The following is a 144,179-nucleotide window of genomic DNA, read 5'->3' as shown; positions in this document are numbered from 1 at the left end:
TGCTTTGTGCAAACTGTATGTGTGTGTGGAAGAATTTACGTAGTGCTATTGTTTGATTATTGTGTGGGTTGTGAATATCTATGATCCCTCTACCTTCTTTGTATGAATAAGTTATGATGTAATTTTCTATGTCTTGTTAGGTGCTTTCGTGTGGCTATTTCTATATTATTTAAATCTGTTTCCGAATTCCGAAAAATTCCAAAAGAATATGTTAGTACTGAGATAGCATATGTATTTATAGCTTTGGTAATATTTTTAGAGTTAAGATGAGTTTTAAGTATTAGAATGAGGCGTTTTTGATATTACCTGCATAATTGTTTTTTTATTAATGTGTGGTCTATTCTGGTACTCTGTTGAAATCCTAAATGTTTGTATAACTCGTTTGCTTCCATGTTTTCTAACGTTTCCTTGTTCAGCGTTTCAGTTGGCATTTCTACCCATTTTCCTTTCTCTATGTGTTGTGATTTGCACTTGCTCATTCCGAATTGCATTTTTGAATCTGCAGTTATTGTCTCAATTATTTTAAGGAGTCCTCTCAGCTGTGTCTGAGTGGCGGCAAGTAATTTATTGTCATCCATATATAGGAGATGGTTTATTTTGTGTTTCGTGATCCTTTCGCTTTTGATGTTGTATCCATAGCTTGTTTCATTTAGCGCATTTGACAAGGGGTATACACATATGCAAAACCATAAGGCACTTAATGAGTCGCCTTGGAATATACCTCTCTTGATGGCTATTTCATCTGTAGTTCTTGCATGCGCTGCTGTCACGCTTATTGTTGTTCTCCACTTTTTCATCGTATCTGATAAGAGTTTTATAAGTTTTGGATGTATTTTATAGATTTCTAAAACCTTAATAAGCCAGCTATGTGGGACCGAGTCAAATGCTTTCTGGTAATCAATATAGCATGTGTGCAGAATTCTCTGTTGTAAGGTAGTTTGCTTTAATATCAGAGAATCTATTACTAATTGCTCCTTGCATCCTCTGCTATCCTTTCTGCAACCCTTCTGCTCATGAGTAATAAGGTTATGTTGCATTAGATGGTTGTTTATTTGTTTGCTTACTATAGCAGATATTATTTTGTATAACGTGGGAAGACACGTGATGGGTCGGTAATTGGACAGGTTTTTTGTATCAGTATTCTTCGGTTTAATATAAGTCTTGCCTATTGTTATAAAGCTGGGTAGTTTACGTGGATGATCCATTACGTCATTTATTGCTATTGCTAATTGAGTGTATATGGATGTGAGATATTTATACCAGTAGTTGTGAACAAAATCGATTCCGGGACACTTCCTATTGTGTGTTCTTTTTACTATTTCTTTAAGCTCACCTATTGTTGTTATGTAGGTTTGTTGTGACTGCAAATTGTATTGCCTTAGTTGTTCTTGTTGAATCCAGTAGGCAGATTCATTGTGTTGCATTGGTACTGCCCATATTCCCTTCTAGTAGTTATTATTATTATAGACTTACTCCATCTCGGTAGGGTTCGCAACTACCGGAGATAACATGTGTCCCGGATATCGGTATCAAGGGATAATGCTCTGTTGTTTTGTGTTACGATGTAGTAATGTTGTAAGAATGTACAATTTTAATAGATCTGGTTTAGAAAGGACCTTACTATATTACAAGTTTTCAGTATAACAGCTTTTTGTATTTGTGCGTGTGTTTTTTCGTTTTTATTTATTGATTTTAGGTTTTGTATGAAAGTGTTGTGTAATATCCCTGTTGCTGAAATAATAATTGGTACTATTTTCACTTCATTTTGTTTCCATATGTTTTTGATTTCTTGTGCAAGCTCTATGTACATTGTGTAAAATAAGTACCCGGAATTTAAAAAAAAACACATTTTTTCATATTATTCATCATTATTTGTTGGATCGCCTTCAAAATAGGCTCCTTTTGAGCCGATACAAATATTCCAACGAACAACCCAGTCATCCATGGCCCGCTGGTAGGCCGGCGCCGGGATGGCCTTCAGCTCCTTTAGCGAATTTTTTTTAATGTCTTCAATCGACTCAAAACGCCTTCCCCGAAGTGGCAATTTTAGTTTTGGGAAGAGAAAAAAGTCACAGGGTGCGAGATCTGGCGAATACGGTGGCTGTTCGATAGTATTTATTAAGTTTTTGGTCTTGTATTCGCGTACAATCAAGGCTCGGTGCGATGGCGCGTTGTCGTCGTGCAGAATCCACGAATTGTCCTTCCACAATTCGGGACGTTTACGGCGAATGGCTTCACGTAAACGCCTTAAAACGGATAAATAATATTCCTTACTAACCGTTTGGCCCTCTGGAAGGAACTCAGAGTGCACCACGCCTTGGTAATCAAAGAAAACCGTGAGCATAACCTTCACTTTTGACCGGCTTTGGCGTGGTTTTTTTGGATACGGCTCGTTCTCGAAGCGCCATTCAGACGATTGCTGACTGGCTTGCATATCGTACTCGTAGACCCATGTCTCATCACCAGTTATTATGCGTTTCATGAACGTAGGGTCCGTATTAGCTCGGGAAACCATGTCTTCAGAGACCTCCTTCCGATGCTCTTTTTGCAAAAATCCATAGTAAAATTCGCCAAGTAAACAAAAGATCAACTCACTTTGACTGCAGAATAAAACACACTAAGTAATAGATCCCGTTCTAATAAGGCTTGTGCATTCAAGGACATGTGTACCAACATGAAAAAACCAAATTTGAAGTGTCAGGTATTCCCGGGAGAGTTTAAATTATAAATTCCGGGTACTTATTTTACCAATGTATTTTTCAATTTTTTCTGTATATTTGCTGTGTATATTAACGTCACTATGGACACATATTTCAATTAACTGTGTGGTTTTTTTTTCTTATCTATTATTGTTATATCTGGTCTATTGCATATTATTGTCTTATCAGTGTATATGGTTCTGTCCCAGTATAGTTTAAAGTCTTCGTTTTCTAGTATGGTTTCAGGTGTATATTCATAATATGGTGCTGTGTCATTGGTTAAGTTGAGAAATGTGGCTATTTCCTTGTGGATGATTTTGGCTACTGTATTGTGTCTTTGTGTGTATTTTGTCCCAGCGAGCATTGGGCATCCTGTTGTTGTGGTCTATAGTTTCTGTGTGTATGTTACATTTACGGAATCTGTCGTATGTGATGGTTGGATCTCTTATTATGTATTTTCTGTAGTTTTTTGTGGCTATGATTTGGTCCTGTATTCCAGTGATGAATCCTTCTGTTTCTGCTTGTAGATCTCCTCTTCTTAGCCACGTATATGTATGGGTTTTGCTGATCTATGTTGACATTGTTAACTATATGTGGATGTTTTCCGTGTATTTGTTTTTGTTTCCATGCTGCTAGGGTTTCTTCTTGTTTTGGTAGAATAAGACTTTGGTTGTGGAGGTTAAGGGGCGTTAGTTCTTTGTCTGCTAGTACTATTGCTTTATGAAGGGATGTGTCTTGGTTGTATAAGTATGTTCTTAAGTTATTTATTTGGTTGTTGTGCAGCTGATGGATATCAAAGAAACGGACTTCTTGTCCGTAGCACTGAAAAAAATAATGGGCCAGCTGCCCAGTAAGGAAACACTTGATTTTTTATAAATTACAATTTAATAAAATTCTAATTTCACTAGCTTATAATATTCTTAATTAAGTATTAGGTAATGATGAGTAGCCCGTCCCGAACTCGACTGCCTGCTTGAGGTGACCGCCGCTTCCTTTACACCTATCATTACAACAGCGACGATGCAGTTGTTGTGTGATACGTCTGAGACCAACCTTTGCCTTGACTTCCCACAGGTACAATATGAGTATCATTTCACAATCGTGTGAAATGATTAGTGCTGACACCTTCATTCTAATGCGTCCGCTATTCGCCATGGCCTTGGCAAGAGTGTCGGATTGCCGCATGCCGGTTTGGTCACTTATGCAATGCGTGTGTTGCAACCGATCGTGGGAATGTTCTATTGCAGGTAATTATGAAATAAAAATATGCTGACACTGCGGCACGTGTAGCGCGCAGCCGTGGGAGCGTCGCTGTAAATGCGGCTGCAGCGTGTTAACTCTTCCCCCTCTAAAAGTCTGCGTCCCGCAGATCCTTATTTGCAGGGGCGTCCTTCTCATTTGAATGATGAGGATTCGGATGCAGTATAGACAATTTAACCTCGGGAAATTTTGCTCCTCCTGTTAGCTTCCTCCAAATCAGCAAAACGAACACCATCAACAAAACAAGGCCTAGGGCTTCAGACATTGCAAACCAGTTAGTCTTATCTTTCAAGTGACCCAAAAGTCGTATGTTTCCGGAGGTCATTTCATGGACGAGATTGAGATTCAGCGGCAGGCTTCTATTCGTTATGGTGGACAGCACGGGTGGAAGCACTTGCACGCTTGAGCTGCTCGTACTCCAGTAGGATTGGTTGTTTATCGTAATAGTCTCGTTTTCCATCTGAACGATATAAGAGCCAGATAGATGTTTGGGTATTCCACCTGACCATATACTGCCGTTGAAGTTATCTAGGAATATAGTGTCCTCCTTGAGCACCTCTATAGTAGTTTCCATACCGATCTCGTAGCGGCAACTGGTTTGTCCACCCTTTAGGAGACGTGGTAGACATTCCTCTTCGGCCAACAAATCTAGGGCTTCCTGTTTGCATACCATGGCTGTGGCTAGGTGGAGACAGCTATTTTTTATGCCGTATGTCAGTTGCTTATTCATCAGTATCGTCTTGTACTTCAGATCAACTCGATGACCATCCTTCAAAACAGATCGTGTGATTAAGTGATTAAACCCCGTTTGATCCACCTTCGGCATTGACAGCACGTAAAGGAGAAGAGTTATATTCGAGTAGATTGATGGTTCGCTATATTCGATGGCTTCAACGACGTTAGTGTACGGAAGGACTTCAATTTCACTTATTAGACTATTTATTTCCTCCTTGTTTAAAAGGTTGCTGTTCACTACGCCTGCTTTGGCCATTTGACATGCCCGTACGAGTTCACTGACGTCATCCTTGAGAATCATCAATTTGTGCTGAATCTCCTGTGAAACCTCAGCCTGGCGGGTACGTCCCAGGATGTCATTCGTAGTCGTTGTAATACCATTCACAACCAGTAATAACTCTTCAGTTTTTTTGAAAATTTCAGAGTTTACCTTATACTGTTGGTTATTGTTGACTATTAATTCATTTTGGCTTCGCAGGACTTCATCCCAGTCTAAAGCATCAGGTGAGCCAGCAATCCACTTCCAAGCTGACCCAATCCAGTTAATTGAACGCTTCGGTCTTTTGGCTGCAGGTCCCTTTAGGTCTTCAAGTTGATTTCGAACTTTTTGTAACTGATAGTTAAGGACTTATGTGATTGAATTGGTCCCCTTCATGCTGGCAGTTTGGTATTGTAACCGATTTACAATTTTCTCGTAGCGCATTAAGTCGATGATGTGGACCAGTTTGAAGTGTCCATTGATTATCCAGCCGTATCCATCACGCACAGTTAGAATAGGTGAATCTACGTTGAATACGACATATGCTTGTGCGGTTGCACAGAGGCAGATTCTACAAATTGAATTACAGAGTATCATCTTAGTTCTAATCTTTTTTCCAAAATAGCTTAAATAGGATATCGTACACAGTTTTCTGTTTTATATATTGAGCGTAGCCTACAACACTAATATTTTCCTTAAATAAATTTTACATGTTTTTTTTTGAAATTACGACAAGGAGAAATTTAAATGTACATATCGCTTAAACAAAATGTAATTGATATTCAATTTACTGACAGTTAGTTTTTTAGTTATAATTGATTTTGTTAAAAAACATTAGTAAGTTGTTTTGTTTCTTTCCCTTTTTTTTTTTTTTTTTTTGTTTTGCTTCTAATGAGGCTAAAATTTTGCCATTTTATTTTGGCTCATTGGACCCTTAAAGGTTTATGCTTATATACAAGCGAATTTTGCTTGTACTGTTGAGAATTAGACTTTCTCTTATTTTTTGTTTTGGTATTTAACCTTTTATTTCATTATTTCATGATTTGCATTGCGACACAGGCGTAAACCCAGCTGAAGGAAGGCCCGTGTTAATCCCTTTTAGCCATAAGCGTTTATAATTGCAAATGGCCTACTCATGGCACGAGTAGCTTGACGACAATTAAAGCCAATAGTCCCAAGGAGGAATTGAACCACTTCGATTGATATCGCCTCGACCGCCGAGAAAACTGGAGTTGAACCAATGCGACAGATCGCATACAAAATTTAATTTGTACCCAGACCACTGGGGCTTAGGGAGCTATGCATAAGTTTTCTTTGCCTCTTGACCAATGCTAATTTCATATTGTTTAGACAATACCTTTACTTGTTAGACATTTTGTATGTCTGTTTTGTGGAACTTTTTTCCACTTTCTGTGACAATAGTAACATTTCTGTTTTCGGCTATAGCCTCTTTCTTGTAAAGCGGCTTTTGTTTGCTTTTTATTTGCTTGTTGGCGATGAACAATTCATCACCGCTGTCAAAATTGCGAGGGGGTGAGCGAGTTTTATTAGTTCTTGCATTCCTGCTTTCTTGTTCGTGCAGTAAAAGAGCCTTTATGTCCTCATTAGTTCGTTCCCTAAAATTTGCCAATCCTTGATAATTTATCCTAGCAGTCCTGTTGAGAAAAACATCAGCGGGCTTTCGTTTTATCACTGAATGTACTGTATTATTAATATATATCTGTCTACAGTTATAGCAACGCGCTCTTCAGGTGTTAGTCTAGGGAGCTCAACGCGGAGGCAGCGATATATTTCAATCAAAGTAGAGTGTAATCTCTCCACCTGACCGTTGGCTTCACTTCGTTGCGTCGGCGTTTGGTATATTTCTATTCCTAGAGACCTGATGTAGTTTAGCACAAGCGGGGTTAAGAAGCCGCGCTCGTTGTCCATGACCAGAGCCCGTGGCACTGTAAAGTAATGTAACGCAACAGTTAGTTTCATTCGCAAATGGATGGAAGATTTGTTTTGGATCGAAAAAAGTTTAGCAAATTTAGTAAACTTGTCGATACAACTCAAGTACTTTTGCTTTTCTATTTCAAAGATGTCAATATGAAGGATTTCACAGGGATAATTCGGGATAGGAGTTGGCTGTATATATGGTTTTGAAGGATGCCTATCGTACATGTTCAACTTACATGTGTCACACTGACGAACATATTCCCTAATCTGTTTAGACATAGCTGGGAAATAAAATTTTTCAAGAATTTGTTCCCTATTCTCACGAGCGTTCCGATGCGCGCGCTTGTGCTGCTGTTCTATTATATTGAAAATCCTGTCTGCTATCGTTACGTCTTCTACCATGCGCTGTGTGATCCTTACTTTGTACCTACTAAAATTATCAACGTATGCAGCTTGCAAATAACGAAGATCATCCTCTGGAATTTTAATGCCATTTATGACATTTGGGTTGAGGTATTTCCTGAGGGCAGGTAACAGAGCTTCCACATTCAACAGTGGCATAGAAACAAAATATCTTCTGTATCCTTTATGAGGCTCCTCTGTGCACTCGCAACTCGCCCCCCGCCTGAAGATTATTTGGTTTCTAAATACGTTTATTGGGACCTCAACGTGTGGTATGAGGTCTGAACTATCTTGTTCGGCGGAATGCATCGTAACTTCCGATGCAGTATCTGTATCGGATGGTGCGCCAGCTACGGTACATGGCGCTTGAGCGACGATTGAGTCTGTGAGTGCGTTCATTTCCGTCTTAAGACGGGAGAGTGCATCAGCGACCACATTCGTCCTTCCTGGCTTATAAACCAACTCGCAATTGTACTCCTCTATCCGAGCTTTCCACCGCTTAAGTTTCGCGTTGTAATTGCGATTGCTCATAGAAAAGGTCAGCGGTTGATGGTCTGTGTATATCTTTATTTTTTTTGCGCCGTACAAATAAGACCTCAAATTATCAAGTGCCCACACTAGCATTTCCTTTTCGTTCGTGGCATAATTTTCCTCGGCCTTGTTAAGTGAACGGGATATATACGCGATTGGTTTGTTCTTCCCTATATCCCCCTGTGACAGAACTGCCCCGATTGCGTAATTCGAAGCGTCAGTTGTCAAATTGAAGGGTTTTTCAAAATCAGGGAAAGCGAGGACATCAGCTGATATCAGTAGTCCCTTTAAATCTGCAAAGGCCTGTAAGGCTTCACAATCAAGTTTTATTTTTACCTTTTTCGATGCATTTGCACTGATTTGTGCATTTTCTCCACGCGTAAGGTTCGTCAGAAGCTTTGCTATCTTTGCGTAGTCCCGAATAAATTTGCGGTAGTAAGACGTCATACCGAGAAAGCTTTTAAGGCCCTTTAGATTTTCCGGAGGCAAGATTGAATTCATTGTTTCAACCTTTTTTGGGTCAGGGCGCACACCTTCGGGTGTAATAACATAGCCGAGGAACTCAACCTCAGTTTCGAGGAAACACGTCTTCTCCAAGTTGACCTTTAAGTTGGCTTCAAGCAATCTTGAAAATACTTTCTCCACATTTTGTAGGTGATCATCGGTGTCTTTCCCGAATACAATTATATCGTCGATGTACACATAGCAAATTTTGCCAATGTACTGTTTGAGCACATCGTCGATCATTCATTGGAAAATTCCAGGAGCATTTTTTAACCCAAATGGAAGTCGCAGGAATTCGTATTTACCATTCATGGTGGAGAAAGCGGTCTTGGGAATATCAGAGTCCTTCATGGTTATCTGATGGAAACCGGACGTTAAGTCGATGGTTGTGAAATACTTGGATTGGCCTAGACTACAAAGTGTTGCATTTATATCCGGAATAGGGTAGGTATCAGCGATAGTGACTGCATTCAACCTTTTATAGTCTATTACCATACGATATTGTTTTTACCCATCGGGCTTGGGCTTTTTCGGGACCACCCAAATTGGAGAGTTATAGGGACTTTTTGATGGTCGGATAACTCCTTCTTCGAGAAGTTCATTTACCTGTCTATCCACTTCCTCCCTCATAGACGAAGGATAAGGATAGCTTTTGCTATAGATTGGGTCGGTTGTCGATGTCCTTATCTCTGCGCGGACGCTGGTATCTATCAATTCATTACCATTTATAGGTAAGAATAGTTCGCTAAATTTTTTGATAATTCCCTTCACTCTTTCTTCAGTTTCCGGTGGAAGGGTTTTGGAAATTGCGTAATTAACCTCACTGGATACCCGAGCGTGCAGAGGTATTTTATATTTATCAACCATTAGAAGGTTCTTCTTCCTATCGAGAACCGCACCAATGTCCTTGAGCGTATCGTCCCCAATAATTCCGTCAAACGTCTGCAACCCAGGCAGGACAAAAAATTTCACATCGGCAGTAAGGCCAATGTCACTGAAAAATTTTAATAATACCTTCCCCTTTATATCTACACAGCCACCCGCTGATCTTACACTAAAGGTTTTATGGACTGGTTTTTCATGCTTAGCTATCGTTGGTTTAATAAAGTTTTTATTCGCCCCAGTGTCAATTAATAGGACTATGAATAAGTTCGTGCGGTTTTACAACAGATGGCGTAACTTGATTATTATTCCATCGATCCACATTTCCAAACATTCATTGGAGAGCTACTGTCGTAAGGCACAAACGTCAGTATAAGTTTTTTATTTGAAGCGTAAACAACAATATTTTTACCACACTTGAAAATGTCGAATTTCGTGCCAAATAATGTGTTTTTGCGGGGAATTCTTCTTCATTATTTTATGAATTGTAAAGTTCCTGAAATTCGTGTTTTGGATTTCAAGACATTCCGAATATGCCTCTGGCAGAGTTTTAGGACGTTGAATAAGGAGCATCTTGGCAAGCTCTCCATTCAGTCCACGTATAAATACGTCCAGGGCACGGTTCCTATATGTGTCAATTAAAACTTTCGTTGTTTCTTCAGAGTAAGATTCAGTTTTTATTTTATTGATGATTAATGAGAATTGGTGGTTCACGGCTGCTTAAAATTCATCTAGCCGTGAATCCTTCTGAGACAATTGGTGGAGTTGATACTCCAAAGTGCGGATGTCGCGTTTATCCGCATAATGGAGTGATAAGCACTCCGTGATAGCAATCCAATTCGTATCAAATATGTTGTACGATATCAGGGCAGCATCGGCTGCCCCGCGTACTTTCTGTCGAATATGTTGAAGTATGGCCCGATAAATTGGCTTATTTCTTACTACCTTAAAATCATTAAGAATGCTCTCGACAGAGTGCACCCACGAGACGTATTGGACAGGATTCCCGTCGAATGCCTGCAATTCTTTTACGGAGTCTGGAAGTCTAGAAATATCCCTTAGATCAGCCTCCGTAGCCGGAGCTCGAGGTTCCACCTCTGGTTCGCGAACACCACTCTCACTTCTTCCAGATTCCAGGAGAGTGAGCCGGGATCTTAAGGAATCTAGGGAAGAGATCCGCCTCTCCATACTCCCAACTTGTTCAAGGAGCGCATTGACGGCTCCCGTCAGGTTTGTTACTGTGGTCTGTAAGGACTCCATACCTGAGTGGGAAAAGAGGAGGAAAAAAAAATAGACAAGTTTTTATAAGCTTACAAGGCTGCTAAGAGCATATGTTCCAGGTTCTTTGCTTATTCTTCCTTTCGTGGCCGTGGTTCTTCACTAATCACGTTTGTAGTTTTCTGAATTTTCGGCATGCGTTTTATTCTACAATAATTGATAGCTTTTTACAATTTTCCGTAACTGTTTTACGATTCAATTTTTTATATATGTTTTTTATTTAATTAATCACGTTTTATTGCTCTCTTTAGCTGTTTTTCACTTTCCAATTTTTGGTTAGAATTTTTAATTAATTTATTAGAAAAATCCTTTTTTACACTGTTCACCTCTGGGTCCCTGCTCGAGCGCCAGAAACGGACTTCTTGTCCGTAGCACTGAAAAAAATAATGGGCCAGCTGCCCAGTAAGGAAACACTTGATTTTTTATAAATTACAATTTAATAAAATTCTAATTTCACTAGCTTATAATATTCTTAATTAAGTATTAGGTAATGATGAGTAGCCCGTCCCGAACTCGACTGCCTGCTTGAGGTGACCGCCGCTTCCTTTACACCTATCATAACAACAGCGACGATGCAGTTGTTGTGTGATACGTCTGAGGCCAACCTTTGCCTTGACTTCCCACAGGTACAATATGAGTATTATTTCACAATCGTGTGAAATGATTAGTGCTGACACCTTCATTCTAATGCGTACGCTATTCGCCATGGCCTTGGCAAGAGTGTCGGATTGCCGCATGCCGGCTTGGCCACTTATGCAATGCGTGTGTTGCAACCGATCGTTGGAATGTTCTATTGCAGGTAATTCTTCTTCTTCTTAATTGGCGCGATAACCGCTTACGCGATTTTGGCCGAGCTTAACAAAGCGCGCCAGTCGTTTCTTTGTCGTGCTAACCGGCGCCAGTTGGACACACCAAGTGAAGCCAAGTCCTTCTCCACCTGATCTTTCCAACGCAGAGGAGGCCTTCCTCTTCCTCTGCTACCACCAGCTGGTACCGCATCGAATACTTTCAAAGCTGGAGCGTTTGTATCCATTCGGACGACATGACCCAGCCAACGAAGCCGCTGGATCTTTATTCGCTGCGCTATGTCTATGTCGTCGTAAAGCTCATACAGCTCATCGTTCCATCGCCTGCGATATTCGCCGTTGCCAACGTGCAAAGGTCCAAAAATCTTACGCAGGATCTTTCTCTCAAACACTCCAAGCGTCGCTTCATCGGATGTTGTCATCGTCCAAGCTTCTGCGCCATACGTTAGGACGGGCATGATGAGAGTCTTGTAGAGTGTTAGTTTTGTTCGTCGAGAGAGGACTTTACTTCTCAGTTGCCTACTTAGTCCAAAGTAGCACTTGTTGGCAAGAGAGATTCTACGTTGGATTTCAAGGCTGACATTGTTATCGGTGGTAATGCTGGTTCCTAAATAAACGAAGTCTTTTACAACCTCGAAATTATAACTGTCTACAGTGACGTGAGTGCCGATACGCGAGTGCGCCGACTGTTTGTTTGAGGACAGGAGGTACTTCGTTTTGTCCTCGTTCACCACCAAACCCATTCGCTTTGCCTCTTTATCCAGTTTAGAGAAGGCAGAACTAACAGCGCGGTTGTTAAGGCCGATGATGTCAATATCATCGGTATACGCCAGCAATTGTACGCTCTTATAAAATATTGTGCCTGAGCGATTAAGTTCTGCGGCTCGTACGATGCTCTCCAACATCAGGTTAAAGAAGTCACACGACAGCGAGTCACCCTGTCTGAAACCTCGTTTGGTATCAAACGGCTCGGAGAGGTCCTTCCCAATTCTGACGGCGCTGCTGGTGTTGAGCAACGTCATCTTACATAGCCGTATTAGTTTTGAGGGGATACCAAATTCAGACATAGCGGCATACAGGTAACTCCTTTCCGTACTGTCGAATGCAGCTTTGAAGTCGACGAAAAGATGGTGTGTGTCGATTCTCCTTTCATGGGTCTTTTCCAAGATTTGGCGTATTGTGAATATTTGGTCGATGGTAGACTTTCCAGGTTTGAAGCCACACTGATAAGGTCCAATCAGTTGGTTGACGGTGGGCTTCAGCCTTTCACACAATACGCTCGCTAGAAGCTTATAGGCGATATTTAGAAGACTAATCCCGCGGTAATTGGCACAAATTGCAGGATCGCCCTTCTTATGGATTGGGCAGAGCACACTTAAATTCCAATCGGCAGGCATGCTTTCATCCGACCATATTTTGCATAGGAGCTGATGCATGCACCTTACCAGCTCCTCGCCGCCATGTTTGAATAGCTCAGCCGGCAGTCCGTCGGCGCCCGCGGCTTTGTTGTTCTTTAGCCGCATTATCGCTATTCTCACCTCGTCATGGTCGGGTAACGGAACGATAATTCCGTCGTCAACGATTGGGGTATCGGGATCTTCACATTCTCTATGACATGCGCAGCTGTCACTGTTTAATAGGTTCGAGAAGTGTTCCCTCCATAATTTAAGATTGCTCTGGGTATCAGTCACCAGATCACCGTCTTTGTTCTTACAGGAAAACGCCCCAGTCTTAAAACCTTCTGTAAGCCGCCGAACTTTCTGGTAGAATTTTCGGGCGTTGTTCCTATTGGCCAGCATCTCAAGCTCCTCGCACTCACGTATTTCGGCCTCTCGTTTCTTCTGTCGGATAATACGTCTCCCTTCCTTTTTCAGCTCTCTGTAGCGATCCCACATGGCTCGCGTTGCGCCCGATCGCAGCGTGGCTCTATAGGCGGCATCTTTTCTTTCGGCGGCAGCATGACATTCCTCGTCGTACCAATTGTTTTTTCGGGCTCGCCGGAATCCGATTTCTTCTTCGGCGGCGGTACGTAAGGAACGAGAAATGTTGCTCCATTGCTCGCGCATGCCGGTGTGTTGGGCAGTGCTCTCCGAGAGCAGGAGTGAGAGTCGAGTGGCGAATCTTCTGGCTGTCTGTTGTGATTGCAGCTTTTCGATGTCGAACATTCTTTGCGTAGGTAGATGTACGTTTTTTGCTGCACAGAGGCGTGTGTGCAATTTGGCTGCAACAAAGTAATGATCCAAGTCGATGTTGGCTCCTCGGATCGTACGTACATCTAATACACTAGAAGCGTGTCTTCCATCTATCACAACATGATCGATCTGGTTTCGCGTTTTTCGATCAGGGGACAGCCAGGTAGCTTGGTGTATCTTTTTATGCTGGAATCTGGTGCTGCAGACTATCATGTTTCGGGACCCGGCGAAGTCGATCAGCCTCTGTCCGTTGCCGGATGTTTCGTTGTGCAGGCTGAATTTTCCGACTGTGGGACCAAAAATTCCCTCCTTGCCCACCCTGGAGTTGAAGTCGCCAAGCACGATTTTTATGTCGTAGCGGGGGCAGAGCTCATAGGAACGTTCCAAGCGCTCATAGAAAGAGTCCTTGGTCGCATCGTCCTTCTCTTCCGTCGGGGCGTGGGCGCAAATTAGCGAGATGTTAAAAAATCGCGCTTTGATGCGGATTATTGCGAGACGCTCGTCCACCGGAGTGAACGACAGTACTTGGCGACGAAATCTCTCTCCCACAACAAATCCGGCACCGAATTTGCGCTTCTTTACATGGCAGCTGTAGTAGACGTCGCAAGGTCCTATGTTTTTCTTACCTTGCCCCGTCCATCGCATCTCTTGGATGGCAGTGATGTCAGCCTTTACTCTCACGAGGACATCAACCAGCCGGGCAGAGGCACCTTCCCCATTAAGGGACCGGACATTCCAGGTGCACGCCCTCAAATCGTATTCCTTATTTCGTTTGCAGGGGTCGTCATCAGTGTTGGAAGTTCTCATCCGAGGCTTTGTTGCTGTTTTCATTGGGGGGGCTTTTTAAGTGGCGGGTCCCAAACCCAGCGCACAACCAGCTATGCTGGGATGCTTTGCCTTCTCACGTTAACTCACTCCCGAACTGGTGTTCGGAAGCTAACCAGAGGATACGTGGGCTAATCCCAGACGTTGTGAGCTGCTTGAACCATATGTAGAAGAATCGTCCTGGCCACTCCCAAGTGAATGGCGATCAGTAACTTTCCCCACTTGCGTGGACTTCTACACATGGAACCATCCTCCAGGAACCTATTGCAGGTAATTATGAAATAAAAATATGCTGACACTGCGGCACGTGTAGCGCGCAGCCGTGGGAGCGTCGCTGTAAATGCGACTGCAGCGTGTTAACTTCAATAAGTCCCCTTCCTCCATTTTTTCTGGGTATTGTTATACGCTCTTGACATGAATGTGGGTGATGTTAATTATGTTTTGTTAATTTCGTTCTTGTGACTATCTTTAGATTTTCGCTATCTGTATCACTCTCTTGATTACTCCAAAAGAATATGTTAACAACGGTATCGCATATGTTTTCATGGCTTTAAAAAGGTTTTTCGAGCTCAAGTAGCTTTTAAGGATCTTATTTATACGCGCTAGATACGCAGCGGTTAACTCTTTTTTAGTTGTTGTATGGTCTATTTTTATATTTTGTTTAAAACCTAGGTATTTATAAAACTCATTTTCTTCCATGTTTAGGAGAGTTTCATTATTTAGTGTTTCTATTGTGCTTCTGTTCGTCCATTGTCCGCGTTCTATGTGTTGGGTTTTGCATTTATGTATTCCAAATTCCATTTTTATGTCCATAGTAAATTTCTCAGTTATTTTTATTAATCTTTGTAGTTCTTGTTGATTTTTCGCATATAACTTTATATCGTCCATTTAGGTGATTTATTTTGTGAATATTTTGTTTTTGACTTTTTATATCAAATCCATATTTTGTTTTATTGAGTATGTTCAGATTCAGACATATGCAAAACCATAGCGCACTTAGTGCATCTCCTTGAAATACCTATTCCGGTTTTTATTTTAATTGCATCTGTTGTTATATAATATTTATGGATGGGGTTTGTAAAAGTATTTTTGTTGTCCAGTTTTCCATATTTATTTTAAGGAATTGTATATATTTAGGGTGTATTTTATATATTTTTAGAACTTGTAACAGCCAGCTATGTGGTATTTTGCCGAACGTTTTTTTGTAGTCAATATAACATGTATGTAGAATTCGTTGTTCTTTAATGGCTTGTTGTATGATTGTTTGGTCTATTATTATTTGTCCTTTACAGCCTTGACTTTGTTTCCTACATCCTTTTTGTTCATTTGTTAAAATGTTATTGTTTACTAGGTGCGTGTATATTTTTTGGGACATTAATGATGTGATAATTTTATAAGCAGTGAAGAGAGAAGAGCATGTGATTGGTCTGTAATTTGCTGGATTATTGGTTTGATCATTCTTTGGTTAAATAAATGTTATTCCTTGAGTAAGAAAATCTGGTAAAGTGTTTGATTGGTTTATTATATCGTTTATTAATTTTAGTAATCTATTGTGTGTCGATGTTATTGTTTTGTACCAATAGTTGTGGATGTGGTCTATTTCGGGATATTTCCAATTCTGTGTGTTTTTGATAGTTGTTGTAAGTTCTGGTAGGGTTATTGTGATGTTTTCTTGTGTTGAGATAGTACTGTGTGTTTCTTCTTTCTCTTTTATCCATGCGTTATTGTTATTATGTTCTTCATATTTTGACCATATATCTTGCCAGTATGTTTGTATTTGCTGTTTTGTTGGAGGACTTATGTTTAATTGATGATTGTTTTCTGTTAGAGTTTTATAAAAGGTTTTTTCGTTGTACTTAAATATTCTATTTTGTTTCTTCCGTTCATTTGATTCTTTATATCTACGTAGCCTATATGCGTATACTTTTAATTTTTGTTTCAAGGTATCCAGCGTGATTGGAAGGGATTCGCTCTTCCCTGTCAACCGCTTCAGGTGTTTGGAGACTTTCTTCGATGTATTTCCTCTATTGTGTTGTGTGATTATTGCTATGTCTTCTCTTAATTTATTAATTTTTGTATTTGCCCCCATTTTGGGGCTCGTTTTCTGGTTATTGTGTGTTTATTGTTGGCTATTTTTTGTTGATTTAGTTCTACTACTGTTGTTGCGACTGTGTATATCAATGTTTGGTATTCTTCCAGGTTCTGTGTTTCCTCTAAATATGTATGTTTGGTTATCTGTTAGGTTACGATTTATATAACATATATATGTGTTAGTATATTCTTTAAAAATGAATTTGGAAGTGAAGATCTGGTTGTTGGTTCCGTATTTTTCCATTTTATTGTGTTTGTCATTAGTTTGTTTTCTATTTCTTCTATTGCGTGGCGTGTATTTGGGACCGGGATAATACACTGTGTGGGACCGGCCATTGATATGTTATTATTATATGTTACGTCGATTTCTTGGTGTTGCTCTGTTGATATTGCACGTGTTTGCGTTGGTTGTGTGTTTAGGTGTGTTGTTGCCTGTGATTCATCTAATAAAGACTGAGTTTGTGTTGATGGTGGCTTAAAGTGTGCTACTACTATTTGTTTGATGTTTTCAATTTCAATATGTGATAAACGCTTGTTTACAATAATCGTCCTTTTCTGATCTACTAGTCTCTGTGAGGCGATTACGTCTTCAAATTGTGGGTATATTTGAAGAAATAAGTTCCGCATTTCGTCTTTGTACCTATTTTATTCGATTCCATTTTTGTTGCTTGATAGTAGCATCGCATAACTGTGGTGTTCATCTCTGTTGTCCATGCTAAGCGCTGCCGGGGTTTTCCTGCTTTTGTGGTTGCAGGTTGACCATGCAAAACACTTTGTGCTGATTGATTTTGGGTTATCCGGTTGTCTTCTTGATCGGGCTGTTGGTCCCGCACCGAGCCCGATCATTGCGTTGCTCGTCCGAGGCTTGCGTTCTTCTTCTTGGAACTATTTTCACGTCTAGTGGGCAGTTGGCCCCTCAAGATGGTTGACTAGGGTACCGTGGGGGCGTCGCTCCCCATTACATCTCTTTCGATCTATTCCTTGCGGCTTAAATTGGTTTACAGTTTTCCTTCTGGGTTCACAGTATCCTTCAGACATACATTTTACTAGCCTGCATGTTTGGCATTCAGACGGTAAGTTTGTTGTTCTCTCGCCCGGACTAGGGACCACGGTGTTGTCATACCTGTCACACCTCTTTGCCCTTGCGGGCAATTATTATTATTATTATTAGCTATCGCGCCGGCTGGGGTGCAAAGTGCCGATATAAATAAATTCCTTTCGGGTCGATTGGCAGCTTTTGACTTTAACTGTGGCTAAGTGAGCGAGTCTTCAGATGTCGTGAATTCGTCATACAGCCTTCATCTCCATGCCGCTTTCGGCGTTTACGGATTGTATGGCGTATCCATTTCCACTTTCGTTCGCGTATTACAATTTCAACCGGACTTTGTTTCCTTCAAGCAAGGAGTTCGTCATTAGAAATCCAGTTATCTGGCCGCAGTATAGCGCCAGTATAGCGCAGTATAGCTCTTAAACAGGTAGGTAGCCATATCGTCTAGCTTACGTTGCGTTGGGTGTCCCCGTTGTTGTGACAGTAAAGCAATGTCATCAGCATAATAAAAATCATTTAGAAGCTCCATACTGATTCGGTTCCAAAAAATGCTTCTGCCAGGCTGAGCGTCAAAGATATTGCTTAGCACAATATCGATTTCCATTAGAAACAAGAGCAGTTCCACTGGGCCGGGTAACGCACCATCATGTAGCACTCTACATTCTTCTTCTTCTTAATTGGCGCTATAACCGCTTACGCGATTTTGGCCGAGTTTAACAAAGTGCGCCAGTCGTTTCTCTCTCGTGCTAACCGGCGCCAGTTGGACACACCAAGTGAAGCCAAGCCCTTCTCCACCTGGTCTTTCCAACGCAGAGGAGGCCTTCCTCTTCCTCTGCTACCACCAGCTGGTACCGCATCGAATACTTTCAAAGCCGGAGCGTTTGTATCCATTCGGACGACATGACCCAGCCAACGTAGCCGCTGGATCTTTATTCGCTGCGCTATGTCTATGTCGTCGTAAAGCTCATACAGCTCATCGTTCCATCGTCTGCGATATTCGCCGTTGCCAACGTGCAAAGGTCCAAAAATCTTACGCAGAATCTTTCTCTCGAACACTCCAAGCGTCGCTTCATCGGATGTTGTCATCGTCCAAGCTTCTGCGCCATACGTTAGGACGGGCATGATGAGAGTCTTGTAGAGTGTTAGTTTTGTTCGTCGGGAGAGGACTTTACTGCTCAGTTGCCTACTTAGGCCAAAGTAGCACTTGTTGGCAAGAGAGATTCTACGTTGGATTTCAAGGCTGACATTGTTATTGGTGTTAATGCTGGTTCCTAAATAGACGAAGTCTTTTACAACCTCGAAATTATAACTGTCTACAGTGACGTGGGTGCCGATACGCGAGTGCGCCGACTGTTTGTTTGAAGACAGGAGGTACTTCGTTTTGTCCTCGTTCACCACCAGACCCATTCGCTTTACCTCTTTATCCACTTTGGAGAAGGCAGAACTAACAGCGCGGTTGTTAAGGCCGATGATGTCAATATCATTGGCATACGCCAACAATTGTACGCTCTTATAAAATATTGTGCCTGAGCGATTAAGTTCTGCGGCTCATACGATGCTCTCCAACAGCAGGTTAAAGACGTCACACGACAGCGAGTCACCCTGTCTGAAACCTCGTTTGGTATCAAACGGCTCGGAGAGGTCCTTCCTAATTCTGCTGGTGTTGAGCAACGTCTTCTTACATAGCCGTATTAGTTTTGCGGGGATACCAAATTCAGACATCGCGGCATACAGATAACTCCTTTCCGTACTGTCGAATGCAGCTTTGAAGTCGACGAAAAGATGGTGTGTGTCGATTCTCCTTTCATGGGTCTTTTCCAAGATTTGGCGTATTGTGAATATTTGGTCAATGGTAGACTTTCCAGATCTGAAGCCACACTGATAAGGTCCAATCAATTGGTTGACGGTGGGCTTCAGCCTTTCACACAATACGCTCGCTAGAAGCTTATAGGCGATATTTAGAAGACTAATCCCGCGGTAATTGGCACAAATTGCAGGATCGCCCTTCTTATGGATTGGGCAGAGCACACTTAAATTCCAATCGGCAGGCATGCTTTCATCCGACCATATTTTGCATAGGAGCTGATGCATGCACCTTACCAGCTCCTCGCCGCTATGTTTGAATAGCTCAGCCGGCAGTCCGTCGGCGCCCGCGGCTTTATTGTTCTTTAGCCGCGTTATCGCTATTCTCACCTCATCATGATCGGGTAGCGGAACGACAATTCCGTCGTCAACGATTGGGGTATCGGGATCCTCACTTTCTCGGTGACATGCGCAGCTGTCACTGTTTAATAGGTTCGAGAAGTGTTCCCTCCATAATTTAAGATTGCTCGGTACGTCAGTCACAAGTTCGCCATCTTTGTTCTTACAGAAAAACGCCCCGGTCTTGAAACCTTCTGTAAGCCTCCAAACTTTCTGGTAGAATTTTCGGGCGTTGTTTGTGTTGGCCAGCAGCTCAAGCTCTTCGCACTCACGTATTTCGGCCTCTCGTTTCTTCTTTCGGATTATACGTCTCTCTTCCTTTTTCAGCTCTCTGTAGCGATCCCACATGGCTCGCGTTGCGCCCGATCGCAGCGTGGCTCTATAGGCGGAATCTTTTCTTTCTGCGGCAGCATGACATTCCTCGTCGTACCAATTGTTTTTTCGGGCTCGCCGGAATCCGATTTCTTCTTCGGCGGCGGTACGTAGAGAACGAGAAATGTTGCTCCATTGCTCGTGCATGCCGGTGTGTTGGGCAGTACTCTCTGAGAGCAGGAGTGAGAGTCGAGTGGCGAATCTTCTGGCTGTCTGTTGTGATTGCAGCTTTTCGATGTCGAACATTCTTTGCGTAGGTAGATGTACGTTTTTTGCTGCACAGAGGCGTGTGCGCAGTTTGACTGCAAGAAGGTAGTGATCCTAGTCTATGTTGGGTCCTCGGATCGTACGTATATCTAATACACTAGAAGCGTGTCTTCCATCTAACACAACATGATCGATCTGGTTTCGTGTTTTTCGATCAGGAGACAGCCAGGTGGCTTGGTGAATCTTCTTATGCTGGAATCTGGTGCTGCAGACTACCATGTTTCGGGCCCCGGCGAAGTCGATCAGCCTCTGTCCGTAACCGGATGTTTCGTTGTGCAGGCTGAATTTTCCGACTGTGGGACCAAAAATTCCCTCCTTGCCCACCCTGGAGTTGAAGTCGCCAAGCACGATTTTTATGTCGTGGCGGGGGCAGCGCTCATAGGAACGTTCCAAGCGCTCGTAGAAGGAATCTTTGGCCGCAACGTCCTTCTCTTCCGTCGGGGCGTGGGCGCAAATTAGCGATATGTTGAAAAAAACGAGCTTTGATGCGGATTGTTGCGAGACGCTCGTCCACCGGAGTGAACGACAGTACTTGGCGACGAAGTCTCTCTCCCACAACAAATCCGACCCCGAATTTGCGCTCCTTTACATGGCAGCTGTAGTAGACGTCACAAGGTCCTATGGTTTTCTTTCCTTGCCCCGTCCGTCGCATCTCTTGGATGGCAGTGATGTCAGCCTTTACTCTCACGAGGACATAAACCAGCCGGGCAGAGGCACCTTCCCCATTAAGGGACCGGACATTCCAGGTGCATACCCTCAAATCATAATCATTAGTTCGTTTGCAGGGGTCGTCATCAGTGTTGGAAGTTCTCATCCGAGGCTTTGTTGCTGTTTTCATTGGGGGCGATTTTTAAGTGACGGGTCCCAAACCCAACGCACAACCAGCTATCCTGGAATGTTTCGCCTTCTCACGTTAGCTCACTCCCGAACGGGTGTTCGGAAGCTACCCAGAGGATACGTGGGCTAATCCCGGCCGTTGTGAGCTGCTTGAACCATATGCAGAAGAATCGTCCTGGCCATTCCCAAGTGAATGGCGATCAGTAACTTTCCCCACTTGCGTGGACTTCTACACATGGAACCATCCTCCACTCTACATTAAAACCCTGTATTTTGAGACTGTATTAAGTTTATCAATTTATGTGGGACTGATTTACGACGGAGCGCGGTCCATATACTATGAAGCTCCAACCGATGAAAACCCTTCAACAAAGACAAAGTAATACACTATGAGACAGATGAAGAAGAACTAGCGCTAGAAACAAACGAAGAAAAATAAAAGACCAAACAAAAAACGAGAAGCTGATGGTTCACTTAAGTTAATAGTTGAAGTGCGCCCTAAAAATCGCTCAATCAAGGCAAATGTGCATCAGAAAATAATACTCAAAAATAAGAGCCTTATCCTCCGCCAAATATGATACCTGTTTTTTCGGCAATTTGCGGTATGGTAGTGGTGGCTGAGGAGCCGAGGCCGGAATGAAGGACCACTTGATTGTCACTCGGGGATGTCTTCTCTCTAGGTCATCGGATGACACCCTTTCTATCTCGCTGATAAGTGCTCGGCTAGCACCACGAAAATTTGTGCCGTTGTCTGACACAATGCGCTTCGGGATTCCTCTGCGGCATACGAACAACTTCAAGGTTAGCAGTAATGTCTCCGTCGACAACGACGCCGCGATCTCAAGGTGAACGGCACGACTCGTGAGGCACGTAAATAATACGCCTCAACGTTTTTCACGCCGCCGGCAAACAGCTACGTCGATAGGGCCAAAATAGTCCACTCCTGTAAATGTGAATGGCCTTGTAAATGATGACAGTCGTTCTACAGGTAGACTTCCCATTTGTGGTGGTAGGGCTTAGCTTTATGATTGCGACCCATTTGGCATCTTTTAACGCACTCTTTTACCATCGTCCGCAAAGCACCGACGCAGTATCGCTGGCGCATCTCATTATGATGGTGGTGAAATTTTCTGTGGTAAAAATCAATTATCAAACGCGCTACTATATGATTTTTCGGCAGTATTATAGGTCGCTTCACCTTGTGTGCTACTCCTTCTAAGAAGTGGATTCGACCTTCCACGCGAAAAATCCCAATCTCGTCCAGATACGGCGACCATTTATATATAGCAGACTGCCGTTGAATATTTTTACCGTGTTGTAGGCTTTTGACTTCTTTGCTAAACGCATTTTCTTGGCATACGGCAATAAAAATTTTCGCTGCTGCTTCAATATCGCGCAATTTAATATAGCAGCGAACGTGGCGTAAACTTCAAGATCCGGCGCAGAAAACGCAAAACAATTTGTTGTGTGGAACGCAGTCTCTCCCATGTGCTAAACCTTCATACGTCTGGAGAAATTATTGACAGGATAGGGGACAATGGTGTACTTGTACTTATTTGATGCTGCTCTGATGTAGTGCATACTAGCTCCCCTACAGGCCAACTAGATTCGGGCTGGACTAAAAACTTTGGTCCTCGAAACCAGCGTGTATTTTCGTCAAAATTGCGAACGTCGGACCATTTTGTGCCCTCATCAGCGATGTTTTCAGAACACACTTTAGCCCTGGAACCCTCAAGAATTTCCCCAACACGTAACGCAACAAATTGGTGGAACTTTCTTGCATCTGAACGCACTAGCATATCACGTTTTTCGAATCTGTCCAAAACATTCTACGGCTTACTTAAACAGAAAGTTGCTTGCCTATAAAAATTGCCAACCGCAGACCCAGAACTGTTGCCATTAACTCCAACCTCGGTATTGAAATGGGCTTCAATGGTGTGACCCTTGTCTTCGAAGCCAGCAATGAACAGTTCACCGCGTTACCAACTTCAGCACGCAAATACGCCACAGCAGCATAAGCGTTGATACTTGCATCCACGAAAATGTGCAACTGGTTATTCTGGCTACAGCTGGAAAGTAATTAGCACCGAGGAATTTTGACGTTGTTTATCGAAGAAATTCTTTTCAACCAGTTCCACCAGCTACTGCGATCATCCTCTCTGATAGGCTCGTCCCAATTAACACCTAAGCGCCAAATGTCCAGTAGGATGATTTTTGCTTGTATGATGACATACCCGAGCAGTCCAAGGAGATCGAATGTTTTCATGACTGTACGCAAAACTTGTCGCTTAGATGGAAATGTGTGCTCATCAAAAACTTCTTTAGGAAACTTTTCCACAAAGGTAAGCTCATCCGACGATGGTAGCCACCACATTCCAAGCACCTTTTCGATAGTAGCTTTAGGCTCCTCAAAACATCTGGATAGTGGCGTGCTATTAGCAGAGAGTGCAGTCAAAGTTTTCTTGGAATAGGATACCCAGTTTCGCATCTCGAAACCTCCTTCGTTATGGATCCAGCGAACAACAGTGGCCAAACGCGATAACTCTTCCTCATTGTCTGCACTCTGAAGCCAATCATCGACGAAAGTGTTATTTATAATGGCTTGAACAGCTTCGGGGTAATTTTCGGAAAAACGTTGGGCATTTCGGTTTTTTACTTAGTTCGCTAGCGAAGGAGAACACGAAGCGCCGAAAGTCAACACACACATGGCATAGACATCTGGCTGTCGATTAGACTTACCGTCGCTCCATAAAAACTTCTGCGCCACTTGGTCCTCTTTGGCTACCCTATTTTGGGGAAACTGCTCGCGTAAATTTCCGCATATTTTGCAAAAGGCCTTTCGCGGAAACGAAGAGGAATGCTCATCATCGAGTTTAGCGGATCAGGTCCATTTAACAGCATGTTGTTAAGTGCAGCATTTCCAGCTTTGGCTGCAGCGTCCCATACCAATTTAGTTTTGTTTTTGTTAACGTTGAGCACAGTGAATATGGGAAGGTACCACGATCTGCCACCTATTGAAGTTTCGAGGGATTCCAATTTGTGTATATAACCCTTTTTCTTGTAATCGTCAGTTTTGTTGGCGATAAAGCGGTGGAGTTGAGGATCCCGCTTCATTTTGGCCTCCAGACATATTAGTCGACGGCGCGCCATAGGAAGTGAATCGGGTAAATCGACGACGTATGGAAACAAGACAAGACAAGCAATCTTGTTTCCCATTTCTTCTCTGTTGGCGGAAACTTGGTGAATTTTTCCATCAATTGTAAAGCACGTTCATCATCCTCTGAGCGAAGCGGTTTAGCTGGCTCATAGACACCGATAGCGTCGATAGCAAAATACGCCTTCATCTGTTCGTCCATTCGCTCCCTGCCCGTAGGATCACAGCTGCAGATATGGAGCAAGCGGTGCATCACTGGGTGTTCAGCTGTGTCTCTACCATAAACGGTCCATCCCAGCCGGCATCTAGCAGCAATCAGGCTGGAGGTGCTACTCTCCTTAACTTCAATTGGTAGACTTTTGAGATGGGCATGCTTCCCCATGGTATCGCAGTCCAATGTTTGAACAGACAGGCCTAAACGAGCAATAGTGCGTACACAAGTAGTTTGGAGAGCCCAGTGTGTCGATGCGATCTCAAAACTTACAAACTTGGAGTTATTTTCGCTCTGAGTAATTTCGTTAGTTCATCACAGACATAACGCCTCGGACGGCCCGTCCAAGTCAAGGCCATCTGCAAGCTCGCTCTCAATTAAGGTACAAGACGCGCCTTCGTCGATGAGTGCATAGGTGTCAACAGATTTGGATGCGTTACGAATAGTAACGGCGACGTCCCGGAATAGCGAGTTCTGTTTCTCTTTTGGTGAGCCTGAATGACGTTCGTGGTATAGCGCTGTTTGCTCATGACCGACGTTGCTCTTAACGGGAACAGGTGTATGCAGAAGAGCGTTGTGCGCCATCTGGCAGCCGTCAACCCCACACCAATTCTTTAGATTGCATCGGCGAACATAGTGAAAATTGAAACAGCCTAAGCAAAGTTTTTTCTCTCGTACAAACAGCCATCGATCACTCCGCGAGAGCCCAGTAAATTCTTCACAGTCTGACAGCTTATGGTTGGCACCACACTTTGGGCATATAGTCACCTTCGCGTTTACTTCTACATTTTTTCCGATAACTTCATGAACTAAAATTCTCGTCTTGTGGGAATTGCGGCCTTTCTTTACTTCAATATTTTCAAAGGCAGCTGTAGTTGTGGGTTGCTCACATCTTGTTACTTGACTCGCGCAGGTAGGAAGTCCAAAAAGCCAGTCGTCAAGCACGGGAATGTTGACACGACTGAGCGACATGCAATAGCTGCCCCAATTGAGCCTTTGATCGCTAGGCAATTTAGCAACCAAGTCCTTAAGCAACACAGGATCGTTTAAATAATCGGCCAGGCCAACCGCCTGGATTGTAGCGCGATAGTTTTGCACTGCAAGTGAAAAAGCTATGAGCGTTTCCTATTTATCGGCCCTAATTGTTGGCTCTTGTCTCAATTTCATTTGCATTGTTTGATGAATAATGTCAGGCCTACCATAAAGCATTATCAATGTGTTGATTTCCAGACCGACTGTTGCTGGCATCATTAACCTACCACGCACCGCTTCGAGAGCTGGTCCCTTTAAACACTTTTGTAGTCTGATCAGGTTTTCTTGATCGGTGAAGCCACATCGCTCGGTAGACTGCTCGTAATTCGTGATGAATAGGGGCCAGTCCTCAGGCCTGGCGGAAAAGGTCGGTAAATCCTTGGTTATCACTTGCCTGCTGGAAATCTGCGTTGGTGTTAAATTGACATCGGATGTGCTATATTGGCTGAAAACATTATAAGAGGGGTCGCGCGTTTGGTTACACGATGACATAATGTTCGGCTGCATGAAAACAGAAGTATCCGGTGGCGGCGCCCCGCGGCTATGCATATTCGTCTGTGAACAAAATGGCCGAATTGTATTGCCGAACGTTGGAGAGGTTAGCGCGCTACAAGGCATGGCAGCCGACGTGAGGTTAGGTATGGCACCATTAGCAATGCCGGGCACACACGTGCTTGTAAATGCATTGACTGCCGCGGTTTGAAACAGTGGTGCACAGGTGCTATATTCCATGTAGTGGCATCATGGATGCGTTGTTCACGCCCGGTACTGTAAATGTCGAAGGGTGGGTAGTGGGCGTTGATGCGTGACAATACGGTGCACTACCAGCTGTAAATGACGATCCAATTCTAGTTGCTGGGTCGTTGCTAGGTCTGTCAACCTCACCAATGGTCGCCGCCAGTGGTATTTCACTGCCTTCCATAAGTACGCGAATATGTTCGAAGTCTTCCATTTCCGAACTTCGATGGCCAAGGGAACTTCAGAATCCAAAGAAGAAAAATATTTATGTTTCCGAAAGCAAAATATATCAGAATGTTGTCCCGGCAATTGGCGGCCCGCCATAAAAAAAATATTTAAGTCCTTTCTAATGGTAGTGGTGGCTAAAATATTTTGTTTGCCTGCGGCGCCTGTGCGCTCTTGAACAATCCAGAAATCAAAATGGAATAAATTTGACATTTGTACTTGCGAATGAGGGAATGAAAATTAAAAGAGTGCGATAGGTTGCCATTACAACTTTTCGCAACAAGCGTGAATGTAAAAAATTATGAATGAAAGTTGAATTTTATTATACTAAAACTTAATAAACTTTAAAATCTTCCAAGATATTCTTATTCAAAACCGCGGAATTGTAATGAATCAATAATCGCAACAATATCGAATGCTAAAAATTATCAAACGCTAAGCGGCGCAATCAATGGGCTGGTAAAAAATCATTCTTATTGTATTCTTAAGAAAACAAACAAACACAAGGATCATTGAATATGTCTCTGGTCACATTTGATTTAAAAGAATACATTAAAAAATATACAACTTGAGCACATGCTTAACTCAATTGTTATTCAAATACTCAAACATTATCGCACAGTACAAAACTCAAGCATTTGAGCATATGAAAACCTATTGCGGTAAAGAGCCAAGATGTGTAAAGTGTAGTGAAAATCATAATACAGTAGATTGCAAAAAACCGAAATACCAAAAAGCGAAATGTTGCAATTGCGATCAAGACCGCCCTGCAAGTTATGGAGGATATGTTGTTGCTAAATAACTAAAAAGAATTCGCGATAATTGAAATCCAATATACAAAATAACCGTGCTGAAAATACTAACACTACAAATGATGTTACCCAAAGCAATGGAGCTGGGAAGGCAAAGTAACTACAGGGACCGGTACTCGAAGTGTAACCAATTAAAAAGGCCATACACTTAGTTTGGAAAATTACTTTTATTCAATTCAAAGTAAAAAATGTGTGAAAATAATTCAAAATTAAGAATCAATTCACTTTTGCTCTATATGACCACCTTTTGCCTTGACTATGGCCTTGAGACGAGCCAGAAACGAAACGCAAGTTGTCCGAATGTGACTTCTAGGTATTTTGGCCCACTCGCGAACAATAGTTTTTTACAGCGCCTCGAGACTGGTGAATCTTTTAGTTCGGAACTTGCTCTTCAAAATGGAGCAAAAAGAATAATCCATCGGTTTTGCGCCTGGTGAATTTGAGAGCCATTTTGTGGGCGCTATGAAGTTCGGAACGTTCTTTTTTAGCCATTCTTGGTTCACTCGAGCTTTGTAAGACGGTGCCGAGTACGGTTTAAATTGCCATGGTCTGCCACCAAAATGTTTGTCTGCCTGCGGCTTCCAAGCGGCTTCGGGCGCGATAAAAACAATTTGAGAACGCCCATCTGCAGTTACAGCGGCCCAAACCATTACATGTGGAGGGTGCTGCCTCCTGGTGTCCAATCGGTGACTCAAATTATCGTATGAACGGTCGGTCAAATAAACCCTATCGTTATGGGAGTTTACGAATTGCTTAGTTTGAAAAATTTTTCTCGTCAGAAAACACAATGTTCGGAAATTGACCGCTTTTGGCCAAGCGAAGCCACTCCTTCGCTCTCTCAAGTCTGACTTGTTGCTGCTTTGGTGTGAGATTATGTGCCTTTCGGATCTTGTAATTCTTGACTTTCAGATCATTTTTAGTGTGCGGCGGATGCTAAGGTCAGAAATTTTCAGTTCTTTCGCCATTTAATTGGCACTTCGTCGGAGATTTCGCTCAAGTCGCTTCTTCACTTTTTGAACCATTTCACGTGACGTGGCAGTCTTTTGATGACCATCTCCATGACGTTGCTACTATGCGATGCTACCATTATCATTGTAACGAGTAATGGTTTGATAAACAAAACCTTTATTTACTTTAACCCTCTAGTGCCCAAATTTTATTTTTGAATGAAAAAAATTGCTTTGGCTGGGGATTATGGTAAAATATAGGTTCTTTATCAAGAAAGTGAAATTTTGTTCCTTGATCCGATTATATAGGGATAAAATCTTACCCCGCCTGCAGGCGGCTTTGGGAAAGAACGCCAAAAAAAATCTAAATGAAAAACTCGCAAATTCAGTGTATTACATACTTTTATTGAACAAAACCAAAAGTTTTTAACAGAAATCAATACAAAACAAACAGTCAGTCTTATTTCAAATAGTTTCAGAAAAATGTCTACAAAAGAAAGGCATGCTTTTGGGCATAAATAGGCAGTTGGTGGAAATTATTTATGGTAAAAATTGTGAAAGCAGTCCTTTTGCTGGGAAAAACAAAGATTCAGATTCCATTTTCGGCACACGATTTGAGTTTCAGAGGTGCAGCCAGGATATTCGCACATTTTTTTACCGGTGCGTGATAAAAACTTTGCAAAATGGCCAACTCCGTCGTAGCGAACGTCGTCAGGAGGTAAGTAAGCTTTTCTTCCAGTAAATTTTACTTGAGGAGTTTGTCATGGACGACCTGGAGCTCTTGGTATTGAAGAATATTGTTGTTTGCATAGTACGTATGCGATCTCTGCCCTGAAGTTCGGCAGTTGGTACTGCCTAGCATGCGTGTCAATCTTGTTAATTCTTCTGAACAAAACATAAGCGTTTATCATGGCCATATCAAGCAGGTGATTAAAAAGTCGGTTTGTGTACTTATTGCTCTTTACCGGAATCTTATATCGCCCAATTAGTCCATCCATGAGGTCGACGCCCCCCATATATGACTATTATATTCACGGACTACATTGGGGCAATCGACATCAACAAATTTTTTTCCTGAGCGGACGAACCGCGACACCTTATTTAACTCGATGCGAGTCACACTATTTTATTGTCCTTCCAAACTGATAAAGAAATGTCAACTCCTAAAGCAGATCCACAAAATTCAGTTGAATATCCACGGGGTTGTTTCCTGAGATCAAGATCTGTCGGAAGTTTGCAATTCGGAATTCGAATACAGAAGTAGCAGTGACGTTTAATAGTTGTCGAAACATGTTATATGGTTTTTAAAATCTGGAATATTACGGGACAATCGGACCACCACATTCGCTGATGCCCCAAGATCTGGTGTATCAGTCAGAACAGCATTGTCTCCTGCGCCGCAATATATTTCGAAGTTATAACAAAATCCGAAGGAGTCACACAAAACGAAAGTTTTATACCCCATTTATGTGGTTTATCTGGCAGATATTGTCGAAGGAAAGTCCTCATCTTCGGTGCGCACATTTGTTCATCGTCACATAAACGTTGAGTCATCGGAATGGACTGAAACCTGTTATTGAAATGATCAACGAGACATAAATTGACAACATGTACATAAATTGACGCACACTTCTGATTCCAGCGTAGAATCTGACAAATTTACCGCCCTGTTAATCACCTCGTCAATTCCAGTGTCGATAGGTAATTCTGCATCGTCCACATTTTCGTATAAAAGATCTTCCAAATCTTCTTCCACGTCTGTATCATCGTCGATTTCTAGTAAATCCGAAAATGTTGCAATATCTTCATCATTGAGGGATGATAATTTAGACTTTTGTCGTTGATCCATTTCTAAAAAACCAAAACTTTAAGCTTAGCCCCCCTCTAAAAATATCCAAATTTCAAACTTACCCCATAATGTTATTTATTCCGAGTTATCCCAGGACCGCCTCTAGACGGGCTGTCTTCAAAGGTTTATAAAATACAGGAAACACTTTTTTTTTGTTATTATTTTTAACTTTCGTATTTTGAACACAACCAGCAACACTATGATAATTTTTATTATAAGCTAAATACACTTCTAATATTTTTATTTAATTTTTAAAATACACCACTTTTGCAGAATAATTAATTTGACCGCTTTTCACTATTTTCCGACTTCAAATGACTATGACGGCTGATTAAAAAACAAGACGCTGCTGCAAATGCACCAGCAATAATTTTGGGACTTTCCGGAATTAGAAAGAGTTTAAAAAGTAACGAAATGGTATTTTAAAAGGGAAAAGCGTGAAATAAACTTAGGCCGTCTACAGGCGGTCTTGGGTACTAGAGGGTTAAGGTACTCGAGCTCACGAACAATCGCTGGTTGTGATTTTCCTGTCAAATATTATGCAATCCCACAATTAAGTTTGAAATCCATTAGGGATTTTTTTTCGCGTTTACTCTCGGCAAAATGCTTCCGGGCGCTTGTAAACAATACTCTGAACTGTCATTTAGCCAACTAAAAGACAGCTGGTGCCCGTGCATCAGTGAATACTTATCATACCGTCCACCCGAGCAACTGTGCAAAAGATGTTAGCGCCATAATTATAAAGACAAACATTGATCAATACGAAGAACCCAATATATTGCCTATATTTTTCAAACTGCAAATATCACAATCAAATAAAAGAACGAATTATTACATCTCTTCTGGCTAATATAAGAACTTGTAAATATGCATTAATTTAAGTTTGTATTGGGCGGAGACTTCAACGCGAAGAATACCCTCTGGGGATTCCGCTTAACTACGACTGAAGGAAGTGAACTACATAAAGCAGCTGATGAAGTCGGGTGTGGGTTTCTTTCAACAGATGTGAACAAAAATTCAGACGTTATCGATTTTTTCATAATAAAAAAAAAACCACAGTGGGGACTCCGATCTCAACTCAGATCATTCCTCTATATATCTAACAATTGACGAAGAGACCAGCGACCAACCCTTTACAATAAGCATACAAATTGGAAATTCTTAATACGTAATAGCTTCTCGATCACAACACAAGAACAACTAAAAGAAGAAGTTTTCAAGTTTAGACAAGATATCCAATATTTTTAAAATATATATAAATCGGATCTAAATATCTCAAAGAAATAAAGCAACTCATACCAACCACCTTTGCTGACGACACAGCAATTCTCGCAACATAAATAACCGCTGAAGAAGCGAGAGCTAAAGTTTAAAGTGCTTCAGACGCAGAGGAAAATGGACGAAAACTTGGCGAATATAGTTAAACATGTGAACTTTGCCAATAAAAAAGCAAACCATCATCCAATAATGCTACTAGATGCTCCCATTCCATACGCAAACACTGTCATATATGTTGGTATAACCCTGCATGCAAACTTTTGTTAGAAATAGTATAGGGTTTTTCAGTAAGAGCGCTTCAACTTTTGAACTTTTTTGAATAAAACACAAACGGTTTGACTTTTTTAACAAATTTTTTTTTATTATCGAGTTTGAACATATACATTTAAGTATGAAATTCGATTTCTTTTGCATGACCACCGCGTGCACGTTTTACGAAGTCCAATCGTTGAACCCAATTTTCGACCACTCTTTTGCATAAATCGGCCGAAATTCCAGCAATTTCGCGTTCAATAATGGCTCTGAGCTCACAAATCGTCGCCGGCTTGTTACTGTAGACCAATGACTTCACATAACCCCAAAACGGGACGGCTTGTTAAATGGACCGTAAAATGGCCGTAATGCTCTTAAAGTAGCAGCAACAGAACGATTATTTTCATAAAAAATTTGCACGATTTGCAATCGTTGCTTAAGTGTGTAGCGTTCCATGGTGAAATGTATACTAATGAAGTTTACAAATGACAAGCGAAAAATAAAAAATATTGCGTCGTTCGCCCTCCCTATCGGAAAAAAGTTGAAGCGCACCTATTGAACAACCCTATATATAAAAATAAAACGAAAGGAACCTAATTTCAAAGTAATAAAAATGAACGACTCATTGGATGAAATTCAAAGCTGTCCATGTACAACAAAATAATGATATATGTAATATTATCAAACCAGCCAACATAATCCAACAACTTGAAAACTCTGAAAAATATTGTCAACGCACGTTGGTACGTTCGCAATACCGATTCATAGGGACCTCAACATCTAGTACGGTCTCTGATGTTGTTAAAAACCAAGCAGAGGTCCACTCTATGAGGCTCCAGAGGCACGCTTACGAGGAAGCCAGCAAACATCTCAACACCGCAGGCCTAACCCGACGACTCCAGCGAAAAAGCCATACGATCTTATTGGTTGGACAATAGGGCCAACTAACCTAACCTATTGATTATTAATATAAATAAGAGATTTTAAAATTCTCTTACAACACAAAATTGTTAATCCCATGCTGCTTGTGGCACGGAGAGGCGCGAATTGGGCTGCAGATTCCTGGCGAGGTTCACAGCCGTGAGCGAAACACCTGCCGTGTCAAAGTTAAATTCTTCAATATTAGCCTCATTTGTGCGCATGCCCGGACAGATGAAAAGGACTACGCGAAACTCGAAAATGTCTATGACTGCTGTCCGGCCCACGACGTGAAAATCATCCTTGGGGAATTTAACACAAAGGTCGGACGGGATGACGTTTTAAGTCCCACAATCGGTAAGCTCAGCCTCCACGAGTCTTTGTCGAGTAACGGTCTACGGCTGATTGAATTCGCCGCGGTGATGGAAGGCATGCTTCCAGTGTGCTAGACGTACGCACGTTCCGGGGCGTCAACATTGACTATGACCAGATACGCATGCGACTGTGCAATGCGAACAGAAACGGTCTAATGCACAGCGAAAACTGGACGTCGATAAGCTGGAACCACAACGGATAGCCCTGCGTATTGTGTGAAAGACTAAAACTATGTACCAACTCACTGATTACACGACATAACATAAGTAACGGAATGCCAGTGTTCATAGAAATTACACTATTTTCACCAAACGTGTTCAGCTCCCTGCATATGCTGATGACATTGACATCATAGGGAACTGCAAGCGAGATGTTACCGCAACATTTTCCGATATCGAAACAGAGTTAACTAGAGTGGGTCTGGCGGTTATCGAGGGCAAGACGAAGTATGCTGTCCACTAGGAAATATAAATGGCGTTTTGGATCCAGCATTTTAGCGGACAACTATGCCTTCGAAATTTTCAAGGAACTGAAATATCTGGGCACCGCCGTCACAACAACAAACGATGTCAGCCTGGAGAAAAATCGACGAATTTCGTTTGCTAATACGTGCTACTGTGGTCTCAGTAGGCAAATGTGTAGCAGAGACCTCTCTTGCCCGACAAAACTAACATTCTACAAGACGGTCATCTTGCCCATGCTACTTTTTTTTTGATAATCAGGAGGTGTAAATCAAAATGTTAGAAACATCATCAAAGGTGCCGTCACACCAATGGTATGTGCGGCATGCTCCCACTAACACTATAACATTCCTCCTCCTCGGCTGATTTCCACCCTGGAACCACGTTAGCATTTCCTCAAGGTGGAGCCGCGTTTATGTCTATTAACACAAAGGGTTCCAGCGTCCAGGACCCCGTAGTACATGACGTTCCAAAGTGTTGGCCCTAGGACCGATCCCTGAGGGACCCCACCAGTGACTTCAAACTTTTTTGGCTCATTATTAGTATCATACTGCAAGATATGGTTTCTGAAATAGCTTCTGATGATGCGCAAGAGATAACGTGGCGTCTTGCAGCCTTTTACCCGTTTTAGTGTGTTTAGCACTTCTTTCGGTGTCACCGGTTGCACGTTTGGAATTGCATCTATGCTGTATTCCTCGTCGCTTGTTTCCCCCTGTGGGTTGGTGTATGGTGTCCTTCCATCCACATCGTCTGCAAAGCTTCGTACGGTCTTTTCCTTTGCAAGTATTCGAGACGTCGTCGAACGCCTAGCATTTGTAGCAAGAGAGATTACTTCCGACAGGCGGTTTCGGATCCATCCAAACTTAATGTGTCCAAGCTCCAGAACCTTTTTTTCGTCATCCGCGTAGAGCGAAATGAACACAGGCTCTGTGCCTCCGTGTGTATTATGCAGGGTTTTTGTTGACCTTTTATCAACGCTTTTCACTTGCGCCTGCTCTACTATGGCGCTGAGAATTTCATTATTTGTGCTCAGTTTCGGAATAATTCCTCTGCACTGGACGTCTTAAGGTTGACGTTGCCACATTTTCTAGGGCATTTTCTTTGGCCGCACAGCAACTTGGTCCTTCTAAATCCTTGCTCCTCTTTAGTTCGTTCGCAAGTCCACCTTTTAGTGTAGGCCGAATGTTTTCTACCTTCTCGCTGAGGTCTTTGAACTCTACGCTGTTTTTCACCAATCGCATAGTGTTCGCGTATGTCATACCGTCTACCTTTTTTTCAATGATAATCGCATCAGACCTGGCTCTAATGGATCTGCCACCTTTTTTACCTCTCATAGGTTTTTTTTGGATTTTCGTCCATTCTTCCTTGGCCCCGGAAGGCATCGGTGCATGCGGATAGCTGTCATATTTTCTTGTTTTGGTAGATGAACACTTTTCTGCTGTCTGCACTGCGACAGTTTTAGGGCTTACTCTATCTCTACACATCTCGACACATTTTTCTAACGCCACCAAGGGCATCACCCACCGGGGCGTCGGCGTCAGTGCAGGAGGGGGCGGAGTGCCTTTTGGTATTTCTTTCTGCTATAGCTGCCTGGCCACATCTCTGTCTAGATGGGATGTTGGCGTCCCAACAATGCCGTTTGTAACATTGCTTGCTTTCGCTGTCAATCTATATATTTGTACGTTCAGTTGTTACTGTTGCCCGTGGAGGGGACCGTCTTATAACGGTGCTCCGCTTAAAGGTATATTCAGCTTCGGTACTCACGTTTTCGTTAGTTTTTATTTCGTGTTGTTGTTTTCTTTGTTCATTTTTGTCCATTCTATAATATATGGGCCCAAACTCACAACCGATATCTCCACGCGTGCATGTAGTTTCCGCAAGTTCTATGGTTATCTATGAAACAGGGAGACCATACTAGGCTTGACACTGGTCCTTATAGGCTCCAGTGTTCAGAGCCACACTTCAAACCGAAACTAATGGGAAGTTATCTCAACCCAATATACACAGTCACTGAAGACTACGCGCTTTGAGCGCTCTGTGAGACCTGCCAAGTTTTAATAGGGTGAAGGAACAGCAAACCCTTGTGTAAGTCATTTCAACTAGATTTCACTCCGCTTACTCAGATAACAGAGGGTCACAGTACCAGCTTGATCACATTCTGTTTCCAAATCAGTATGCCATAATCAGGATCTTATTGGTATCAATCCTGATGACCCTCAGGCCGCGCTAACATTTTGTAATCAGCCGCTCCTACCAGGAAGAACAGATGCTGACCAGGTCGGTCATAACCCGGTAACTGGTTGTGATCCTTGATCAGGTGATATACATAAGTCAGTAAGCATGTTTCACTAGAAGTCATGCGGTTGATTTGAGATTCGTGTGTTTTAAACAGAATTTTCTTGTATGAATACAAAACCAGAAGTGAATATAAATTTGTTTTGTTTGTGCTTTCAATGTTAAACTCAGAGTTATCTTTAGTTAGTAATCGAGGGCATAGGCAAAGTTCCATCACGAAAGATCCATCTCTATTGGATCAATGTTCGTTAATTGTAAGATAATTAAATTTTCAGGTAAAGCGGCAAGATTGTGTTGTGCAAGTATATATATACATAATTGGCGCTTAAACCCTTATTGGGCGCGCCTCCTAATTGTGGCGTGCGTCTTGATGTTGTTTCACAAAAGGAGGGACTTACAGTTTTAAACCGAAACCGAACGGCAGATATTTTTTATGAGGAGCTTTTTCATGGTAGAATAACACTCGGAGGTTTGCCATTGCCTGCCGAGGAGCGACCGCTATTAAAAAAAGCTTTTCCTTCATTTTGGTGTTTCACTGAGATTCGAACCTACGTTCGCCTCCCATCAGCCAGCCCAGATGGGATATTCCTAGCTATACTGGGGAACACTCGAGAAAGAACGATTCCGTGGCTGGAGGCATTTTCCAAAAAAAGCCTTATGCTAGGGCATATTCCAAAAAACTGGAGGAGGTTTAAAGTGATTTTTATCCCCAAAGCTGGTAGACGCAGACATGATGCAGCGAAAGATTTCAGACCCATCAGTTTATTCTCCTATATTCTTAAAGCTCTCGAGCGGTTGTTGGATTTATATATCAGAGAGAAGATGACAAACACATCAATTTCATCATCCCAACATGCCTATCTCAAAGGAAAATCTACAGAGACAGCTCTTCATGAGGTTGTTAGTACGATTGAGAGGAGCATAGAATAGACACAATACCAACTAGTCGCCTTTCTCGACATAGAGAGGGGTTTTAACAATGTTAGCACAAGATCCATAATTAAGGCTCTTAATATGATGGGCACAGACATAGGTCTCAACGAATGGATAGAGAACACGCTCAAAACTAGAATAATCATCAGTGAGGTAGGCAGCAGCATGGCAAAACGTTCTGTCAACAAGGGGACCCCTCAAGGAGAAGTTTTATCCCCTTTGCTGTGGTTACTTGTTCTAATATCTTTACCAAATTGAACCGAAAGGGAATTAAAGCAGTGGCGTACGCGAAAGACATAGTGCTTATGGTTTGAGGAATGTTTCCGACCATAATCAGTAAGATTATGGAAGGAGCTCTGGGATTACTCAGCTATTGGCCCACAGACTGCGGTTTAAGTGTAAACCGAGCAAAACTGAACACTAAGAGAACCAAGATACCAAACTTTAATCCCCCAAAATTAAACGGCGTTAGTCTCACGCTAACCCAACAGGCAAAATACCTAGTTCCCAGACTCAGCTGGAAGTCCAACGTAGAGTACAGGGTAAATAAAGTGAATATATTACTTTACACGCGTAAGAGAATGTTGGGTAAAAAATGGGGTCTCCGAGCAAAACTATCTAATTGGTCCTACACAGCCGTTGTAAGGCCCATACTAAAATATGCGGCACTAGTCTGGTGGAATAGAAAAGAAATACCACCAAACCAAGCTGAACAAAATACAAAGAACAGCGTGTATCTTAACTACAATAGCGTTTAGCACCAGTCCTACTGAAGCACTCAATGTACTAACTCATCTAATACCATTAGACTTACATATAAAAACAAACGCTACTTGCAGTACGGTGAGACTCAGATCCATAGGAAGGTGGATAACAAGATCGTACGGTCACAGCAAGATCCTTCTACAGGCAGCTTCGCTGCCCGACCTTAACTTCAGGAAAGACTTTACGGTACGTTTTTCATTGAGAGCCGAATGGGGCAAATGGAAGGTGATTGGATGATACGATATTGAAATCTACACTGACGGGTCTTAGATGAACTGTGGTGTGGGAGCTAGATTCCGTTCGGAGCCACTCAACCTACCTCAGTCAATTGACTTCCTGACTATGCCAGCCTGTACCAGGCAGAACTACTAGCGATAAGAGAAGCATGTAAATCACTAAAACTCTACAAGAAAGTTGGTGCGAGAGTAGCTATCTTTTCAGATACTCAAGCAGCTATCAAGGCCTTAGACTCCAACTCCATTTCAACTAAAATAGCTTAGTCATTGGATTGAAATTACTCTGATATGGGTTCCCAGTCATAGGAACGTACGGGGTAATGAGATAGCGGATGAGCTAGCAAGGAAAGGTTCGACACAAGACATAGCAGAGGCGGTGGCAGTCGCCACCCCACTCACCACAATAAAAGCAGCCATTGCTTACCACTATCATGTTTTAGCGTAAAGAAGGTGGAAGGAAATAACTACATGTATTGCAACAAAAAAACACATAGCCGTCGTACAAAATCCAAGGGGCGAATTACCTGTTAGAATGGTCTTGACCAAACATTTCACGCATCACTGCAACCCTTACAGGTCATTGGATGGTAGGGGATCATGAAGCTAGACTCAACTTCCCTTTCAATCCCATCTGCAGAAGCTGTTAAGCGAAAGGGGTGAAGGAAAGTCTTTTCCACTATTTATGTGAATATCCAGGGCTAGCTAGGGTGCGACTTCGTTCTTTCGGTAAGCCTTTCTTATAGCAAATTATTGAGACCTCAGACATCGAGATAAAGAATTTGCTGCTATACCTACGATACTTAGAGAAAAAAAGCAGGACATCATCACACGAGAACAGTGGTAGTAAAACGGCGCTGGTTGCTAATTAGGATTATTTCTGTAGTAATACTCAACCCCTTCAACAACAAAAACAGCAACCCACAAAAGTACTCGTTATGTAAATTATATATAATATAATATATACATATAAAATAAAGAAAAACATCTGAAAACATAAAATCAGTGAATATATGATACATGCCCAAGGTTGTTCAATAAGGTTTGTGGTTCGATAAGAAAGGGCATTGCTACTAGACAAAATTTTGTTTTTTCTTTTGTTGGTCCATTTTTCAGGCGAACGCGTATGAAGTTGCCTTGTAGTACCGACGTGTCACAGTATTTTCTATCATACAATGGAAAAAATTAAGTTTCGTGCGGTGATTGAATTTTTATTTTTTGAAAGCAACGGAAATTTATAAAAGAACGTTGAAAGTGTGTAAGGACTTTTCGCCATCAATCAGTACAATAGAAAGATGGGTTGCTGAATTTAAGCGTGGTCGTACAAGCCTGGAAAACGATCCTCGTCAAAGACGTTCAAAACAGCAACAAGCCCAGAAATCGTAGAAAAAATACAGGAATTAGTATTGGAAAATCGTGAAGTGACTGAAAGGAATTTAGTAGAAGCCTTAGGTATCTTATTGGGCAGTAAAGCAATATTTTGACTGAAGCATTGGGTTTCAGAAAGTTGTGGGCACAATGGATGCCGCATTCATTAAGAATGGAAAAAAAGCACATTCGCATGCGACTTTCTCAATAACATTTAGGGAGTTTTCGAAAGAATAAAGTGGATTGTGGATTGATTCATCACTATAGATGAGACTTGGGTATATCACAATGATGCGAAGTCAAAACAAGAGGCTAAAGAGTGGTGGGATCCTGGCTCTTTGGCTCCGAAACGAGAAATCGGCCAAGAAGGTGTTAGCATTAGTTTTTCAGATGCGAAAGAACTTTTGTTTGTTTATTATTTGCAAACTGATAAAACAATAAGTTCTGAGTATTATTGAAACCTTTTAGATCAACAACCACTTCAACAACATATTCATTATGGTTTCTTATTTAATATCTCAAACAGAAAAACACAACTAGGGTCCGTGCTGAAGTTTTTTCGTAAAAGCGTCGGGATAAAACATACCAATATTTCGGGCTTTGGAAGCTAAAGTAACAGATTAACACTTCCCACTGGAAGTAGTTTTAAAATTTGTTTTTTGATGTAGCAGTAGCTCGGCGGGCGTTTCATTTCAGTCAAAGCTTATTTTCAAAAATCGCATGGAAAGACGGGATTTACTATAAATAGAGAAACACAGTACTGTTTCTGGAAATAAATTTACGAACGTTGCTTAAGCAGGAAAAGGCTGTCCGCTTTAATATGATACATACATATATGTATGAAAGATGCCTGTAGTTGGACTACCCGGCACATATTAGCAAAACAACAGCAGATAAAGGGGATATTAAGAAACACAAAATAAAAGCTTGCAACAGTGCTTTTGTGTTGCTGCTTTGACGCCAACCGAAAGAGTGGGTGAGTTGCTTTTATTTGTGTTTAAGTGTGGATGCATGCGAGTCCGCGTATATTTGTACTTACATACATATACACACATATTAGCTTTACTTTTGTGGATCTGTGCATGCTAAAAACAATTTGTACATGCCATGGCAACTACTATTACTACTGCTATTAGTATTGCTGTTGCTATTGCTATTGTTGTTACTGTTGCTGTTTTTGAGACTTCCAGTGTTGCTGTATACTGATAGGCTAGTAGTACTAGTACAGTCAATGTTGTTTGTTTTTAGTTTTATTGTTTTTGCGTGTAAGAGTATGATTGCCATCTTGTCTGTCGCTAGCAGTTCCTGCTGCTTTTATTCGGTACATGGTTGCATGAAATTGTTGATTTCTGTGTGGACTAACTGTTGTGGCTGCAACCGCGGCTGAGATTAGGGTTACGTATAACTTTGTTTGCTACAACTATACTGTAGCAGTGCCGCTGCCGCTGCTGTTGCTGCTGCTTCTTGCAATATTGTGTTCTGTTGTGTTGCTAACTTGTGTAGTAAATGGTTGATCGCTTGATTGTTAACAACAACATCTACCAGTAAAAATTCAAAAATGAACGAAGTAGGAAGGCAAATTTTTGTTTTGCTCAATGGACACATGAAACAAGTGCAGTTAATTTGTTGACAACAAATAAATTACATATATACATAAATGTATATGAAATTACATTTGTATAAATAAAACCAATACAACTGTAAATATATTTTATAATAATGCATTCATATGCAGTAAAATTTATATAAGTGCAACGAACAATACTGACTAAGCTTACAAAAAATCTCAAATTAGAGTGAAATGTACTATTTTAATATGTTTAATACATTTTATACTGTTTTATGTATCTTATTTACATTAACGTGTCCTTTTTTTTTGTAGCAGAAAATGTGAAGTGTTTAAATGGTCCGAAAAGTAATTAAAGATATATACAAAGTGGATCAAAATTAATCACCCTATCGGAAGATTTATAATTTTTGTAAATGGCGTCGTAAGTCAATCATATATGCCACTTGTGTACTAGACAGCTGCAGTATACAAACAGACAAGCAGTGGAGCACGTAAAGGTTAAAAGGAAGATTCTGTCACTCAAAATCTTTTTTTTTTATTTAAAAAAAAGTTATTGAAAAACAAAATTGGATGATTAATTTTGCACTACCTTGTATAAGAAAAATCTTGTGTATATTTGCGTATGAAAAATGTATCCTATAAAATTATTTACAACCACTTATGTCTAATGAAATAAAATTATTTATTTAGAAATTTGGTTGAATGAATGCATGACCAGACGAAATAAGGTTCCACTTATTTCCAATTCGGCTAATAAGTAAACGCGCATACTATTTTCCAATATATGTATGTAGCTTCTGAGATATTGAAATTGCATTAGACACACTCTTATTGATTAAATATGAAATTCCGATAGGCGCATGCCTGCTTTTTGGTATCTATTGATATATTAAATAATACACACCTATTTCTACAAGGGATGAAATGGTATTTATACACATGGATATTTATGTAGAAATATGCAAGCAGTTTCAATGTACATGGAAGGATGTATGTCACGATTAAAATTTCAAACTTTGCTACCAGCGAATCATTAAGTTTAATAAATTGCTTGTCTTTTCATATTGTATAATTCGTATTATTATATATAAATTACTTATTATTCCTTCATATGTAGACGTGTATATACGTATAAATACATGCAGCTTCAGTCAAAATAACATTAGTGTAGTGAGGAAACCAAAACGTCTAATAGTCGAATAAGTAACATACATAAGCATGCAAATATATGCGTTTAATTTTATAAATTTTCAACAAGTTTAAATTACCTATTTATCAATGTTTATGAATTCATTCAGAAATTCTGCCATTTCACATGGTATATTACAAAAAACCTCCTTTCTTCTCGGTACTATTCTCCTGTTGTTTGAGTCTAAAGTAAGGGTAGTAACATTTATTCACTGTCGTATTGGAGCGTAATTTCGTGTATGATGCACTTTCTCTCAAAAAAAAGTAAATAAAATATATAGCCAATAACGGTGATGCTATTTCTTTATAACAGTATATATATGTTCGAAAGAGATATTGTCAACTGTTTGACTCGGCAATGTAGCGTCATTATCATATAATTTATTTTATACATTTTACAATTTATTTTCAACACTATAATTAAATTTACGCCAGCCGCCGGAGCCGAATGGGTTGGTGCGTGACTACCATCCGGAATTCAGAGATAACAAAGATTCGAATCCCGGTGCAAGACCAAAATGAAGAAAAAGTTTTTTTCTAATAGCGGACACCCCTCAGCTGGCAATGGCAAACCTCCGAAGTGTATTTCTGCCATGAAAAAGCTCCTCATAAAAAATATCGGCCGTTCGGAGTCGGCTTGATACTGAATTATATAATTAAAATTAATGTATCCTTCTCCTATTTATGGTGTGTGTCTTGATGATGTTCCTCAAATGAAGCTTTTTAATTATATAATTAAAATTATATACATTTTGGATTCTTCAAGCCAAAAACATTGTTTATGATGAAAGGTATACAGTATTGCTCCGATAAGAGATACCACTAAATACAACTTTCAAATTTGTAATAATTCCTTTCAAAATTTAATTATAGGTTTATCTAATAAGAGGTGTTATTTTGATATTCAAAGGAAAATGCTATTTTTTAATATAAATGATCGGATGTTTATTTCATTATAAAGAGGAAGGTATGCCGTTAATGGTGGAAAATAACATGAGGCAAATGACCACCACGGCCACGCTTACAGGACAATATCCTTTTCATGAAATTTTCCATAACCGAATTGCAAAGTGCCTGCCCTTCGACATCCTCACGAATTCCATCTTTGAGGTCATGAATCGACCCTGGGATGTTGGCGTAGATCTTCTTTATCACGTGGTCCCAAAGAAAAACGTCACAAAGTGTTAAATCACAAGATCTCAGTGGCCAATTGTGATCACCTCTTCTAGATATAACACGTTCCGGAAACTTTTCCCGTAAAAGATCAATGGTTTCGTTGCTTGTGGGGCACGTGGCGCCGTCTTGTTGAAAATAAACGTTGTCCAGATCAATACCATCCAATTCCGGCCATAAAAAATCATTAATCATCTCCCGATAGCGCAATCCATTCACCAATAACACCTGCTATTGGAAAACCCTTTTTAAAAAGTAGTTTTGACACCAGGCAACTACCACCTTCTATATGTATTATAACAAAATTGTAGAACCGCCGCGAAATATGATAAAAAAATCATATATTGTTATTTTGCCAATTCGTTTGAACACTTTTAGTTTGAGAACAGAATTTGATCACACTTTTACTTAAATTATTATTATGAAATGGCTATTTGTGCACTGCGACCTAAAGTTGCAGGCTATTAATAAGTCTTAAAACTTCTGTCTTAATTTCTGCCAGGAGGTTCGGATCTATAACCCCGCTTCCCAGGTAATTTAATCTACGTCGTGTCACGGCTGGGCAGTCACATAGAACATGAGTCTACAACAATCATTTTCTGCCACACCAATTTTTTCATGTGATAATTGAGCTTACAATGTCCTTTTAGTAGTTCAGTGTTGAGTTTTTGTCTTTTATGCTGATGTTTGAACGTCTTTTAAACGGTTTGGATAAATGAGTATTTTCGATTGCCGACTGCCCGTTTGGGCTCTCCAGTATTTGATTAAGCCCTGCTGTTTCCCCTCACGTAAAAATGCACTTTAGTTGTTTATTTATTTAGTTGTTTATCAAACACACAACCAAAAAATTATTTTACAGTGTTCCATTCCCTTTGTGCCCATCTTGTTCCGATACCCACATCAGAGTAACAAAGTTTCTTAATGATAGAGTTTCGAGAGTTTTAAAACATTCCTATCTTGATTGAAATAAGAAGCTATCTAGCGATTTTAGAGCTGCTTGACTTGCAGAGAGAATGTTGATATATACACCACGCGTGCCTCTACGAAGACACTCCCTGGCACATAGCTCTAAGGCGTGGACCTCCGCCTGGAAAATGGATGTCATTTTCCCATTGCAATAGCGTTCTTGAAATTTGGTCCGATAATTCCAACTCAGGCACTGCCGTCTTCCATTTTGGACTCATCAGTAAACAACATCTATGCGCCCTGTTTTAAAGATATTTCATTGTTTCTTCACACTGAGCGATCACTGATGACCACCTTGAAATTCTTGGACAATTACAGTTTTCTTTCCATCTTGTCACAGGCCGTCAGGTACGGGGGGTTCAGGATGGAACTCAGAATTCTTACATGACCTATAAGATTGCCCTCTTTAAGATGAAATAGATTAGGGAGTCTAAGGACTGCACTCGCTGTAGACCATTTTGCTACAAGGTGGAGTGGAATGAGTCCAGTGACCATTCCTAAAGCCGTTGTAGGGCAAGTTCCCATTGCTTCCATAACTCTCAGAGAGGTTATTCTATATAACTTGTTGAGTGTCATCTGAGTCTTAATTTGATCTAATTTTGGTCACCATATCAAAGAGGCGTATTTGATCTTCTTCTTCTTAATTGGCGCGATAACCGCGTACGCGATTTTGGTCGAGTTTAAGAAAGTGCGCCAGTCGTTTCTCTCTCGTGCTAACCGGCGCCATTTGGACACACCAAGTGAAGCCAAGTCCTTCTCCACCTGATCTTTCCAACTCAGAGGAGGCCGCCCTCTTCCTCTGCTACCACCAGCTGGTACCGCATCGAATACTTTCAAAGCCGGAGCGTTTGTATCCATTCGGACGACATGACCCAGCCAACGTAGCCGCTGGATCTTTATTCGCTGCCCGATGTCTATGTCGTCGTAAAGCACATACAGCTCATCGTTCCATCGTCTGCGATACTCACCGTTGCCAACGTGCAACGGTCCAAAAATCTTCCCCAGAATCTTTCTCTCAAACACTCCAAGCGTCGCTTCATCGGATGTTGTCATCGTCCACGCTTTTACGCCATACGTTAGGACGGGCATGATGAGAGTCTTGTAGAGTTTTGTTCGTCGAGAGAGGATTTTATTGCTCAGTTGCCTACTTAGTCCAAAGTAGTACTTGTTGGCAAGAAAGATTCTATGTTGGATTTCAAGGCTGACATTGTTATCGGTGTTAATGCTGGTTCCTAAATAAACGAAGTCTTTTACAACCTCGAAATTTTAACTGTCAACAGTGACGTGGGTGCCGATACGCGAGTGCGCCGACTGTTTGTTTGAAGACAGGAGGTACTTCGTTTTGTCCTCGTCCATCACCAGACCCATTCGCTTTGCCTCTTTATCCAGTTTGGAGAAGGCAGAACTAACAGCGCGGTTGTTAAGGCCGATGATGTCAATATCATCGACATACGCCAGCCATTGCCCGCTCTTATAAAAAATTGTGCCTGAGCGATTAAGTTCTGCGGCTCTTACGATGCTCTCCAACATCAGGTTAAAGAAGTCAGACGACAGCGAGTCACCTTGTCTGAAACCTCGTTTGGTATCAAACGGCTCGGAGAAGTCCTTCCCAATTCTGACGGCGCTGCTGGTGTTGAGCAACGTCATCTTAAATAGCCGTATTAGTTTTGCGGGGAAACCAAATTCAGACATCGCGGCATACAGGTAACTCCTTTCCGTACTGTCGAATGCAGCTTTGAAGTCGACGAAAAGATGGGGTGTGTCGATTCTCCTTTCGTGGGTCTTTTCCAAGATTCCAGGTCTAAAGCAACACTGATAAGGTCCAATCAGTTGGTTGACGGTGGGCTTCAGCCTTTCACACAATAGGCTCGCTAGAACCTTATGGGCGATATTTAGAAGACTAATCCCGCGGTAATTGGCACAAATTGCAGGATCGCCCTTCTTATGGATTGGGCAGAGCACACTTAAATTCCAATCGGCAGGCATGCTTTCATCCGACCATATTTTGCATAGGAGCTGATGCATGCACCTTACCAGCTCCTCGCCGCTATGTTTGAATAGCTCAGCCGGCAGTCCGTCGGCGCCTTCGGCTTTGTTGTTCTTTAGCCGCGTTATCGCTATTCTCATCTCGTTATGATCGGGTAGCGGAACGACAATTCAGTCTTCAACGATTGGGGTATCGGCATTTTCACATTCTCTGTGACATGCGCAGCTGTCACTGTTTAACAGGTTCGAGAAGTGTTCCCTCCATAATTTAAGATTGCTCGGTACATCAGTCACCAATTCGCCATCTTTGTTCTTACAGGAAATCGCCCCGGTCTTAAAACCTTCTGTAAGCCTCCAAACTTTCTGGTAGAATTTTCGGGCGTTGTTTGTGTTGGCCAGCAGCTCAAGCTCTTCGCACTCACGTATTTCGGCCTCTCTTTTCTTCTTTCGTATTATACGTCTCTCTTCCTTTCTTAGCTCTCTGTAGCGATCCCAGATGGCTCGCTTTACGCCCTATCGCAGCGTGGCTCTATAGGCGGCATCTTTTCTTGTTACGGCAGCATGTCATTCCTCGTCGGACCAACCTTATTTTCGGGCTCGCCGGAATCCGATTTATTCTTCGACGGCGGTACGTAGAGAACGAGAAATGTTGCTCCATTGTTGGCGAATCTTCTTGCTGTCTGTTGTGAGTCCAGCTTCTAATACACTAGAAGCGTGTCTTCTATCTATCGCAACATGATCGATCTGGTTTCGCGTTTTTCGATCAGGAGACAGCCAGGTAGCTTGGTGTATCTTTTTATGCTGGAATCTGGTGCTGCAGACTATCATGTTTCGGGACCCGGCGAAGTCGATCAGCCTCTGTCCGTTACCGGATGTTTCGTTGTGCAGGCTGAATTTTCCGACAGTGGGACCAAAAATTCCCTGCTTGCCCACCCTGGCGATGAAGTCGCCAAGCACGATTTTTATATCGTGGTGAGGGCAGCGCTCATAGGAACTTTCCAAACGCTCATAGAAGGAGTCTTTGGGGGGGGAGGGATTCTTAAGGGGCGGGTCTCAAAACCAGCTAGCCTGGAATGCTTCGCCTTCTCACGTCAGCTCAGTCCCGAACGGGTGCTCGGAAGCTAACCAGAGGATACGTGGACTAATCCCGGACGTTGTGAGCTGCTTGAACCATATGCAGAAGAATCGTCCTGGCCATTCCCAAGTGAATGGCAGTCAGTAACTTTCCCCACTTGCGTGGACTTCTACACATGGAACCATGAAAACATCCTTAGCGCACCATAATTCGGACAGAAATTAATAAATTTTAATGAAATATATTACTTTTTGTCTAATGTAGTTTGGTACTGAAAATGGAATTAAAAACAGCAAATTATTCATATGTGGTAGAAATAATGAGCCTAAAGAAATATATATGTATGGCGTAAGTAAAATTTTGGAAATTGATAACGATTTAATAAAACTTGCCTTAGCTTGGTACATGTATTGCTTGCCACCTTATTTATATTCGACATTAATATTACTGAAATCGGATGAGACTCTCTCTCTCTCTCTTTATCTAAGCTTCAGAGTCTATGATAGCTTCATCAGCAATCCTCCTCAAATTCAGTCTCTCTCTTGCCTCATTTCTCCAATTACGAACGTCCATCGCCTTTACGTCTGTTTCTACGTTATCAAGCCATCTCTTTCTTGGTCGGCCTCTCTTTCTTCCTCCAATTGGACGCAAAGTAAACACCCTTTTTTGGACTCTTTCGTTGGACATTCTTATGATGTGGCCAATCCGCTGCGCTTTAATAAAACGTATTACATTCGGATGAACTATTTTCTTATATGTTCAGTCAAAACTTTCGTCCGTCCGTCTGATGTTTCAAAATAAATGTATGATTACAAGATTTTAAAGACGTCCGTTACCGTCCATGGTCGCGCGTTCAATTCGATTGCCTCAACTATTAATGGTATTTTCCTTGTGATTAGGCGAACAAAATTATAGTCCTCGTACCCTTCTGCACATTTTCCTGCTGCGAAGTTTGAACTCACTGAAATTGTGTTAATGGTACGGGTTTTGAAGTTACTTTTTTCCAACGCAACATTATAAATGGAAATTTCAACCGGAAGTGTATACTGTACTGGATCTTCTTCTGTCTTTGATTTCTATACACACTAACGCTTTATAAATTAGAAGTTTTATTACAAATTGGTACTTAAAAAGTTTTTTCGGTGATACATTTTTTCTGAACGCTGCGACAACACTGTCGATACATTGAATAGAGCGTGAAATATGGCACCTTAAAAATATCTAGAAAAATACAAGTTAACACATGAAGCCCGTCGCCACCGTGACACCACAGGGCAGACGATGGCTAAGAAATTCTTCCAGAGTGTAAGCGTGTGAAATGCTTGAGCTAGGGTGTTCCCACGCCAAATAAGTGGACATATTAAACCCCTCGCCACAGAGGAGGCTTTGGGGTAGCAATTCTGCCAGTGAGCAAGCGCGTGAACTGATCGCGTCAGCGTATTCCGACGCCATATAAATCCAAGCTTACCGGCGAATGATACAGCAACAGCGTCAGCGCGAGCTGCATCAACAACAGCAACAAGGATCACATAATGCTTAAAACCAATAACTTACATTCAGAACTTTTTACTTCATCTAATAAACAAAACGACACTCCTATGGAAAATAACTTCAGTTAAAATTAAATCTAACAGTGCTCGAAACCCCCCTTGATTTAAGGGGTTAGGGGTAGTCAGAGGCCCGAAAAAATGATGATTTTCACGAATTTTTTTTTGCTACTTAATTAATTAATTTAACAAAAATAAAAACATAGCATAAAAACATCATGTTTTAACTTGACTTCACCAAAATTTCAAAAAAAAAAAATTAATAATTGCAAAAGTTATCGCTGTTTGTGTGAAGCCCGTTTCTCCAGAAGTCCCTTGCGGTGAACATCACAAGTCCTTGCAGATTCATCTAAAACCAATCGGATGAGAAAAATTATTTTTATTGATAGATAATCTCGAGCCGGAGCGAAGCTTTTTTTTTTTTCAAAATGAACAAAATGGCGGCCTCAGGAAATATTTTTCAGATTTTCGGGAAAAAACCAACAGTTAATTGTTAAAAAAAAATCGAAATTTTTGAAAAAAAAAAAAATCCTTCGATCAGGCACAAGTTTTTTATGTTTTTCAAAAGCTGTATAAATTTTATTGAAATCTACATAGCGGTTTTTAAGTTACAGTGTTCACCAGTTTGAAAAACATAGTTTTGAGAAAAACGCATTTAAAGTTTTGCTATCGGCTCCGGAGCGGCCGAGCGCCCTTTGTTAATTGTTGAATAACTTGAAAAGTATTTGTCGGATTCACTTCAAATTTTTACACAGTATTTTTAAAACATTATACTTTAAGAAAATGCAAAAAAAAAAAAATCGATTTTTTGAAAATTCTGACTACCCCTAACCCCTTAACAGCTACATAAAGAGTCTTCTTCACGAGCGCAACAAAGCATATCGTAAGCTGTGCTAGTGGTAACACCCTATAGAATATTTAATTTAAAAATCACAAATATTACATTAAAATTACAATATTACCAAACCATTCATTGAATATACACAAAGAAGTAATTTCTCTCCCTCTGTTTATTCGTTGTGTTTTACACCGCACGAAAACAAATTTAAGGCCAAGATGATTATGTAGATATCGTCATAATCACCTTGGCCTTATATTTTTTTCTTAAGCAATAATAAAAAAAGTCCAATATCATTTACTTCATTACATGTTTAAAACGGTTACCTCATGGCGGAAATTATTCCGCATTTATTGCTAGTATTTTTTTAACACCCAAATTCTTCTTCTATGCAAAATGAAATAATTATAAGACCAAAAGCGTTTGCTTTTAATTAAAAAAATTTCCAATGTAATTTATTTAGTTAAAATTATTATATTGTATTATATGTAAATGCTTTTCATCGCTTTATCTCGTTCTAATATTTAAGTGGTAGTTTTGGTTTAGAAACAAGAAATATGCCGCGCGGAAGAGCTTTGCCTGAATTTACAGATGGAGAGAGAGTGACCTTACAATGAGAGAGATTGCGTCAAGATTATAAAGAACAAAACTAGGGTTTTGCATTACTTCAAGTGAATTGTAGTCTATAATAAGTAACACGAGAACCTAAACCTAAAGTTAACAAAAGCAAAACGCCTATGTATATGATTCATATCCACAAAAATGAATAGTGTCAAGTATATAGAACTTTTAGACGTGCTTTGTTATTATTTTTTTCAATCATCATTTCGATGAGGAATGGATTTTCCAGCATGCCATTCATACTTCCAAGGCAACAAAAGAGTTGTTGTCAGCGAAAAAATACCTATTTCTAAATAGCCTGACTGCATCCCAGACCCTAACCCAATCGAAAATGTATGGGCAATACTTTCTCAAAATGGAAGACAGTGTGATAGTGCTAAAACCCTTAGAAGTGCGATTATTATCGCATGGTCAAAATTGATCAAAATATTGTAAACAACTTAATCAAAAATATTTCTCGACGGCTTCAACAAGTTATAATCAAAAGAGGATCCAACACAAATTACTCAGCTCCAAATTATAAACTAGCATCAAGAATTCTATTTGTTTTTTTGAATTATAATAACATTGGTCTTATACTTTTTTCGTTCTGTAGATTTTACTTTTCTTACTAATTAATTTGAGTTTTGCGAAATGTCAAACATTTATCATTAAAAGTTTAAATATTAATAACATAAATTGTTAGACCTAAACTGGTAATAAAAATATAATATAAGAAATGGAATTGGTCTTATAATTTTTTCGTGAGATGATTTTTTATAGAGATGATTGCAACCGGTTGTCAAAAGCGCGAAAATTTAAGTAATCTTAAGTAGACGCCACCTTTAGTATTATGTACTCCGTGTATCTACGGCGTCAACATTTTGAGAGTAACTCCGGCTGACGCGTCAGCGGGCATTCGGCCGCTCATTTGATACGTATTCCATCATTCGTTCAATCAGTCGTTGCTCAGACCATAGATGTCGAGATGCGAAACTCTTTTTTTTGTGACAGCGCTGAAAAATGAGCATTTTTATAACATTCGTCAGTAATACCAACCGGAAGAAACACTGAATGGGTATTTTTTAAACAAAAATTGGAAATTTTTAGTTTCCACACCGCCATTGAAGTTAGTATTTACTGTGCGGTTGCCCAGTAGCCTTATATCTCCCATATACACTAACATATAATAAAAATAAGCAGAATCAGCATAAAAAACATAAATAAGCGAAAACAATAAAAATTTATATTTAAATGAAATTATTCAAAATTGAAATACAAAGGTAATATAATAACAAACAAAACACGCAATTTAAATACAGTGAAAAAACTTTTTACAAACATCTAACACAAGACCAAAATCCACTATGTACAAACCCGCCAACAAAATAGGAAATACAAACATGCTGGCAAGATATCTGGTCACATTCCACACAACACAACAACAATAGCACCTGGATAAAACAAGAAGAACAAACATATCAAAACCTTATACAACAGGAAAATATTACAATAACCCTTTCAGAATTGGAACAACCACTCAGAAACACCCATAACTGGAAATTCCCAGGGAGTAACCACATACATAACTTTTGGTATAAGTCAACAACATCTTTACACTGCAAACTTCTCACACTTATTAACATCACACTGCAAAATTCATTACACCTTCCATCATTTCTCACACAAAGCATAACGTTCATTAAACCTAAAAACAGCCAAACCGATAACCCAGCAAACTACAGACCAATAACATGTCTTCCTAGTCTACAAAATCATAGCATCACTCATATCACACAAAATATGCATACACCTCATAGACAATAACATACTAACAAATGAACAAAAAGGTTTCGGGAAATAGGTATAGCCAAGGATGCAAAGAACAGCTCATAATAGATCAAATCATCATACAGCAAGCAATAAAAGATCAAAGAAATCTCCACACATGCTATATAGATTACAAAAAAGCATTTGATAAAATACCGCACAGCTGGCTAATAAAAGTCTAAAAATATACAAAATACAAATACAAGTAAGTAATTTTTCTTCAAAAAAATATGGCAAACTGGGTAACCAACATTTACCTCGAAACTCACTCAGAAAATATCATCACAGATAAAATAGCAATAAACACGGGAATCTTTCAGGAAGATTCCCTAAGTGCGTTATGATTCTGCATATGTTTGAATCCTCAATACAATAGAAACACTAAATAACGAAATATTACAAAACATGGAAGAAAAAGAACTTTACAAATACCTAGGTTTCCATCAAAGCATCAAAATAGACCACACCACAATGAAAAAAGAAATCACAAATGCATATCTAACACGGTTTAAGTAAATCACAAAGACCTTTTTAAATTCAAAAAACCTTTTCAAAGCAATAGATACGTATGCTATACCATCATCAAATGGAGTGACACAGATATAGAAAATCTAAAAATAGCCACAAGAACAAAGGTTACAAAATATCAAAAACACCACCCACATGCATGCAAAGAAGGAATAACAATACCCCGAAGAGAAGGAGGGAGGGGGCTAATAGATATCCAGCAGTTACATATCAACTAATTACAAAATCTAAGAACATATTTTTACTCACAAACCACAACCCTTCACACAGCAATAACCCAGGCAGACCATAACCTAACTCCTCTTAATCGACATCATCGCAACCACATCAGATGTACACCGACCATAGAAGAAATTAAAGAAATATGGAAACAAAAACAACTCCATGGAAAACACCCACACATAATTGAGGTTGCCCAATATTGGCTGCAACAAAATACATAGAGTGGCATAACATAGTAGTTAAAATTATTCACAAAAAAATACTTAAAAATCTAAATATTCAAGAAAACACTGCCATACTATAAATACACGCCAGACACAATAATTGAAAACGATACATACAAAATCTACTGGGATAGAACGATTTAGTCTGACAAAAAATTAGCATGCAATAGACCAGATTACAATAATCAATAAAAAAGACAATACCACCCAATTGCTTGAAATAAGCATACCAAATGATACCAACATACACAGCAAATACATTGAAAAAATAGAAAAATACACAGATGTAGCAAATCAAATAAAACAGATATGGAAACAAAACGAAGTGAGTATCATACCACTCACAATCTCAAATACAGAAACACTGCATAAAACTTTTATAGAAAATTTAAAATTAATAAGCATTGAAAAAAAAAAATACACGATAATATTCAAAAAGCAGTGATAATAAAAACATGCAATATAGCTAGGTCCTTTTTAAACGCGTACCTACTAATAAAAAACGAAAACACTTTGACATAAATAACAATTAAATAATACAAAACATAATACAAAAGACAAATACTTAGTACAGACACGACTTGCATACCGAATGTGTGAAAATTGATTATAATAATAATAATAATAATAAAGTAATGAACACGAAAAACATAAGTATAAATAAATACAGAAAATATGGCAATTTTGTAATATAACATAACAAATAGCCCATGGTGTTTAGTTTAAATGCTGACAGCAAAGTAAACGTTTTTTCGTTTGCATCCATTCGGACAACATGAGCTCCCTCGCTGGATCTTTATTTACTGTTCTATGTCTATGTAAAGCTCATTCAGCTGATTGCTCCGTTGCCTGCGATACTCGCCATCGTCAACAGGCAAAGGTCAAAAATCTTCTTCAAAAATACTCCAAAGACGCCTCATCAGATGTTGACATCGCTCAAGCTTTTGCACCTTGCAATGGGACGGGCATAATGAGAGGCTTATAAAGTAGTATATGTGTTCATTCAGAGGAGTTTAGTACTCGATTGATTTCCCAGTCCTACTCACTCATACACTTGCAGGCCAGAGATATTCTCCATTGCATTTCAAGATTGGCATTATTATCGATTCAGTCTTACTTCAAAATCATAGCTGGCGTAAGTGCCGATACGCGACTGCACGACGGTTTGTTTGATGACAGCAGGCCTTGCCAATGTTGACGGCGTTGCTGGTATTGATCAAAGTCATCTTGCACAGCCGTATTAGTTTTGTGAGGGTACTAAATTCCGATATCGCGACATATAGGTAACTCCTTTTGATGCTTCCGAATGCCACTTTAAATCGACAAAAATATGGTGTGTATCGATTCTCCTTTCATGGGCCTTTTTCAACACTTGGCAAATCGTAGATTTTCCAGGTTCAAAACCACACTGATAAAATCCAATCACTTGATTGATGGTGGGCTTCAGTCTTTCGCACAATACGGTCGATAAAATCTTACACGCGATACTCAGAAGATGAATCCTGCGGTAATTAGATTGCAGGATCACTCTTCTTATGGATTAGGCAGAGCAGACTTACATTTCAATCAACGGGTACGTTGACTATATCTGACTATATTTTGCAAAGGAGCTGATGCATGCATCTTACCAGCTTCCCTCGTCATGGTCGGGTAGTGAAATGGCAGTTCCATCGTCAACGACTGGGGGATCGGGATTTCCACATTGTTTGTGATATCTACAGTTGTCACTATTCAGCAAGTTTGCGAAGTCCTACCTCCATAATTTAAGTATGCTCTGTGCGCAGTCGCCAGATCGCCATTTTTGTTCTTACAGGAAAACGCCCCGGTCTTGAAACCTTCTTTAAGTCGCCGAACTTTCTGGTAGAACTTTCGGACCTTTTTCCCGTCGATCAGTACGCCTTTCCCACTTTCGTATTCTCGCCTCTCGTTTCTTTTTGCTGAAAATAAATTTATTTTCATTTCTTAACACATGGTAGCGATTCCACATAGCTCACATTGCGGCCGATGCCTTGCAGCTCTACAGGTAGCGAGTTTTTTCCGCGGCAGTGTGACACTCCTCGTCGTTCGAACTAATCTTTCGGGCTCTTCGAAATCCGATTTCTTCTTCGATAGCGTTACGCAGAGAACGAAAATGTGCCTTCATTGCGCTTTCATGTCGGCTCTTTCAGAGCAAGAGTGAGATGTCAGTAACCTTAAATATTAAAATTTGATTTGTCAGGTTATCTAAATAAAGTTATACCTAAATCTAAATATACCGGGTGTTTGTGGAGCTGCATGAGAACTATCGATATCGATAACTTTGAATAGATAGCTGAGAATGCCACACTGTGTTGATATTTCTGTTCAGTAAGGTTTGGTAAGTAACGCCAAAAAAACGCCTCCAAATTGTGGAAATTTACTTTCAAAAAAATAAATCTGTTCGCGAAGTTCATAGACCACTGGCGGCATGATCAGTCCTAATTTCTTTCGAAATGAAAAAGGAGCTGCCGTTACGATGCATGACAAGCGCTATAGAGCGATGCTGATTGGATTTTTGTTTCCAAAAATTAACCGGCTAAACATCGACAACATTTGGTTTCAACAAGACGGCGCAACTTGCCATACAAAACGCTTACAATTGATTTATTGCAATATTCAAGCCACCACTTTTTCATAGCAAAAAGTAGTCAAAAATTGGAGTGATCTAAGGGACCATGCAATTCGTAGTCGCGGCAGACATGTACCGGATCTCGTGTTCAAAAAATAAATGCTATAAAATTATCCACCAGATTATAATAAAAAAAATCATTCTAACAATATTTCTGTTTTTTATCATAATACTAAGTTCCCAGGCTCTTAAGGAAACTCTCGACAAATAAACACATATATATATATGTATCGTAAACCCCGACTCTCTCATTGGTATGAAGCTTCTAACGCATAGGTAAGTTGTGTTCCTGTATTACATTGTTTTTCGGCATATTATTTCAGCTATCAGCAATTATCCTACGAATTATGTAATTCGTCATACAAAATTTTGAGAGCGAATTACCTCATTTGTAAGTAGTTGAGACGCAATTTCCTTGGTAATTACATATCGTAGACTTCCCCTAATTTTTATCGGAAATTTATCGAAATTAGCTGTTAATTGACAATTGTATTAACAGCTAATACTAGACTAAGAGATGGTCAATTACTGTAGATGTATGTAGATATGTACACATATCCCATAAACATCTGCGTACACCTCATAAATATTTTTAAATTGATTAACTCTAGAAGGACATTCATAATTTTAGTACACTAAAGACATTCTTCGTCGAAACGACGACAACTCTTTTTAAGCTTTCCTCAGATTGCACCTACAGCCAAAAGGAATAAAATATAAGTTTTAATGCTCGTTGATTTATTTTAATATAATATATAAAATTAAAAATATTTATTTTCAATCAAAATTTTTTTTTTTGCTGATAGCTCTGACAAATTTCAAGAAAAAAGTAATATTAATCAAATTAAAATTCATTAATACTTTAAAAAGGTACATTTCATGCTTAAAACTAAAAATAAAAATCTGTTTTATAAGTCTTTAACTTTATTTTCCACTTCAGGCACAGAGATCAATTTTATGCTCCCCACACAAGCTTTTTTGACATTCGGCGCATGAAGATTTGGTCATTGGATGATGGACAAATCGCGCAAATCTTTCTTTTTTTATTTGCTGAGCCCGCTTTGTATATTTTGTCGAGCTGCCGTTTTTAAAGTTACCACAGATGCTTTCCATTTCAATTCAACCGGGCTATTGGGGTCATGTTCTTCGATTTCGATGTAACTCAAATATGTTGCTCTCTGGTCAAAATAATGAGACACGTATTTTTTTGTTCGCCCGAAAAAAATCTTTTTCAAGAGTTATCGGCAATATTTTTTTCGGCTCAAAATCGATTTTTTTTAATTATATAAGAAATTTTTTTTTTTAAATGCCTATAACTTAGTCAAAAACGAACCGATTTTAATAATTCTGGGTTCAAAATGATCGTCATTACTTACACGAGCGACTTAATGTAGAAACAATTGCAAAAAAGTAGTTGAAAATTATTTATTAAGCAAAAAAGAAAAAAATTGAAATTTTTTCGAATGAGTCAAAAATGAACCGATTTTAATGATTCTGGCTTCAAAATGATCGTCATTACTTACACGAACGACTTCATGTAGAAACAATTGCAAAAAAGTAGTTGAAATTTTTTTATTTTCCAAAAAACAAAAAGTGCGAAACAGGTTTTTTACTCAAAAACAACTTATTTTAGCTACTGGGCATTCAGCTCAATTGAAGTTTGAGGTGTCCTCTTGATTTGGAAAAGTTATAGAAAAAAATACACGTTTTGAAATATTGAATTTCGAAAAATTTTCAATTTTTTTCTTTTTTCCTAAATAAAAAATCTTCAACTACTTTTTTGCAATTGCTTCTACATGAAGTCCTTCGTGTAAGTAATGACGATCATTTTAAATCCAGAATCATTAAAATCGGTTCATTTTTGACAAAGTTATGAGCATTTAAAAAAAAAAATTCTTATGTAATTAAAAAAAATCGATTTTGAGCCGAAAAACTCTTGAAAAAGATTTTTTTCGGGCGAACAAAAAAATACGTGTCTCATTATTTTGACTAGAGAGCAACATATTTGAGTTACAACGAAATCGAAGAACATGACCCGAATAGCCCGGTTGAATTGAAATGGAAAGCATCCACATTAAGTCTTTTATATAAGGTTGTCAAAAAAGTCTTGCGGTATTTCCGCAAACTTGTCTTTGCAAGCGCGTAGTTCTAGTTGTATTCGTCGCATCGGTTCACGCTAGAGCTTTTTGGAAAGCTCTTTTTACGTGCTAACACGTGTTTGATTAATTGTTGTTTGCTTTTAGTCGTTCGTGAGTTATAGCGTCGCAAACATGGAGCAAAATACGGCATATTTTACAGTACTACTAATATATGTGCTTTTGAATGAGAGCAGAGTGTTGAGCTTTCATAAATTTTCTGCGACTAAGTGGTTTCTGTGGTTACATTTCGATTTGTGACGTAGATGCTATATGTTAGCTCTTTAGCAAAGTTTTCTGCAAGAAGTAAAATAGAATCGCTTGATCCTTTTCCTAAATATAGCTTAGCGTCTACCATGTAGTTTGTTCCACTGTCACACATCATTACTATTTTGAGTCCATATTTTGCAGGCTTGTTCGGTATGTACATTTTAAGACCACATCTACCTCTGAATGGAACTAACTGCTCGTCAGTGGTCATATAGGGCCCTGGTGTGTAATTCTCCCGACATTTTTGAGTAAAAATATTCCATACCTCTCTTATCGGAGCAAATTTGTCTGGTATCAGACCTACGCGTACTGCCTTATCATCAAGCCGCAAGCAGGACATTAGAAATTTTAATCGGTTGTTAGTCATTGTGGATAGATATTTTGATCCAGAGTGGGACTGATCAAATAACTCTGCAATTGAGAGGTCGCTATCCCTCATTGCAGCTGTTAAAGCTAACATACCAAAGCTTCAATTTCCTCATTGTTTGTTTCTTTTCTTTGCGCCGCTTCAGTGGAATTAATACGCGATCGTGTGCTGATTTCGCCGTTGGTCCACTCAACAATTTCTTCAATTATGGCGTCTGTTATAAAAAGTCTGGAAAACTTGTAGTGGATCCACAATATTTTTGCACAAGCGAGTAGGACCACGTCCTTGATGTACAATATTTTGTCCATATCTATGAGACGTAGCCTTTTGCGTTGACCACTTATGACGGTTTTTTCCACGTTCTAATGGCATAATCATCTTGATCCGAATCTATTAAGTCATCGTCTTCAGCAAGAAACTTTTAAATTTCCTCGTCATTTAAAAAGGCTTGTCTTGTAATGTCGAATTGAATTATATAAAAGCTTTTAAGACAAAAAAAATCCTAAAAGCGATATATTATTTTATTGCAAAAGTCACTCAAAAGACATTCTTCGTCGTTTCGACGACGCAATTTTTTTAACACGGTACTTACATGCAACTACCACAGATGAACGTACGCTCACAACTAAAGCTGTACGAAAAATTAAAGAAAAACAGTGAACGGAATCAGTTAAATGCAATCGAGCGTCGTCGAAACGACGAAGAATGTCGGTCTATAAATGTATTCCTAAAACATGTTCTATTTATTTAATCTTTCATTACATGCTTGAGTTATAAAACCAAAAGAAAATAATTTCCCACTTCATTGTTTACATAACGTTAAGCAATTGGAGCACATTATAAATATAGCAGCCAGAAAGTCTGCGTACAGTTTTTTCTTTTAATGTAACCGTTACTTTGTTATGATTTTTTTTTTTTCGTTTTGGCGTACTTTTCATTAATTGACATTATAATTAATCGTTGTTTGATGCTTGAAGCTGAGGTATTGGAGTGAGGTACTTACGTCTTTTTTTATTCCATATTTTGAGTTTTAGTCCAAATATTTTTGTTATTTTCCTTCTAGTCATATCAGTATTATGCGCAAATGTGCGTTCATTGCTTGCTTCATTGGGTTAGCAAATTTAAACCAGTTTGGTGTTGAGTCCAATGTAGATTACTGCTCATTTTTGATTATTAACACTCTTTTATTAGGTCGGGTTGTATGTATGTATGTAACGGAATCTTTGAGCTTAATTTTCACTGGCTTCTAAAAATCTGATCGACTTGAAATCTTGCACACCTATCAAGGACCGATGACAATGCAATAATTTAATAAAAGTTTTCCTTATTAGGATTGCCAGGATTAATATTTTCTTTTTTTACCTGTGGGCAAAAAGTAAGGTGAGTTTGGTTGTAAAATGAAAAACCTTTATTTATTCTTGGAAATCAATTTCATCCCCTTCAAAACAATCCCCTCTCAATGAAATACACTTATGCCAACGATTTTTCCAATCCCCGAAACATGCCAAATAGTTCATTTCCGGTATAGCCATCAGCACCTTCTTCGATTCTGCTTTTATCTCCTCAATCGACTCGAAACGCGTTCCCCGGAGTGGTCTTTTGAGTTTTGGGAATAACCAGAAGACACACGGAGCCAAAAAAGGCAAATACGGTGATTGCGGAACGATATGCGTGGAATTTTTGGCGAAATGGTCACGAAGAACGGGTGCAGTGTGAGACAGTGCATTATCGTGATGCAAAAACCAAGAGTTGTTGACCCATAATTCTGGTCTTTTCAGATGAATTGCTTCACGTAAACGACGTATAACGCTCAAATAATATTCCTTATTAACAGTTTGGCCAGGTGGAAGGAATTCATAGTGCACCACACCACGAAAATCGAAAAAAAACTGGCCAATGGAGTGGGGTAGCCGTTTCTCAGGCTCCCTCCACGAAATAAGTTCTTCATCCCGATTACTTCTTTATCACGGCCGATAACTGCATAGCTTTAGACTCACAGTCGATAAGAAAGGAATTAAATATAACACGAATATATCGAATCATTAATTCACTGACTGCAATGATAACCATAATTTTCATTCATAATAAAAAATAGTTTAAAAAAAAAACTAAAAAGCACGCTTTTTTGCTAATCGAACTAAAAAGTAGAAAATAAAAAATAGTTTAAAAAACTAAAAAACACGCTTTTATTGCCAATCGAACTAAAAAGTATAAAATAAATTTTAATGACAAAGAGACCTATAATGAAGTAATAGCACTTGAACGATCAGTCATAGTCAACTACCTCAGAACAGAATTATAACAAAAATTAAGATACAAATAGAATAATTCAAATTCGAGTTAAAAGCGTGGCATGCATTTTGCTTCACTTTCATAACCTTCTGTACATAGGTAGTTGCCAATAGAATGATTGTAATATTTACTATATCAAGCATGCTATTATGTGCTTTTTTATATACATACACTTCTCATAAAAATGAAGGGAACAGTAAAATTTTTTAGTGATTTTCGAAGAAGCTTGGTGAAAAATGGGCGTACGGAGTTCCGACAAAAATCATTTAGAAGTCTTAAACTCTTAGTTTTATGATCTTCAAGCAAATTTTTTTTATTTAACGGTTATTTTGTAATCGTCAATTAAAGGATGACACCAAAATTTTCCAAATTTTTTCCTTCTTTTTTTGATTACACGGGCTTGGAAAAATTTCTCCGACTAAAACTAGCCATAAAGTCAAGTAGCTTGATTATTTAGCTTCAATTTGTTTTTTTTTTGAATTCTCGCTACGATCATTTCTCTCTGAGATATCCGCATTTTACGAAAAAAAACCATTTTATCTTTCATCACTGATATCTCAACAAATAACAACACCAGAATAAATCAAACAATGGTTTTGGAAAGTGGAATAAACTTCCTATAAGATCCTAATTTAATTTTTTGAAAAAAAAAAAATTTTACCTTTAACGTTGGTTCGAAGTGAACACAAAAAAACGCCTTTTTACGGTGTTTCAAAAAATCTATCGCTCACTTACAAATATTAATACGGGAACTCATGTTTTCAAGGATTTTTAAAGTTTAATATTCCACTAATAACTCTGTAAATTTTAAATCGATCCATCAAGCCGTTCTTCCGGACCGATTGATCAAAATTTTACAAAAGAATTATAGGAACAAGTGCATTGTTTTTCAACATAGGCTAAACATTATTACATATAATTGAAAAAAACTTTTTTTTTAACTTTTTTCGCATTTTTGCATTAGTATCTTATTAAATTAAAAAAAAAATCAAAAAATTTTTTTTTTAAATTTTCAAATTTTTTTACTAATGCAAAAATGCGAAAAAAGTTGAAAAAAAAACTGTTTTTTCAACTTTATGTAATAATGTTTAGCCGGTAAATAAGCAAACATAGTAGCGTCAGCATAATTGCAATAAAAGCGGATGCGCGTGCAACGGGTCGCTTACAGCGTATGCAGCGTTAACTCCTCCCCACTTAAATTCGATTGTCCTCAATCGCCTTTAAAAATATGGCAGGTCGTTTACACTCATCGTGGATGCGCGAATCGAGGTCGGGGGTTGAATGTTGGTTAGAATTATTGGTGTTACCGGGAGGTTCTTTGATTCGCTGATTTTCGTTGCTTTATTTGTTAAATTTGATGAAAATTTGCATAGACGTATCAGGAGGGCTGTGATGGCTATTATGACAATAAATGCTGTCATCGAGACTTCACCTACTATGGTTCCAAATCGTAGTGTTTTGATTTCATTCGTGTTATTCATATGTAATTCCTTTAGGCTTTCAAGAGTCGAAATATTTTCCCATTTTTCCTCTATTGGTGTTATTTGTAATGTCGCTGGGATTACCTTTAGTGTGGGAGCTTCAATGTTCCGAAATACTTTGTCCTTAATAATTATTGTGGTATTGCTGAACTTTATCAAATATGTTCCGGTAAGTTGTCTTTCTTTATTTTCCTGGCGGATGGTTCCATTAAAATCTTGTAGGAAAATTAGTCCGGGGTGGATTTCCTCGATTTCTTGTATGTGTTGGCTGTTACTGTAGGTACATGTTGATGCTAACCTTTTGATTATGTTTGGTATGCATGTATTATTACTTAAGTCTACTACTTGTTCTTTATTATAAATATTAATTTTATAATGCTTGATACATTGGTTTCTTAAACCGTACATTTTATTTTCTTGTCTTATAATTTCATAAAAAGGTAATTTCATAATTTTTCCTGCTTTCTTTACAGGTTTCAATATATAATTATCAAAAGTAACATTTGTTGTTAATGGTATTTTCACCATATAGAGAATTATTGAATTCTTATAGATAACATTGACTTTAGCGTATTCCACCGCTTCTTCTGCTGATGCAAATGGCATCTTTTCTTGTTCTAACTTCTCGATAGCTAATTTAATTTCTAGTTTGTTTAATAAAATAGAATTAATTATTCCATTTTTCGCCCATTGCATGGCGTACTTAATATTTATAACTTCTTCTTTGATTAGTCGTATCTTATTTTGAAAATGTATAGCGATTTCACTACTTAGATAACCATCTTTTTTAATTACATTATTTATATCATTAAATCTTTTAGTTAATTCATTCATTTAGTTCTTGATTTATTAAAATTTACTTATTGTTATTAATATTTAATTCATTCATATTTTTACCTAATATTTCAAAGTCATCGTGGCCTGGGGTACCAGCGATGTACTTCCATGCTGTTCCACTTATATTAATTGATCTTTTAGATTTATTGGTATTAAGAGGCTTTAGACTTTGTAGGATTTCGTTTGTTTGGTTTAATTCTTGTGATAGGATGCGATAGAATAGATTCGTAATTGGGATATTTTTGTCAACGTACGTCTGCACTTGTTGTAGAAATTTTTCGTAGATGGTCAAGTCAATGATATGTACTATTTTAAAGGTTCCGTCCGCTATTTTTGTCTGTCCACTGTTTATGGTTACCAAATGTGACGACGTGTAGTCCAGTATTTGTAAGTCTGCTGCGACTTCGCAAAGGAATAGAATTCTGAAAAATTCGAAGCAATTGGTTTCTTAATTCCTTTTTTTTTAAATTTATGTCCTTCATGTTTTGATATGGCTTTTATGAATGGTTTTTCCAGATTGTGTTAAAACTGTGGTGTTTTTGTCTTGGGCAACTATTTCTTTTCTATATCTTGGGGTTAATTTATTGCCAAGTCTCTTGTTTATCCTGACATATATGGTTTCTCCTACAGCATATGCCTTGGGTGGTTCTTTATTTTTATTGTGGTAGTTCAGGTCTGCCTCTTGTTTGTCCTGTAATTTTTTTATCGTTTCCTGTCGGTATTTTTCAAGTAAATTTGGATCACTACTAACCCTTCTGCCAAAGAATATTTCTACCGGTTTCTTTCCTGTTGTTGAGTGTACTGAAAAATTGTATTCTTTAACTGATTTTTCCAGGAGTTCATTAAATGTTCGGTGTGTCTTCTCTGTTTTGAGGCATCGTATAATTTCTTGGAGGGTAGAATGGAAGCGTTCAATTTGGCCATTTACACAGCTTGTGTTCGGTGATGTCCGGAAGATTTCAATGCCGAATTCATTTTCGATCTTGAAATTTATGGAGGATGAATTGAACGATTTTTCATTGTCTATTATCAGTTTCTCGGGTACTAGGGAGAAAAGAATATCCCTCAAGGGTTGTCTAGTGTCCTCAGTTGCTCTGGATTTAACTATTTTCGCAATTGCATACTTAGAAAACTTGTCTATGGCAGTTAAAATTATTTTTTTGTCAGTTAGAAAAAAGTCTATGTGGACTAATTGACCTGGATATTGTGGAATAGGGGTGGCCTGAATTTCCTGTTTCCTAGGGTGGCGGTCATATTTGTTTTCTATGCATACTGTGCACTTTTTTATAATGTTATTTATTTTTTTAGTCATGGAGGGGAAATATATTAGTATTTTTCTATTACTTGGATTTTGTTTTTGTGTAAATCTGACTTTGCAATAGTTGAAATATTGTGGGTAAATGTCTTGTATTAGTCCCATTGTTCGCTCGTCTGTCTTTATACCGTTAATTACTGATGGGTTCAGATAGCGTTTGAGAAGTTGTATTATTTTGTTTGAATCGTAATATGGTTCGGTGATTATGTGCCTGTGGAAAGTGGGGAAAACAATTTTAAATTGGTACGTCGAAATATTGTTTGTTGTAAGAAAGATTTGATTTTTAAATACGTTGATTGGTGCATCAACGCTGTGGATTAAGTTGTGGGAAGAGCTCTCATCACTGTGTTGCGTTACCGTTAAGGAATTTAATTGTTCCGTTTGCGGAATTCTCGATAGAGCATCTGCGACGACGTTAGCCTGGCTTATAATGCAGTTCGAAATTATACTCTTCGAGAATCGCCTTCCACCGTTTCATCTTACTATTATTATTTTTGTTGCTCAGAGCATAGGTGAGCGGTTGATGATCGGTGTAAATTTTTACCTTTGATCTACCGTATAAGAAATTTCTCAACGTGTTCAGAGACCAAATAATTGCCAGCATTTCCTTTTCGTTTGCGGCGTAGTTTTCCTCAGTTTTGCTTAACGTTCTGGATATAAACGTAATCGGCTTGTCATCTTGTGACAGTACCGCACCTATTGCGAAATTAGACGCATCAGTTGTTAGCGTGAATTCCTTTTCGAAATTCGGATAGGCTAATATCAAGTCCTCGGAGGTGAGGGCTGTTTTCAACTTATGAAATGCTTCGATTGCATCGGCGTTTAAGTTAATTTTAACTTTTGAGGATTGATTTTTGGACATTCGTCCTTCCTCCCCTCTTAAAAGGGATGTCAGGGGCTTAGCGAGCCTTGCATAATCACGTACAAAGCGACGGTAATACCCTGATAGACCTAAGAATGAGCGCAATTCTTTTAAAGTTTTAGGATACGGTATCCTTTTAATTGCATCAACCTTTGCCGGATTTGTTTTAACTCCTTCTGAAGAGATTATGAATCCTAAGAATTCGACGGATTTTTTGAAAAAATTACACTTATCAAGTTGCACTTTCATGTTCGCTTCTTGAAGCGTCTTGAAGATTGATTCTAGATGACGGATATGGTCGCTTTCAGTCTTGCTGAAAATGATTATATCGTCGATATAAACAAAACATATTTTGGCTATATGATCACGCAGTATATCATCAAGTGCCCTCTGAAAAATTGAAGGGGCATTTTTTAAGCCAAAAGGTAACCGAGTGAATTCGTATTTACCATTACTTATTGAAAAAGCTGTTTTTTCAATGTCTGATGCTTTAAGAGGGATCTGATGAAACCCACTCTTTAAGTCCAGCACGGAAAAGAACTGGTTTTCCCCAAGTTGCGTAAGGACATCGTTGATCTCTGGGATCGGGTATCTATCTGCGATAGTTTGCTCATTCAGCTTTCGGTAGTCAACAACAACTCTGTATTGCTTATTTCCTGCGGAATCGGGTTTTTTTGGCACAATCCATACGGGGGAATTGTACGGAGATCTAGACGGTCTTATTATGCCATCTTTTAACATTTCTTGAATTTGAGTTTCTACTTCCGATTTTAGGGAAGTTGGGTAAGAATAATAGCGGCTATATACTGGTGTATCGGTCTTAGTTCGAATTTCGCCTATTACTTTGGTTGTATAAGTGAGTTTTGTATCTGGTTCTGCGAAAAGATTTGGGAATTTATTTGCTAAATTTCTTAGCGAGTATTTCTGTTCTTGTGTCATATGGTCATCTTTAATGCTGATTGTGTTGACGGTTTTTGAAATTAATTGTTTCATTTTAATTTTAATGGTGTTTCCTATAGTTATGAGGCGGTTTCTCGTATGAATAACTGCATTTAGTGCTCTAAGACTATCGTTGCCGAGTATACCATGGAACGATTTCAAAGTTGGGAGTATAAAAAATTTAAGGTTAATGTCCCTGAGATTAAAAAGATTAACGTATGTATGTTGGGTGACCTTTACGTCTCCTGCTATTGACTTTGCATAGAAAACTTGTTCGTTAGGCATTGCCTTTTTTACAAAGTTCGGTTGAATGTAATTTTTTGTAGATCCGGTGTCTATTAATAGTTTGAGAATGTCTCCACTCTCCGTCTTGCACTGAATGTACGGTAGCGAAGAGTGCGTCAGCCTAAAAAATGTATGTCACTAGTGTCCAAATAGTCTTTGTCGTCATTGTCGGTGTTATATTGGAAATCGTCGGAATTGTTTTGGAAATCTTCGGGATCGTTTTGGTCAATGTAGGTGGAGTTACCTGTTCTTCGTTATAGGTTTCTGAATCTATGTGAAAGTTTCTTTGCATTTTTTGTGGCGGTAGTGGATTGCCAGTTGTGGGTCTTTTTCCCACAAATTCATTTGGTTTTGGTTTGTTCATATAGTTTATGTTATGCGTACGCATGGATGTATCAACATCCATAGGCTCTGGCCTCGGCTGTGGCTTGAGGAATGGTCGCGGCGGCGGATTGTTCATTTGTCTGAACTGCGGCAGATTGTTCATTTGCCTGAACTGCGGCGGATTATAAAATATGTTGGGTCTGTATGGACCAGAAAGGTTTGCGCGAGGCTGTGGTAAATATGCCAATTCGGGGTAGAATTCTCTATTTTGTCGCGGCGGCGGCATATTAAACTTCCTTGGTGGAAGTGGAGGACGAGGATCATGCATCCTTCTACTTTGGCCGTTCATAGCATAATGACACCGATAGTTCTGGTTTTCCAATTTCAGGCAGAGATGGAGTGCCTGAGGAAGGTCTGCCGGTTCTCTTATACCGAGCAGTCTCGGCAAATCGCCTTTTAAGCCTCGAATGAAAGTATCGAGAGCTTTGTCTCGGTACGTTCGAGTTAAGAGATGCATTGATTCTGGACCGGCGTCGATGCATCCAATTTTATTTAATATGAGCGACAAGTGAGAATATACCTGTTGGTAGAACTCTTGGATGGTGAGGTTACCCTGCACCAAAGAGGTCATCTGGTACTCAAGGGTACCTAAATCGCGTTTGTCCGCGTAGTGAAGGGTGAGGCATTTTGAAATGGCCTTCCACTCCAAAGGGGTATTGTACGACTCGAGGGCAATGTCTGCATTACCCACGATCTTGTGTCGTACTACATTAAGTATGCCATAATATTTGGGGCTTCCTCTTTGGGGCTCGTAGATCTGAAGAACGCGATCTACGCTTTTCTTCCAGGAGTTAAACTCTCCTGGTTGCCCTGAGAATTCTCTAATGCATCGGACAACGTCCGGGATTTTGTCTAGATCCGAGACATTATTCGAATGTCTTGGATCTATGGTAACGTCAGAGATGTCGGAAAAGTTGGAATTTGGATTCAGCGCGGCCTGTACGATGTTTCTTCCCTCTCGTTGAAAGATATTACTAACCACTCTGGTCACTACATCCGTCAACTGTGCCATATTTATTTCTGGGGTGTTAGGGATGTTAGGGACAGGAGGTGGTGTTGTATTTGTGTTTAAAACTGGGAGCCTGATTAAATTGTTAGGGTTAGACATTTTCCACTTTTACTAATTTTCACTTATTAATATTACTTTCCAATTATTAGTATTAATTTTTAATTATTAATATTTTATTAATATTCAATTTTCCTTCTAAATTTCTTTTGATAATATGAAATATTCTTTAGTATTCGATTTCCTTTCCTAAATTTTCTTTTGTATATATTTATTTAACTTTCTTAATATTCAAATCTTTTAGTGGATTTTAATATATTTGACTTTCTTTACTATACGATTCCCTTTTGGGTAGATTTAATATTTTATTTCAATTTCGGTCTTTTAGTTTCCTTGAATAAATTTAATAATATATATTTTTTTTTATTTAATTCTCTTTAATTTTATTTTGATAAACTTAACTTTATTGCTTACAATATGCGTCGTATCATTTTCTCGGATCCAGTCGGCTAGTATTTGGATACTTCCTTTTTGCAGTCGCTGTTTTAGTTGCTACTGCTACTGGGGGGCCTCATTTACTGTTCCGTTTTCCTTGACCGGCTTTTCGCGTTGTTCCATGTTGGCACTTCAGCTTTTTGTATTTTATTCTAAGGTGTCTGGCCACGATCACTAGTTAATCCGGTTAAACGTCACTGTTTAAAGTTTTTTTTTTCTTTATTGTTAAGAAACTTTTCTTTAGCGCGTACTAACTTTCGATTGAACTTCGAACGAACGCGAACTTTTAAACCGGTCCCTGCTCGGGCGCCAGTTAAATTTTCATTTATTAATTTTTGTTTTTAAAAAATATTGCGGAGCGAACTCCGTCTTTTTTATTCGAGCCTTTAACTAAAACTAAAGCTTATAATATTTTCTTAATTCTAAGCATACCCAAAAAGCATAGCCAAATTGACGATGTCACCTGCTTTGCCGCGTGATATTGTTCCTGGAATTTCGTTTTGAAATAGTTCGCACGGTAAATAAGCAAACATAGTAGCGTCAGCATAATTGCAATAAAAGCGGATGCGCGTGCAACGGGTCGCTTACAGCGTATGCAGCGTTAACTTGTATGATTCTGTGCACACTTGACACACAGCAGGAAAAACAATCACTATTCGCACGGCTGTCGCCATTCTGTCGGGCACTTGTCACGACAAAAATCGACGGTTCACCAATTTGTCTTCCCCAAGAAAAATGGTCTTATGGGCAGCTCAGGCGTGTAATGGAAGATGTGGTTGACTCGTATTATGATTAAATGAGTTTTACTTTGAGAAACATGCGCTTGCGTTTGTGAATGAAATAGTTTTGGTTGTATTAAAAAATATTTTAGAGTGCTTAGCGGCAAAGCGGCCATCGCACTGCGTATGCTGCTGCTTCTATGAAGGTATTTTATTTTTGTAAGTATTGTATATTATTTGGAATATCGACTTCTTCTTCTTCTTAGCATCACAGTCCTTGGTGAACCATTGCTTCATTCACAACCTTTCGCCACTTGTCTCTATCTAAGGCTACTTCTTTCCACCGACGCACGTTCAGCTTTGCAAAGTCATCTTCAACGTCTTTGAGCCATCTCTTTCTGGGGCATCATCTTCCCCACCCCCAAAAGGGAGCAATTCAGCTGCCCTTCGAGTTGTTCTATCCTTGGGCATTCTAAACACGTGTCCAAGCCATCTTATCCTCTGAGATTTTATAAGTCTTATCACAGCTTTGTTTTTTGATAAAAGTTCCAGCTAATTATTCTGTGTATCTTATTCTTATTCTAATTATTATATATCCTTAACTTTTGGTCGCGAGATAATAATTTTGACTGAAGCAGTTTCAAATGAGAGTAATAAGACTTATTTGCTGCTAAAACAATGAAATATCCTTATTGGCTGATATTCTGATTTCAAATAGGTTACTTCTTGCACACTCTCGAATGCATAGTCTCCGATCAGCAGGTCATCATGCCTTAAACCGGAGCTGGACCGGACCATAAACTTAATTTTTTTTGTATTAATTCTTAGCCCAGTAGTTCGTAATATTTTTTTTAGTTTTTTAAACGTATCTACTCTGTAATTCACTCCTGCTTTAGGCTATGATAAGTATATAATCTGCATATGTATAACAAAGCTGGAACGGCTTATTGTCCCATTTGGATTTAGTTTGGTAATTGGTGCGTGCAGGACCAGGTTGAATATCAATGTTGATAAAGCGCTTATAGCGGGAGTGTCATAATAGTTAGAAAGCTCAACTAGCTTTAGTGGTATTAGCTATAGGCATAGACTGCAGCAAAAATTTAAGATGCCTTCTGTCTACGCTGTCAAATTCCTGTATAAAGTACATAAATAAGCAGTAGACGTCAATGTCATATTCGTATAGCTTCTCGAAAGATAATGTCGTTATGAAGCCTTGATCTTGATCTGAAACCTGCTTGGTAATCGTCCAGAGTTCGTTCGGAATATTCGCGTACTTTTTCATAAAATATGTTTGTAAATATTTGTTTGTTTGTATGTTTGTAATAATATGTTTACTTTATCCCTTTTTTTGGATAGGAATTATCAAGCTTGATAACCATTCAATAGGCATGTTATTATTTCGCCATATCTTTACCGTATTTTGATAGTTCAGCAGCTATGTGCCGATTTACACACAGAAACATCTGGAAGGGAGACACTGTAAATTCTCTTTTCATGTCTCATTCGCGGTCACACGGGCAAAATTGTTTTCGGTAACATTTTGACGTTTACTACTTAAACATCTTCTGGTTCGAATATATTCTACAACCCGCTAACATGTAAAGCGTAAAACGTTCGTCAACAGTTTCTTAAATATATCAATGAAGAATGCCAACTGGTTACATTTTTTGACTTTTCAATTTGGTCGGGTTCACGATGTTATCACGCATGTGAGCGCATTAGATCCTCCAACGCGAACACGCACACACACGAACGCGCAAGGTTTGTATATGAAAAATAAAACGGCTGTTTTATGGTTTTCCCGTGAATTAGTCGAATTTTTCTCGCCGTACAAACCATCCTTGGACTTCAAGGAACATTTTAAAAAACTAATTGTTAAGATTGGTTCATGCGTTGTTGAGTTATGCGCTTACCAACACGTTTTGCGATTCATTTTTATATTATAGATTATACTTATATTACTTTACTAGCAAAAATAATCGTGCATTTCCCAAGCAGCATTCGGAAGTTTGTCATCGTTGTTGTCTTCCGTTTGATTGAAATCCAACACATAAGTCAGAACTTTCTCCCACAAAAGAAGAAAACAAATGAAGCAACTGAGCAACTAAGAAGAGCAAAGCGTGTCGCCAGTACAGCAGACAAATTCCCTTCTCTCTTCCGCGGCCGTCCTTCTCCACCGAACAAAATGTTTCTCTTCCAAATGTTTCCGTGTGTAAATAGGCACTATACCATCGGCATCATTACGTTTGTGATTTTTTAGTTTAGCGATTCCAGTTTTTGTTTCTACAAAACTAGGGCCACTTATCTGTATTTCAGCAGTTCGTACTTTTCCTCATTTTGCATGTTTAGAATTTCATTAAAATATTCTTTACAGCGCTGAAAAATACCTTGTTTGTCGCTTATCACTTCTCCATTTTTGTCCTTGCAGTTATTAGTTCTTGAATAGAAGGGTTTAGTTTGTTGTTTGATGGCTTAGTACATCTTTCGCAAACTTTTATTCTTATAGTCTGTTTCTATTTGCTCGACTTGTCTGTTCAGGTACTCTTTTTTCTTCTTTTTAATAATCATTTTTGCTTGTTTTCTTGATAATCAAGTAAATTTTGGCGAATGCGTAGATATTTTTTCGGTGCTTCCTTCTTTCTTTCATTAGCCATTTCGCAGTCAAGGTATATTCCAAATTTTATATACCCAAAATGCGAAAATTTTTAAGTTTGGTGTTTGTTTCTTTTATTTAATTTAAAGCTACCGAAACTGTAAGTTAAAAAAAAATCGTATTATTAAACAAAACAATGTTCGAAAAGGTGACTGTGAGAAGATTTTAGTGTTAATGAGAATTTGTTGGTTCTTATAAAATTTGATACTTTGGAAGTGAAAATCTAATTTTTTGGTCCTTTTGAGGTTATGTTAGAATATTAACTATTCTTCTTTCAACTCTTCTTAACCTCGAAAACCTTTTTACACATTTTAAAAAGCATTTGAATTTACTGAATGCGAATTAAAACCATAGAGGTGTAATCGTTTCTTCCGGCTCTCAATCCTTAGTAGGTCATAGGGCATCAAGAGGTATATTCATAGTAAAAATAAGCAACAAAATACCAGAAAATACTGAAGAAACCATAGCGACATTTTTACAAAAAGAGTACCTTATATTGTTACATAACCTGAAATATATCAAAAATAAATAAATAAAATATAGCTTAACAAAACATACATACACATTTACACATACAAAAAACGCACATTTTAAAGACTATGTGTCACGCATACAAAGTTTTTCAAGTAATTCAATAAAAATTAGGTATTTTATTTTCCTTAAATGTGCACTTTAGTGTGTTTTTATATCCAAAGCCAGGAAACACTGCAGTAGCGAGAGAAAGATTTGACTGCTAAAAGGAGAAGAACACCAACAATAACCGCGATCGCGGGCAATGTGATCAGATGTTAAAATAAAAAAAACACCAGTCTAACGGTTAGACGCGATAGAAGTGAAACCTTCCGTAAAACAAACTGAGAGAGAATAAGACGAAAGCAGCATTAGGAGCAAGATAATTATAGGTTCATTATAATATTGCTATAAAGTTCATATTTTATTTTCTTCATTTTATTATTATTCATCCTCAATGTTTTCAATTTCAACAAATGATACGAGTGGCTTATGATAGCTAAAATATGATACAAATGCTTTGGTTTCGATGTTGTCAACATGTCTTTAAAATACCGCGTCAATGGTTGTTTTTGATCGTGTTGTCGATTCAGTGCGATTGTTACACATTTTTAAATTGAATGTTGTATTGAGAACGTCAATTAAAGGAACCGCTGTGTCCAATGCAAAATTTACGTTAAAATCGCCACTTAAAATCATTGGAACTTTATTGTAATCTTTTCTAAGTATCCGCGATACTTCTGGTGTATACTTTATTAAATTTTCGTGAATGAATTCCGTGATGCTATTTATTGATTTTTTTTTTCTGTCGATATTCACGACACTTTTCTGCATTATTTTTCGGCATAATTGCGGTAAATATTTAAAAATGAAAATATTTACGAATATAAAAATACACACGCGGTTGCTATTATGAGCGTCCCCAGCAAAACCTGCGTGACCGAAACTCTAACACAATTACATTTTTTTGAATGTTACAAACACATATGCACGCAGGTTTTGCTGGGGCGTGACCGAAACTCTAACACAATTACACATATTATTATTATTATTATTATTTATTAAAATATAATTAAAATTATAGATTAATCTAAGATAAAAGCTCTAGCTACCAGGGCTATCGGCTAGTCAAGTGATAGTAGATGTAATTAAATGAAGATTATAAGACTAAATAAGTTGAAATATGTTTATAGCTTTAAGAAAATTTGACATTTTTATTATATTTGCTTCAGAAGAGATGGAGAGAATGTTGATTGGATCTGCGTTATCCAGTGTTGTGGTGCGTAAGGCGGAGATAGATGGACAATGTAGGAGAATGTGGCGTACGGTTAAGCGGTTCGCGTTGCAAAAGTTACACATTGGCGGTGGACTCTTTGTTAAATGGTATTGGTGTGTTAAAAGAGTATGTCCTAGCCTTAAACGTACAAAGCATCGGTTCATCCAAGTAGTAGTCGAAGTTGGCAATATGGTAGCGGAACCGTGTGGACTTACTTCTTTGTATTCATGCTGGTAGATATACCAATTGGCACCCAGCTGAGACTTTAAAGCTCTGGAGTATATGGTTTTAATTGATGTTGTACTAAATGGATTATAAAAGTGCAAACACGATTTTAAGGCAAGATTTGCGGCATAGTCAGCATGATGATTGCCGAGTATGCCCGAATGTCCAGGTATCCACATTAGTTTTGTGTTTGACGCTTTCTTAATTAACAATTGTTGCATGTGATATATTGGGCCTACATCCATTCGAATGTTTCTTGCAGCATTGAACACTGATTGACTATCAGTGCATATTAAAACCTTTTGTCTAATCTTTACAAGATTTAATGCTGAAATTATGCCCTGTAATTCAGCTTCAAAGATATTGGCGTGCTGCGGTAGTAGTCCGTGAGAAAGGGTTTGCCCAGCTTCATTTGTAACAGCAAATGCGATGCCAGTGACTTGCTTGGTGCCATCAGTGAAAAGGAGATTCCAACCACTTCGTTTCAGAGGGTGCACTATGCTCCAGAAAATTTGCTGATATGTTGTGTTGTTCGTGCACTGTTTACGTAAATAGCATAAGTCTTCGATAAAGCTTTCAGAGTTTAGAGCCCAGGGTGGTAGCTTGGTTTGAGGTATTCTCATTGGAGATATCTTCAAGTTTAAATTATCGGTGAGCTCTTTTAACTCGCATAATGTTGATTTATGTGAAAGTGGTCTTCTTCTTTTATTCAGTAAACGAATTTCATGGTGAAGAATATGAGTGGAATCGCAGAATAATTTGTATATTATGCGACTTCTGAGATATTTCGTGCGATCTTCGAGTGATTGAAAACCACCTTCCTTTAGCATATTTATAGTAGGTGTTGTCCTAAAAGCACGTAAACTTCTCCGAACCGCAGCATGAAATGGTGCTTTGATTTTATTGATGGTAGACTTACTACATTTTCCATATATTTGTAGACCATAGTCAATTTTTGATTGTATAATTAGTTTAGTTGCGGTAAGTAGTGTGTTTGTATGTATACAACTTTTTTTAGATGACAAATATTTTACAATATTCAATCTGGTAGCTAGATCACTTCTTAATTTAATACAATGATGCTTAAAACTATGTTTATTATCAAAAATAACACCTAGTATTTTCATAAACTTAACATTGGTTATGGTGTGATTGTTATATTGAATGTTAAGCTGATTACAATTGTGTTTCCTGCAGACATGCAGGTGCTTGCATTTCTCAAATGAAATGAGAGCACCCGAATGTTTTGACCATTCGTCCAAAGAGCTTAAAGCTGTACAAAATGAAGTTTCAATATCAGCTATTTTCTTATTATTGCATATTAAAAATAAGTCGTCAGCATATAGACAATGCTTAATGTTTGGTTGTAGGCTCATAATTTTGCTAACTTCGTCAAAAGCTATTAAGAAAAGAGTCACAGAGAGCGGAGATCCCTGAGGGATTCCATTGTGAAGAGAAAAAATGGGAGAAAAGCTGTTATTTGCCTTGCAACGAAATTTGCGATTGCTCAGAAAAGATTTTATGTAATTGAAGATTTTGGGTCCAACTTTCCAGCCTTGAAGCTTTTTGAGAACTATGTGACATCCGATTTTGTCAAAAGCATTAGCAAAGTCGATTGCAAGTACAGATGAGTGTTTTTTTTTGGAGAAATTCGAAGATAATTGGTGGTCAAGAAAAAACAAGGCGTCCAATGTGCTGGAACCGGCTTTGAATCCAACTTGGAATGATGATAGATGTTTTTTGGTCTTTAAAAACCATATTAATCTTTTTGATATAATTTTCTCCATTATTTTGCTCATGCATGGTATTAGGGAAATGGGCCGATAACTTTCGATAAGCGATGCATTTTTCTGTGGTTTTAATATAGGTACTACTACAGCTGTCTTAAAACTCTGAGGAATTACGCCAAGATTAAGAATTGAGTTGTAAAGTTGGAGTAGTCTATGTTTAACGGACATGGGTATATGGCGTAACATATCGTAATTTATTTGATCAAAGCCTGGGGTCTTACCTTTACATAGTTTTAAAGCAGAATCTATTTCATCAATGCTGATATTATTTTCAAGGGAAAGAGCAAGGTGGTCCGTGGCGTCGGTCGCACGCATGTAAGGCATATTGTTGGAAGAGGCTATGAATTGGGGCGGAAAGTTGGATGTTTCCGAAGATTTTGAAATTTTCTGTGCAAATTCAAATGAAATGGAGTGTGGATTTGTGATTACAGTATTATCTACAGTTATGGAATTAATACAATGAGGCTGCTATGTCCCCGTGAGAGTTTGTATACCCTTCCATATATATCGAGTAGGGGAGCTAGGGTTTAGTTTTTTCGTAAATTCTTCAAAGCTTATGGACTTAGCCTTTCTCTTATCCCTGTTAAAACGGGCGTTCAGCTTTTTGTAAATTATCAATGAATCGAGAGTTAGGCACCTTTGATAATCCCTCCAGGCTACCATTTTCTCAAGTCGTAGTTTACCTAGTTCTGGCGACCACCAGGGCACATTTCTTGAGGCTTTACGAGGATGACTCCGAGGAATTGCTAGGTTCGCTGCTATCCTTATAGCCTTATGAATTGTAGCTGCTTCTTTATTAGGGTTGGTGTTGTCGAAGTAAGGAAAATGCTTGTCATTTAATATATTATTAAATTTCTCCCAGTTAGCTTTGGTAGTGGTGTACCTAGAAGTAATTTTAATGCTGGGGGTATTTGGGGTACAGATGGAAAAAGAGCAAGCTATCGGAAAATGGTCACTGTTATGCAGGTCCTCAAGCGTGTGCCAGGATGCAATGGGGACTAGTTGTGGTGAACAAATGGTCAGGTCAACATGTGTGAATGATTTGTGGGTGGAGAAGTGTGTTGGGCTATTATTGTTGAGGACACACAAGTTGGAAGTAAGAATAAAATCTTCAATTATAGTGCCCCTACGATTAGCGTTTGGTGAACCCCAAAGTGGACTCCAGCCGTTGAAATCGCCACATATAATTATAGGAGTACTTATTGAGGAGGTAAGTTGCAATATGTCTGAGTGAGAGAATGTCTGGCTTGGGGGGATGTAAACAGAAATAACAGTGATTGGATATTTAACATTAAATTCAACAGCAACAGCTGATAAATTGGATATTATATCGACTCTTTTGTGTTGAAGATTTTTGTGGACTAAAATTCCACAACCTTGTTTAGAATAGTTAATGTTAGAGAAGTTATGAAAATACGGCGAAGTAAGAATAAAATCTTCAATTATAGTGCCCCTACGATTAGCGTTTGGTGAACCCCAAAGTGGACTCCAGCCGTTGAAATCGCCACATATAATTATAGGAGTACTTATTGAGGAGGTAAGTTGCAATATGTCTGAGTGAGAGAATGTCTGGCTTGGGGGGATGTAAACAGAAATAACAGTGATTGGATATTTAACATTAAATTCAACAGCAACAGCTGATAAATTGGATATTATATCGACTCTTTTGTGTTGAAGATTTTTGTGGACTAAAATTCCACAACCTTGTTTAGAATAGTTAATGTTAGAGAAGTTATGAAAATACGGCGAATATTGTTTGGGGCAATATGGTGAGTAACTGGGTTTAATATGTGTTTCTTGTAAACAAATTATATGTGGTTTGCGACCTTTGATTAGAGTTTCTAGTTCCAGGTAATTATTTTGGTAACCTTTAATATTCCACTGAAGAATGTTAACCATCAATATTATACCTTTTTATGCTTGCTATTAGAGTTATTTTCAAGAGAAAATAACCTATAGCTCTGGTTCTTGAAGCTCCCAAGGTGTAGTAGTGTTGTGCATTTCGGATATTGTTGTTAGTAGAGATTGAGGGATTGTGTTGGAATGAGTTGTGGATTCAGTGTTTGCGGTGTTGTTGGAATTGTAGGATGTAGTAAGAGGATTTGATTGGTGAACAGAAAATTGATTGGAGTGAGTTGTTGCTGCATTAGTTTCGTAGTAGGTATTGTTATGAATACAGTCCATGGTACTGATAGTTGGTGTGGTTGGAGAATGAATTAGAGAGGTAGAGCGGATATTTGCTGTTGAGTGGATGTTGTTTTGGTCGTTTGAGTTAGCTGAGAGATATTGAGATTGAGATGTCGATGTTGTGATAGCTATTGAAGGAGTATGAATATGATCCAATGAGTGTTGAGAGATTGAATGAGAGCTTGAAAGAGACGTGTTCGTAGATGTGTCGGATTGGTTAGTGGTGTTGAGTGGTTGAGTGGCGACTGCAGTGCTGTTTGAAGAGGTACGATCCATGGAGTTGTGAGCGATATTGTGGTGAGAAACTTGTGTTGAGTTTAGAACTGTCGAGTAAGATTGCATTTGGCTTAGGTTGATGGGGTTTTGTTGTTTGTATAAGCGTCTGGCTTCGGCATAACTGCACTTGTTCTGCGTCTTTATTTTTAATACCTCTTTCTCTTGTAAGTATTTTGGACAGTCTCTAGCAGAGGCGGGGTGAGGCCCAAAACAGTTAGCACACATTGTGCGTTGACATGGCAGTGTGGAATGGGGTGGAAAGTTACAAATTTCACATGCGGTGTTATTATTGCATCTTTTTATGGTGTGACCTAGTAGTTGGCATGAGCGGCATCTCATGGGAGTAGGAAAGTATTCCTCAACTTTCACTGAGTACCATGCTATGTCAATAGTGAGGGGAACTTTGTACAAGTTGAACGACAGAACTATTCTGCCTGTAGGAACTTTTATATTATTAATAAAAAAATAATAAATAATTGGCGCGTACACTTCTGTTAGGTGTTTGGCCGAGCTCCTCCTCCTATTTGTGGTGTGCGTCTTGATGTTGTTCCACAAATGGAGGGACCTACAGTTTCAAGCCGACTCCGAACGGCAGATATTTTTATGAGGAGCTTTTTCATGGCAGAAATACACTCGGAGGTTTGCCATTGCCTGCCGAGGGGCGACCGCTATTAGAAAAATGTTTTTATTAATTTTGCCTTCACCGAGATTCGAACTAACGACCTCTCGGTGAATTCCGAATGGTAATCACGCACCAACCCATTCGGCTACGGCGGCCGAATAGTTATTAATAGTTTTAGTAAATTTGAATATTCCCACAACTCCTTGTGAATTTAAAGCCTCCAGAATTTCTTTTTCGTCCGTATTTGCCAAATTCTTGTCGAAAATTGTACCTTTACAAGTGTTAAGGGCTTCGTGAAGAGTAACAGACACGGGGCATAGGCCGCCAAAGTTTTTGCATTTTATAAATTTCTCAGCAACCTTGAGAGATTTTGTTAGAATCAGCAGGCTGCCATCGCGTAGTAAGCTTACTGATAAGTATTCGGTACTAATGCCATCAATAGCCTTCTTTTTAGCAAAAACGCTGTATTTTGATAATGAGTTGGACACATCGGTAGATTTAATGATAATGAATTTTGGATCATTGCAATTATGATTTTGGGTCACGTCTGATAGTAGTGGAAAAGATGCTTCTTTATTCACCTTTTTACGTTTTGCCTTCGGGGAAATTAGCATACCGTCGGTAAGTATGCTAAATCGATTCCCCGAAGGAATCGTGGGGCTTTTACCCATATAAGGCACTTAATGATATTCTTTTAAATATTGTACAAACCAGGTAATTTGAATAACAATAAGAATGTAAAAGGATGGAATTATCAAAAAACACGTGGAAATAGCACAAATGCTCGCGGAGTTTACTCAACTTAGGTAATCACTTGATACGCACAACCGTGCGGCAAGAGAGTTAGTCGGTGACTGCAATTACACATATGCACTCGTATTTGTTTGAAAATCGACTTTTTTTTTTGGTTCTCCGTCACCTTTGGAAAATGTGTAAACAGTAAGCAAACTTTATTCATATATTTTTCCTCATTTTTGCATCAGTAAAATTAAACAAACGCCGTAGCCGAATGGGTTGGTGCATGACTACTATTCAGAATTCACAGAGAGAACGTCAGTTCGAATCTCGGTGAAAACACCAAAATTAAGGAAAACTATTTTTCTAATAGCGCTCACCCCTCAGCAGGCAATGGCAAAACACCGAGTGTATTTCTGCCATGAAAAAAAGCGCCTCATAAACATATCATAAAATAAAAAAATAAAATAACTGTATAAAAAAATTTTTTTCTTGTGATTCGAACCAAGGATTTTGGATCGGAAGCTCACATTGCTAGCCGCTCGGCTATCGCGCCATGCTGTCGGCGCTGGCCTAAAAGTTATTTAGTTCGTCGCTACGTGTATATGTAATATTCGTAGCCAAGAGTGTCGCTTTTTTCGTTTCACTTTTTCTCAAATCACTCCCAACGATTCTAAAGAAGTTTTCACTTCAAAAATAGTCTAAACAAACTAAAAAACACGCTTTTATTGCCAATCGAACTAAAAAGAAGAAAATAAATTTTAATTACAAAGAGACCTATAATGAAGTAATAGCAAATCGAACGATCAGTCATAGTCAACTACCTCAGAACAGAACTATAACAAAAATTAAGATACAAATAGAATAATTCAAATTAGAGTTAAAAGCGTGGGATGCTTGATATAGTAAATATTACAATCATTCTATTGGCAACTACCTATGTACAGAAGGTTATGAAAGTGAAGCAAAATGCATACTTTTTAGTTCGATTAGCAAAAAAGCGTGTTTTTAGCTTTTTTTTTTTTGAACTATTTTTTATTATGAATGAAAATTATTGTTATCATTGCAGTCAGTGAATTAATGATTCGATATACCTATTCGTGTTATATTTAATTCCTTTCTTATCGACTGTGAGTCTAAAGCTATGCAGTTATCGGCCGTGATAAAGAGGTAATCGGGATGATCAATATGTTACATACTTTTTCCCATATAGATCATTGATTGAAGGTCGAACCTTGTTTTTCTGAATGAAAATTATTGTTTTCATTTAGTCAGTGATTTATAGTCCGATTTAATTGTGTTATATTTATATTACGTTTCCACCGCAGCCGGAGTTTGGGTTCTCTGCCGCTATCGTGTTCTTAGCGCAAACACCAAACAAAACACCTGTCAAATCCCATACAAAATTAAAACACAACTCCATACCTAAACCCATTTTTCAAAGTCTGTTTTGTTGGGTTTGCATCTAATTTAATTATTTGGTGGTGGCAATGTTGTTCATTTTCCTCATTTATTATTGCATTCTTATCGAAACATGGCAACAATGATTGCAATTTGTTAATATGACATTTGATTGACGTTTAATATTTTTCGTGTGGTAAGCGTTTGTGCGCGCAAAAAATAAAATTAAAGTTATTGATTTTAATGGAAAACCATAAAAAATCAAAAACTATTTGGCTTCCTTCTGCGGACGAAGCATTTCTGGATATATGGGGTGAGAAGGCAGCTGAATTGCGAGGTCCACGAAAGAACTCACATATATACATATGCGGAGATGGCTCAGTCGCTGGGAGTTCTTGGACATGAGGTCCGTCCAATTGACATAAAATACAAAATACACAATTTCACAATGAAATATAGGTAAGGCATATAATATATTATTTCATTAAAGTAATTTTGTTAAAGCCTCAAAATTTCCTTTGCAGAAAATGCAAAGCAGAGCAAGGGACAGGATGTTCTCCTGTTTCTTGGAAGCACTACCAGACGGTTCACCAGATAATAGGAAGCGATAGAATAAATAATGTTGATGCGGTCGTTGTGGATAGTATAACAGGTATTTTTTTATTTATATATGTAATTTTATTTCTATGTACATCTAATTTTATAATGTTAATTTCTATTTATATATTCGGTTGCTTCGCCAGCTCCATCACTTTCGCCAATATCGTCGGATTCACCTTCATGCTCCTAACTTTCAGCTGCTCCGTCTGCTTCATTTTCATTTTCGCCACCATCGTCTCCAGCACTGAACGAAGCTTCCGCACCTGCAGCAAAAACAAAAAATGCGAAAGTAAGTGAATTAAACGAAACTATTAAATCTGCTATGACGGAAAACAATAAATTAACTGCCAAGTTAATTGATATCGAGAAAAAAAGGTTGCTGCTATTGAATTATTGACAGAAAGTGTGGTTAGTTTCTTGGAGAGAAATTAATTAACTAAAACCTATAAATCCTTTGAAATATTGCTTGTGAAAGTGCTTAAAAATTAATATGTGAAATGATATTTAAGTTTTAATGAATTGTGCCTTTTAAAGTTGCACTAAGTGCCTACTACTATCTTTTTTCAAAAATGAATAAAATGTTATTTTATAAAATTATGTATTAGAAATTTTATTGTTCTGGTCAAAAGTTGTTTTTCAGATTCAAACCAATCGGACTCTTTGTGGCTTTTGTAGGTCGAAATATTTAAATAAATATTTGGTTTCAAGATAAAATTGTTTAAACCAAATAACCTTTTTAACCAATAAATTATGATTAATTTAATAAAACATACGGGAGAATCTAGATGAAAAAAGTTATATTACTCACTGAAATATTCCTTTAACGCATTTCTTATCGATTCTCCTTCAGATCGGTCAACTGCATTGGTGCCGTATTGAATATTGCGTCTGGAATCGCGATGCATTTCCACTAGCCAATTTTCCAAAATTAAATCCTTCTCAGCAATCAAAAAATTATGTAAAACACATGCACATGAAATAACTGTGTTTACATTTTTGATGTGGTTATCCACGCCTTTTCCAATTCTCCTAAATCTAAAATAGAACCTGTATTACCAATTTTTAAAAATATTAGAGTCTCTAAGTTGTATTTACCGGGCTTTTAAATGGCCAAAAGCATTTTCCACAACACGCCGGCACTTAGACAATCTATAGTTGAATTTTTTTTTGTTCGAGTGTGTTGGTCACACTATGCGGATATGGCTTCATTAAATGCTGAGAGAGACGAAAAGCAGAGTCCCCTATAATATGGACTGGTATTTTTGTGGATCCATACTGCAAGCTCAATTCATCAAGAAGTGCACAACTTTGCAACTCGATGATTTTTCAAAAATTGCGGAATCGTTGCATCTTCCAGGACTGCCGCAATGTATAAATCTATATTTTGCATCTACCAAAGCCAATAGTACTACGGAATACCACCCTTTGTAGTTGTAGTAATCAATGGCTTTTTCCTTTCTTGGATAAATTTCAATATGACATCCATCTGTATAATAAAGATGCTTTTGATTAAACGTTATTTTTATCGCATTACTTATAAACCTACCTATTGCTCCAATACATTGTGGATAGCCCATTGCATTAAAATCTGCGACTTCATTCTCAATTTGCGCCCTTGTCAGTGGAAAATATTTCAAATATATTGGAGCCAAAGATGTCCCAACTTCATTGCAAAACTCGATGAGTATTTTGCAAACAGTTGCTTTGCCTACTCCAAACAAATGTCCAATTGATCTGTATTCATTAGAAGATCCTAGTGCATACAGAGCAATTGCCACGCGCTTTTTTAGTGAAATCGGGTTTCGATAGTTCGTTTTTCTTTTGGCTATTTTTTCAAGTTTGCTGCACAATTTTTCAAAGCAGGATCTTTCCATTCGGAAATTATCTTTGAAAAAGTAGTCCCCATTACTCTGGCAGTCTACTTCCCAAAAGGTACTGGAATGTTCCTAAAATATAAATGTACATTATACACAAATAATTTATCATAAATCTGTTTACCATACCAAAGACCATACACTTTGCGAACGCATTAAATTGGCAGCAACACTTAAAATTATTTTATTTTCCCTTAACCTTTTTTTTTAAATAATATGTGACCAACTCACTATCAATTTTTTTAAATAAAATGATAAAATCAACATAACAAATTGAATTTTATGCACCATTTTATAATTCTATCAATTTTTATTTCACAATGTCAACAAAAGACAGTTCAAACACAATTTCTCCCAAACTTCCGGTGGAAACAGTTGACAGTTCTCCCAAACACAACTCCTGCAAACACGGTGTTTGCTTTTGGTGGAAACGTAATATTAATTTCTTCTTTACCGACTATATGTCCCAAGAAATGCCAGCATTGGCCTTGACACAGAATAGATACTCTCAGCACAGAAAAAGGAGACCGTGGATTATATTGACACAATCAAAACGAGATGTAAAGTTCCAGTTTGGTTTCTTTAGATAATTTTTGTTGTGAATTGTACTTTAATCGATAAAATTTTATAAATGAAATTATGGTAATGATAAATTCCTTCTTTATTTGCCGTAAAATAATTTCAAAATTTATGTTTTGATTATTTTATTGTAATTAACAAAATTACTTCTTATATGAAAATTATTTCATCTTATATGAACATTGAATAGAGTAGATTTGCGTATCTACGCATGTGTAAAGACTATACAAAGTGAGAATGCAACTACCCTGAAAACGTTTTAGCCTTCTATTCGTACTGCAGTGCCGCGTGCCCGAGCAAGTTCGAATTCGAAAGAGTAAGTCGTAGACTCCCGAAATCAGTAAGAGTAACTCGGAGAGTGCAGGCATGCGCAGACCGCGCGTTACCTCTGTCTTTCTTACTCTTCTACAGAATATCTAAACAAAAAGAAAATATTAATCCTGGCAATCCTAGTAAGGATAATGGAAAACTTTTATCAAATTATTGCATTGTCATCGGTCCTTGATAGGTGTGCAAAATTCCAAGTCGATCAGATTTTTATAAGCCAGTGAAAATTAAGCTCAAAGATTCCGTTACATACATACATACATACATACAACCCGAGCTAATAAAAGTGTGTTAAAAACTAAGACTCCGAGACTAAATACCAAAAAAAAAAGCTAAATCAAGTTACGGAAATGGTAAATGGCCATACCGGTTCTAATACTACATCACTCATTGTCAAATTTGCTGAGAGCAAAGTAACGTAAGTATTCTTTCCATCATGAGTCGTACACCATTATCGTTCGAAGCTTCACGGAGGGAAAATTTTCCTGCGATATCGTGATTAGTGTCAGGTTCTTTGCCAACTTTTGCATAATAGTCACCTATGACAAGCAGCAAGTCTTGCTCGCTAATTTTGTTGCAAAATTTATTTAATAGATCATAAAACTCGACTTTTACACTTTCTGTGCTTTCTTCAGTAGGAGCATAAGTACTGTTAAGGATAAGTTTTGAAATTTTCCCTTCTCAATATCAACTTGCGGGTGGCAAATTTCATGAAATAAATAATAAATAAAAAGCATATATTTTTATTAACATATATGGATAAATAAAAATGTGTATGTATGTATACATATAAAATCCTCTAACTCCTAGTTGAAGCATAGGACGTCTTATGATAATGTATGGTAGGTATGAAATTATATACTTTTAGGCGCCATAAATATTTGAATAAAATAACTATAAAATATTTGATATCAAAAATCGAAATAGTATCAAATATGCTGCATTTGTGCGTTAAGTCCGTTGCGGCAAGCAAGTTGACTTAAGCACAATATATAGGGTTTTTCAGTAAGAGCGCTTCAACTTTTGAACTTTTTTGAATAAAACACAAACGGTTTGACTTTTTTAACTAATTTTTTTTTTTTTATTATCGACTTTGAGCATATACATTTAAGTATGAAATTCGAATTCTTTTGCATGACCACCGCGTGCACGTTTTACGAAGTCCAATCGTTGAACCCAATTTTCGACCACTCTTTTGCATAAATCGGCCGAAATTCCAGCAATTTCGCTTTCAATAATGGCTCTGAGCTCACAAATCGTCGCCGGCTTGTTACTGTAGACCAATGACTTCACATAACCTCAAAACGGGACGGCTTGTTAAATGGACCGTAAAATGGCCGTAATGCTCTTAAAGTAGCAGCAACAGAACGATTATTTTCAAAAAATTTGAACGATTTGCAATCGTTGCTCAAGTGTGTAGCGTTCCATGATGAAATGTATACTAATGAAGTTTACAAATGACAAGCGAAAAATAAAAAATATTGCGTCGTTCGCCCTCCCTATCGGAAAAAAGTTGAAGCGCACCTATTGAATAACCCTATATTATGTGTAGTTGAGTCGAAGGCGCCACATAGGTACTGTACGCAGAAATGCACAAAAGCTGGCAACTTTCTCCTCTCGCAGTTCGGCACGTGCAGCGAAAATGACAATTGTTGAAAGAAGAATAATTTTTTATCGCGCACATTTTTATTGATGGTGTTTTTTATAATATAAAATTAATTAATTGATATACTTCAAATGTACCCTTGTCTTTTCCATAAAACTCTGAAAGAGTAGAGAAAAGGTTAGGCTTAACCGAGTTGTTCTAAAAAATTAATGCGCGTCCAGATCTCGAAGTTATAACCACATTGCGCTATCGAGAGAAGCTTAACGATTTTTTATGGCCGTAATCGGACGGCGCTACGTGCCCTACAAGCAACGAAGCCATTGATCTTTTACGGGAAAAGTTTCCGGACCATGTTATCTCTCGAAGAGGTGATCACAATTCGCCACCGAGATCTTGTCATTTAACACCTTGTGACTCTTTTCTTTGGGGCCTCGTGAAAGAGAGCCAACAGCTCAGGGTCGATTCAAGACCTCAAAGTGGAATTCGTGAGGCTATCGCGAACATAGGACAGCCACTTTGCAATTCGGTTATGGAAAATTTCATGAAAAGGATATTGTCCTGTAAGCGTGGTCGTGGTTGTCATTTGCCTGATGTTATTTGCCACTATTAATGGCATACCTTCATCTTTATAATGAAATAAAAACCCGATCATTTATATTAAAAAAATTGCATTTTTCTTTGAATATCAAAATATATTAACACCTCTTATTTGAAAACCCTTTATTAAAACCCTGCGCAACGCAAAGACAAATCGTCAACGCACCTACTTCGTATCGCGTTCTGTTTGTGTTCACTAGCAAAGACATCGTTCTCGCCAATTACAAGTTGCACGTGTACGTGCACGTTCACCTCAAGACTGAATCACTCTATTACTTTTCGTTTATTTGCTTACAAGTTCAACCTCCAACTGAATACTTTATGCGCATTAACATATATATATTTATATATAATATATATAATTGGCGCGTACACCCTTTTTGGGTGTTTGGCCGAGCTCCTCCTCTTATTTGTGGTGTGCGTCTTGATGTTGTTCCTCAAATGAAGGGACCTACAGTATCAAGCCGACTCCGAACGGCAGATATTTTTTTATGAAGTGCTTTTTCATGGCAGAAATGCACTCGGAGGTTTGCCATTGCCTGCCGAGGGGCGACCACTATTAGAAAAAATTTTTTCTTCATTTTGGTGTTTCACCGAGATTCGAACCTTTGTTATCTTCCGAATGGTAGTCCCGCACCAACCCATTCGGCTACTGTGGCCGCCTTATGCGCATGCACCTCTGCTTATATTCATGTGTTTAATAACTATCGTAATTTTTAGATCTGACAGCTGGTATCTTGCGAGTTCTATTGTTCCAGCAGATTACTAAGCCCTGTCAGTGCAATGTAGTCACCTGTCGTCTTCGACTAACTCATCTCGCTAACTGCTTTTGCTCTCAATGCTAATCCATGTTTTTGTTTTGTCATCGCTATTGTTGTCAGCCGGTTCGCGAAACTGCACCAACCGAAACAATACATATGCGGCCGCGTGCACTTCCCACAACAAAAATAATACGATTCGCCAAAAATAATACGATTGTGTCAAAAATTATGAATTATGAAGCGTTAACAAAATTCTTTCATAATTTACTTAAACAACTTTTTAAGTCTTTACTATTAAGTATAACATTATAACATGGGATATGAATTGTAACTGTAATGAACAATACTGTACGTGAACTTCACAGAAGCTTCAGTGATTTCTTCAATGTTAAATGTTTAGAACTATGGGCTTTATCCGAAGGCCCAGTAACCTATAATAAAGTCGCACTCCTGTTTCAGAGTAACTTTCTAACCTTGCGGCTGTATATGTACATTGCACACTTTTTTTTAATTGGAAAACCTCATATTTAAGGGAGCATATTATGTTAATATTTATCTACTGTGAGAGAAAAAATAATAATGACTTCAAAATTTTGCTTAGTATTGAAATATCCGATACAGAACTTTTTATAAGCTACATGTTGCTGCATCTTACTGGATGCTTCTGCGCACAATTGACGCGGAGCAGCTGTGGTATATCGAGTATTAAGAGATATATTTACCTACATATGCATACATATGTATATTCGGAGCCTTAAGCACTCGCCAGGCAAAAATTTACGACTCACAAAATATTGGCAAATAATTCTATAACAAATATTCCGATATTGACTATTTTCGAATGGTCGTCAGTGATTTCTTTAAACTCAGATATAAAATTTTTGTCATCGTTCAGAAAAATTTTCGTATGGGGGCTCAAGCGTGTTCGTTTTATGAATGATCAGAAATATAAGCTTGAATATATGAATAAGTTTGTTTTTGTTGTGCTACACATTATTTGAAAGTGTTCACCGCCGTCGCGACTAACATAGTCGTCTAAAAGAAACATGCAATTTTTCTATGCTCCGGCACGGTACTTACTTGGCTGCGTCGTACAGTGATTTCTGAGCGGATACAAAACGACAATTTTGTTGTCCGAAATATACATGTGTTTGGTATTGTTGACTCAATTTTATCGAAAATATAAAAGCTATGAAAAACCAAAAAGACGAACCCGAAAAATTTTTTTAACGAAATTCATCCATTTACCCCCATTGGCCCACTGTTTTCCTATTATCGAGCTGGACGAGGGGAAATAGTCTTCGCCGTTTGACTTCGGCTTTGGCAATTCACACTATTCGTAGGCCGTGAGACTTCTCTATACCATTAACGTTTTCTGCTGTCAGTTTCTGTAAATTGCTTTATTTTTGCTGTGTCCTCTGCCGCTTGCGCTCCTGACCTGGTTTTCAATTTTCCTCCTCAATAACTGATTTTCCAATATTTGTACTCTGCCCCCAAACGCTTTGCTGCTTCACTCCTGCTGTTCTGCTTATACCTGTTTGCGCTGGCTTCTTTTTTCGCGAAATTACACATTCTATTCTGACTAAAATGCGCTCGTTCAAAAGGGTTGCTCATTTGTGACATTCGAATTTTGACACTCCGCACAGTGCGGCCGATTCCCAAAAAGCTGGCCAAAAGTCGAAAAAAAAAGTTTCTAGATAGAGTTTTTTTTGTCTATGGGTTGGCTACAGTAATGCCTTGAGTAGTGAACACCGTTCATAGCAACGTCCTGTACCATAAGTATCCTCTGTATTTTCAGTCGCAACGTGGCCTTCGTTTGAGCATCGTATTACTGTCGATGAATAGTGAAAGTTCTACACATTTGAAAGATTTTGTAATGGAGTAAATTGAACAAAACCAAATGGAATCATCTTCGGAAGGTTAGTAAAATACGAGAAATCTTTAGTACATATCAATACCTCGACACAAAATTTTTAGCTGCAGCAATACGTAGATACATTTTTTGCAATTTTTTTATAAAATTTGAGTTTTCAAACTGTATAGTAATACAACGCCGTCATATGCTGCTTTGAAACCTATTAAAGGTTACTCAAAAAAGTAATGGTTACTGAATAAAACAAGATTCAGCTTTTCAAAATTTTAAGATCAAATTCGTAATCAGCGACCCTGAAAACATAAATTAACATGCATCTTGATTATGTTCTAGAATATACGCTATTTTACGTGAGGGGGTGGCCAATAGGGGTGGAAGGGGGTGGATTTTCAAAATTTTAAGATCAAATTCGTAATCAGCGACCCCGAAAACTTATAAATTAACATGCATCTTGATTATGTTCTAGAATATACGCTATTTCACGTGAGGGGGTGGCCAATAGGGGTGGAAGGGGGTGGATTTTCAAAATTGTAAGATCGAATTCGTAATCAGCGACCCCGACAACCCCCGAGTAAGAAATTTTGAATCAATTATTTAATTTTTTGAGTTTTGGCCAGCTTTTCGGGAATCAGCCGCACTGTGCTCCGTTACAGAAGGTTAAATTTAAGAAGGGTGGAGAAAGGAGAAAAAATTAAATCCCTTTTGGTGATAATGGTATCAAAAAAGTACTTTTTACTTTTATGGAAACAAACTGCAAACGGTTTAAAACATTATTTAAAATTAATATTTGAATTTAAATAAATTATTTTAAAATTCATTGTTCATATACAATGTAGATCGATTTCATATACCTACATACCTACATATGTAAGCGTACAAGTAAATACATATATTGTACAAATAGGAGTTATTAGCAAAAATTGTGATTTATTAAAACAAAAAATGGTTTAACTTAATCCAATAATTATATTGCGCGAGTTAGTTTTCCAATTGAAGACAGATTGCGAGTTATTGTTGATGTTGTAGTTGTGAGAGCATTAACATTAGCCATAAGTATTGGGAAATGTTACTGGAGTGACAGTCCTTGGGATATAACTCCGACTGCCTTGCGATAGGCTAATAGAGTAATAATGAATTATTTCATAGAAGAAACAGATCCATCATAAATTTACTTTTCGCTTTGCCTACATAAGTTTGGTGTTTTGATCCCCAAATCACAATTTATCTTATGTTTTACTATTACTACCTGACGTACTAACTGTGCTTATTCAAATTAATTAATACTATATTTAAAGAGATTTATTTCTAAATGTATTTTATTTCGAATTGGTTTGTTTAAATTTTAATTTACTGATGCATTCTGGTTTAAAAAAAAGGTTCTTGACGCCGACGCTCACATTTAAGTGCTCTGAACACACAAACAGTATTTCCAAATAGCTGTCGCAGCGAACAGTTACACCGTTACAATTTTTGAATACAATGGTTTTACGGTACTTATTGAAAACGGGTGCTGGGCTTTGTTAAACCTCCTCTGGACATTTTATTCACGCAGGTGAATGTAGGCTCATTGGAAACGTGTTCCGGCTTTCTTATAATGAAGTCTGCATTGCATTCAATCGCGTTCTTGTGGAGACTATCCAACTGCTCTCCCTCTTGAAGCGCGTTGAGAAATGCTAGCTCGCTGCATGGGGTGAATTCCTTCAATAGCACCTCATCATCAAAAAGAAAACTTTGTCGACTGTCCACTGATGTACCACTTAGGCGAATCCACTAGGTTTCATCAGTTCCCACCTCACCACGAGAAGAAAAACTTTCATTCTTTCCTCCGATAAGTCGGGGCATTTACAAGGGAAATGGAAAATCGTTTCCTCTTTCTCCGGTTGTTTACAATAGGTTGCTTGTACTCCGATAGACCAGAAATATGTGAGTATGTTATGTTCTTTATTTTAAAAAGATAATTATATATATAAAGGGTGGTTAAGTTTCAAGGGCCGGTGTTGATTTTAAATAAAATACAAGTTTTTTAAGAAATTATTGTTATTTCTCTTTAATATGATAATATTCGTATGGCTCAATTATGTATAGAATGAAATATTGGCCAAATGGCATCCGCGGTCTCGGCGGCACACCTCCAAAGACAACGAAATGCAAACAGTTCCTTATCTAAAGGGTGGTTAAGTTTCAAGGGCCGGTGTTGATTTTGAATAAAATAAAATTTTTTTAGGAAATTATTGTCATTTCTCTTTGTTATGATAATACTGGTATGGCTCAATTACGTATGGACCTCCATTCGATGGTCCAAATTTCCGATGACGCTAAGGCATAATTGAGGTTCTATGCCGTTTCTTTCAAATAACCCCAAAGAAAGAAGTCCAACGGTGTCATTGACGTTTAGGTGTGGTTAACATTCGCCCTAGAAATTGAACCATCCTTTACAATGGGTACTTATAACTAGTAGAACGTACGACTACAACATTGACATGTTGTCGGTCGGAATAATTTAAAATTAGTATATGATGGCAGATTTTCCGCATTTTTAATTCAAAGGATTCTGGTTCAAGTGTAATATTATAAAATGTAAACAATAACTAAAACGTCAGTACGCACAAAACATTATTATTTAAACTCAAATCCCAGTTATGAAAATTCATTTAAAACCAATTCCCTATACTTGAGACAGCAGGATAAATATTTATACAAGGCTCTATAACCAGAGCTATTTAAGATATTTATAATATTGGATAGATACAATGCCTTTTCACTAAAATGCTCTAAACGTAAATTTTCATAAATTGGATGCCTATGATGTGTTGGATGTTTTCGGGGTCACATAAGTTACAAACTGTGCAGGCGGTAGAAAATACATTCTTAGAAGGTCTCACATTTAGGTTAAGAAGACTTCCTCTTGAACAAAAAATTAAGCTACTAGACAGAAAAATCATCACTGAAATATTTACAACAACATCTCTAAGTAAGCATACAAATCGTGTGATTCTGAGATTTCAGGATTATTAAAATATTTAAGCCAAGTTGCATTGACAGCGGTTTTAGAATCAGCAAGTTTTTTCTAATAGCCGTCGCCCCTCGGCAGGCAATGGCCGAGTATATTTCTGCCATGAAAAGCTCCTCATAAAATATCTGCCGTTCGGAATCGGCTTGAAATTGTAGGTCCCCCCATTTGTGGAACAATATCAAGATGCACGTTACAAATAGGTGGAGGAGCTTGGCAAACACCCAAAAAGGGTGTACGCACCAACTACTCGGGGCTACAAAATAAAAAAATCGAAAGAACTCTTCAAGTGATATAGTGCACGTTTTAGGTCAAGACCAGTACAGCGCAAAACTGTGTTTAGAAAGTTCAAAACACCCTCAAATTTTTTATTTATTGTTAAAAAACTGATTTATGGTATTTTTGATGAAGTAAAAATACATAACTAACCTATTTTTCAACCGATTTTTTATTTCAATATGGTCTTGGGAAAGGGAATGTATGTACATTATGAATATATATAATTCTAAGATTGAACGATTGACGTTCAAAAGAAAGTTTCAAGAACAAGCTCTGATTTGTGGAATTTTTCCACGATTTTTTCAATGTGAAGCAATTTTTTGCTCGAAATAAGCTATTTTTCATCTTCATACATTCAAAACTGTAAAAGTTAAAATTTTTTTTTTTAAGTTATTTTTCCACATTTTTGAAAATCCAGCTGAACCGAGACTGCGAAAGAATACCGCATGACCGATAGTGCTTTACTGCTCATTGTGGCTAATTTTGAAAGACAGCTATAAGTTTACATAACTATGAATACATCTAACATATCAAAACTCATTTAACGGCAGCCTTCTGCTGTTTGTTAAAAACGATTTAGTTGCAAAAAAATTTCTCGCCACAACTAAGCTAATTGGAGTTTGCGATGTGAAAATCGAAATGCACAACAATCTTAACCACTCCAAGGGTACTATTTATGCGCCTAGTCTAAATGATGTACCAGAAACAGAAATAGTGGAGAATTTAAGTGATCAAGGTGTTGTCTCAGCATACAAATTCCTTAAACGTTATGATGGGCAAACTGTTGGTAGTGGAGTCGTGTTGCTCACATTCGACTTGTATCAGCTCCAAAAAAACTACTAAAGTCAGACCTTTCTTCCCGAAACCGATGTATGTAAAAGTTGTCAAATCCTTTGACACACAACTAAACGTTGCAGCAAAACGCCAGTATGCGACTCATATGTACTTCCACCTCACACGCCAACTCCATGCTTTTGCGCATTGCTCAGGCGATTATGCTACCTCCAGTAAATCATGCCCAAAATTCATTCAAATGATGCAAATCATTGCAATAAAAACTAAAAAGAAATGCAGCATGCGCGAAGCTATTAGAATACATAAAACGCAAATACCCCCCACTTTTAATGAATCTTCACCCTCTTTCTCTAATGTAACAAAAAAGGTCTGCAGTAATCCACAAAACAATATAAACACAACAAATATAACTGATCACCAAGCAGAACAAACCTCCAGAAACCCCAACAATTTAAATATCATCAAAACAAATAATACCACAAAAGGAAGTAACAAAAATACAACAAATACATCATTCAAGCCAGCATCTCCTACTCCCACTGGTGACACTCTTCTACCCTCCACCCCACCAGCAATAATAATAATAGTAACCCGCAAACCAAGCAAATATTTTCTAATAGCAACAATGCTAACACAGCAAACATAAACGCAAATGAACATAACGCGAATATCGATGGCACTGTTGACTACGCACATAATAATTCAGTCGATTACTACACCAAAACCCCCACTATTTTCTTTTTCTTTTCTCAACTTACTTCTACCCAGCTTCCCACCCACCCTTTTCCACCTGTTATTACAGAAAGCCCACCCCAAAAAGAAGAATAGATGATACAAATAATACAATGGAATATTAATGGACTACTTAATAACTACATAGATTTAAATATACTAATCAATGAACTCAACCCGGCAATTGTCGCGCTGCAAGAAACACATATTCAATCCAATAAAACAGCATACGCACCTAATAAATATAATAGCTATTTCTATAATTTGCCTCAAAATACCTTGTGTAAGCAAGGAATCGATTTCTTTATAAAAAAATCCTTAAGTCATAAAATAACACTGTGCGACAGTGAAATTATACTTTTATGGAGACCTAGTTCAACTTGTAGGTAGAGTAAAACTAAGAAAAATGGTATAGGAGAAATTTCCAATACACCCCCAAAATCTCATTTTATGGCCATAAAACCATTTTTCAGTAGGTTGATGTGAAGAATCCCTCCTAACTTCGTCAATTTCCATCCGATTTCAAATTTGTTTTTTTTGTTCGAAAGAACAAAAACAAGTCTTTTTGACAGTGTGTTGACAATTTTTCTGAAATGACAACTGACGAGACTGTAGACGGAAGTATTTGAAATTTTTTTATTTTTTCTCTATTTTTTCAACTTTGACATCATTTTTGCAATATTATCCGAAATTGAGGATGTTTTTTAGGACACTACTGTTATAGAAAATTTAATTTTGCGTCGAATGAGCTATATTGGACTGTAATTGAATTAAAATTAATAGAGTTGTGTGAGTTTTAAGATTTTATTTTGTTTTTTTTACTAATTTGGTATGTAGGTATAACTTACGTTAAATGGGAATAAGGACGTGTTTTGATGCGATATTATAGATACGTAATATTTATTGGAGTGTATATGTATACATAAGAGTACACTGTACTGCATACAACAGAACTGGTTAGAACTTACGAAAATATCTGACAAATTATAGCACATTTTGTTTTCAATAGAAATATGAAAAAGCTCCCAAGTGTACCAAAGCTCACACTTTACATTGATTAACAAAAGAAGTTTGTTAGTATAATTTAACCTTATTAAAACGTCAAAGTTTTATTGTTTGTTTCATTGAAATTCAAGAGATATAAATCAAAACGTTGCCAGAAAAGTCGAATTTCTCAATATTCTCCGATGATGTGACATCATCAGCCTTATCATAAACCAGATGATTGTTATTTTTGTAAAACGGACGTAAACGGTCATCATTATAAAATTCGAAATCACATAAAGTATGCTGATGTTGCAACTGTTTAGAACCCCGTAGTCTTGGACGATATGATTGACTCAACTGCAGGTCATGAACTTAAGGAAGTTCAACTCATTGCTGATGATGATCAAACTGATAACAATAAACCTGATGATGAAGAGTACTTTCGGTCTGGATCTAAGTCTTCAGAACGACACATTGTATCAAATTCAGATTTTCAGGATCTTTCCCGTGATTTACTTCTATCGGGAAGACAATCTGAAACGCTCGCTTCTCGATTTAAACAATGGAATTTAGTTGTTGACGACTTAAGATGAATGATGATGATCGAATTTCTCACAGAGAAGTATTCAAAACTGATGAAGAGAATGACAAGTCTACCGTACCATACTAAACTCCAAAGGGCCGTTTCCAATGCATTTTTAAGTTTGGAACCAGTTCCGTTATGTACTGCACCGTACCGCACCGTACCATACCGTACAGTGCTGCACTGCACAATACTCCAATAAATATTATGTGTTTATAATGACACTTGTTATCATTTTCATGCTTCGAAACGCATACCAAATCTCGTAGTAAAAAAAAAAGAAAAAATCTTAAAACTCACACAACTCTATTAATTTTAATTCAATTACAGTTAAATATAGCTCATTCGACGCAAAATTAGATTTACTATATTATAACAGTAGTGTCCTAAAAAAAATCCTCAATATCGGTTAATATCGTAAAAATTATGTCAAAGTTGAAAAAATAGAGAAAAAATAAAAAAAATCCAAATACTTCCGTCTACAGTCTCGTCAGTTGTCATTTCAGAAAAATTGTCAACACACTGTCAAAAAGACTTGTTTTTGTTCTTTCGAACAAAAAAAACAAATTTGAAATCGGATGGAAATTGACGAAGTTAGGAGGGATTCTTCACATCAACCTACTGAAAAATGGTTTTATGGCCATAAAATGAGATTTTGGGGGTGTATTTGAAATTTCTCCTATACCATTCTTTTTAGTTTTTCTATAGCCACAAGTTGTACTAGGTCTCCATAAAAGTATATTTAATTGTTTTTTTTTTTTGTCACACAGTGTAATTCCTATTTCATCTAATATATCCTGCCTAGCTATTGATATTGATATTGGAAGAAAAATCACTCGAATTAATTGTTATATTCCTCCTAGCCAAAATTTTACTTACAAAGAGCTCACCGATATAATTAACAAATTTTTCACCCCAATTATAGTCCTAGGCGATTTCAATGCCTGGAGCCCATTGTGGGGCTCCGATCATTCCAATAGAAGAGGAAATACTATTGAAGATATAATTTTGACCCAAAATCTCATTGTCTTGAGCGATGGTCTACCCACACATTTTTCCACACACCAAACTCTTCACCCATCCTGATAGCATCCTTGCATTCAGTTCTATAGCTCCCAGCCTTTATTCTCGTACATTGGACGAACTCCACAACAGCAACCATTTCCCGCTTATAACATCCTTTCCCATCCCTGATTGGTACGAAGTCAAGCCGATATCAAAATTTTGAACAGGAAAAGCTGGCTGGAAAAAATTTCATTCCTTACCCATAACTCTAAGAAAAAATAAAGCGGTTTCAAAAAACATCAACGCAGAAGATGCTAATATTAGAACAGTAATTCGTTGGCAGCCCACCTCTCAATACCACAAACAAACACAAGAAAATTTTCCGCCAAACTACCGTAATGGTCTAACCTACTTACCATCTTAAGAAATAGCAAGCAAAAACTGTGGTCCAAATACAAGTACCACATGAACAATACCAACCTCGTTATTTATAAAAAAGCGCACGCTGTTTTCAGAAAGGGGATTAAATCAGCTTAAAGGCACTCCTTGGAAAACCTCACAGCAAATATAAATCCCTCTTCAAGCTCTAAACAAATATGGTCAGATATTAGAATGCTGACAGGCAGCTCGCGTCGTTCTAACATACCATTTATTTATAATGAACAAGAGCCAATCTACGCTCCACCAGATATCGCTGAAGAATTTGCTAAATCCTGGTCGACCACTCCCACGACTCCAACTTTCATTCCGCCTTCAACTCGCAAAAAAATCTAAACCCACCTGAAAATTATTCCAACCCATACCCTTCAATTGAAGCTTCGCTCGTAGAACCCCAAATTTCTCTATATAAATTCTATTCCATCATCTCAAAAATGACAGGAAAGACACCGGGCTGGATAAAATATTATATGAAATACTAAAAAACCTACCCAGCATCCTCAAAATCCGATTCGTGAATCTTTACAATGATATTTTCAATGCTGGAATTTTTCCTCAAGAATGGAAAACTGCTTTAATTGTCCCTATCCCTAAACGTAATAAACCCTCTACCCTCACTACGGACTTTAGACCTATCTCCTTACTCCCTTGCATGTCCAAAATCCTTGAGAAGATCATTTCCGTCCGAATTCTTTGGTTCGCTAAAGCAAAGGGACTTCTTAGTCCCAACCAATTTGGTTTCCAAAAAGGCAAAGGAGTGACCGAGTCGCTTTTATACTTTGAACATTTCGCATCCTCGGCATTAGCGTCAGGTAATCACGTTTCTATATTAAGTTTAGGCTTCGAGGAAGCATTCGATAGAATCGGCATTCGTGTTGTTCTTAACCAACTCAAGCGTTGGAAAATCGGAAACAAAATATATAAATTCGTTAAATCCTTTTTAAGTAATCGCAAGTTTTCAGTCAGCGTTAATAATTGTAAATCACAGGTTCATAGCCTCTTTAATGGTATACCACAAGGTTCACCTTTCTCAGTGACATTGTTCACTGTAGCATTCAATGAAATTACTTGAATTATCGCCTCTAATGCCGAGGTGGAACATATTATATATTCTGATGATGTTTTAGTAAATATTTTCCTAATTAAAAAACCTTAACGAAGTCACTCATACTTTCCTGAACATTTTAAACAGTATAAGCAAATGGTCAGAAATATCAGGCGCCAACATTTCAGCAAATAAACGCGCTACTTTTCAAATATGTAGAAAACGTAAATTTTGCTTCCCCAGTTTGTCCTTTTCCAATGTACTAATCCCACATTCTAGCACACTTAGGATTTTAGGCTTAACATTCTACAAAAAACTTACATATAAAGAACACTGTAAACCCATTAGAATAAGTTTATTTTTAAGACTCAACATAATTAAGTTTTTATCTTCTAAGCATTGCCATGTTCATCCACACACGCTTGCTAACGTAACAAAGGCCCTACTGTTATCCAAAATCGATTTTGGACATTTTGCCAAAGAAAACATAAAACTATTAAATGCTCCTTACCATGCGGCAGCTAGAAGGAGTATCCCCGCGTTTCCAACATCACCAACAAAAGCTGCTCTTGCAGAAGCCGGACTACCGGATATATCCCACAGAATCAACCGCAACACAATAAAGCTCCTACCCAAGCTTCTTCACTGCAGAAATAAAATATTACTTGGACTGGTAAACTCAGCGATGCAACAATATAAAAATAGCCGCAAACCGTCCACCATAAAACGTTGTGTTGAACTAATGCACAAAATGAATGTCACGGCAGATGCGATTTTGCCACCAATTCCAGTTCTCCCACCAGGCTTGAATCCAAAAATAATTTTTTTTGCGGATTTGCTAAAATTCCCCAAAGTGTCCACCTCCTCTAATGAATACGTCCAACATTTCAATGAAATCGTGGCTCCTTTAAGAAACTAATGGGAGCTCGTTTATACCGATAGATCTAAAACAGACACCAGTACATCGTTTGCAGTCACAAACCAGCTTGGTGTCACAATCTCAGGCGGTGCTTTACCTTCCTACTGCTCAGTATTCACAGCGGAAGCAGCTGCATCGCGTGAAGCGATAGTTTATGGCTCCGACAATGGCAGCAAATTCATTATTTGCAGCGATAGTAAATCTGTAATGGACGCTCTATTGAACCATTCTAGCGACACTCTAATAATCACCGAAATTCGAAATAATATCTTATCAAATAAAAATGTCATAAGGATCATGTGAGTTCCGAGTCATGCCGGAATATAAGGCAACGAGTGCGGTGATACCCGAGCCAAAGAAGCCGCCCAAGGACCTCTTCACTTCAGTGCACATTTTACTATCAAAGATATTCGGATCAATGGTTTAATTACCAATACCACTACAAAAAGTACAATCCCAATGGCATCAAGCCCATATATCCTACACACATGTCTTCTCAGAACCTCAAGGTATTTACACGCCTTCGAATCGGTCACACTATAGCCACCCATGTTCACATCCTAAGCGACACAGTCAAACCAGACTACCCTTTTAGCAACTCAGACGACTACACGACGTCATACCTCCTCGATATCTACCCAGGATTGAAATACACTAGAAACGCAATTCATCCTAACCTTGAACTTTCGAAGCTACTCAACAACACAGATGACAATAGCATTAACTTAATTTGTAAATTTATTAAACTAACTAAATTAAAACTTTAACTGTTTGCGAAAACGAGATATATGTAAAATTATACTCCGGTCAAACTCACACTACCCACTAATCTTCTTATACTCCCTCAACTGCTCTCTCCCATCCTCTTGTATAGTTACTTACCTATGTATATTATTGCTCTAGTTAATATATCATAAGCCGAAGACCCTGGCAGCCAGTGCTTATTTGGTAAGTGGAATAGTTATTAATACTATTATAACTGTTACTCTTTTAAATAAAATAAAAAACAAAAAAAATTTGTTGTGCTTAGTGTCGTTTGAAACTTTCCCGTAAATGAGTGAGTCAGAAATACGCGAAGCGTTTTCAGGCGGTATTGTTATGCACGCATTCGAAAGAGCCGAATTTATTTTACGCCGCGGCTACTAAAGTAATTAATCAAAAAAGTTTGTTGTGTTGTGGAATCAGCGGTATAAAGTGTGCAAAAATGTTGATGACTTTTACAAGCGCGGTTTGAAGCGAGTGACGACGAAAAAGCAGGATAAAGTGATCGTCCAACTTTTTAAGCGGGACCCTTCTTTGTGACTACGCCAATCACGATCAATTCCTGCTGAAAGGGAATAGATGTGAGTATCAACACCATCGAAAGTCGGCTGAAGGAGACGAACATATCCTACCCTCCCACATCATCAAAACCACTGCTCTCAGAAAAGAGCATTGAGAAACAACAAAGCAAGAAAGGGCGTCACAGTATTGGACTGGCCTTCCCAGTCCCCAGGCGCCAACCCAATTGAAAATGTGTGGGGAACGATGTGAAACACATCTTCCCATAAGTCCGGTCCGACAACTCGTGCGACAAGTTCGCAAAATCTAGTCGTGTTTGTCAACGAGCTACGCAGAAAAGCTGGTTCAAAGCATGAAGAAGATGCCATGCTATGCTCGACAACGAATAATCGCGGTTCCTTTTTTTTTGACACAGACTGTATAATCTTCAGATTTAAGTGTTTCGCTTAAGAGAGTTTGTTTGTAAGCAGCACGCCTATATATTTATATTCTTTAACAACCTCGATATTCTTATCGCCAAACTTCCAATTTTGAGAAGTAGCAATTCTCCTACATTCTCTAAACAGCATGCATTTCGACTTGGTCAATTTAATTTAATGCCCATTGAATGGTATGATCTCGAATCGAATCGATCATATCCTGCAATTCATTCGTACATTAAAAGTTTGATACGACGGTTAGCCACTGTAACCCCACCAGGTAGGAAATCGCTTAAGTCATGTTAATACAGGGAGAACAAGATTGGACTTAGGATACAACTTTTTCTTACCCCTTGATTTACGTAAAAAGTGGGGAAAGTTCGTCATGGACCCAAATATGATTTGAAGTGTCTTCGTATAACAATTTTAATATATCTATCATATGGGTCGAGAGGCCATACGATGCTAGTTTATAGAAAAAGTATATCTCGCGAGATAGTATCGAATGCACATGAGAAGTCAACAAAAAATGCGAAAGTTTTCTTCTTAGCCTTGAAGTTTAGATGGACTACTGAAGACAGGTTAAAAGGATTATTGTTGAGTATCCTCACCGAAAACCTGCTTGAAATTCAGTAATTATTTTGTTTACATTCGTCCAAACATTGATTCGCGTTAAAAGAAGATCAGTAAAGGCTTTATATAAAGTATCAGGCAGGGAGAGACCCCCATAATTTGAGGTGACACACAGATCCCCTTTTTTGAATAGACAAACAATTACGGATTTTCGGAACGAGGTGGGAATTTGCTTTTTTAAAATATATAAAGAACAGGCAACTATATAACAAACTTGTTGAACCTCTTAGAGATAATTGGGAGTTTATTTTTACAGACGGATCGAAGTCTGACAACAGCACTACGTCTACAGTGACAAACGAACTTGGTGGTTTGATTTCGGTCGGCGCAATGCCAACGTATTCCTCGATATTTACAGCTGAAGCAGCTGCAATATTTGAAGCGGTACATTTTGCCTCCCCTAGTGGAAATAAATATCTGATATGCGGTGATAGTAAATCCACATTAAAAGCCCTTGCTTACCACATTAACAACACCCCAATAATTGAAAAAATTCGCCAAATACTTCTAAAGCATAAGGATTCCATACAAATTATGTGGATACAAAGTCATGCCGGTATTCGCGGGAACGAGAGAGCTGGCGAACTTGTTAAAGAAGCTTCCAGACAACCTTTACATCTATCCGAACACTTAATCGATAATGACATTAAGAGGCTCGTAAAAAATATATTCAGGAATGTTTCGCTAGCAATTGGTGTAGCTATCATCACTGCTACAAAAATTACAATCCAAGTGGGGAAACGTCGATATATTCATCCAATGTATCATGTGGCAAACTCAAAATATTTGTTCGCCTTAAAATTCAAGCCGATTCCGAATGACATATATTTTTTTATGAGGAGCTTTTCATGGCTGAAATATACTTGGAGGTTTCCCATTGCCTGCCGAGGGGCGACCGCTATTAGAAAAATTTTTTCTTCATTTTGGTCTTTCGCCGAGACTCGAGCCTACGTTCTCTCTGAACTCCGAATGGTAGTCATGTACCAACGCACTCGGCTACGGCGTCCGTGAAAATTAATAATACCCGATATAAAATCTTTTAGGTGCATATTTATAAAATTCGGAACTTATACGATCGAGGTCAGGGGCTTTATTGTTTTTTGATTCCTTTAGCGCATATTTTAGCTCGTGCATTTCAAAAGGCGCATCCAGAAACGGATCCGAGATAGCCGGCATGGTCCAATGTATATGAAGCCCGCCATCCTGGCGGAACAATAATAATTTGAAATGATCGTAAAATTCAGAAATTGAAGGGCTGTTATAAACGCTGGGCGAAGGTTGCTTATGTTATTAGCGAGACGCCACCAATCACTACTATTATTGACTATATTTAACTGGTCGATCAGATTACATTGCCACTCAAGCTTCTTCTGACTGCATACTTTGTTGTAAATGGTTCGGGAGTCCAAATATTTTACTCTGTCTGAGTCTAAGTTAAACTTACCTAAAAGGCTTAGGGCGTCCTTATGAGCATTGTAACATTGGCAGTCGAACCATTCATTGTTTGGTTCAAATATCTTCTTCCCCGTCGTCTTACTTCCTGGAAATTTTCTCTTTTCTGTAAATAAGATTTTTTCCTCTAATGGCAGGTCAGGCTTGATGAGTTTATAGTCAGGAATGTTAAGTGCGTCATAATATTTTTCAGCTCGTTTCGGGTACCACTTTAGTTTCGAAGGGAACTTATTTGAGACCGCATTCGGCGCAACAGAGTTTCTGAAAAACTGAAAGATTAAAGTCGTGTGGTCCGAAAAAGCTTTGCTTCCAACATGAAATTCTTGAACTAAGGGGAGTAGATCAAAGGAGCACATTCCGTAATCAGTCACAGACCAGCCAGCAGCCGCATTAAATGTAAATTCACCAAACGCGTCCCCGGGAATACGCCCATTCAAAACAACCTCTTCTACGTCATTGATCAAATTTAGAAGTTTTTCCCCTTTTTGATTCAGTGTAGAGTCTTTAGATTTTCTACTAACCGTAACTTCCGGAAACCGGTCGAGATCTTCATTATCTGAAACTATCTCTGTTCCTATATGCGCGTTGAGGTCACCCACTATAAGTAAAGATGGAATACTAGACCTATTAAAAAGTTCTTCTAAGTTAATAAAATCGTTGTTCCAGCTTGTGCAGTTTATGTATTGAGGTATAAACAATGAATTGGTGTTACCAAGATTGAGAGACGGATTGCCTAGCAGATCAACAAAGTTTATATTAAAAATAGTTCCAACATTTTTTTTTTAGCTAAATACATAACCGCCACTGGTACGTCCCATCCTATGAACTTTAACAGCATCGATCCATCTCAAATTGAAATCCATCAATAGGTGATAAAACGTTGATCTTCCATCCTTAGCTGCTTGTGTTGATTCGGGGTATTTTAATTTGCTGTTTAAGTTTGCTATATTATAAGAGAGTACACGACGTACATTTACATTTTCATTCGAATTTCTTGAGTTTATATGAAAACTATTATACTTAGTTTTTTTATTTCGGGTTTTTCGCGCTAATTTTTGCAACAATACTATTAAAATCCATATCTAATCTCCTCAGATTGGAATCATTTAAATCATTTAGAACATTAACCCCTAATTCGTCGCCACAAATTAATTTTCTATCGTTCCGAAATTTGAACCAATTATTGCCTATTTTCATTTTGTAGCCTAATATGTGTACTCTGTGCTTTGGAATTGCTGTTAATATATATAGTGTGCTTAAGATGAAAGAAAACTTGCTTCTCCCACCATTTAAACCTGTTTAAATCATTGTTGAAAGAGATATTCGAGCCCGAAAGCTTACGAATGTTCTGGAAAACCTCCCTCCCTCGATCACTCTCCTTCTCTTTTTTAATTTGGCATATTTCTTCTCTCAGCGCTTTGTTTTCTTCAGCTAACTCATTTACTCGTTGCGCTAAGTCCTCCAACTTTGTCGGAACCGCAGAGAGATCACTTTTTGTGGCAATGTCCTGCAGCTTCTGGTCCAAGAAACCATGCATTAGTCGCATAAGTTCATTAACATCTAAACTACCACCTGATGTTTTTGATGCAACTGGGTTGGGTTCAGGTGAAAATTTGAGCAGCAATATTTTAGAATGATAGGCGACAAACCAGCTGCTTGCACTTTCAGATGTAGGTGGCGTGCATTGCATATTAGCTGAGCTTTTAAACAGCTGTTGCTATTGCACTTTTTGAAAGCTTCTTAGCTTTTGTAATTTTTCGTTTTGGCACAATTCCATAGGTGTGAAAATAAAACTAGAAAAACTATATTAAATAGTTTCTTTACCCAAAAATCCAGCAGACAATTTTAAAGGTGTCTCAAGTCGGGACCCGACGGGTCGTAGGCAGAAGTAGGAACTCAGGAGATCAGCAACAGTGGGAACTCTAATAGACATCAACAGCAGAAGCTTCAAAAATAAAACGGCAGTCGTCTTAGGTACCAGCAGGTATGCAATAAGCTTCAGTTGAAAAGTAAAGTATATTCCAAACTCCAGTGATTTTTGGGTATTTATTATGGTAATTTAAAACCGATGTATATGTAATTTTTTTATTTTAAAAGTCAGTTAGGCACTGCCTGGTTATGACTGACATCAATGTCCTAAGACTGTGTTTATTTTGGCTTAGCAGAGATTCTGTGCGTTTAGCATTTAGAGTCGGCCACAGTTGACGGGCGATTTTGCAGGTGGCTTCATTACGCCATCTTTCGTTTGCTTTCTTTACAATTACTTTAAGGATGAGTAGCTTACATGTTTGTGACGGTATCCTTATGTCATTATCTATGTACTCATCGGTCAAATTAGTGCCGAGTCTCGCTACAGTTACCCTCAATGTCGCGATGGCCAGGAATCCATGTTACCTTTACGTGAAAAGACTCAGCCATCTCGTTAAGAGATGTGGGGCATTTCATGGCTAGCTTGGAGGTTGTCGACTGTTTTGTGAGGGATTTTATCGCCGCTTGGCAATAAGTGAAAATGTAGATATTATTTCCGGATATCGCATCACAATGTATCAGTGTCGCGGCTTTTATTATTGTCATCAGTTCAGCCTGAAAGACTCTACAGTAGTCGGGGAGCCGAAAACTGAAGGAGATCCCAAGATGTTCGGAATATACACCTCCACCCACCCTGCCCTCGAGCTTTGAGCCATCTGTGTATACATGGATGGACTCATCCTATCTCACATCGTCCTGTTCCCACTATTCCCTTGAGGGTAGGAGGGTCATGAACGATGTACCGGCAAGTATAAACAGAAATGCATAGTCCACCAGTCCGGGAAGCTCCAAAGTGCCAGCCATGATTTTACCGTGACCATAATCCGTGTCTGGCCACTTATTTAGAGTGTTCCGCCTTATTGCCGCACTGCGTGCGTTATATATTGCCTGCAGATCTACCGGAAGGAAGTTTAGTTTCGCATGTAATGGTGTGGTTGACATGGCGCAGGTTATCAGAACAGATGCTAGTCTTTGAACCATGTCAAGTTTTTTGATGTTCACACCCTTCTGAAGGGCATGCCACCATATTACAATACCACAGTAGAGAATTGGCCTAACCACTGCAGTGTACAGCCAATGTATCATTCGGGGTTCCAATCCCCATTTCTTCCTAATAAGCCTTCCGTAGAAGAACATTGCGTTCATAGCTTTGCGTGCTCTGTTTGCGACTGTGAGCCCCCTATTTAGTACAAGTCCTAGATATTTGCCCTTTATGTTACTCTAAGTGGTTTCCCTCCTAGGAATATTTGTTCAATAGCAGGTGTTTCGTGTTTCGTACTAAATAGTATCAGATCCGTTTTTTCCAGATTTACTTCTAGTCCTCGACTTTTACACCAAAGTGATAATCTGGGAATCTTTGGGAATGAGTACCACTTTTACTTTTGCCCATTTCTTGGGGATATGGCTGCTCCAAAAATTATCTTTTGTGTGTTGCAAATCAGCGGATGTGATTCCATCAGTTCACGGTGATTTGTAAGGTTTGAAGCTGACAATGGCAAAATTTATGTTATCCTCCGTTATAAAATCTATTGGGGGATTCCCGTAGTGAACTATAGGGTGGGTTCTACTGTCTTCGTTGCAGAGACAACCTGGAAAGTGCGTCTGCAGTAGTAATTCTAGTGTTTCTTCACTTCTGGTTGTCCAATTGTTTGTGCGTCTGCGGTTTGTAACCGGCTTGCATTGTTTAGTTGGGAATGAAATACTGTACATTAATTACCTATGATCTCAGAAGGAGTTGTCTGTAGACACTCTCCAGTCTTTTAAAATTTCAGCTCCTCGTTCATTGACACACGTGATGTATGGAACTTCACTTGTCGTAGTTGTTACAAAAGTATGTTACTAATACAAAAATTGTTGCGTTTGTGTCTGAATTGTATTGTACAATCCTCACCATCGCTTTTGTTAGTTATTGAACCAACCACGGTTTGGTCTGCGTTCTCTTCATCGGATGTAGGGGGGGAGAGACTCCTCATCCTCCATAGCAGAGAGATCGGAGTATTCCCCCTCCATGTCCTCTAAGGTAACCCTTCGAAGAGTTCGCCTACCATGCCGGAGTTGGAAACCACCTCATCGTTATCTGTGACAACCTCGTTCGCTTCCGCAGATGAAGTCATATTTTCTGCGGAGGTGCTCTTGCTAGCTACATCCTGTCTGTGGGCATGGGGAATCAGCGCTTGGAAGCCGTAGTTGATCTTCCATTTCCTGTTGGCAAGTGGGTCCACAGATTCCTCATTGATGATTATCACGGCCAGTCTCCTCTTGCCGTCCACTTCGCCAATCTTTGCTACCTTCCAGTCGCTGGTAGGTAGTTCGGGGTTGCCTAGTTTTATCAGATCCAGGACTTCCTCTGGATCAGAATGGAGGTCTGGTATCCAGGCTCTAGATCTTGACCGGTCAGGGATGTCTTCTTGGGGGACCACATCAAGGCGGGCCTCCGGCCAAGGTTGCCCTATGCGATTAATCGCTAGGGTGTATAGGTCCACGGTACGTTGTTCAGCGCACCTTATTAGTTCGACGCATGATTGAAACCATCCCGCATCCGAGCAACTAGGTGGAGGTCCTCACTTTAAACAAATTTTAAGATAATGTAAGATCTACTGCAAAACTTCTAACAGAACACCCCACTGACAAACCTTTAAAAGTTTTTAAAGAATTTTCAATCGGGTGGATTAGTTGATATATTATACAATGATTACTCGAACTATTGAAATATTGAAATAAAAGATCAATCAAAAATGCAGTGAAGCCTCTTAGAGGTGGCGAACTTGAAGTTTGGAAAGAACTCGAAATTATTTCGAAGCTTTGTGATGGTATAACTCAACAATTATCCACAATATTTCAAAGAAAGTGACTTCATCTCTTATAATTCCACTCATATGTGGATTACATTTACAGCTACAACAGCTTTCTAAGGAAATCTATACAAATGAAGGAAAAATATTTTATGCAGGATGCCCCGGATATGTATAATATTGGACCAACGCTGCGAGAAAGAAGGCTTTGTAAGTGAAGAATATGCTGAACATTGGAATCCGAAATGTTAATATCTGCTGTTTTTTAAAGACAGGAAATATCGAACACGCAGAAATACAAATATATATACATAAATACCTTCTCTCTTAAAGGGCAATAATGGTTTGCTGCTTGAACCATAACCATATTGAGCCAAGAAATACCTTTGCGTTCCAGCGTCATATCTCGAAGCAGAGAGGATACTTAGCAAGATTGATTATCAATGATAGACGCACCAAACTTAAGGCAACAACAGTCGGCAAGCTGATTTCTTTTACAAAAGAATACTGTATGTACACCTCAAAGCGTGACATCCGCTGCGACAGTTCCCTCAATTAAAAAACGATGGGAAAGCCCGCTGTGGGTATGCAACAATGTATACGCTTGAATATACACATATATGTGGCTGGACGCACAGAAAAACATGAGGATTCGCTAATAATGCTCAAGGAATCCAGCGGGCTTTCAAAATTGTCTCATACAACTTTTTCGGTTTTAACTATAAAGTATTACATTATTATTTGGTATACGAATTGTTATTTATATAAAAGGCGAAATATATGTAAAAAAGCTTTGAAATTAAAAGTGCATATGATTGAAAAATTTTAGTTTAACAATTTGCGGCTTTGGTCTCTGCTGTTATAAACAATAATCTACTTGAATACAGCTCACAGAAGCTTCAGTGGTTTCTTCAATATTAAATGTTTGGCATTGTGGGCTTCATTCGAAGACTGAATGTATGTATAGTAAACTCCAAAAAAGTCGCATTCCTGTTTCACAGTAAGTTTATAACTTTGGGCAGCTTCGTTCAGCTAAATATGCTAACTTTTCCACAGTCGTGTTGGAATTATAGAAATTTCGTAGCCCCGTTTTTTTAGCATTTGATATTTAACCTGCCCATTCGTTCCTGAAACCTCTCTATTAAATCAACGTTCTCTGGTAATAGCTTTTACCTTTGCGCGCAGGGCTGTAGTTGTTGTAGTTGCTGTTTAAGCCAATCAAACTAAAATAGGCCAAAAGCCAGAGAGGTTTATTATCAATGCTAGCATCGTGCAAACTAAAGCAATTTGTTTGGTTCAAAGTTAGAGCCACAAATGAATAAATCAAATTGAAAATACCACGTTGTATTTCTAGTAAATTGCTGCTGAAGGTTGTTCGAATATATAAATTTCATCTGCAAAATATGAATACAATACAAAATATAATTTTATAACCAGGCCCGCGAAAATTTTATTTTACCTATTCTCCATTTGTGATGATGCGCAATTTGTTAGAAATAAATAATAAATGAGCGGAAAATATTATCAATATTTTTTGCAAACAATTTACGCCTGAAAGTTGAAACACTTCCGTTTCTTCTTTTCTTTATTCAAACAACTCGTCTTAGAAATAATCAGCCGAGTTTAAATTTTGAGTACAGTACCATAAACCAAATACATTTAGCTTTTTGTTTTTGTTCTACTGCTATCACCATAATGAATTAGCTTTGAGTAGTAGCATCATTGGACCAGCATTCTCATCTTGGTGAAAGCAATTTGCCGCCTCAGAATTGTGATTTGACCATTGTTTTAAGGTTTCCTGAAAGTTACATAAATGAACTCGCATTCCACTAAAAAAGAGAACGTTTGATTTTTTCAGATATGTACTTTGGACTACCCCAAAAAATTCGCAAAACGGCTTCCTCGTAGTAAGCGTTGTCCTCGATCGCGAAGTTTCTAAATAGGCCTGGTATACGTGTACTTGTGCAAAAATAACACAAACTGGAATAAAAGGATCGCCTATTCCTGAGCTCTAAGATTCTATGTCTATTTAAAAAACGAATCTAATGAAAAGTATTAATTCTAAATATTTTTTACTTCCAAGGCCGTCAATTTATTGAATCGGGATGATTTTTGTTACAAATAACTTCTATAAATTTAACTATTCCTCCTATTTGTGGTGTGCGTCTTGATGTTGTTCCACAAATGGAGGGAACTACAGTTTCAAGTCGACTCCGAACGGCAGATATTTTTTTATAAGGAGCTTTTTCATGGCAGAAATACACTTGGAGGTTTGCCATTGCCTGCCGAGGGGCGACCGCTATTCGAAAAAACGTTTTCTTACTTTTGGTGTCAATTGTTTAAAAATAGTAATATTCAAGTAAAACATTATTTACATTTCAGGTGTAGCTGCATTTTAATTCGCGTAATGAAACAATCCACCTTTTTAAATAAAATATTACGTCAGTTTCGGAAAAAACAAGTATGCACTGAAGGTAAATCAATTAATAAGTCCATCAATTGGGAAAGGAAACAACGTTTAAAAATTAAAAGCAATCTAAAGCACTCGGCTTACAAATCTCGGGAGATAATCAATCGCAAAAGCAGGGCTTCGCTAAAAATTGAAGGAAAGTCTACAAATAAAGTAAATTTCATTGAATTTAATAAAAGAAACGAAACTGCATTAAAAGAGCATAAAATACCTGTTGCGTCAACCAGAAGAGCGTCAAGTGAAATCTTAAAATTTAGTTCACCACACTCAGTAAGTGATATTTCAGCTCATATTAAGTCGGAGGGCAATTACAAAGAGCACCCAATTGAAAGTATCACACATACGAAAACAAGAGAATCCTCCGTTTTTGGTTACAAGCGTTTACCAAATGGTAATGTAATGCCAAAAATACAAAACAGACACAGCAATTTAACTTTCAGTGTACAAAACTGTATGTGTTGCAATAGTACTGCTTGCACGAGTGACGTCACAAAATCTGACTTTGACCTGCGCAGTAACCATAATTTCTATGAGCTACAACCCGCGAAGAAATCATACCGTCATGAGCATCATGAAACATTTCTGAGCAACAAAACTCAACTTCTAAAGGAAACGCTTTCCACTATGCAATTGCAACATCATTTGAGCGTGCAACAGCAAGAATTAATACAGCAACTCCAGTTCGTACAACGGCAATATCTCATGCATCAAGGTACGTGAAAGAGTGAATGCCATACTTTTTGGCGGAAATATAAATACTATATATATAATATTGAATTTATATTTGTATTTCTATAGAAATATAAAATCACTAAAAAGTAGTTTTTTTTGGTAATAATCGAGGGATCTCTCATTCTTATGATTTTCATAATTATTATTCACCGAAGATATCGTTCCGGCATTTCGAAGTCCGTCTCGTAAAAACAACAAACACTTGCAACTGTGTATTTAACTTTTTTATCGGTTTTCTTTCTTTGGCTTAGTTATATTAATAGTTAGAGTTGGTTGGTATATTAATAGTTACCTTGTTGCTAATGATATCTTTTGTGTGTGATAAGAGCCCTGAATATCGGTAGACGTACTTCGGCTTTTCTAGCCGTTCCGTTCTTTCATTGAATCATCGGGTCTCATACACAACCAATAAAAATTCTGTTAATAATAAATATACTTATATGCGGGTGCATTCTTCACAACATTGGTTGTTTCGAACATGACAGCATTTAAGATGAAACGTGAATAGAAAATGAAGGACTTGTAAATAATACACATTTCCCAGAGGATGATATTTATTTCAACTGAAAATCGACTTAACGTAGTTTTTCATGAATTAATTAATTAAAATATTCCGTTTGTCGTAATAGTTCATGCCCATTGGTGTTTACTTCATATAACTTCATGTTTATGTATGAATTCACTTGTTAGTGCTACCATTTTTAAAAGGCTGTGCTGCCAAACTAATGGCGAAAGAGAAAACGAAGGGAAGGGATATTTAATTGAACCACATCATTATCACATCGTTGTTGTTGTATTGGCGTGCAAAATTTTTATTTGGATCTCGATCATTGACCACTGGCACAGAGTTTTTATCTAAATTGTCTAAATTATCTAAATTGAACTGTTAAATGTGTAAAAGGAGTCAGAAGAGCAGACGGAATCTTTCATACCTATATGCTATGAGTGAACTATACCGTTTTTTCATAGTAAAAGTGGTGAGTGCTAGGACTGTTTGGGAGGGAGCTTTAATTGATTACCAGTATTTCCATGCTTACATCAACATTGCTCATGTTTTTATGTAAAGTAGGTGGAAAAAGTGGAATGGATGAAGACTGGCTGAAAAGAATGGAATATCTATTAACGTATTCCGAATTCATGGTTTTCGCTTTAATCAACATAATGTAAACTCGTCCCTGGTGCTGAACAGTAAGGTAATTGAAATCGAGAATCCTCTAGATGTATCCTTGTATTTTGCCAGACAAGGCAGAAAAAAAAAAAATCAATGAAATAAATACATCGTTTTTGAGGGTAGACATGGAGGTACGTAAAGCAGTAAAGTGCTTAACGAAATGAAAAAAAAATCAAAATAAGCAGTGAGCCTTCTGGCTCAGAATAATGAAAGAATAATGGTGTGATGCTAGCTGTTCGCCACCTCTAAACGCAGTGACAATAGAATATCATTATACATTAGAAGCTGCTACTCTCTCTAAAATTTATGAAAGGAAAGATCGGGTGTCATCTTTCCTTGGAAAATGTTCTTTACTGAAAATACAGATTCCATAATTAACGCGATAAATCCATTGCTCGGCTTTATAATGAAAGCTTTAAATAAATTTCGGAACCTTTTCTTTACCAAGAGTTTGTATTTTTCATTTGTAAAATTGAATCATGAGCAATGCAGCATCATTTGGGTTCCTTTTCATTCGGGCTATAAGGGGAGAAGGCACGTGCTATGTGTCACGGCGTTCCGTTATGCTGAAACCAAAAATTGTCAAAGAATATGTCTTCAATTTTCGATTACAAAAAATGCCACTGTAGCGCTCACCGTCGAACGATATAGCGTTTCCGTATAGCACTGCTCTGAAATCCGCAGCAAACCGTCACTGAGAATAAATTGGTGTCTCGCCGATCGCGTGCGAGTTTTCTGATCCTCAGGTACTGCAGCTATGAGTCCATTGGACCTTGTAAGCGAGGTCTAAGTACAAAATTTGCATCAGGATGAAGGTTTGAGTTGTTAGGGTCGATGTTCTCGGCGTTTGACGGCGAGGGCCATGAGTGTTGCCATTGACGCACACCACAAATATGGAAATAACCTCGGTCAAACACCCAAACGAAGGGTGTTAGCTCCAATTACTTATATACTTTATATAGAAATATGTACGATTTGAATGCCCATTTGTTCTTTATTCTGCGCCAAACTGGTGAAAACTTTAGTGATGCAGAAATCAAATTTGGAAACGAACATTTCCCCGCCAATGAGGGTCAAATCAAACGCGCTAGAATCAATAATATCACAGAAATAAATGTATAATATTATTATACCAACTTTTATAACATAAACCAAATCATTTATTGCCAAAAATAAATAAACTGCTTTATATTATTATTTGTAGATCATAAGCTTTAGTATACATACATTAGGGTGTCCTTTATATGAGAAACACATTTCTTTCTTCTAATGCTATAAGATACTCAAATATAGAGTTTCATCTTTCTGGCATAATTGAAATTAGTGCCGACCGACCTTCAAAGTTTAGTAAAAATCATGTTTTGTCCTGATATTTCGGTGAAGAAAAGTAAAAATTAAATGAGATGAGCATTAATATTTTATTAGAAACATAAAGTAATAAAAATTAGTCAGGGTAACTTTTTTTAGAGTAGTTTTTTTTACACGTGCTATTTTCTTAAGCGCTTTGATCGACAATGATCATTCGAGCCCAGCTTTAACATACATACAATATCACGACAAATAAGCAAACATCCCGTAGGGTATTTTTGTCATTCGCAGTCATTCTGCATTGTGACTGAAGTAACAATATTTTTAAAGAACAGATTGCTCTCGCCATTCAGAGTGGCTGATGCATAGCTCCGGGGGGCCTTAGTTTTAATTTTTCCTCGGTGTCTCTTACCAAGAATATTACGCACAGTTCGACCAATTCGCGGTAGTCATCTCTCACAAAACTTTTCTCTAATTCTGCCTTATAAAATATTAACAAAGCTTGAATGTCTGTCTCGGCGATACGTCTTTTATGAATCGTTTTTCCAACATCGGAATATCTGAGCTACTAGTAATTTGATTAATCTTGGTTTCAAACTCATGATAACGACAGGCGAAAAACAGCAATTCTCTTCCTAAAGTTTGCTCCAAAACGACTCAAGCTCCTTTGAAACGGCCAGTATTGGAAGCTGTTGTGTCGCATCACATTATTAATACTTTATTGTGAAGGTTCCATTCAAATAGAGCCGTTGAGACGGCCTTAGCTTGATGTTTTCCAAAATAACTTTCTAGTTTTGGCCACTGATTCTCTTTGTATTACAATCCTTTCCTCTTCTTCCAGTCGTCGTCGTCTAGATCTTTCATCTTATTTTTCCGCCAATTATTTTTCCATTTTCGTTTATTAATACTATAATATTTGAAAATTTCAACCGGCATAAAGTAGTTTTACTTTTCAATTTTTACAAGTTCATCTGTTCAGGTGACGTGTTTTCCCCCCTCTACCGCGCAGCTGACTATTTTTTTTTTCTACTAAATGTCAACAATACATAAAAAAATTTCAGCCGGTATAAAATGAGTTGGTAGAAATTTTTTTTCGACACGTTTCGTACCCTCGCACAATCACACCCACCGCGGGTGCGCCAGCTGTGAAAGCTAAATCACAAGTATGTATAGCCAAGAATTTAACGGTGTAAAAACGCAGTCCAAAATCGACCCCTGGCTCCCGGCCTATCAGTTTAACGTGACGAATATTGTAAAATAGGACTGAGAGAACTTGTTGATAAGTTGATACTTTTGCAGCATTTATTTGATAGCTAGGGAATCAGATAAGGAAAATATTTTCTTTGTCACTCCCTAATTCCACCGACATGTCTACGCACTAAACAATGGAGCCCTAATAATATTAAAAATTACGTATGCAATGACAAATAAAACATGTAGTTTTAAGTCACATTGCAGTACTCATGCAACTTGTATGGACAAGTTTAAATCGGAAGTCGGTACGTGTTACCGGTTATAAATCAAGCTAATATTTTTTTCTAGACAATACAGGGTTATTATGAAACTTTTAAGAAGGTATGTGTAAAAAACTATTGAACTTGAAATTTAAGGGGCACCCTAACATACATATATACATATGTGTTTTCATTATAAAGAAAAATACTTTTAATAGCGAGCCAATTTACTTAAATTGAAATTTTGTAAAGAACAGCCGGCGTCGTATTTTTACGCCGTCCGCAGATATCTCCTATGATACCCCAAATTGAACATACCTATCTTCTTTATGTGTACCTGTATGCTTTCAGGACAGAGCCTGTCTTCACTTTTAAGGCAGAAGCAGACATGTACAATGCCTCAGGTGCCTCATTTTAATTTTTTCTGAAAGTCAAACAATTGGTTGAATTACAGGCGTCAGCGTTTTAATTCGCTTCTGAAAATTAAAAAAAAAGTATAAGTATTGTTATTGATTACTTATAAATTATTTACCGCAAAAGTTCCTGGGTTTTCTCTTACTGCCTCAAACTGCTTGTCAAACTCCAGAGCCTGCAAATCTGTTCAACGAAGAGAGCGATTTATCCTATTTGGCATTTTTGTTTTCCCAGTCCTCTGAAAATAAAACAAGTTTGTATGCCCTTTGCAGTTTAGTTTAAATTTTTTAACAAAATATATCAGCTGAGAACTTGAGAAAGTTGCATTCGTTGGAGTATGAAATTATGCATACGTCTACACACTGAAATCATCGGTGGTACACTTATGCAGTTTATACGGGGATTTTACACGTTTCGATGAATGCTCTAAGTGTGTTTAAATAGTTGGAAATAATGATCCACTTAACATTTCAAATGCCTTTGCTTTAGCGGCACAACAATGCGGGCCGAGGTTTTACCTACCTAATATACAAGTGATACAGCAGTCGGTGGGTACCTATCGACGTCGGTTTTAACCCCCGGGACTCAAGAGTATAGCGAAACAAATAAATGCGTGGATCAGCGCCCTGAAAGAAGCACAAACCACGTTGGTAAGGTTCGAGGTCAATCTAAAACCTTTGCCGCCTATTGCGCAGTTTGCAATACAACTCCACATCGAGGCAAGCTTGATCCCCGTTTGGGTGGTATATAACTTCCAACATATCCTTATAACCGTTCTCCTAACAGGTTTGAGCAAACTTCGAGGGCACCTCTTCCCCGTTCTTAGTGTGGTGTTTCGATAAAAGTAACTGCGAGAAAATACTTGATACTAAGTACCATTGCAATAGCTACAACCTCTGACTCTAGATTCGAGAGCCCCAAATAATTAAAGAGCTTGTTACACCGAGTACAAGACATACTTGGGCAAAGGCAGAAAAAAAAGTTCTTGACGAATATTCTATCCAAGTTAAAAAGTAATTCGCCAGAAGAGGAGTAATTATCGGCAAGTATTAAGTATTTTTCTCCGAAACTTTTGTAGCACCGATTCTTTTTCTTACATTACCCGCGCTACCAGAACTAAGTATTCGGTCAGACTCAAGAATGATAGAATACAGGATTGCGGCATCCCGGGTCTGTGTAATCAGCTCAGAAAATAAACAAAAGAAAAGAAGTGGAAGAAGTTAGTGAAAGTCAGAATTATATAATAGATAATGCACACATACATTCGTATACAAAATTTTGTTTATTTTTTGAGCTGGCGTCTCTCATACATGTCTCAAATTCGCCACGAACAAAGTAGCGATTTTTGCATTGCGCTACCTTTGTATCTCCCCCGTCTAAACACACGCACACTGTCCTAACATTTCTACGTTCCTATTAGTGGAATACGGATAACGGAAATACTATACGAGGGATGCCTTTTATTTGGCAGGATTTGGCAACCCTGGTGTTGCAATCTGGCAACTGACAGCTGTATCGTAAAGTTTGACATTTTTTGGCTTTTACGTACTCAGAACGTTTTGAAATACCAGCGCTATTTGTGTTGTTTACAGTAACTTAAAAGATTCATCTTGGTCCAAAAGTGGAATTAAATCGTGAACATTTTCGTGCGATTATTTTTTACAACTTTCGACGTGGATTAACTCAGCAACATTGCATGGATGAACTTAATTCATTTTTTGGCGATGAAGCTCCATCAAGGACCAGTGTTTATCGATGGTATGGTGAATTCAATCGTGGTCGTAGTTCACTCCAAGACGAATTTCGTAAAGGTCGTCCAAAATCAGTTGTTGTTCCGAAAACCATTGATGCTGTGCGCGAACTGATATTGCAAGATCGTCATGTAACCTATCGTGAGATTGAGACAATCTTAGGCATTAGTAGGACCAGCATACGTTCAATATTGCATAAACATTTGACTGTCAAAAAAATTTGTTCGCGTTGGATCTCACACAATTTGTCAATCGCTCAAAAAAAGGCTCGTGTGGATTGGTCGAAGGAAATGCTCAAAAAATACGACCGCAGGGCTTCGAAACACGTCTATGACATCGTGACAGGTGATGAATTATGGATTTACACGTATGAGCTCGAAAGTCAACAGCAGGCGACTGTATGGGTGTTTCAAGATGAGCCAAATCCAACAAAAGTTGTTCGCGCACGAAGCACTTCCAAGCAAATGGTCGCCTGTTTTTTCGGAAAAACTGGACATGTCGCAACCGTACCACTAGAACAACGCAGAACAGTAAATTCTGAGTGGTACACAACCATTTGTTTGCCAGTTGTCTTCCAAGAAATTAAGAAAACCAATCGCCAAAGACGGATCACTCTTCACCAGGACAATGCGAGCTCTCACACATCGACTCAAACAACTGCATTTTTGAGAAACTGACTTGGCACCGAATGACTTCTTTTTATTCCCGTACGTAAAAAACGAACTGAGAGGTCAACGTTTTTCGACACCTGAAGAAGCGGTTGCGGCATTCAGAATGCATGTTTTGGAGGTACCTCATGCGGAGTGGCAAAAGTGCTTCGACAACTGGTTCAAACGCATGCAAAAGTATATAGATCTTCATGGAGAATATTTTGAAAAACAATAAAGTGATTTTCGATGATTAAAATTTGTTTTTGTTCTCTAATCCCGAAATATAAAAGGCACCCCTCGTATGTGTATACGACAAATTTGTCAAAGGTGGAAGTAATGGTTTTTTAATTGAACTCATATATACGAATTGATTAATTATTAATTGTGGTTACGTGTATTACCTTATAGTATTACATGTACAGCGGCCGACTTAAGGGGGTAGTGTGGTAAATTCGGTGTAAAACAAGCATATTTTTCGAAATTTTTTTTGTCGACACAGTTGATTTATTCAAAATTTTAAAATTACTTCATTATAAAGTCATATTTAAAGGATATTGTGTGAAATTTTCATTGATTTTTATGAAGAAATGAGTTGGTGGCAGCGAATCTTCGCGGACGTCTCATAAAAAAGTTTTATTGCGGTGTCCCTCAGAACTCATTACTGGATCAACTAAAATCAAAAAACCAAATTGATTTCATCAGCTAATAAAGTTTCGCAGGTAACAACGTCGAATTTTTTTTTTTTTTTTTTTTTTTAATTTTTTAAAGCGCTTTGAAGTCAAAACACCGATTTTTCATAAACAAAACTTGAAAACTTTGTTGTTTTAAAATATGACAAAATTAAAAAAAAAAAAAACTCGACGTCATTACCTCGTGAATAAAATAAAGAAACAAAAAAACCAAATTTGAAAAGAATCGGTGCAGTAGATATGAATCTACAGTGGACACCGACCGTAAAAAAGGCAAGTGTGAGAAAAACGCGTTTAAAGATTTTCGGCAGCGTGAAATCCGGTTGGAGAGGTAGATACTTAATCCTTTGTGTCTTTGTCAATTTTACTCTAATGCACTTCAAACTTTCACACAATAATCTTAAGATGTTATAGAATAATTTAAAAAAAAAAAAAAAAAAAATGAAAAAAAAAAAAATACCATACTACCCCCTTAAGCGAGTGGGTTGTTGCGTGCATGAAACAGCAAAATAAAAGAAAACGTTTTTTCTAATAGAGGTCGCCCCTCGGCAGGCAATGGTAAACCTCCGAGTGCAAAGAAACCCATTTTCCAGTCGGCTTAAAACTGTAGGCCCCTCCATTTGTGGAACAACATCATTACGCACACCACAAATAGGAGGAGGAGCTCGGCCAAACACATAACAGAAGTTTATGCGCCAACTAATATATTTTTTGTTTTTTATTACATATATAGTTTATTAAGCCGGCTTCTTTTTATTTATATTTCTATACATTCCAGGATTTGTGAAGCCATTGCAATTGGACTTTCAAGCCCAGGTCAACAACTCTCCACCACCATGTAGCAATCCGTTCAGTCATGAACATCAACAATTTCATTTGCAACAAGAGCACCCGCATTCATTGGCCAGAAAAAATGCTACATACTACGAGTCGAAATATTTATTGCAACAAGAAATGTATTTACAACATGAACAAAATTTAACAAAACCACTCTCTGAATATAGAGAACAGCAAAACCAACAACAACATTACGATGCGGCTATTAACAATCAAGCAGTGAGTAGCAAAATAAAAAATACTAACGTGAGCGATAATAGTAAAAATAATGACAAGAACAATGACATACCCAGTGCTTATGACAAGACACAATTTATAAAGCTTATACAAAAAACAACATCTGAACAACACGAGCATCAACTACTGCAAGAACATCAATCAAAGGAAGATCCATCTAGGTTCAGTTCAGAGTGTAAGTCAATTCTAGGAGAACCGTATAAGGAGCGGAATGAAACCAGTTTAAGTGGTGATTTTAAGCCTTCAAGTACTCAATTCATGGAAGGAAGAGAACAGCTGCAACAGGCTAGCCGCTCGAGCAGTGCGACCAGTAGTAACATTTTTCAATATCATAAGCGAAACTCTGGGTATAAGGAGAATGGCAGCAATAATAAGGTTCTTAATAGAAATAGAAGTACAATACGGCAACAACAACACCAAAAAGAACTACAGTCGCATTACATGAGTAAAGCGTGTGCACAAGGCGACGACAGTGATAGTACCCAACATACCACTAATATTTTCCCAGAGGATGAGTTAATGTCGGCGGTAGCTGAAGACAATATGCAGGGGACGTCTAGTAATCACCCTCTCCCCAATGGGAGGATGTTTATCGACAAGCATGATCAAAACAATATGACAGCATCGCATAATCAGCGTCAGCACATGCAACATATCACTCAGGCACTCTGCTTAACCGCGCCATCGCCATCTTCCTCGCTTGACGAAGAAAACATTGGCAGTAATAGTCACCACTCCACAGCTATTGAAATGGATGAGTTCACATCCTGGACGAATCCCGTAGGCCAAGTCAGCAGTATAACTGATGATATAAATGGTGAATTAATTAATTCATATTTTGAACTAAAAAATCATACATTAGTACTTACAATAATACATGCTTTCCTTATGTTGATGTAATTTTATTTTTCATTGTTTACTTCACAGAATATATGCAATACCAACACAGCAGCGTTGGAGGAGGAAGTAGGAGTCGTAGTAGAGGTAGCAGCAATAGCAATCAAAATAGCACATTTGACAATGGTAGTGGCAACAGAGATAACATCAAACGTCAGACGCATGAAGTTCGTAGTGACATACAGGATATTAGAACCACCACGCCACCGTCGGCTAACTCACAACACCACATACAATCAGGACATAAGCTAGAAACTACCCAGTCATCCTTATCGCGCCAAGACCTGCAACCTCAACAACAGCAGCAACCACAACAACATTATCATTTGGGTCAAGGCAAAACCAACCTAGCGTCGTCTTTAATAACACTGCCACCGCCGCTAACAATGTCGCCAATAACGACTTTGTCACCTGCATCAACAGCTCCAGTATTGGGCGTACCGTCGACACTGCGTGCAGCAGCAATAGCGGCTGCTACTGCTGCATCGCATGCACAAGTACCACCCCGCAATGCCGCCGCAGCTGTGGCAGTAGTAGCTGCAGCAGCAGCTGCTGCAACGGCTGCAAGCAGTGGCTGCGTCAGTGGTGCACCGACGACGCCAAACTTTGGAAGTCTATTGGATGCAATAAGCAGCGGCAGCAGTGGGAGCAGCAGCGATAACAATGGCGAATATAATGGCACAGACGCTTTAGCAACCAAAGCTACCACTGTTGATAGCAATAAAAACACTTACAGTCCAAAGAAATACTATCATCCACTGTATGCACATGGAATGTGTCGTTGGCCAGGCTGTGAGCTTGCGCTTAATGATTTCACAGCTTTCGTTAAGTAAGTAATAGCACATATGGAAGTAAAATACATATAAATACAATAATTACTAGTGCATATCACAAAGAGCGTTTACCACGTTTTAATAATAATTAATATATAAACCCAGGGTCTTCAGGTTTTAGGCTTGAGAGAATTGTCAACTATTTCTATTGCGTGTTTCAAGGAAATTGTGTTTAAACTGTCACTTGTTTTTTTTTATTTTTGTGTATATATTAGGTTGAGGAATAAGTTCATAGCGTTTTTATATTTTTTTATTTTACAATGATTTGTTAGGCATTAGAGAATTGTTAACTATTTCTATTGCGTGCTTGATGGAAATTATATTTCAACTGTCGCTCGTTTGTTTTACTCTTGTGTATGTATTAGGTTGGGGAATAAGTTCATAGCGTTTTCATATTTTCTTTTATTTTACAACGATTTGTATGCTGTTTGACTAATTGTAAGTATTCATTCGATAGAACTCTTTCTGCTTTACAAAACTATGTTAATTATATTTTTGAGTTATTTGATTTTTTATTAGTTTTGAGGCTCATAAATGTAAAACTCAGGAGGAAAAAAACAACATATTCGACATCTGCTCATCTATGCTTTTCATCGAGATCAAAAAGCTGCCGAAGCAGCCCACGTGTATGGAGACGGTGTTATAGGCGAGTCTACAGCACGGAAATGGCTTGCAAAGTTAAAAAATTCCGACTTTGACGTCGATGACTCGTCGCGCAGCGGAAGGTCTTCTGAATTAGTTGAAGAAGATCTCAAATCACTTTTGAAGGAGAATAGTCACTAATACAGTCGTGAATTGGATGAAAAAATTAAACGATTCTCAATATTGACAATATCCTTCATTCAGTGGTATTTACCCAAAAATTAGGAGCCTGGGTGCCTCACGAGCTCAACGAAAAACACAAAGAAAGTCGCCTTCAAATAGCTTCTCAGCGTCTTAGCGCTTTTTGTACCTAATCGTCACAGGAGATGAGAATGGTGCCTATATGTACAATACATTAATATTATATGAACCAAAGGAAGGAGGTACGCTGAAGCCGGGGTCAAGCCGGATCTTCACCCAAAGAAGATCATGATATGTGTTTGGTGGGACTGGGAGGGCATGGTGCACTGGGAAAAGCTCGAAAAGAATGCCACAGTTAACAAGGAGCTCTACATTGCCCAGATACTTCGCGTGAATGAGGCTATTCTACTGAATAGACCTGATCGACACGGTCAAACCATACTCCTTCACGACAACGCCAGGCCCCATATTGCACAAGTCGTCAAAGCCACGCTCCAAGAGCTTGAAACGGAGGTCCTTCAGCATCTGCCGTATTCTCCGGACTTTGCAGCGACCGATTACTATCTTTCCCGCTCCCTGTAAAATCATATGAAGGGCGTAACCTTCGATAATAAAGAGCCCCTTAAAAACTGGCTCATTGAATTCTTTGAGACCAGACCAGGCGATTTACGGCTGAACGGCATCAACAAATCGGTCTAGAGATGGGGAGAGGCTGTAAACAGTAACAGCGAACATATTATTGATATAATTATTGTTTTTTGTTTGAATAAAAGAAATACAATATATACATATTTTAGACGCTTGCAACCAATTAAATTGTCTCAATATTGATAAACTTCCAAGTAGTGTTGCCATATTTGTATGAAAATGCAAAGCAAAAGAGAAATCACGTAAGAGAACAGTATTGTTACCATATAATATTAAAATGCATGCGAACCGAATACAAACAAGCTACGAAAAATGTGTTGGAAGGGGATTTGGGTTATAACATTTGTATGGAATTTTACAAGTTCTTTGACTTATATTTTCGCTTAAACGCGTTCGCGGCAGCAAACTTAATAAATTGCCAGGGAAACGTTATATATGTAAATGTATGTATATATGCATAGGCATATCCATATATCCCACATGAAAGTAATAATAATTATACACCTATCTTCACCAACATATGCATATTAATGAAATTATTTACAAATTGCCGCTATGAATTTTTCAAGTAAATTTATTTATCTCTTAACGTTCAGAAGCATGAACCAAATTAATATGCTGAATACGTCAGCCATCGCTTGACTTTAAGCATTGGGTAAGTAATACTCGTAACATAGAATCCCAATCTCGAACAAAAATTCTTTTGTATGTTGAGTGCTATTACTGGTACCCCATTTCCACTCAAATATATTGTCTATCTCCTTTTTGTAAAGTAAGAAGAGGAAGAAAAGAACAGGTTAGACAAATTATAGTTAAATCATCATCGCAATATCATGTCGAGTTATAAAGGCGACCAATGATGGCCTTGCTCGTATACACAAAGAGGAATGCTGCGACTCAATATAAACGGTAGGAAAACAAAATTTTATTTATTGGTATTTGTATTTATCAATGGCGGCCGCCGTAGACGAATGGGTTGGTACGTGACTATGATTCCGGAGTAGGTAGTTCCGAATCTCTGTGAAACATCAAAACTAAGAAAAAGTTGTTGCTAATAGTGGTTGCCTCTCGGCAGACAATGGCAAACCTCCGAGTGTATTTCTGTCATGAAAAAACTCCTCATAAAAAATATCTGCCATTCGGAGTCGGCTTAAAACTGTAGGTCCCTCCATTTGTGGAACAACATCAAGACGTACGCCACAAATAAAAGGAAGAGCTCGGCAAAACACGCAAAAGTGCCACTTTATTTATTTATTCTTTCATCAAGTTAAGTACAACTCAGATAGATTACTAATACTAAAGCTTAAATATAACATATGGTAAACAATAATTTGAGATACATTAGTCACAATTCAAAAAATGTATCCCCAGATTAAGTTTTGACTTGAAAGTCTCTCGTGAGTTAGAGAATATATCTAAATTATTACATAGTTGGTACGTAATTGGTTAGAAATTGGTATTGTGATAAGGTAAATGGAACATATTGCTGAGTTTAAGGTTACGAGTGCGACAATTAAAAAGTATTAACTCCAGCATCAAATGACATTTGATATGGTTCGTAACTATGTCTCTTATAAACATTATCGATAAAATTTTTCTTCGTATTTTTAAAGTTGGTAATATCATACTTACAAAAGACATCTACTTTTATATGCAGGCAAACTACAAGGTCAACGAAGGGAATGAATGGCAAGTCTCAATTCTTAGAGATCAACCCATATAACTAGAATGGATCGCAAATAATGCTGCATTATTTGAGGTTTGATCTAACAAGACATCGGATTGTTGGCTTGTTTCAAATTGGCTTAAGACAAAATTTGCGAATAACCCTAACAGATCTACCCCAAAACAAAGCTGTGCTGATAAGGCGATATGCGATCTGAAATTTAGAAGAAAATCAAATCATGTACTAGTTTTTCAACGAGTTTAGGTATGCAAGAAAGTTTGCAGATAGGGCGATAATTTTGAACATCCGACTTGCTTCCAGACTTACATATGTATGGGTATGCTAAACGATATTTTGCAATTATGTAAAAATTCACTAGAAGCTAGTGATTTATTGAAGATAATCGTTAATGGTTTTGCTAAATATGTAGCAAAGTTGTTTAATAATATAGAAGTGAAGCCATCTTCTCAAGGATTTGGCTCATTTGTCAAGGCCGAAAGGGTCCTGAGTACATAATTAAATGAGAGCTGGCAACCTTTATTTGTACGTGAGCTGTTAAAAGACGTATTTTCTATTCCGGTGTCAGATTGACAAACATAAACAGATCGAAAAAAATCTGCAAAAAGGTTACTAAATTTTGAATGTCTGACAATGTTTCCCCCAAATAATGCATTTTACCCGGAATTCTGGAGGTTTTCTTTTTATCGATAATAAACTACCAAAAAAGATTTACTAATATATTTTCTCTGATACCACTCTACTTTAGAAATGTAGTTCTGATATAAGATTAGTTCACAACATCGAATTGTTTTTGGAACCGATTGTACGCTTCATAAAGTTTTGCGTTATTTTATTTTTATTATTAAGGTAAATGAGCCTAGAATTGTACCAGGCCGGTTTGGACTGAATCTTTGGTACAAACATATGAATTGCCACTTTCAGTCTTTCTACGAAATCATCGTAGATTTGTGATAATTCGGGTTTGTTTAAGACAGATTTCTTGTTGAGCTTCCAATATTTTTTGTTAGCTATACAGGGTGAACGATATGAAGTGTTACCAACTTCACACTGCTTGAATCTGTAAAACAGCTCATGACATCAACGTCAAAATTGTTCTAATGTTTTGTTTATAAACAATCAAAAGCATTTGCGTCTCAGTTTTGTTGAATTTTTTTTTTCTGTGATAGAATTCAAACGTAATAGTGTGATTGCGTTACATTTTGCTGGAAAATCACAACCAGCCATTGTTCGTGAGCTCAGTCACCTCAAAGTGAATAAAATGTTTGTGTATCGCACTATAAAACGTAGAATTGCTAAACGCTATGGAGGTGGACGAAAAAAAACGCCACAACGCCAGAAATGGTTCGGAAAGTAAAGGCTCGACTTGAACGATATCCACGTCGAAGTGGAACGGCCAAAGAACTGAGAATATCGCAAGACAGCATTCAACGCATATTGAAAAATGAGCTCAAGGTCAAGGCTTACAAGTTCCAAAAAGCACACGATCTTTCACCCCAGAAAAAAGAAGTTCAGTGTGAAAGAGCAAAGGAGTTGTTGCGCTTGCACGAACTTGGCGAATTTCCTAACATTTTGTTTTCTGATGAAAAAATATTCCCAATTTTCTAATCGTTTTTATCGAGGCTGGTGTCAAAGTGAATGCGACTTATTAACGCGAAAAGGTTTTAGAAGCTGCTTTAGACCCGTGGACACGCACATATTTCGGCTATAATTAAGAAAACTAATTTGTAGGTTGTGAAACGGGATTAGCTGCTGCTCCGAACATCCTCCTCCCCGTTGAAAGGTCTGGGCTTTCAACAGACGCATTTGCAGGAGGGACGCACAGCTGATTGATAGCTCTACACATAATGCCAATAGACGTGCGCAAGGCCGCTACTCGTGCAACATTGTTCCAGTGAAGAGTTCGACGACGCGTGCCAAAGGTCACTTTAGTGGAGCCGTGTTTTCCTCTTTGATGCACACAATGTCGTTGACCTGGATGCTAGGCTGAGACGTTTTAACTCGCTGCTGTAGAATAGTCAGGCATTCTTGACTCCAACGCTTCCAGAAAATTTGTTGAATGTATGATACGCGTTGCCATTGATTGAGCCGGTTATAATTCAGTGACGTAAGATTAGGTTCAAGGAAAGCGGTTGGTGGGCCACCAATCAAAAAATGGCCCGGCGTAAGCACATAAAAATCCTCTAGATTCTCTGAAAGTGGAACAAGAGGTCTCGAGTTTATTATAGCTGTTATTTGACATACCAAAGTTAGCAATTCGTCAAATCCAAGAATTGAGAACCAAACTGAACGATATAGATGCTACTTGGCTGTTTTAACCGCTGCCTCCCATAGGCCTCGAAAATGCGGGGAACGAGGCGGTATGAAACGCCAATCTAATCCATTGCTAATGCAGTAGTTATTAACTGCGCTACGATGATTTTCATTGAGGACTAAATTTCTTAAATCTTTAAACTCGTTTCTGGCGCCCACAAAGTTTGTGGCGTTGTCTGACCAGATGCAGCTAGGTATGCCGCGTGTAGCGACAAAGCGTTTGAGAGCGCCTAGAAAGGCATCAGTAGAAAGATCTTTTACTAGTTTTATCCAAATGGACTTTGTTAAAAAGCAGATGAAGGCACTCAAGTAACATTTTTGGGGAGATTTGTTGCGTATTTCAGACTTATAATAAAATGGGCCACAATAATCTACCCCAGTTATCATAAATGCGCGTGTAGTCTGAATGCGCTCTTTAGGTAAGTCAGCCATGATATGCTCGAGAAGACGCGGTCTTGATCTACAACATATGATACACCTTCGTATGGCTCGCGCGGTAGTTTTCCTTCCTCCTATGGGCCAAAACTGCATGCGAAGAGAAGCAAGCAAAGACTGCGGACCTGCATGGTGGTACTTACGGTGATAATATGTTATTATGGCGAATGTCAGTGGGTGATCCCTTGGAAGGATGCATGGATGACGTGCTTCGAAGCTGAGCGTTGAATGTCTTAGTCTGTCACCTACACGAATAAGGCCCAAATCATCTAAAAATGACGACAGCGAAGCGATGGCGCTTTAGATTAGATTAGATTTGTACTACACCCGGATAGATATCAGTGGAAGGAATAGAGATGGGAAAGATAAAAGGTGGATGGCAAAAACGGATAAATTAGTTGAGGCCACTCTTCCACAAATCTCTTGGATTCATGGTAGCCATATGCTGACCACAGATGTTGTGCCCTGTGATTACACCCATCAGTACCCTCAGGTCCCCCCTGCTGAGTTTTAGGAGAAAGTTCGCTGTTTTCCTGTTTGGTTCTTTCACAAAGCACTTGGCAACTGTGCACGAGTTCAACTGAGACCAACGACCTTTTGTGGGCAGACCTCATGAAGTCCTCAATCCATAGTTGAATCGATGCGGAATTGACACCTAGAAAGGGTTCAGGGCCTAGTGGCATACTTGCAGAGCCTTCATTTGCTAATTTATCAGCTAACTCGTTCCCTGCAATACCACAATGTCCAGGCACCCAAATAAGACTAGCTTTGTTGTGTTTTGCAACACTGTTCAGTTTTGTCTTACATTCACCGACTAACTTCTAAGAGTAGGGTGGGTTAGCAAGGGCTTTCAGTGCAGCTTGACTGTCACTATAAATTCCAATACTGTTGCCCCGCCACTTTTCCTCAATTAGCCAGTACGCCACATTCAAGATTATATAGACTTTCGTAAGGAATACCGTGGCCATCTGTCCTGTGGCATAGGAGTACTTAGTGTCTTGGTCTAAGTACCAGCCAAATCCGCTTCCATCACTGGTTTTGGATCCGTCGGTGTAGAAAGTGTGCTTACATCCCGTTAATAGATTCTCTGGACTTAACCATTGATCTCTATCTGGGATCAACACGTCATACTTCCTACCGAAGCTAACGGCAGGCCCCCGATTGTCCACCAGCATCGAGAACAGTGTGCGCCGCTCTAACAATTGGTGGTATATCTGGCCAGTGCTTACTTTATTTCCCCAGACTCCGTTTAACTTGAGCCTGTACACCGTCTTCATTGCTTCCTTTCGCATTTGAAGATCTAGAGGTTGCAAGTTCAGAATGGCATTAAGGGCATCACCAGAGGTTGTACTCATGGCACCTGTGATTCCCAAGCACGCACTTCTCTGTAGCCTGTTTAGGGTTTTTACTCTGGAATGAACCATTCCGGCTTTCCACCATACTACAGAGGCGTATGTAATAATAGGTCTAATCAGGGTGATGTACAGCCAGTGTACTATCGCCGGTCTTAGACCCCATGTCTTGCCAAAGGTTCTCTTACACTGCCAGAAGACTTTTAGTGTTCCAGGTAAGTTTACTATCTAGGATTACTCCCAGATATTTAAACTCAGAAGACAGTTGCAGTGTTATGCCTTTCAATGTGGGGCTTGAGGCGTAAACAAACTTATTGCTTTTCAAAGCCACATACTCGGACCACAACTACAGCCTTTGAACGATGTGAATCAACAATTTAGTACCCCTGTGAATATCCCCAAACGTACGTTGCGAAGTTCTTGGTGAGATTCTGATTGATAAAAACTTGTTTACATATCCAAAACTACGTTGCATCTTGCCAAACGAGTTTATGTATAACTTAAAGGATAGTGTTAAGTCGGCTCGATCATTTAACAAGAGCAACACATTTTGTCGAAGTTCTATGATTTAAGTTTTAGGTGCGCAAAATTCGGTCCAATTGTTGCCAATCTCTTGCAAAAACGAGGGTCTGTGCATTCAAAGTGGTGATTGTGAAAGTGTCGTTGGTGAGGGTCTCTTCAACAAAATGTCAACAGGGTTTAATTCTGTGGGAATGTAATGACATTGCATACCCTTTGTAAGTAGTCGAGTGGGTACGGCGGCCGCCGTAGCCGAATGGGTTGGTGCGTGACTACCATTCTTAATTCACAGAGAGAACATAGGTTCGAATCTCGGTGAAACAGCAAAATTAAGAAAAAAATAGGTGGAGGAGCTCGAATGTAGACACAGGCACTGTAGTCTTCGATACTTGCATCACAAAATGCATGAATTTCGACGGTGGCTCCAGGGTGCAATACATACCGAGGGAATGATAAATGCTGCACTTCGACGAAATCGTTGCGAAATGTGGACTAAGCAGTGTTCAGTGAGTGCGGTAAGCTCTCATCCCACTCTAGCTTATCCCTCCACACGCACTGTAAAAGATTTTTTCTTCTGGTCAAAGTGGGGTCAATGAGTTCAAGCGGGTCATAACAACGAGCTAGCGTAGATAACGCTGATCGCTTGGAGTTCTTGCAAAATTCAGGTTGCGACGGCTTCCAGATCAATCCCAATGCCTTGGTGATGTCGCTGCAGACTTAACTTAAGCAAGTCTTGTTTATCAGTATCAGGAATATTACGAAGGACCTCTGGACGATTGGAATAGCTAAAAGTTACCCCGAGCGAGAATACTCGTTGTTTATCGTTTGATTTCTTCTACTTCTTCCAATTATCGCCACTACTTATCAAGTCGTCCACGTAGAAGTCTCGAAAGAGGGTTTGCGAACCAAGTGGATAAACTAAGGTTTCATCCGACGCAAGTTGGTGTATTGAACGAATCGCTAATAACGCTGCAGATTTAGTTCCATATGTTACCGTGTCTAATTTGTAGATATTTAAGTCATCTTCAAGAGAATCACGCCACTATATACACTGGAGCATGCTATCCGGTGGGTGGATCCGGAAGCATCTATAAATTTTGCATATGTCTCAGTGAGTTTAGTTGGAAACGTACGAAAATGAATTAGAATATTGAAAAGTTTAGGCTGAATTGTTGGTTCAGTCATGAGTAAGTCATTAAGTGATAAACCTGAGGTTATAGCTGCAGAACCATCAAAAACAACTCTTAATTTTGTTGTAGTACTTTCGTCTTTAATGACGCAATGATGCTGCAGAACGTATTTGCACTCATAGATGGCAGCATTTGGAACTAACGACACGTGATACTCTTTCATGAATGCACAATATTTTGCCTTCAGCTCAGGATTACGTACGAGTTTTCTTTCAAGGTGAGTATGACTCACCTAACGAATCTAAACTTAGCTTTGATGGCAGGGTAACCGAATATGCGCCTGAGGCTAAACGAATGAAATTTTGCTTGAAATGCAACTCACAGTCAAGCTCCTCTTTAGAATTTTTAGAAATCGGTTCAACGACATGATCGATCTCCCAAAACTGCCGGACTAAATCATCTAGCCGATCATCAATACTGATATCTGATATGAGCTACGACTTGCTTCTAATGTTGAAAGTTTGGGGGCCTGTTGCTTACCGCCACACAGAACCCAGCCAAGACGAGTTTTTTGAAGTAATGGTATTTCAGGTGCTAATTAAATCTGTGCTACGCAAAATAGCTCATAGAAAAGACCTGCTCCGATGGGCAGATCAATACGCTGGGGAACATTAAAACCGGGATCAGCTAGTTGGATGTTTGAGGGTATGTTCTAATTAGCGATGTTTATTGAAGCGGCTGGTTGACTATCGGCAATTGTTTTCACCACAGCAGTGGGATTTGTACAAAAATCTAAAGCCCGCGACTTCAGAATTATATCAACAGAGCACCCATCAGTAGAAAGCTTGCATCTCCAATGCCGGAGACAAGTTGTAACGAAGTGAAGCTTCGAGCCCGAATCTAGGACGGCGCTGCAAGGTACGAAGGTTCCAGCACGATTTTTAATTAGAAAAATTGCAGAGCACAACATCAGGAGGAGTATGAGCATGGGACGTGACAGATAATGGTGAAATGGATAATCGAACAAAATGTAAGAGTGTATTATGGTTCGCTTGACAGCTGCGACAGCGTAGCGTTGACAACGATGAATTAGATGTTCGGAGGATTCGCAAAATATGCAACTACCTGCTGAGCTATTCGAAGCAACAAAAGATTTTCTTGGACTTGTACTCACGCTTTTGATGACTTTTACTGGAATGCTAGTTTGTGTCTGCAATGCATATTCGACGTTTTCGAGTGTATGGCAGCGTTTTTCTAAAAATTCAGCTAGTTGATCCCAAGTCGTTGTTTGTCAAGTTCTCCTCCCATTTAGCTTGAGTCACCTTGTCTAACTTTTTCACTATCAACTGAATCAGGATGCTATCGGATATTTGTGCTTTTGAGCCGAGAGATTGTAGAGCGCGCATGTGCGCTATTGCCTTGACTGTCAATGACCACTAACGCAAGACCGCAAATGTTGAAGCTTGTCAACTTATGTCAGTTCACAGTCTTTGTCGGTTACGGATGTGAACATTGCGTAAAAATGTGTGCACTCCGTGTAAGCCAAACTAAATTTGAGCAACGTTAGTAGTGGCACACGCGAACAATCTGCATTTACAATAATAGACTGTGTGTCGGCGGTGTTCATCCGAAAAGTTGAGCAATGTTGTGAAGTACTGCGCTTCCCGATCTCTCATTGCAGAGTGGCTCTGAGATTGACTAGCGCGGTATCGAACTTGGCAGGTAGGTCACTGGTAATTGACATAAAGTCTAGTTCCTCCAAACTTGTAAGAGTGACCGAGAAACTGGATCTTAGCTCCATCAACAATTCCAGTATTGCCGTGAGAGCATATTCATCCCTACTGTGCAGCTTATCAGGATCCAAGTCGATGGCTATACTTTCAGGACGATTAAGTATTGCTTTCAATTTCATCTTCAAAAACGTCACTCGGCCCATAGGTGGACCCATATTTGGCCCATTTGTTGGACAAACATCACTCATGTCTTCTCTGGCTAGGGTGCCAGTAGCCGGGCTGAATGGCATAGTGAAAAAAATCGTTAATTATAACGTAATACAGTAAAAATAAATGCACCGTATCTAACTGACAGGATCAACTGTTTTACAAAATCTTGGCACCGGTTAATACGTTCATTGCACTATTTAACGGGTTCTATTTACTGTCTTATGTACTCTGCACTAAGTACACAACAAGGAAAAATGATCGAAACCACATCGGGAATGTATGCAATTTTAAATTATTTACTGTAAATTATTAAATTGATAAGAATAAAAACACACTTTGATCATATTGAAAAGGTACAAGCGTCAGTTTTCAACCGCAGCCAACTTCATGTAAATCGTTTGACAGGTTAACAAGTCACGCGTCTTTTATTGACAGTATGTTTCGTGCTTGTGTCGTAAAAATACAATGGAGCAAAGAGCAAATATTAAATTCTGTGCTAAACTTGAAAAAACATTTAGTGACACGTACGAATTGATGCAAAAAGTTTATGGTGATGATTATTTAGCTCGTTCAAATGTACCTATATAATTGGTTAAAACGATTTAAAAATGGTCGTGAAGATTTGAATGATGATGAAAGACCTGGTCGTCCAGAAGCAAGTAATCGTGCTGAATTGGTGGAAAAAGTCCGCAAAATCATTGCTGTTGACGGAAATTTCATTGTAAGAATGTTGGCTGAAGAATTAAATTCATCTACTGGTACTATTTGGAAAACTTAAACTGACGATTTGGGTAAAAGAAGGGTTTGTGCACGCTTTGTTCCACACCAATTAAATGAAGATAAAAAAATCGCGCGTGTAGAGCATTGTAAAAACATCATTTCAACAGGTGAAAACGACCCGGATTTTCTTGATTTGATCATAACCGGTGACGAAACATGGCGCTTCAAATATGACCCTGAAACTAAACGTCAATCTGCAGAATGGAAGACGAAAGGGGAGCCAAAAGCAAAGAAATTGCGTTTTCAGAAGTCAAGAATCAAAACAATGTTGATCACGTTCTACGATTCAAAGGGTATTGTACACAAGAAATTTGTTGCAGCAGGTCAAACTATTAATGGAGAATACTATTTACAAGTTTTACATCGTTTGTGGTCAAGAATTGTTCGTGTAAGACCTAAATATCCAGAGGGAAAACAGCTTTTTTTATTGCATGATAATGCACCACCTCACAAAACCAAAAATGTTCGTGTTGCCTCTAAATCCATCTAGTTGCTCATCAATCGTTATATAGCTTCCAGCCTTATAGTTCACTCTGCAATTGTTTAGAAGTTTGTCCCAGATAGAAGAAACTGGAGCTAGTTTGGTCATTTCTCTTCTAGCAGTTCTTGTTTCTTTGTCATCGAACCTTAGACAATTTAGGATAAATTTGAACCTTCTCTCAGGCATGGTTGCCTTGTACCTTTTCCCACAGTAGAGAGCAGCAGACAAGACTAACAAACCAAGAAATGCTTCAAGTTCGTCCATTTCAAAATTTACAAACCAAAATCTCTTCCAATATGTCTGCGGTAAAAAACAGTTTGAAGCAGCTGGCAGGACACAACGAATTTTTTGCATTTGCTGTTGGGCCAGGGCGAATGTGAACAATATTTTTTGAAAGAGTGTTTTGACCTAGCGCAGCACCAGGTTCCTTACTCCAAATAAAATTTCCATCTTTTCCGATCAGATTGTTGGTACTAGGTGTAATAATTGTAATTACCTCTTCTGTTTCACGAATTTCTTGGGCAGCTGATCTTTCATTTCTTCTCCCCTCAATAAGTTTCTGTTTTTTACGTTTGCTGCTTCCAGGTGTTTCCTCCCTTTCTTCCTTTTCAGCTTCTTCTGCATTTATGATTCCGTGTATCAAATTTTCTTCGACATCATTTAATTCTTCCGGTTCTGGTTGATATTCCGGATCTGCATCACTGTCCCAAGAATCCTCATCAAAGGTACAAAGCTCCAACTCCAAATTGTCTTCTTCCTGAGATTCTAGTTCAAGTATTGCATCCAAAATATTTTGTTCTGATAGCCTGCGACCTGCCATTTGTACGATTATGCTCTGTAGTTTTCTTTACGGTAACATAATACAAAACGTAAACATAATTGTCGAATTGGCGGCCGCCGTAGCCGAATGGGTTGGTGCGTGATTACCATTCGGAATTCACCGAGAGGTCGTTAGTTCGAATCTCGGTGAAGGCAAAATTAATAAAAACATTTTTCTAATAGCGGTCGCCCCTCGGCAGGCAATGGCAAACCTCCGAGTGTATTTCTGCCATGAAAAAGCTCCTCATAAAAATATCTGCCGTTCGGAGTCGGCTTGAAACTGTAGGGCCCTCCATTTGTGGAACAACATCAAGACGCACACCACAAATAGGAGGAGGAGCTCGGCCAAACACCTAACAGAAGTGTACGCGCCAATTATTTATTTTTTTTTAAACATAATTGTCATAATTCAGCACAAAATATATTTTTTAGACACGTAGTAAGTTACTGATAAATAAATTTGACTCACACAATTTAGTACATAAAGGGTACCGATGAGTAAATTTTATTCACTAACTTTTTTTAAATTGTCCACAAGCGCGATAAATCAAACGACACCATTCAATGCTTGCGGCAGCCGACTAATGGCAGAGTGGGCCAAGCACTGCTAGTGGCTTGACTTTCAGTGTGGCCAACCTGCAGATTTACGAACAAATCTATTCCTTATGGGAGTAAATTTTACTCACAGTACCCTTCTAGGGTTAACAAACTAGCTTGGAAAACCAAAAAGCCACTAGATATGTTTCTTGTCAGCTTTGAACCAACCGATAAAATAGAAGATATATTCAAGATAAATAGAATATTAAATACTGTAGTTAAAGTAGAACCAGTAAAAAGTTCGACATTAATACCACAATGTAAGAACTGCCAATCGTATGGACATTCTAAAAATTATTGTGGAAAACCATCAAAATGCGTAAAATGTGGAGAAAATCACCTTGCAGTTTATTGTACAAAACTGTCAACTGAAAAACCAAAATGTAGCAACTGTGGAGAAGCGCACCCAGCAAATTATAGGGGATGTGCAGTTGCCAAGGAACTGCAAAAGCTCAGAAATAAATCTCGCAATATTTTAAATACTAAATCGCATGAAAAAGAACCTGAAAATAAAAATTTAGAAACAAGAGCACAAAAGACATATGCTACTATAGTTCGATCTGCTAATGCACCGCAGCCAACCGAAAACTTTGATACTAGTCAAACCTTACAAAATATTTTGTCAAAGCTATTAAATATGTAAGAAGCTATTACAAATATTGATGAACTATTAAAACAACAAGAATATAATATAATAACGGAAGGAGTATCCAAAAAGAAGAAGTAAACATATTGAATACCTTCAAAGTAATGCTATGGAATGCAAACGGTCTTTCTAAACATGAACATGAGTTACAAATTGTTTTAGACGAAAACAACATAGATGTCTGCTTAATAGCAGAAACACATTTCACAAAACAGTCGTTTATAAAATTTAAAGGTTACAACTTGTATCACACAATACATCCATCAAACTCAGCAAGAGGAGGTAGTGCCATAATCATCAAAGAAACGTTAAAGTACAGTGAAGAACCAAAATATCAAACGGAAAAAATTCAGGCAACACTAATTAAAATTTATACAAAGAAGTACAGCATAACGCCAGCAAGTCTATATAGTCCACCAAAACATGCACTTAAAACAGAAGATTATATTGTATTCTTCAAACATGTTGGAGATCGCTTTATTATAGGTGGCGACTTCAACGCAAAGCACACGCATTGGGGATCCAGACTGACAACAACGAAAGGAAAGGAGTTACTATGTGCAATAAACCAGTATAATTGCGAAAGTTTTTCATCAGGGAGTCCAACATACTGGCCCTCAGATCAAAACAAAGTTCCAGACTTAATAAACTTTTTCATAGTAAAAAATATCAGTTGCAACTATCTACAAGTAGAAGAAAGCGCTGATTTAAACTCTGATCACTCACCAATTGTATTCACTTTAAGCGAATACTTAATATCAAAAATAAACAAACCAACACTCGTGAATCATAAATCTGACGGAAGGCAACTAAAACCTTTAAAAGGCCTATTGTGCATTCCCCACCAAAAAAAAATTATGATGGCAGCTGAGCCAAATCTAACGAACAAAAAGCTGAGAGATTTGCCGAATATCTTCAAAACATTTTTCATCCTAACGAAGGAGATGAGTTAGAAAATATACCTCATCCTATTCGACAAAAAATCGATAAAATCCCCTTGATTTCCTTTAAAGAGGTAAAGGACACTATTAAAAATAAAATAGATAGCAAAAAATCACCCAGTTATGACCTTATAACATGGAAAATATTAAAAGAATGCCCAATAAAGCTGTTGTCAAATTGACACATTTGATTAATGCTGCATTTCGTTTAGAATATGTACCGCAACAATGGAAAAAAGCGGAAGTTATTATGCTTCCAAAACCAGGAAAGCCACCACACGATGTGACATCATACCGACCAATATCGTTGTTACCAATTTTATCTAAGCTTTTTGAAAAAATCTTGCTAAAAAGATTAAAACCATTGTTAGATGCAAAATGCCTTGTACCAAACCATCAATTTGGTTTTCGAAATGAGCACTCAACGATTGATCAAGTGCACCGCATTACTCATGTAATTGAAAAATCACTGGAAGAAAAACAAATCTGTTCTGCGGTATTCCTGGATCTATCGCAAGCTTTTGATAAAGTATGGCATGAGGGACTAATCCATAAACTTCAAGCAGTTCTACCAATCCAGTACTCAAACATTTTAAAATCCTACTTAACGAGCAGATACTTTAGAATAAAGCAAGCAAATGTCTATTCAGAACTGAAAGGCAGTGTACTCGGCCCAGTTTTGTATCTCTTGTATACTAACGATATACCCACATGCAGCAATACAACAACTGCAACATTTGCCGATGATACTGCAGTATTAGCAACTGATGAAAAACACTTAGAAGCAATTCAGAAGTTACAAGCATCAGTAAATGCAATTCAAAATTGGACCAAAAAATGGCGTGTGAAGTTAAACGAAACCAAGTCTGTGCATGTTGGCTTCACTAATAGAAATATAAATTATAAACCAATATTTATCAATAATACGGCAATACCGCATGCAAATACGGCAAAATATCTAGGAATGACCTTAGATGCTAAGCTGAGATGGAAAGCACATGTCAAGAAAAAACACGAATAGTTAATTCTTAAATACAAGAAAATGTATTGGCTGTTAGGCCGACATTCTAAACTCTCTATTTATAACAAAATACTTTTATACAACCAAATACTGAAACGAGTGTGGTCATATGGCATACAGCTCTGGGGCTGCACCAGTGAAAGCAACAAAAGCATCATTCAACGATTCCAATATAAAGTATTACGCGACATCGTTAGAGCGCCGTGGTACATTCGTAATTGCAATCTTCATAAGCATCTTAATATAGACACCATTACGGATATCATAAAAAAATTCGCAAATAAACATAAAGAGAGACTTCAGCAGCACATCAATGACGAATCAGCCAAACTACTTGAAACTGATGACCTCACGAGAAGATTAAAAAGGACGAAACCGCATGATCTCTTTTCATAAAATTTTGTCTTTACTTGAGATGTTTTAATTTAATTAAATATATGTAAAATGAATTGCTTATTAGATTTGTCAACTAGATTGCAATAGTCATAAAATAAAAAAAAATTGTATTTAACACGCTGCATTTTCGGCGCCAATTTTTTTTTTTAATTTTTTTTTTAATTTATAATTTTTTTATTGCAAGCGAAAAAAATTTTGTGTAATAAATTTTAAGTATTCGCTTCTTATTTCAAAAATACGAAAATAGTAAATATTAAATTGATTTAACGTCGAGGTGAGAAATGTGTTGTGTGTTGAGGTGAAAGATGTGTGGTGTTTTCAATTTTTGTGTGGTCAAAACTCAGTGTGGTGTCTATAAAGTCGATATTCTAAAATCCCTTACTGCAAACCTTTCAAATCTCAGTTGTACTAAAAATAGTTAACGGTAACATTTGCGCCTTCTCATCCCATTAACATTCTCTGGTGTGATAATATCAAAAAACATAACGTAACATTTTAAGGTGACCGGCTTATGGCAGAAATTATAACTGTTGGCTATAATTAAGAAAACTAATTTGTAGGTTATGGGACGGGATTAGCTGCTGCTCCGAACATTCCTTATTTATCAAATCCAATGACCGCGATATCTGATCGAAATTGGCTTAATAGAAGTTATAATTTTTGAAATGATTAATAACCGATTTGATATAGTTCATATGTTGGGGAGAGGGGGTGAAGATAGGGGCTCGACATCAGACTTTAGATTGTTGCTTATGAACACCCGTTTTTTATATTTGGCGGATTGTACCTGTAGACATGCTCATAGTGGACATTTAAATGATGCCATTTTCACATATATTGGTTTTTAGCCGTATTTAAAAATAATAGTAATAGAGAAACCTGGAAGAATCTAAATTTTTTCATGTTTTATTTGAAACAACATCTAGGCGCCTCTTTTGCAGAACGTTTGGCATATATACTATGCACCCATACACATGTGCCACACATATGTCTTCTAAGTGCGCGACAGAATGGCGACAGTCGTACCGAATTGTGATTGTTTTAACTGCTGTGTGCCAAGTGCGCGCAGAATCATACACTAATGTAGCAAAAACAAAAAAAGGCGCCGTTAGCTTATAAGAAGGTGACTACTTCGACATTTTGTACTACTGAAAATTTCAAATCCACTCCTTTTTGTAGATAGATACTCCTCCACTCATAGTAGATAAATACTTAATTAATATATGTCTTCACGTGTGGCATTATCCAATTAATAAAAAATAAGTATTATAGCCGTAAAGTTAGAAATTTACGTTCAAACAAGACTGCTGCTTTTTTGTGGATGTAGTGTATCTGCCTGCGATACTTGGAGATGATGTCTACATTTGACTAATAGCTAGGCGGCGATAAAATCCGTCACAAAATAGTCGATAAACTTAAAAGTAACCAGGAAATGCCGCACAATCTTAACGAAATGGTTGAGTCAAAACGTGTGCCAAACATGTCAACCACTCAATCTCGGTCGCGTTTTCCTGCAAGCTTTCATTTGTCATCTGGTAGTTATTCGTCAGTTCCTTCTGGAACATTTGCTGCCTGTGGTCACACCCGTAATGTCTCTCTATTGCTGCCATCAGATTTCCATAGTTACCGCTTTCGTCTTCTGGAACTTTCTACAGTACTTCGGCGGCGGAATCCTTAAGCGAGACAACTAATGCTGTAGCTTTGTCTGCAGTACTCCTGTGATTTGTTGTTGCTGTTGTTTCAAACTGGAGCTTAAATATCAGAATGGCTACAGTGCCATCTGAGGATGGAGCTTTTATTTTGGGACGACTGATTAACATATTCGGAAGATTCAATTGCAGTTCACAGAGGCGAGTCTTAACTTCTGCTACCTCAGCCTCAATCGATTCCAGTTGCGAAATCATATGAGTATTCTCTGCTTCCAATATACGCGTATCCTGTTTCTTCAGTTGTGCATCTATTTTCGACGACAACTCCTCTGGAATTTGTTACATCTGTGATATTTCCGATTCCACACAAAGACCACGATGATATTTCCAGTTACATATTCATCCACATCGATGCTCTTTGCCTCCATAGCCTTTTTGTAGCCGTACTTATAATTCTGCCTTGTTCCCTGTACTTAACAACCCACGCTATTCCAACCTTGTCTTAACATTCTGAACATTGAGTTCGCATAGCTTTTGTCGTTCGAGGAGGGAAAGTATGTATGTACATGGCTTAAATTTCATATTATGGTGACAGTTTTTCGTCCTTCAAATCAACTATACGTCGAAGCTCTTAGTAAAGCTTTTGGATTGGTTGGATGTCGATTTAAAGCATAAGCAACCGAATTTAGCGAGTACAACACTCTACGACCGTTGATTTTACGTTATCTGCACATCACAATTTGTAAGGCACATTGAACTGTAAGTATCGTTGGTATTGAAAAGCTTTGATGTTTGATATTTTATCCCAATTCTAAAGAGCGAAGTTGTCTAGCCATGACCTTTGTGTTACAAAATGTGAACTACCTATTTGCTCTAATGGTTCATCGATGCATTTACTTGCAAGTAAATACCCGATACTTTTACCCCCAAAACAAGAGAATTATTTGAGTCTGGAGCTTCGAGGATGTTTCGATACTGATTTATCATTCTGTCTAAGATTATGAAATTACATTGAACTATTCCCTAGTTTTATATTTGCTATTCTCTATTCTTCTCTATTTTGCTGTTTACTTGTTTTTGGTGGCTCCTGTGAAGACTTAATAAATGCACTATAACGTCAGCTTAATTTGCACGATTACTCTGCACTGAGGCTCCGCATTAGATTACGCCTGATTTTACAGATAATTGCGGGTAGCTTTTTGGATTGATGGAACGATGAAAGGAATTCGAAGGTGCATCTCTGCCAGCCAACATTTGGCTCAAAGTTTCGCCGATGGAAATAAAATTAGAGCCCGTTTGTATATCATCATTTGACGGGGCCGCCTACAGTTGGCTTGCATTCAAGAATGCATTCGAAACTTTGGTTCATCAGCGAAAAATCGGTATGACAACCCTAAGCAACCAGCGGAGATCCACGTTGCTCGATTTTCGAACATGAAGTCTTAGACTGAGGATACCGTCCAGGGCGGTATTGGGTCTCGTGGATGTGGTAAATGAGTCCTTGCGAGCGTTGGTGGTAATAAATTCACCTGTCGCCAAGTGGGGTACCCTTACTGTCCCATTGTGGTTTCTAAACTCTCCAGTCGCACACAATGAGAAGGATGCATGAACTGCTCCTACCGAGCTATCAACCTTAAATGACTTGCTCGCGTTTAAAAAAAACGAGCGGACAGTCATTCGACAGAATTTTTCCAGGTAGCAGATCATCGTGAAGTTCCGCATTCTTCGCCAATTCAGAAGAACATTCCTCGCTTTCTAAATTAAAACCCCGGCACAACTGATGATGGGAACTGCCAACACTGTCGAATACCACACGAGGTTATGCGCTGTTCGTCGATTCTAGCTTTGAAATCAGAGCAACGTTTTGAAGGTCTAAAGCGATCGAATTTATGCTTTAATTGTTTGCGATCCCGCATTCGTCCAAGCTTTGATTCTCTGGTAATTGTCGTGGACACATACATCCTGCTAATTTTGGCAGCCACAAATCACAGCAACCTAGTTCATCACAGCAACCTACATCACAGCAACCTAATCCACCATGATTATGACTGGCATTGAAAAGGGAAGCCAAACTGATCTATTAGCTACAGAAAAAGCTAGGGAGGGTTTGACTAATAGTTTGGGTCTTTATAGAAACAAGTGTTGGGTCACGGTGATTCATGTTGGAGTTGCGTGTAAGAGGACCAAGGGCAGCGTCCAATTCACAATAAAAAGTATTTGTTTTAAATTTAAACAGGATCTTCATGCATTGGTTATTGGTTCGATTACTGCAGTTATCCCATCGGTTAGTGTCGATATTGGGCAATTCAGACATTTGGAAATTCTCCAATAGGCAGAGCCATATTATTCCACTTATAGATCGATTCAGCTCGGAAAGAAACTTCTACATACAACGGCGCTAATATTGTGTGAGTCGACGTTCTCGTCATTCCCTAATTAATACCTAGGATATAATAACGAAGTGAAACACGTCTTCTTATTCCAAGAACTTTATTTCAACTCCCCGTTTAACAAAAACTCTTCTTAACCTAAAGCTTAACTAATATTTAACATTTATGAGAATGGGAGAAAGTATGTTGAGTGTATGTTGAGTGCGTGAGTAAGCGTGTGGGTGTAGAGTGTGAGAAAGTATGTAAAACAGTTGTTGGTTTAAATAACAGTTAGCATAAGTAATTAAATATAAGAGTAAGATTAAGTTAGAATTAAGAGTAGGTATAATATAGGAATAGGGTGATCATGTAACTAAGTATAGTAGTATGTAACATTATAATATAACTCCTCCACCCTTAAGTTATTTGCTACCACGCAAATAAGTACCTAATAAATTTACAAAAATAGAATTATTTTGAAGTGCATATTTGTTTTTGTTTACGCACGTAATTTCTGTCTTTTTTTTGTTATTTTTATTTTTATTTTTTTTTTCTTTAGGTGAATAAATGCAATATCAATTTGAACTATCATTGGTAAACCTGTATTTTCTTTTCCATTGACTCTTATAATATTTAGTTTTTCGGTTATTGGAAGTATCGACAACATAATTGCCTTGACGATCATGACTTTCAAGTTTCTTATACTTCGGCTGAGCTTTCTCTATTTGCCTATTGACGACTATGTTTTCCAACTGCTCCCCTTCACAGTTTCTATCCACATTTAATTTATTAATTTTTTGTATTTTACGCTTTTCATATTCGTTACTCAAATTTTCTATTTCTTCTTTACTAAAATTTTTAATTATAAAATCAATTGGTCTTTTTTTCGTACTTGAGTGTATAGTTCTATTATAAGTTTCAAAAATTTTGAATAATTTTTCTTCTAAGGTTAATGTTGTATTACTTTTATCTGCTTTTAATATTCGTAGATGCTCATTGAGTGTGCCATGTAACCTCTCAATGTCTGAGTTTCCGGTTTTAAGATATGGTGTCGTTGTGTGCGTATCAATCTCCTGTTCTTTTAAAAACAATTTAACTGCGCTATGAAGTATGCAACGATCGTTGTCAAATACAAGTTTATTCATTTTGCCTAAAAATAAAATTCGCTCTTTTAAAGCTGCTAAAATTGATATCCAATTTCGATCATTCAATTTGTGAAATGTCGCATACTTAGAAAATTTATCTATTGTGGTTAAATAAAATGTATTTCTGCAGGGAAACCATATGTCAATATGAACTATATCGTTAAAGTGTGATGGACTTTCAGAAATTTGGTATGGAATTTTGATAGGATTTCTGTCATGTTTAGCAATATTACATATAGAGCAATTATTTATAAAAATCGTTATTATTTTATATAGTTTAGGGTAAAAGTATTTATTTTTTAGTTCTGAATATACTTCCTGTATTCCCCTATGGTTATTTCGAATATGTTCTTTTTCTATTATTGTTAACATGTCATTTTTATCCGTAACTTCTATTAAAACAACGTTTGATTTGTACAAAGTAAGATTATTATTCTCAAAAAAATTTACGTATATATACTGGAACTTTATATGTTAAATAGTTCATTATCATCACAAAAAATGCACATAATTCCCTTGTTTATCAAGACTTTTTCCATGATATCTTTTAAATTCGAGTTTTTCGTTACTACTATATGAGTCTGACACTTTTTGTTAACGATTTTTATAAAAAACTGTTCACTTTGACCGTAACTGAGATATATCTGATTTTTGTAATAATTAATGCTTTTTTCTGTTATAAATATATATTTTGAATTATCCTCAAGAGCACTGTGTGCTGTTTCTATAGACATTGAATCCAAATTATCACACTTTTCATCATCAATTTCCATTTTACTGCCTTCAATATTATTGTACAAATTAGCTACTTCACTATTTTTATTATACTGCTCAAAATATCTGCTTAATGTATCTGCAACGTTATTATCTTTTCCCTTAATATACGTTATTTCAAAATCGTATTCATTTAGAAGTATTTTCCATCTTTGTAATTTCATATTAGGCTCCTTTAGATTGTGAAGCCAAATAAGCGGTTTATGATCCGTTTGGATGATGAACTTTCGTCCATATAAATAAGTTCTAAAATGCTTTACAGCCCATACCATAGCCAGAGCTTCTTTCTCTATAGTGGAATATCGTATCTCATGATCACATAAAGTGCGAGATGCATAGCATATAGGGTGATTTTTTTGGCTTAGTACCGCGCCAATAGCGAACTGAGATGCATCAGTTGTAAGCACAAATTTTTTACCAAAGTCTGGTGGCTGTAAGACAGGTTCATTGGTAATTAGAGTTTTTAATGTATTAAAAGCTTTTAAAAAATCTATATTTTTAAAATCCAATATTGCGTTTGCCTTCAGAAATCGAACCATTGGGTAAGCTACTTTTGCGTAGTCCCGTATAAATTTTCTATAATATCCTGTCATACCAAGGAATTGTTTTATTTCTTTTACACTAGTTGGGGGTTTCATATTATTAATCGCCGTTATTTTCGAAGGATCCGGTTTTATACCGTCTTCAAATACAATGTGTCCCAGAAATTTTGTTGTGAAGTCAGCAAATTGACATTTGTTAAATTGAATTTTTAAATTCGACGCTCGTAGAGTATTAAATATTTTCTTAATTGAGACTATATGCTCGTCAAAACTAGTTGAAAATATAAGTATGTCGTCTAAGTAAACAACACAAATTTTATTTATATATTCCCTTAAAACATAATTAATTAACCTTTGAAAGGTGGCAGGTGCTGTCTTAAGGCCAAAGGGCATACGGGTGAATTCATAATGGCCATCTGCCGTTGAGAAAGCCGTTTTTGCTCTATCATTAGGGTGTACTTCAATTTGGTGAAATCCCTTTGCTAGGTCAATTGTGCTGAAGTAGCAACATTTTCCCAATTTGTCGAATATGTCTTGCATATTCGGAATTGGGAACTTATCATCGACTGTTTGATCATTGAGCTTCCGGTAATCAATGACAACTCGCCATTGCGGTGCCCCATCTCTATTCGCCTTTTTGGGTACAACCCATAAAGGTGAATTATATGGGCTATTACTTGGTACAATTATTTTTTGAGCTAGCATATCACGAATTTGCCGATCT

General features: G+C 38.2%; 1 protein-coding gene and 1 long non-coding RNA gene across 7 annotated transcripts; one reads left to right on the top strand and one right to left on the bottom strand.

The window, feature by feature from the left end:
- The first annotated feature begins 40,397 nt into the window (after positions 1-40,397).
- On the top strand, positions 40,398-120,553 carry LOC128869150 (myb-like protein AA). 6 transcript variants are annotated; one of them, XM_054111647.1, is made up of 5 exons: positions 40,398-40,541; positions 40,857-41,041; positions 109,428-110,227; positions 118,463-119,575; positions 119,686-120,553. In XM_054111647.1, exons 3-5 carry the CDS (start codon positions 109,453-109,455, stop codon positions 120,486-120,488), a joined length of 2,691 nt encoding a protein of 896 aa, XP_053967622.1. In that variant the 5' UTR covers positions 40,398-40,541; positions 40,857-41,041; positions 109,428-109,452; the 3' UTR covers positions 120,489-120,553. The 6 variants fall into 6 exon arrangements, with proteins under 6 accessions (XP_053967622.1, XP_053967620.1, XP_053967619.1 ...); XM_054111645.1 differs by having other exon boundaries at positions 40,398-40,674; positions 40,857-40,889; XM_054111644.1 differs by having other exon boundaries at positions 40,398-40,674.
- LOC128869152 (uncharacterized) lies at positions 81,233-82,220 on the bottom strand. Its single transcript, XR_008455206.1, has 3 exons — positions 82,126-82,220; positions 81,839-82,065; positions 81,233-81,293 (listed from the first exon to the last, which is right to left on the bottom strand). It is a non-coding gene; the product is annotated as an uncharacterized LOC128869152 (long non-coding RNA).
- Positions 120,554-144,179: the final 23,626 nt, after the last annotated feature.

Source organism: Anastrepha ludens, chromosome X (genome assembly GCF_028408465.1).
Source record: "Anastrepha ludens isolate Willacy chromosome X, idAnaLude1.1, whole genome shotgun sequence".
NCBI classification, from domain to species: domain Eukaryota; kingdom Metazoa; phylum Arthropoda; class Insecta; order Diptera; family Tephritidae; genus Anastrepha; species Anastrepha ludens.
Note: the sequence above shows the minus strand (reverse complement) of the source record. Positions and strands in the feature narration are given on the sequence as shown.

Coding starts and splice junctions, on each gene's coding strand:
- LOC128869150 (XM_054111643.1), top strand. Junction 110,228..118,462: donor GCAATATCTCATGCATCAAG/GTACGTGAAAGA, acceptor TATACATTCCAG/GATTTGTGAAGCCATTGCAA. Junction 119,576..119,685: donor TATAACTGATGATATAAATG/GTGAATTAATTA, acceptor TTTACTTCACAG/AATATATGCAATACCAACAC.